At 52.2% G+C, this 142539-nt stretch overlaps 1 protein-coding gene across 1 annotated transcript; it reads left to right on the top strand.

The window, feature by feature from the left end:
* Positions 1 to 11805: 11805 nt before the first annotated feature.
* NECTIN1 (nectin cell adhesion molecule 1) lies at positions 11806 to 69254 on the top strand. The gene is made up of 6 exons (XM_040976818.1): positions 11806 to 12123; positions 57242 to 57592; positions 58005 to 58307; positions 58518 to 58635; positions 59886 to 60037; positions 67856 to 69254. Exons 1-6 carry the CDS (start codon positions 12045 to 12047, stop codon positions 68401 to 68403), a joined length of 1551 nt encoding a protein of 516 aa, XP_040832752.1. The 5' UTR covers positions 11806 to 12044; the 3' UTR covers positions 68404 to 69254.
* Positions 69255 to 142539: the final 73285 nt, after the last annotated feature.

Genomic DNA, 142539 nt, shown 5'->3' on the forward strand with positions numbered 1-142539 from the left:
TCACCCAGGAGCACAGGCACACACCAACTGAGGGAAGAAGACAGGCTGTCTTTCACAGTTTTCAGCAGCACTGGAAGCAGCGATGTTTGCAGGAGAGCATGGATCTGGTGCAATGGTTAATCTTCACCTTGCAAGCACTGTGGCTGTCAGTTTGTATTCCAGCTGCCTGAGTGTGGCCTGGGAAGGCAGTAGAGGATGCACTTGCATAGGTGACCCAAAAGAAGCTCCTGGATCGTAGCCTTTGGTGTTTGGCTCTGGGCTTTGGAGCAGCTCAGGTATGACCATTGTGGCCATCTGGGGAGTGAACCAGCAAACAGAAGCCCTTTCTCTCTGTCTCCCCGTAAATCTGATCTGCTTTTCAATAAAAATAAATAAATAAATATTTTTTTTTAAAAGGAGGAAAAATATGAGCCTATTTCTTCCCAAAGTGGAAAGAATAAGCCATTGCCCAGCATGCCAGGCACAGTGGAGGCCTGGGTGATCTTCTGATGCCGGGAAAAGCACTCACCTTGGCTGACTGCTGAGCTGCCAGCTCCAGGCAGAGTGGATATCTTCCCTCCACTCTGAGGAATGGACAACAGGCCCACTTTACAGAGGAGGAGACTGAGGCTCAGGGAGGTGAAGGGACTGGACCGCGAGTGCCCAGGAACAGTCATGACAGAGCTGTGGTGGGATCCCATCACAGCCCCTGTTGTCATTCACTGCCTCCCTGGCTACATCTGGATGGCCTGCTAAGGACCAGAGCCCCAGAGAGGGGAGACTGGACAGGGGAAAGGGGATGGGCAAGTGAAGGAGCCTAGGCCGGACCTGTTATCACTCCCCGCCCCTCTCAGTCAGCACTCTCACAGTGTCTCCTGGCCAAACCCTCACCCGTTTAACATTCTGCTCAGTTTCCTCTGTGCTCTGACTCCAAATGTTTATCAACACATGCTGTAATGTAATCAGCTCCTGGGAAAATACACACCAGGTAACGGATGCTGACAAGAGTGTCAAACAGATGTCCCCTCCCTTTCTTCCTCCCTCCCTGCCACAGACGGCACACCCAGGAGGTTGGGAAAGTGCTTTTTTGCCGGGCCATCCACCAGCTCTGGCAGTGGAGGGCATTCCTTGTGCAAGCGACAGGGCGTCTGTAGGGTGCCAGGCACTGGGCTGTGGACATTTTGTCTCTCAACTTATCTGCCCCTATAACAGTGCTGTGTAGTTTCACTATCCCCATCTTTTGGATGTGCAAACTGAGGGCCACAATGATGATGAAACCATCACTGACTTCATGTCCTTTCACGATAAGGTCACCTCCCTGCTGGGCATGGGCCTTGGAAAGGAGCCAGCGTCGTCACCTTTCATAATTGTTTTATGGAAGTGGCCTGGCCTCTATGTCCCAGGCAGCCAGGTGTAAGGAGGCTTGCAACCTGTCCCCACATCTACCCAGCCAGGTAGGAGAAAGGGTATCCACTTTGTCCACAAGGCTCAGGACCCGGCCAAAGAGCATGATGCCCTTTGCAGGGGTAGGCAGACAGAAGGACCCTGGGAGACATCTCTCATTTGTCCTTTTCTCTTCTCCTGAAACCAAACCTGAGAGATACACAGATTTGAAAGAGCTCACAAGGGACAGAATCGCCTCCAACCCCTCCCCACCCCACCCCGGCCCTGACCTTCCAGGTCCTCCTGGGGTCAGCTGTCTGAGGCTAGGCAGTCCTAAAGGACATCAGTATTTGCTTTTCCCTCCAACGCAGTCAATTGCTCCTTTCATCTGACGGGAGCTATAAATGAGACTTTATGGGATTTCTAATGATGATGGTTTCCCTTTATCGGCCTCCAATTCCCACTTCGTAGCCAGAGTTGACTCTGCCAAGTGTTTTGACCAGGAATCAAGACTCCAGCAGACCCCTGTCCTGGGTGTTGTTTCTTATAGTGAGAGCCACAGCCTGACAAATAGGGGTACCAGAGCCACAGGAAACTCATGACCCAAAGTCAGACCAGCTTCCAGGCTGTCTGCCAGATGGTGGACTTGCCCTCTCTAGCTCCTGTTCCTTTAGCCATAAACCTCAGGCAATAATGCCTGTTCCACCCACCTATTCCATAGGGCTGCTGTAGGCATCAAATGAGATTATAGGGCTGAACACCCTTTGAAAAGTAGAAAGCAATCATCCAACCTGCCTTTGCTGTTATTATTGGTACTGTCGTGATTGTGTGTAGGTGCAACCAGGAGCGCAGTCTGCATGAGTGTGCAGGTCTGTGTGCATGAGCCTATATGTGCAAGAGGGGAGTTGGGCATGTACCTGCTCTTAAAAGAATGTATGGGGAAATCTTATACAGCGAGCTTTACCTGCAGATCTTAACATAATATTGTCATAGTAAGATGCAGTACAGTAGTCCTAAAGGCCAGACCCCATGCTAAACATTCAAGGTGGAAGGTTCCTCTTCTACCCCCACGACATGTGTGTGAGGACACGAGAAGGTAGGCCAGTGTGGGTTATAAGGCCTCTGTGTGAGGATGAGTATAGAGCAGGGTGACAGGTGTATGTTGGAAGGGGCAATGTTGTCTGATGTGATTTAGTATCCAGGCAGCAGATGCTGTCTCCATGTGCTTAACTGCACTTCAGTGAAAGTATAAACATGAATGTCAGCAAACGTGAACATGTGTGCACACACATGCACATGGGCACATACTCACAGCCCCATTTCTGGGCCAAACAGTAGAATTGTGCAGTACTCATCAGCTGCTGGGGCTTGCAAGCCCTTGGCATGCCCCGAGCACTACTGCCACTCAGTCATCAAGCCCACACAGACACACTGCAGTGACAGCAGTGTGCTGGGGAGGGCTGCCACTCTGCTTCCTGGAGCCACAGTCTGCGCTAGGCAGCAGGTTCCCCACCAGGGCAATGTACTGATTGACTATGCCAGTTTTTTTAGGTGCTGTAGGCACACTTAGCAGACTGGGCTCAGGGGCCTTCAGAGTGGGCCAGACAGCACCTTCAAGTTCAGGGGAATGAATGTTTATTAAGGTAAACAGGTGTCTGGCCCTGGAACACCATCTTAGCAAAATAGGAGATGAGGCTGCTAAGTGGCCAGGTACAAAACATTCCCTACCAAGTTCAAAGTCCATAACATAGTTTACAAAAGGCACAGCACAAAACAAGGCCACAAGCCCCTTTCCCCTGCTCACCAGCCAGAGCTGAACTATCCTCAGGCCTTCAATACATCTAGTCTCTAGGTCTCCTTGCCCCTTCCCCCCATCTTACACCCCCAGCAACCTGTCCTCACTGCTCAGGGCTCTGTTCACCTCTGCAGGACCCTTCCCAAACCTTCCTAACCCCCTGGACCAGGAAAGGGTTCCCACACACCTGACACTCCCCTAGACCTCTGAACTTGACTGTTGTCCCACTTCCTTTTCACTCCTTGCCTCCCCCATTAGATTTTTATTTCCAGGAAGAAAGGGTGTGCCTCTGTTACCCCAGGGCCTAACAGTCCATGTCACAGGTCCATAGATATTTCCTAAGTAAATTACTGCTAAAAGCCTGGTACCCTAAGCTCTTCATGTATAAGCCAGAGTATTCTCAGATCATGAGGCGGGGGAGAGCCACTCCTTTCTCCCCACCACCCCCACGCCCTCCTCCCGCTCCTGGTAATAAGCATCTCTAACAGGTGTGAGGATGCTAGAGTTCACAAAGCTTCTGGAGTTTTCAACACCTTGCCAGTGGGGAGACTGAGATTCAGGATGTGAAAGAGTTCATTTAGGGAGTGACCGATTTGTTCTCTTTGGTCCAAGATCTTGCCAGCTTTTGCATTGACAGTCTGATGTTCTGGGCACCTCTGAGTTGCAGGCAAACTGCAGTCTCACAGTGAGTAAGCGGCAGACCTAGGCTCTGGTACTGGCCCCCTGACTCTGGATACTGATGCCCTTGCCCTACTCAGCTGTCCCCTGAGCAACACCTAGCCTCGTCTCCTTCAGGATTCAGTTGTCTGCCTGGGCAAAGGCCCACCTCCAGGCTGCCTAGCACCCTCCAGGAACAACTCTCCCCCATAAACTTGAACTTGAGGAGCACACAGCTTTAATATTATCCTAAATCCGATGCTGTCCAGGAGTTCATTTCTGCAGGAAAAGCACTTTATATAACATAGAGAAAAATACAGATCTATTATTAAAGTAATTTCACAATGATATTAAAGAAAAGTTTAAAATTAAAAAATCTTTACCCACAAATTATATTCATTTCTCTACATTGCTGTCCTACTTTTCCCTTTGCTTTACAGAGGTGCAAGGCACTGTGCGTGTGACACTTCCTTTTTCCACTTCACACTGTGGAACTCTGGCTTGGATTTTCTGCACTCAAGATTCCCCATGTCACCACCACCCCTCATTAGCCTGGAGCACAGGCAGTCGGGACTCGGGGCTGCTTGTTCCCAGAGGACTCCTGCAGCATCCTAACTCAGGGCCACAGCTGGGCATCTGTGGGTTGCCATGCAAGCACTGTGCATGTGCAACCTGGTCCTTCTCAGGCAGATGGGCGCTGCTTTTATCAGATCCTGAAAGCATCTGCAGCATCAAGAGGCTAAGAGTCCCAGCACTGTAGCTTGGCCTAACTTCACACTCTCAGGGGCAAGTGTCTACCATGCACTTGAACTGCTGGGATTACATTGACCCAGCAACTCTCTGCCCTTTCCTTAAAACAGATTCCTCTTGTTGACTTCCTTATGGTTCTATCTCAGGGGGGAAAAAAAAAAAGAGAGAGATTCTTCTAGGCAACTCTTCTACCCTGACCATTATCCTGACCACAACACCCACTCCTTCATATGAGGAGGGAGAGTGTGGGTGGAGGCTGAGTGTCTTCTTCCTCTTAGAAAGTGCTCTTCTTTCGTTCTTGGTCTCTGCCCAGGGTGTTGCTGGCCCAAACTCTCCCAAGCTCATTCCCATCCTCCTGATCTAATGGGCCTTGCAGAGCCCCTGTTGTCAAAATCACAACTGCATCTTAGGTACTCCCACCCCAAAGCCTCAAGGCTGCTTCTACTCTCAGACAAACTGCTTTAGATTTGGGACAGGGTGACTCACAGGAGTGTTTTGAGTATCTTCAGACCAGAGGCAGGACATGCACCAATTCACCTGCTGGATCCCCTTCCTTCTGGAGAATTGGGTGGGCCTAGAGTCTGTCTATCACTGGTGAGGACATCAGCCCCTAAACCATGGAGGTCCCTGGGTCAGCATGGCCTACTGAGGAGCAGCTGGCTGCCTATTTGCCACCTGGGCCCCTCTGGGGCCTAATGGGTGGGGTGCAGCTGTGTTCAGCTGCCCCAGCCATAAGAGTTGTGGCAGCCATGGCAAGCAGGAGGCCCTGCAGTGATCTCTGTAGGAATAACAATAATTAAATGCTGCTACCATCATAATCACCACAGCTACTGCAGTGGTGATGACAGTAATTAGGTACTGCGGTTTCTCAGCCGCCCCCCAGGAGCACTGCTTGGGCTGAGGTCGCCTGTCATGTTAGGGAAGGGGTACCCACGCCAGGGGCTTCCTCTCAGGCTGGTTAGGGCTTTGGCTATACTTCTTCTGTGGGTTGCCTCTCTCTCCCTCACTGCTCTTCCCCCAGCCTCAGCTGACTTCACATGGAGGACTGGGGACAGGAGTGAGGGGGTTCCCATTCAGCATTCCATCAGTCATGTCTCCCCTCTCCATAGATTGTAGGGAACTGGGAGATCTTGGGGACTTCTCACCCAGGCTACTCTCACATCAAAGTGAGTCTTCTTAGCCAATCACCCAATGACACAGAGGGGCCTGGGATATGGCCAGGAGGGAAGTTATTACTGTATTGACTTTGGGCCTTTTCCAAGCCCTATAGCTCCCTCTCGGAAAGAGGAAGCTGAGGCAATGTTCTTGGAGACTTTCCTGGGGATGCCCTTGTCCTTGGGGCTAATCTGCCTAGCTATCTCAGGCCCTGGGGCAAGAAAGAAAGGTGAGCCCAGATGCTTGTCCTCTGAGCCAACTGTCCTGTAGTTCTCCCTGAGCCAGGAGGCAACGTGGAACTCATTTTTTTTTGGCTCTCTGTGCCAGAGGAAGACTCCCAACCATGGCCCCCTTGACAAATGCCCTTGTAGCCTCACTCTGAGAAGTGACTGGGGGTTTACCCCACTGTGGCTCACACAGGCCCTGAATCAAAGGGCCCTGGGTCCTGAATCTTCCTGGGGAATGCACATGGGCACCTGTCTCCCTACATGGTTTGGAAGACTGCTCATCACACCTTTCTTCTCCTCCCTCAGGCCTCATCACCTCCACTTTCTCCCTGTAGGTAACCTCAGGTTTCCCTATCCCATCCCCAAACCTCCACCTCCACTGCTCTCTTCACCTTCCCTGCAGGCTTAGACCAAGATGCACTTTGGCTTTTCCATGGCCAGGCCCTCCTCCACCCACACCTGTGTCCAGAACTCGGTCCATAAATGACACCTTTGTGTACCACCCACACTGGCTTCTCCAGTCCCTTGCTGCTTACTAGTTCTTTTCCCTCTGCCTGCAAGATGCTCAGCAGCATCAGATTTTCCATCAAATAGGAGACATTTAGCCCTTGGGCTGTCTTGGTTGTTGTCTTCTCCATGCTTCACCATGCTCATTCCTTTGGTCACCAAATGTCCAGGAAGCAGACAGGACCCCTGCTGGTTCTGGGAGTCACCCTCCATTTGCTTTTCCTCTGCCTCTGGTCTGCCGCCACCCTCTCTCAGCCACCAACACAGCCCTCTCAAAGGCAACTGGTGCTCCCACCACTGTTTCCAAAGTCCCTTCCTGATCCCTACCTGTGTTCTACACAGACACTGTCAGCAACCTCCGCCTCCACCAGCACTGCCATTAAACTCCCGCCTTGCTTTGCTCCCATGACAACCCTCCCTGCCCACTCCCCTCCTCGGTCACTGACCCAGCTTCATTTGTCCATCCTACCCTCATGGTTGCCAGATTCCTCTCCAGAATGCACAGCTCCCACAGCTCCTAATCAGCACTTCCCAGCTCTCAAACCTTCAACAGTTCACAACTGCAAGCAAGAAAAAAAAAATCATGTGACTATGAGGAACGTCATGTATCAGAAGAAACTTACCTTTACCTCATTTTTAGTTTTCATTTTACTTGAAAGGAAAAAGAGAACAGCAGAGAGAAAGAGAGAGAGAGAGATGTTCCAATCCATTGGCTCACCCTCTCAAAAGCCTGCCACATTCAGGCAGGGCTGGGTCAGACCACAACCAGGAACCCAGAACTCCATTTCAGTCTCCCATCTGAATAACAGAGACCCAAGCATTGAACCATCACCTGCTGTCCCTCAGGATGCACATTACAGAAAGGTGGATTGGAAGTGGAGGGGGCTGGGACTCAAATCAGGCACTCTAACATGGGATATGGGTGTGTCAAGTGGCAATTTAATCATTGCACCAAATGCCAACCCCTGAGAAACTTATCTTTTAATTCCATAATCTTCTTGGCATATCCTCATATATATAGTAATTAACATATAATGCAAGCAACATCAGGATGTTTCAAACATTTTAAGAGGAAAAATTTTCAAAATTCACTGGGCAGATTCTTTCTCAGAAGCCAGTATTTAGGGTATGTGGGAAAAAAATGCTCTCTCAATATGGCTCCTGCCGAAATAGGGAGTGGGAGCTCAGGAAGGTCTTCCAAAGGACAGTGTGAACCCCAACAAACAATTCCTCAGTTTGCAGTTGAGAAAACTGAGGCCAAGTAGGAGAAGTGGTAGGTAGAAAGAGGCATAAGTTATCAGGCATAAATTAGGCAATCAACACATTTTCAGGACGTGACTAGAAGGTACTAAGTATGTTCTAGGTACTAGGGCTATGGCAAGGAAAAAGACCTGCATGGTCCCTACCCAAGGGGAGTGAATCAAGGGGAATTGTCATAGGATCCAGGAGGGCACCCAGCTAGTCTGAGGGCCTTGTGGAGTGCCATGAAGAAATGACATCAAAAGCTGTGCTCTAAGCATAAGTAACTGCCCAAAAAGAAGAGAAAGGCAATGGAGCAGACAAGGCAGAGAGATAAGTTAAGTGGCTAGGACCTCAAGCCAATGATCTTAAGCATACACTGGATCCTTCTCAAAGCCCTGGAGCAAGATGAGATGAGACTATAGCAGAAGCAAAAGTCTAATTCTCCTGTTGAGGACTTGACACTGGCCTCAGGGTCTACAGGCCAAAGAAGGGCTCTCAGATACTGGAACTCAACCACTTGCAGTAGAAAATCATTTACTCTTAAATGCAATGTGGTAACCTGGACCTTACAAATTCCATTTGGCAATATAACCAGTGAATACGAAGGGGAGGGAGTGAAACACAACAGTCAAACACATGGGATGCCTGGAGCTTGACTGCCTGGATTCAGTTCTTCCACTTGGTAGCTGTGTGTTCCTTAAGTGAAGTGTCTTTCTTTCCCCATGTTCATGTGCCTCATCTCTAAAGTAAGGGGAAGTAAGAGCACTTGTTTCATGGAGTTGTGGGGATTACCGCAGTTAGACATGTTACGTACTTGGAGCAATGCCTCGTGTACAGGAAAAATTGTTTAACTGTCAGTCATCTTTATGACTATACTCTATCTGTATACATTCAGCGTTGCTTACCTATGACAAGGGGACACACGGTTACAGAGTGGAACAGCTGGAGTTTAAGAATGAATCCAGTTTAGCTCCAGGCATCCTATATGTGTGACCATTATGTTTTACTCCTTCGCCTCAGTGCTCATTGGTTACACTGCTGAAGGGAATTGTAAGAACAAATGCCTGAACCAGAGTGGTAATAGCAGAAATGAAGCCAACAGGTTAGACTTCAGATACATTGTAGTGGCAGAATCAACAGTTTGCTCTTTGAATTGGAACTTGGTAGCTGAAGGAGGAGGAAGCAAGAATGATTCCTGGGCTTCTAGTTTAAGAGCAGAAATCAGAGACTACTCTCCTGATACATCTCCAGAACCTTTAGCAATCAGCTGTATCTTTCTATGTAAGTCGAGCAGGACTGCCTGCTGTTCCCACATAGGAGAAATCTATCACATCCATGCACCTCTGAGTCTTTAAACAAGTTGTTCACTTCACTAGAAGTTATCCCTTCCATCCTGCAGGCCTTCAGTCATCTCTCCCAGCAGCCCCCTCTGCTTGTCTAAAGACTATGACTGAACAAACATTCATCTCATTCATGGTTCTCTTGCAGGATCTGTGGGGGATTGATTCCAGAATTCCCTGCAGATAAAAATCCAATGACTGCTCAAGTTCATTCTATGAGATGGCATAACATTTGCATAGAACCCATTCACATCCCCTACACTTGAATACATCCCCAGACTACAATAGTTTGGCTTAGGGTACATACAAACTTTCACTTTATCATGGATCTATCAGGACAACTCCACCACAAGTGGAGAGGCACATTGAGTTTAAATGACCTAATGACTTAAAACACTTCATGTGATGTAAATGCTACATAAATAGCTGTTATGCTGTGATTTTTAGAGAATCACAAGAAGAAAATGAAATCTGTGGTGAGACACATTCAATGCAAGGTTGGTTGAATCCACAGATGCTGAACCCAGGAATGTGTTGGCTGGTGGGAACTGGGTCCATCTTCACTGCCCTCCACAACTGCAGGCAGCTGGATCCCAGACACATCCACCCCCAAAGCCCCTTCCAGAGTAGTTTATTATGGAAACATCACCCAGGACAGGGGTGAGAGTGGACCTGGGATTACCCCTCCAACCCATCCACCTAGCTCCTGTGATATGTCAGGCACAGTGAAAGACCGCAGCCATGAACCCAGTTCACCCTGGCCCTTAAAGCACTTATGGAGATTCCTGGCCACTGAGTTCAAGAGGACATTCTCCAGGTCCTCCTGGTGGCTACCTGGTTTGACCCACAGAGCTACAGGTCTCTCTCTATGTTCAAGGCTCATACGGATACCACCACCAACCAGCCGTGACACCATACACCAGTTTCACGCCTGGCCTCACGTGGACACCCTCCCTGAGGTCCAGTCACCTGACCACCTCTCCCTGTCTGATGGACCATGCTCACTCAAGCCCCAGCCTGGCCGCATGACCCATCAAATCCACATTCCAGCTTCTGTGTTGAGCTCCCTGTTTTCCTTGGCCACACTAAATATCTTTCTGGCAACAACGATGACTTTCTTCCACAGCCTAGCAGAGCAAGCTTTGGTGCAAAGCAAACACAAGTTACGTTTGTGAAAGGTGAAACACTACAGTGAGCTCGCATGTGTTCACCCAAGTGCAGAATTTGACTACTTCAGCGAGAAATCAAGACACTTCTTAGCACTGTTACAACTGTCCCTGCCCTTCTTCCTCCTCCAGCTCTCCTAACTTTTGGGATGTAGAATTCACATTTCATCAGAAACAGGCCTGCTGTCCCACTGCCCCAGCAAGGGTTGGCCTCGGGGCAAAGGGCGCATCCTCTGGTCAGGCCTGCTGGGGGCGGGGACACAGGCTTGCTCTCTTTAGGGGCAAATCCTGTGTGTCAGCCTAGCCCAGAGCCAGAGGGTGGGGACAGCAGGCCCAAGGGAAGCTGGAGAGGACAGCCTCTAGGCTGCCACAAGGACGTGGTGGGTGGGGAGCGTGGTGGGGTCCCTGCCCTGCCAGGGGACACTGGACACACTGGCGCTCCCGCCACTCAATCCTAAAGCGAAGGTGTCGCTGGCACCGGCCTCGGTCCCTCGTCTGAAGAAGGGAGAGGGGTTGCTCTACGCTTTGGAAAGGAAGAGGGATTAGGAAGGAAAATCGGGAGCCCCACTCCCACCCGAGACAGCCCAACACCTTTTCCCGGTGGGCCTCGTACCCGGCTGCCTCTTAAGTGAGAAAGGGCGCCCCAGGTTCGTGGGTTCCAGCTCAGCCGTGGCCTGGCGACCGGTCTTGACTTTCCACATCGGTGCGGTGAGGGCTTGTGGGAACCCCCTCAGCTCGGACACCACCAGCTCCGGGAATTCTCCCGGCCGCCACACGGCGACCACCCCGAGTCCTCCCCATCTTAACTCCACCCCCAGCAGCACCCCGGACCCCGAGGCTGGCCGCTAGGGGTCACTGCCTCCCTTCGTCAGCGGCCGAGCAGCGCCGCCCGCCCTCCGGCCCTCTCCCCGCACCTCGAAGGCGACCGGGGGAGCACCTCCCGGGTGAGGGGGCCCGAGCGGGACCCCGCGAGGCCCTCGCCCCGCGCGCGCGGCGTCGGTGCCCAGGGCCGGGAGGAGCGCGCGCCGCCGGGCGCAGGCCGGGCTGGACGGGCGCGCCTCGGAGCCACGAGGGGGTTAACGCTAACCCCTCCCCCTCAGGCTGACATCACGGGCGAGCGGCTGAGGAGCTGGGGATCGGCGAGTGAGAGAAAGAGCGAGAGCGGCGAGCGCGGCTCGACTCGGCGCCAGGGCAGCTCCACAGCATCGCGGGTCGCCGGCGCCCGGCAGCAGCGCAGGCAGTGGGGCACGCGCGCTTCTGTCGCACCCCCCTCACCCCCGGCTCACCCTCTTGGCGCCCGGACCGGCCCCCCAAGCCTCCCGGGGCCGCTGTGGCCGCACTGCCGCGCGCCCCGCCGCCTGGGCCCCAGCCCTGCGCGCGCAGCCCGGGCTCGTCCCGCCACCCTCGAACGACGGCCAGCCAAGCCGGCCGGCCATGGACGCCTGCGAGCGGGAGCCGCGCGGGAGGCTGTGAGCGCGCCGGGGGCCGGGAGCCGGCGCGGCGCAGCCCTCAGCCGGGCGCGCCGGGGGTGGGTCCCTCACTCCAGCCCGGTTCAGCTTGGAGAAAGAGGGCGGGGACCGACGCGGGGCGGAGAGCGGAGGAGGAGAAGGGGGCATGACTCGTGCAACTTGCGGCGGGCATCTGCCGAGCCTCTGAGCCGGCGGCGGCCCGGGGCCCGGATCGCGGCCGCGCCGATCGCACCCAGCCCAACCCGCCCCGGCCGACGGCGGCTTGCTGACCTGGATCCGCGGAGCGCCCGCCGGCCGCCGACCACCCGCCTTCGTCTTCCGGGCTGCTTTCTGGAGCGCGAGGGGCGCTCTCCCCGCCGGACCCTCGGCCCCCGATGGCTCGGATGGGGCTTGCGGGCGCCGCTGGACGCTGGTGGGGACTCGCTCTCGGCTTGGCTGCCTTCTTCCTCCCAGGTAAGCGCACCCGCCACCGTCACCCCCAGTTCCACCGAGCGTCTCTGCGGCGCAGGGAACGGATGGCTGGCAGGACAGGGATGTAGGGAGCTCGAGGAGCCGGGAAAGTTGGCTGCGGGGGTGGGAGGTGACCCGATGCGGGGCAAAGGGGCCGAGGAGCTCCCCACATCCTGCACCCCCTGGGGATCGGTCGGGCACACGTCTCCTTGCAGCGAGAAAGCACTTTCTCCGCACAGTTCTTTACCAAAATAATAATATGTAATCGCGTTCTATTTATTTAATAACCAGTTCTCAGCGCGGGAGGCAGTTTGGAAACATCGCATGTTACACAAATGCAAAATAAGCACCGTAATCACGGTGCCCGGTCGGAGACGCAGCCCAGGCGACGAGGCGCCGGTCTCAGAGCTGAGGGGCGCCGGGAGTGGGGGTGGTCTGTGTGGTTACAGGAGGGCAGGGGCTTCGGTTCTTTGGCTGGCCCCTCTGGGCGCTCTCGGGCTCTTCCCGCCGCGCGTCGCCAGCGCGGGCGCCCAGAGCTGACTCCTGCGGCATACGAGGCTTCGGGCTCACCTGAGGTTCCCTCTCCTGGAGCGGGAGGCCCGGGCAGCCGAGTCTTGCTCGGGACTGGGCTTTCCCGTGGAATTCCGCTCTGGGTTCCGGGGGCTCTTCCCGGTGAGGCGGCTCGGTGTCATGCCGCCAGCCAGGTGTCCGCCTGACCCACTTTCCCCAGGGTGCCCCTCGTGCCCTTCTTCACGTTGCGGGCCGCCGGTAGATGAGGAGTTAACCTCACGCCCCGACCCTGGGGTGGCCTGCGGTGGCCCTTTTGGACGGGTGGGGTGGGCGGGCGGAGCAGAGACCGGTCCAGGCACTTAGTGCTGGGGAATGAACTGGAAAATGCGTTTAGGAGGCAAATCCTACCCAGTCCTCACCCCATGGGTTTAACCCTTTGTGTCCCTGGGGAAGCTGTGGTCCCGTGGTGACTGGTGACCCTGAAGGGAAGGTTGCCTCTACTCCTTAGGGCAGAAAACCAAGTGGACCTTCTGTCCTAGTTAGAGGAATGGGTTTTTTTTGTTTGTTTTATTATTTTGTTTTGGGGGTGGTGGGGGGGAGCTTGACTGGAACACGTGGCACCTGTTTTGGGATTACAAAATCCAGGGTGAGAGTTCAGCCACCAGCTCCTCTGGGCAGGAATACCTGGTGGCCAGTGCCTGCAAGGCCTCTACCAGGCATTTGGGGAGTGATGAGCCAGGCTGGCTGTCCTTTTGAGGGCTTGGGGGGCTCTCCTGCAAAATGATAAATAACCTGGGTCTGGGGACACTTCTGTGCCCTTTCTAACCCCAGCTCCTTGCTGGTATCCAACGCAGCAGCAGGTACTGGCCTGCTGTCTTGGGGCGAGGAGGGAGGGCGAGATCCCCGGCCTCACTGCTGTCCTTGCTCACTGCCCATCATTCCCAGAGGGAATCTCGGTGAGAGGGAGAGGTTTCTCGAGCACAGTGGACCTCCTGGGAAGCCAGGCAGAGATGCAGAAGCTAGGGCCAAGGACCTGCCTGACCAACAGGGTTTGGGCTTCTGAGACTTCAGTTCTCTGTGTCCACATTCAGAACCCAGAGAAAGGGCTTCTCCGCAGTAACTCTGGTTGGTCTGGCACATTAGGGGTTAATCGAATCCCCGGTGGACAAAGGGTGGGAAGGTTTGGGGGAGGGGGATGAGCTCACCCCCCACCTCCTCCTTTCAGGCTCTTCTTCCTGCTTTGTGAGGTGGTTAGTTCCCTGGTGGGGAGCCTGCCTGCTGCCACCATCTGCCTGAATGAAAGGGAAGTGGAGAGGAGTAGGTGACACACACCAGGCTCCAGGTGGATACCTGCCCCCACCAACACCAGAAATCCACACAGCCGGGGGAAGTCAGAGAAGAGAACCACAACTGAGCCAGGCACTTAATAAGTGCTCTTCCATTGATTGTAATTGATGGATGGGTCACATCAACAGCAGGCACAGTTCCCGTACTGGCCAGACTCCTCCACCCAGTCCCTGCGCTCCTGGTGCTTAGTCTAGGGGTTACTGCGAAGGGAGGCAGGTGGATATGGATTTGTCCAGAAATTGCCAGCCTACCCCCTGATTTTGTACCCCGACTTCCTCTCAATTGTCCACTCCTGTTTCTGTCCGAGGTTTTCTGGATCTGATGTTCTTTTCCGGTTTCTCCAGGGACTGTGGCAGGGAGCGCAGTCAGGAGAGCTGGGGGCCAGTGTGCGTGTGTGCTGGCCTTTGCCTCTGAAATATTCCCGGTCTGGCTATTGAAGCATAAACACAGAAGTGTGTTTACAACACAGACTTCACCAGGCAGAGGGAAGCCCTGGAGCCTGCTTCCACAGAATGACAAGCGGTTACTTTCCAGGAGAGGGTCAGTGGGCATGTGGACAGCACCCCAAAAAGGGATACAGGGAGCGCCCAGGAGGAGACAGAGAACCTGCCCCAAGAAGCAGGTGTCGTGCACAGCTAGGAAGACCTGTCCAGCCATAGCACACCCGGCTGCAGCCTGTGCAGTACTCGCTGCCCAGATGGTTTTCTTTGAAACTCCCAGTGTCGAGCCTGATGGGTTATTTTCCTCTCCTGCAGACCGTGGTATGCTCAGGCTTGCTGGGCAGGGCAGGGCATTCTGGCAAAACCTATTGTACTGGCCTGGAATTTGCAGGGGAGGTGTGAATGGGAATCTGTGTGTGAGACAATGCTGCAGCCAGGGTCTCAGGAAAAGGCTTCTTCAGGGCCTCCTCGCTTTGGAAAGAGACCAAGAGACCTCCAGCTTGGGCCCAGTCACCGCGGCAGGGGGGTCAGGAAGGTGCTTCTTAAACCTGGGCTCCTGAGAGTACAGGACAAGGATGCCTGGGTGCCTAAGGTTGGCTGAGACTCAAGGTGTGCGTTTCCCTTGCTGGCCACTCACGTTTGCATGGTGAGCACCCCACCCCTGCCCGCCCCTACCAGCCCCAGTTGTGTGCCTCAGCATGGTCACGGCAGCCAGAACCTGAGTGCTGATGGCTGAGCCAGTAAGCCAGCCTGGGCAGTGGGTCGGGTCCAGGTGCTGTGTCTGTGCTACGCCATTGTTTAGCAGCTGACTAATGTTCATTGTTCAGCGCAAACAGAAAACACCCAAGGGAGGCATGTATGTGTCTTTGCTTTTTCTGATTGTATCTTTCTTGGTTAACCTGGTAAATTGAATGCCTCCTGCCTAGGGGAAGGGGGAAGATGGAAAGGTGCCACATATTTGCCTATTTTGGCTGAGCTTTTAAAACTGTGACCATTAGCCAGCATGCCAGAATGGAATGGACACTTAGGCCAGCGTGCAACACAGGGTGCATTTCTGGCACTGTGCATGTATGTGTCATCCTACCTTTAGTCTGGTGTGGACGCATGTGGACATGTGTGTAGGGACCTATGTATTTGTGGTGGCCATCTGCAAACCATCGAGCATGTGCAGATCTGGGAAGACTGGCATTATTCAGCCCTGTGTGCACAGCTATTTTCAAGTCACCACAGGCTGTAGTCATAAATATCTAATAGCAAGTGCAGGTTACACGTAACTGATTTCTGGTGATGTTCTGACTAAGACTTGCCGAGCCTTGACCATGGCTGTGTTTAGGACGCAGTATCTGGGAGGGCAAATTTTGGAGCATTTGCTCTGAACTGGCTCCTTCTAAGACAAGCTGCTGGGCCTGGCCCCTTTGAGAAATGGGGTGCCCCCAAGATACTTTTTCTGTTTTCTCATCTGCCCTTGACTTTAGTTAGGTCTCTGCATTTTCTCAGGGGAATGCCTGAGACCTTGATAACACCTGGCGAGCTCTGTTGTCAGCCTTCTCTTGTCTTTCCAGAATAGTTCTGGAACTAGTGTTGACCTTTGAATGGCTGCATAGGGCTAAGAGAGGTTTTCAGCTGCTAATCTGGCATCTTGGCTTCTTGCATAGGCTCCTGGTCGAGGGGAAGAATCCTGGGAATGGCAAGGGAGCACACTGTGGACATTGAGAGGAGGCGGGAGGTGAGGGCATTGGCCCTCCACATGCAGCCCTGCAAAGCCCTCCCTGTGTGTCTCCAAGTCAGCAGCGTAAACGTGCCTGGAGGCACCACAGGTTTGCTCAGCAGAAAAGTCAGAGTAGCCTTGTTGGAAAACAAAGTGGAAGTTAGGCATAAGGAGTGGGGAAGAGGACAGTCCTGGGATCCCAGAACCCTCCTGTCCCATCCCAGCTGGACAATGTTTTGCCCACGATATCCACCTTGTCCACAAAGACCGTTTCTGCAGAGCAGCCAGCAGATGTTCTCTCTGGGACAGGGGGTAACTTAAGATCTGAGCAGGATCACCTTGCAGAGGGAATGCCCTGTGCTGGAGATAACACCCCTTAGTCCAGTTAACCCTCTGAGTTCTGAGTTCTCTTACACTGTTTGGGGGGACTGGAGAGGAAGGATGGAACGAGAGATGATGACAGCTATCAAATGTTAGTGCCTCAACACTGACACACTCCACAAGGAGAGATGAACTTAGGACAATGGGGAGATCCATGGAGGACACCATGGGTCATCCCAGGTTTGTCCTGGGGCAGGGGTTGGGTTGTGTGTCCTGGAGACTCTTGGGGTCTTCTTTTTGCAGCCTCTCACGGGGAGAATGGAGCAGCAGGTAGGTCAGTGCCTCTTCCCACACTGGAGGCTTCCCTGTCTCCGCAGCTCAGCATAGTGAGACCCAAGAATGGGGCCAAGTAGACTGATTGGGCTCCTAGCACTGCCAGCAGTTAGCTGAGTGATCTTGATTATATTCTCTCATTTGTAAAACAGGTTTTTGTTTATTATATATATATACAGAGTTCCAAGGAGGTTTGGGAAGAAGAGGTTGGGATAATGTATAAAAAGTAGTCAGCCCATTGCCAAGCATATCATCATCACTATGCAGTCAAATGGTAACTTCTAGTCCCTTGCCTTTCCTCTGACTGGTCCTGGCTCTCTCTGAGTTTGCTCATTGGGCAATGTCAGATTTGTACTTCCTTGAGAAAGAGCCATTCAGCTGTGCATCCTTTGCTTTCCCCGCTTTCCTTGTCTCAGACCTGGTATCCTGGGAAGTGAACCCTTGCACCCACTTCTAAAGGGAAGTTCAGGCCATAGCCACCAGGAGTACCTACATAGCCTGACTGGCTGCAGGCAGCTGCACAAACGCAGCTTCTGTGGAGGTCGGTTGAGTGCCGTGTAGAATGCAGGTGCTGCACAGCCTTTGTTCTGTATCATGTCACCAAGGGCTTTCCCAACCCCCTCCTCCCCCTGGCTGCAGCCCAGCTGGGACTCCAGTGCCCATCTGGAGCACTGGCTATGGTAGCCACTGGGGCTGGCAGGGAGGGCCTGGGACACAGTCCCTGTCCTTTTTCAGACTTTCTCATTTGAAGAGAGAGAGTGGCATTGGGACCTTCCTGTACACAAGTTCACCTGCCTGGTGAGACAGTGATGGGCAGGCAGGTACAGAGTGCCTGTGTAGGGTCAGCTGATTCTCACTGGAGGAAATCCTTTCTGGTCCTCCTTCCTCTGCAAGGATAGCCTCATTTGTGGTGCTCAGGGCTTTCAGCTGACTCTCCCTGTGACCCCATGTGACCTGTTGTTAGCAATGCTTGCTTCTATTTTTCAGATGAGGAACGCAATACTTGAGGTCAGTACGTCACTAACCATCTCACGCTGGTGTGGCCAAATTAATACCAGGTCTTTTTGACATTAAATCCAGTACGTTACATCAGGAGGCAGAAATGAGCAGGGTGGACAGACAGGGACAAGGCTGAGTCAAGCCGCAGAAGAGCATGTCCGGGCAATAGCCATTCACTTTGCCCACCATCACTAGTGAGTGAGCCCCAGGCAGGTGGCTCCCTGTGGAAGTGAGGGGTGAGTTAAACGATCTAGGTTGGAGGTTGGCCCAGCCAGAGGGAGCACAGAGCCCAACTGAACAAAAGGTGTGGGATGCCTACTGACTGAGCAGCTGGAGGCTGGAGTTGCTGTGGACTAGAGAGCATCTCCACCACGCCCGGCCATCAGGGTTGAGACATGGGCAGGGCTTGTGGGGTGTGAGTGGGGCCCCAGGGCACAGGCAGGCACAGAGGCTGGGAACAGGTGTGCAGACAGCCTTGGGAACTAGACAGAGCAGCTGAGAGTGGAAAGGATATACAATTTGGCAGGCAGAGCCAGCTCCCTCTATGGGCCACCTTCCCCCCCACCTCCCCTTACTCTGGTCTGCATGGACCCTTATTCCATTCCCAGTTTATGAGGAGTCTCATTACCAAGCCACAGACAATAAAACCCGCCTGGCCACTCGGGCCCGGATCTCATTAGAGGACATTAGTTCCGCTGGCTGGTGGCTCCACTGGGACACAGCTGCAGGCGTGGCCCAGGCAACAAAACAGGCCAATGGTCATGAGCATAAGTGTCCCGTTGGGCGTCTGAGCTCCATCAGTGGGCTTCAGTGGAGCCTGTGCCTCTGAAATCCTAAAGAGCAGGAAATTTCTGGAGCAGGAAACTCAAGGTCCTGCCCACCTGTCACTTCTGCGGGCACTTCTGACACAGCTCCCTCCAAGCCTGATCAGAGAAGACTTCCTTCTCCAAAAAGAGCTGGCCCCAAAGCTCAGTGAGTCCTGGTTCTGTGGAGAAGGACCCTCCGGGACAGGGTACGACAGCCACCTGCACGTATGAATGTCCAGGAGACATGTCCTCACAGCAAAGGCAGGCCCTGCTGTTCTGATTTGAGGATCCCATGGTAGAAGTCATTGCCTTCACCTGTAGATGGAATCATTGCCAAGGTTGAAGGAACATGCAGCCTCCAAGAGCAGGGGCTTCCTTGGCCTACCCCTTCTGCGAGGTTGAGCTCCTCATCCAGTCACCTTGGTAGGGCCTTGGATTTCAGCAAGAAAAGCCACTTCCTTCGCAGGTTCCAGCACCAGTTAACAGCTCTCTGGACCTGTACTATCTCCCTGCTCATCCTTGTCCTTTGTCTCCTATAGTCCTGCCTCCCTGCTGGTCATCAGCACACCACCCTGGCTCCCTGATGGTGCCGTGCAAAACAAGAGAGGGGAAAAGGCAAGCAAACCCTGTCTCAGAGCTTGGGTAGGACTATGAGGGCCAGACACAAATAACTGATACCTCAGCTCACCATCTGCTCCTATCAGGGGCCAGGGTGGGGGTCACTTGGGTCAGTCCACAGTTTGGCAGGTGAGCTGGTGTTCCCTCCAAATGAGTCAGCAGGGAGGGGAGCACCCATTTAAGCAGACATGGTCATATGGCCCATATTGGCCTGTAGAGCATCCTTATAAGGCCCTGCCTGCTGCTCAACTGCAGCCAGTACAAACCCCAAGTAGGACTGAGAAGTTGACTGCTAGGATCCTATGATTGGTGTTACTTCTTTCCTTATTGCCAGTGTCTTATGGTTAAGGAGGCACAAAGAGGTTGCCCCAGAGCCACATCAGGGGGCTCACTGTGGGAGAGGTCGGTGACACCACCTCCAGTGGTGGGGTTCATGCTATAGTCCTGGCTGCTGAGTCCACTCTGCTCACGCTGCTTTGTGGGTGAACACACATAAAACACACTTTTTGTTTTTTAATGAGAAAGGCACTTGGCAGACTTAGGAGCATTTGATAGCTGGCCCATCAAGTGATAGAAGGTTTCCCCCAACTCCCATCACACTGTCCTCGGCCCAGACCTCTGCTTGTGCCCACCACTTTCCCACTTCAGTACCTTTGCACATCCTATCTCTTACTTTCTCTCTTATTTCCCATAAATACTAAACCTAAATACTTAGGTCAAAAGGCAACCACTTCATTCATGAAACCTTTCTGCTTCTCATTCCCACGCTTTAGCAAGACCCTGCCGTGTGGTCCTTGGGGGGCTAAAATTGATCTTCAAAACTGAGAATTCCTCTGATGATGGGCTTTGGAGTGGACAGGGCTAGCCGCCCGGCAGGCAAGTAACATTTCTGGATGGATGGATGGTGGCTTGTTTAGACTGGATGTTGTGGGAAATAATGACAAACATTTCCTGGGAGCTGCAGGGCGCCTGGTACTACTGTGAACATCTTATGTGTAATAACTTACTAAAACCTTCTCATTTCACATGCAACATATTTCTGTTCTCCCCATCTTGACTTTTGGAAAAAGTGAGGCCTGGAGAGAGGACGGATAACTTGGCCCTGGTCACACAGTGAATAGGAGGCAGGGCCAGCATTCAGATCCAGAAGCTGAGGCCCAGTGTCCAGGACTGCAGCACTTGGCTAAGCTGCCTGTCCTCTGGAGGGTGGGGGATGACAGAGGAAGTTGGCCTGCGGGACTCAGGGCCTGGCTACCAGGACTGCTGCCCCTTCTACACAGCACCTTGTTGTCCCTTCCATAGGCAGGGATGGCCCAATGCTTCCACCTAGAAGCCTGGTTTGTTACTGTCCTTGGATACCTTCAAAGTTTGAGAAGGACAATTGCATTGTTATGTCCTGGGTGTATTCATGGGACTGTGTGTGGATAGACTGTCACAATGTTATTGCTCTTTCATCCCAAGTCTTTGAGCTTCACTGTGCCTTTTGTTGAGGGGTGGGTAAAGGAGCTTGGGGCGGGGGTCTCCTGCTATGTGTCACAGGAAGATTAGAGGCAGACAGGGTAGCCTTTTGGAGAGGCTCTATCTGTTGCTGCCCGCAGGCTGGCCCCAAAGACTGCCCTGTGCACCACTTGAGGAAGGTTGTGGTCTTTCTCACTCTCAACCAGAGATCCCAGAAGATGGCAAGGGAGGAGCCAACATGGGAGGGTGGTGTGGGGATTTGGGGTGTTCCCCTGTGCTGGCTGCTTTGATCTTGTGGGATGAAAAGGCTGGTGCTTCCTCTGCCCCAGGCTGGCGGAGGATAGAGTGTGGGTACATGGGCACCCAAGGTTGGGGGAGGGGAGAGCAGGGCAGGCATCCTCATCCTCACAGTACTGCAGGGGTAGAGAGGAGTACACAGGAGCAGAGAAAGCAAACTCCCCACCCAGTGTGTGGCTGAGGGGGCAGCCCTGACTGCCCTGACAGTCTGCCTGTCCGCGTGCGTGCCCTGCTCCCTGCTAGCATTCCCTGACCCTGGGGGTCACCATGTGGGCTCAGGCCCCACAGACTTGCTTGCTTAATTAAGAAGATAACTTGGCTGCAAAACAGTCATCTGATCTGTGTCGAAGCCAAGGAGAAATTCCTCCTAGACCCTCTGCTGTTCTAGATTAGCCATGCTCCATTAGCTTGAATTACCATGTGGCCCCTGCAGCCCAGACACCAGCCAGAGCTGCCGGATCAGCTCTTGGGACTGGAACCTGTCCTGCACCCAGGAAGTGCTTGGAAGTAAGGAAAGGCAGGAGGGCTTGGGGCCCGCTTGCCTCCCATGCTCCCGTGCAAACCCAAGGCCTGCCGAGCTTGCACAAAGGAGCCAGTGTTGCCCAGAGCCCACCTGCTCCAGGGCTGCAGATGCCACTCTCATGGTCATCTTGGCTGCCTCCTGGAGCCAGACCTCTTGGGAGGGTTTTGAAACAACAGCAGAAGCATACTGCAGCACCTCCTTGGGTTTCAACTGAAGCAGAGGGCAGGGACCAACATCTGCCTGGATGTAAATAAGATTGGAGCAGAGCAGCCACACTGCACAGGATTATTTTATTACAAGCAGCCCCTCCTCTTCCCCTTGACTGTCCTGATCTCATTGGCCTAGATTGCTGCATCTCTCAAAATGATGGATGGGCCGCCTCTCCCTTCCTGGGCAGGGTGGCCAGCCCCGTTGCTGAGCACTCTTCTACTCGGCCCCTTCCCAGATTTATTCCCTGTGTTTACGGTGCCCAGAGAGTAATCAGTGTCCAGGGCTGCCTGAGCACTCTGATTATCGCTGCTGGTTTGATGGATGGGCCTCGGGAGAACCTTAGATGGCAGCCCCCTACCCCCAGCTCCTCTACACCCCTGCGCCTGCCTCTACCTTGGCCACGGCACCTTCCCAGGGATCAGATAGTGGCCCGTGGGTCAGCGGTTAAGGGGAATAATGGAAAGGAAGGGGGGACAGTGATGGTCCTTGATGCCCTGCTCTCAGAGCTGTCTTGGGGTCAGCTGGGAGAGATCTGTGTGGCTTCCTCTCAGCACACGTCTCCCACCCCCTTATTGTGTTCGGCCTCCTACCGCTCCATTGCTCCATCTTCTCAGTGCTATGTGCACAGAGGTGCAGTAATGATTATCTGTGCTGGTTTATGTGTTTTTTTTACAAGTGTTTTTGTGTCCTCTGTATGCATGAGAGAGGTTTTACGGCTTGTATGTGCGTATGTCTGTGCATGAGGGCATGTGCTGTGTGTGTGTGTGTGTGTGTGTGTGTGTGTGTGTGTGTGTGTTGTGCCTGCTCCTGATTGGGCTTTGATCGCCATCTTCACGATCTTCACGGAGATAGGGAGCTTTCACCCAGCTCCTTGATGGAGGATCATATCTGGGGAATAAGAGGAGGCTGAGGGGCAGGGGTGGGAAGCATGTTAGGGGAAGTGGGGAGCAATCAGATGCTGGCAGTCTCAGGCAGGGTCAACACTGCCCCCCTGTGCCAGTTAGAGAACAGGCAGAGGCCAGTTTTAGATTGTTTCGTCTGTGAGGTCACGAACAACTGACTATTTCCATGAAATTGACTGAGCCCACTCTTTCTTTGGCAGCTCAGTGGCCCCAGCCTTTTCTGATTAAAATGAATCAGCATGTCAGTCCTTGTTATCTCTGACTTGAGTACCGAAACCGTAAATTGGGGCTGAGATAGTAGCAAAGAGCAAGCAATGCATGTGATAGGAGGAGCAAGAACTGGCTCCCCTGGGCTTTCACTGGTTCAGCCAGGGTCCCCATGTTGGAGGAGGGTCTGTTTTTCAGGGCTGGGGGTACCTTCCAGCAGCATGGGGTAGGGGAGATATGTTTCTTCAGGGTAGCCCACAAGGGCAGAGTCAGCAGACACTCAGGTCCTTGGGCTCCTATAAAAGGCCCAAACCCCCAATGGGGCTCGTGGAAGTCATTTAGTGCTCCCTTGTTAAAGGATCATAGGAAGCAAGAGTTAAACATGAGGTCTCATTGTCCTAGATGCCCTGTGCCAGCCCTTGTGGGAATCTCACTACCTTGGGTATGTGTGGGAGATTGACAGGTTCTTACTCAAATACCTGTGCCCTACATGCCTAGTTCAGAGTGGGGACACAGCAGCGAGCGCAATGTCCAGTCCAGCAGTGTCCATATTCACCACCTGACCTGTGACCTCACATAACCGTAATAATAGAGAGCTGGCTGCATGGTTGAGAGGAGGAGTGGGGCCTTGTCATTCCTCCCATAATAAGCCTGTCACTCTCCATGAGCCCTCCACCACCCCACCCCTGCCACTTGAATATGAGGGTCAGGTGTGACCAGGCTGGTCACTGCCGCCTGCATCACCTGGGTGTTAGGTATTGACCCCACCTTACTCTTTCTGGACCAGGGTCTAGAAAGAGCCTCCCAGCCTGGCCTCCTGCAGAGTAAGCCAAGAGAATCTTGGAGCTCAGCATTGGAAGGGAAGTCAGATAAGCTGGCATTTACATCTCACAGCCCCCTAATCACATCCTGGCCAGTTGGTGGGGCATCTTGCTTCAGCATGAATACCTCCAAGGATGGGGAAGTCTTCACCTTCCTTGGAAGCCCACACAGCTCTAAGTGTTCTTGATTCCTCCCTGCACAGAGCCCAAGATCAGCATCTAGCAGCTCCTGCTCATTACATTAGTCCTGAATTGCATGGGGACACACCTGAGCTTGCACTTTTACAGACAGTCTCCTGTCCTGGGAGCTTGTTTGGTTGGGGCTTCCGTACTGTGAACCAGGTAGTCTGGATTGCTAGTAACAGTTGCACAGCTCCAAAATGAACCCCGTGTGCAGCCCAAGCATTTCTGCCAAGGATTCCCCAGCAGCCTCAACCATCCAAGATTTGGGAGGAGGCAGAATGGACTAACCTCTCCTCTTCCCAACCCACACCTTTTCCAACCTCTGTTTTCCTTTGGATTAATGATAAAATGCAGTGGAAGATCTGTTTATCTCCCATGAGAATTAAGGATTTAAGTTGTTGATGGAGAGAAAGGGAATGGGGAGAAGGGATCCCAATGCGGAGAGCACCTCAGGCAGGGCTAGAGATGGCACACCCAGCTCCAGCCCCCCCCCCCCGCAGCCCCTCCCTGCTTTGAGATGGGTGTGGTGACTCTGAGAAGGAACCATCACCGGAAGGCTGCAGGAGCTCCTCCATAGTCTGTCCATCCATGGGTGCTGCACATCATGGTGCTGTGGCTCCATGGCATTTCACCATGCTGGAAAGGCTAGCCATGGCGTGTGGTGGGGTCAGGGCACGCCATTTCTTGGTGCTCAGATACAGAGACATATAATCTGTGACCAAAAGCTCAGTGGTTGCTGCCCCGTGCTGCTCCTGAGGACCGTCTGGGCACTAAAACCACCCTGGACAGGCTCTGGCAGCTCCTCAGGTGTAGCTGCCTCTTTGGGGAGACTTACCCATGGTCATTGGGCTGAGCTTCCATTTATCCTAAAGGTAACTCAGAAGCCCCCTTCCTGAATGGCAAGAGGGACTCACTCATTGCAGTCTGCCACCAAGGTGCCTGTGCCCACACAGCCACACAGCCCCAGCTTGTTCCACCCCTCCCCAGGAGGCCTGGCTTGGAGCCCTATCAGTCCTCTGGATTTGCTGCATGATTCTCTCCTAGTATCAGATCAGACACTTGCTAAAGGGACTGTGGGAGGGATGGGAAGAACCCTACTGCATCCTAACAGTACTTCCCAACTACTTCGCTCTTCCCTTGGGAGAGATCAAGAGTGAGAGCTCATCCGCCCTCTGCACAGTGTGAGAGGTTGGAGGTGAAGAGGTTATAGGGACCTACTGCCTCCCAGATGACCCAGGCCAAGTTCAGGGCCTGCCTTAAACTATAGTCTGTCACTCTCCTCTGCTCTGTCTTTGCTGACACCCATGAAAGCCTGAGTTGGGGAGGTGAAGTGGGAAGGGTCATTTGGTGGTAACAGCCACCTGGGTAACACACACAGAGCAGGAGAGGAGGTGATCTCGGGACAGGGCAGGCAGGATGGATGGGGAGCTCAGCTTCAGTTAGGGGAAGCTAGAAATCAGGCCCTCAAGTCCAGGAGTCTCTTAGTTAATAATTAGTAACTGGTTAATAAATCAATGCTGGTTTTCCCCCAAATTCAGTTCCCCTTCCTTCCCTTCCTCCTCTCTAGACAGTGTCCAGGCCTTAGAAAATAAGTTCCTGCCTGCCCTCGGCTGCACCCCCTCTCCCATTGCTCTCCCATCTCTCCCCATCCTCTCCCAGATGCTTTCTGGTTCCCACCTTCCCTCCTCCCCACCGCCAGCAGCCAGCATGGTATTTAATCTCCAGCAGAGATTAGCAGCCTGCCTGTGCCAACCTCCTCCATCCCTGGGCTGTGTGGGTGTCCTGGATGCTGCCAGTGTCTCCAGCCCCTTAACTTGGCTGGGCCACTCTCTGCACCAACTCTCTTGGTTTGGGGCTGGATGGTGTTATAGGGCCACCTGGGGGTAACACCTCCCCAGCCCCACCAGTAAGGTCAGTGAATGTGAGATGTACTTTGGGAACACACTATGTCCCAGGGAGTCTAAAAAATGAATCCACAGGAAGAAGGTTCAAGGCACCTGCAGGACTGGTAGTACTGGGTGGGGCGGTAGGGGTTCACGTGTTTGAGGGTGTTGCTTTTCATCTGCCTGCTGGGGTACTTGTGCTTGGCAGCCAGCTTTCCAAGCCTCCTGCTCAGGATCTCTGGTGCCGTCACATCCTGATGAATGTCGCAACAGTTCTTTTTAAAAAGAACAGTTTTTATGGTCAGAGTGGAGGCATGAGGGCAAAAAGCGGGGCGGGCAAGGATGCAGGGGTTGGAGCTGGGGAATGGGTGTAGAGGCAGGGACTCTCCCGTCTGCCCTTATCCAGTGCTGAGCTAAGCAGAGGATCATCACCCCCAGGGAAGTGCCTGCCACCTGTGGTGATGCACAGGCTGGCCAGAGAATTACCTGGAACAGAGAGCCTGACATTGTGACACAGCTGGTTAAGCTGCCCCCTGCAACACCAATATGCCTTCTGATGGCTAGTTTGAGTCCCAGCTATTCCACTTCCAATGCAGCTCCCTGTTAATGTACCTAGGAAAGCAGCAGAAGATGACCCAAGTGTTTGGGCCTCTGCCACCCATATGGGAGACCCCAATGAAGCTGCTGATTGCCTTCAGCATGACCCAGCCTCAACCACTGTGGCCGTTTAGGGAGTGAACCAGCATGTAGAAGATCATTCTTTTTCTCTCTGTTTCTCCTTCTTGCTCTGTAACTCGTATCAAAATAATAATAATAATAATAATAATAATTTGCTCTGTAACTTGTATCAAAAAATAGCTCTTTAGAAAAAAATAAAGAATTACTTGAATGTTAAAGTGTGCATGCAGTAGTGATGGAGACCCTGAGGCAGTGACCTTGATCTGGAGATTTGGAGCCTGAAGAGGAATGAGCTGGACAGTGGCAAAGGCAGCGCAGAGAGAACCAAATGTGGGCATTTGTAGATCAGTTTCTAAACTTATTGTTTAGATCTGGCACGTGTGGCCCCAGAAGAACCTGGGAAGGCCACAGAATGAATTGGGACTTGAGGGCCAACCCCCCAATCTGTTCTGATTTCACCCTGAACCATGTGCAATCCAAGTCCACCGCACCCTCAGCCATGCTCACCGTCCTCTGCCCAAGACAGCCCCTCTGGTACTCTCCCATTCTCCACTTCTGCCCTTCATTGTGGCTATGGCTCCTCCTTTTCTCCTTGCACCTGACTTACCCTCAGTTCTGTCCATCATCTCATCTAGGCACGCCTCACAGTCCTACCACCCTCACCCTCTGGGCTCAGATAAGCTCTTCCCGATGTCTCTCCTGATTTCTGAGTAGCCCGCAGCCCTCTGGCAGAACAGAGAGAAGTTTGAGTGTGTCATACTCCTGCTCCAAACCCTTGGTGGGTTCCTCAGGGCTGCTGACTTAGGTACAAGCTCTGTGATCTGGGCCAGGCCTTTCCAACCTCAGCAGTCCTGACTCGGGGCTGGATAAGTCTTTGATTTATGACTGTCCTGTGCATTATAAGATGTTGAGCAGCATTCTTGGGCTCTACCCATTAGATACCAGTAGCATCTTCCTGCCTCATGCAATTAAACGGTGTTCTCAATATTGCTGACTGCCCTCGGGACACAAGGGCAACCCTCTGCCATTTCACCCCCCAGTTGAACCAGTGTCCAAACCACGTGTACCTTTCTAAGGATACCTCTCATGACCAGGCAAATGCTCCTGCTTCTCTCAAGTCCTGCTGAAGGCCAACCCAGAGTATCAGCATAACCCGTGAAGCACCTGGCTCCAAATGGCTGCTCGCTTGAGCCATGCCCCTCTGCCTCCTGGCAATTTTTTTTTTCTCATCTTAGCCACAGACCCTTAGTTCTGTGAAGAAGAAGAAGAACCAGTCCTAAAATCTCCACAGGCCTTAGTTCAGTATCTTGTATACAACAGGGACCCCCCCCAAAATACCTGGGGACTGGCTCCTCGCTCTGTGCCCTCTTTGTGCTCTGCTTGGTGTTCCGTTTATCTCATGGTGCTTCTCTTTTTCCCAACACCTCCCCCTGCCACCTTATTTTGTTTGCAAAACACAGAGCCATCTTTTCTCTGTTTGCTTGACATTTCCAAAGTAGCAGGAGACCCCGTGTGTGTGTGTGGGGGGGGTGTTGTATGTGGATGTGTGGTTCTTCAGGTGGATGTTATGTGATGGCACGTCCCTCTGTGTAGGTGTGTTTGAGACACAAATTGCAGTGTCTACATTGTGATTTATTTTATTTTGGCGTCTTCTTTTCCACAGATCGCTCTGTACCCCAAACTCTGTTCACACCAGGCTCATCCCTTCTATAGGCTGGGACCTACCTGCCTCCTGCTGTATCTTTTCTTCCTAGGTTGTCTTCTCTGCTTGGAGGGCCCTCCTCTTCTGCCTGAGAAACTCCTACTCATCCTTCAAAGCTCTGTGCGTCTTGCCTCTGACACTCTTTCCTTCTCCTAATTCTCCTCCCTGAAATGCATCATTTCTTCCTTGAGGACAGGTTTGTCACATTTCACAATAGTAGTTGGTTGATAGTGGGTCCTAGAGGCCAGAAACTGAACTTTTGTACAACTGTTTACATGTAGCATGTGTGTGTATGAGTGCATGTGAGTAGGGTGTGTCTACAACCCTACCCAAAGGCACTTGGTAGATCTTAGTACATGTTTATTAAATAAATGAAAATAAGTTGTTCACTTTCTTTTCCAAAGCACCTTGTGTTAAAAGTGTGTCTCTGTAATGACTGTTTAACCTTTCTGCACCACTCCACCCCTCACACCTACCTCCTGGGTTACCCTGAGTGTGTAAACATGTGTGCCATGCAGTGGTGTTTAGCTGCTCTTGTGTGTTTGTGTATGCATGTGTGCATATACGGTTTTCTGCACATTGGCATTAAAGATGTGACCCCCCAATGCCACCATTCCCTAAGCTGACATTCCTTCACTGAGGTCTCTGCGTTTCCCTCTGACCCCATTCCTGGGTCTACTAGAAGTGGCCCTGCCTTTCTGCTTGTCCTGGGCAGGTGCCCAAGGTGAGCAGGCGGGGTTTAGGGCATGGCGCCGTGGGAGGGGCAGAGCCCTCTACGATCTGGTCAGATCACACCCCCTTCCCTATCCACTCCGCCCTGTTTAATTGGAATTTGGCTAGTGGAGACCATCTGTTCTATTCCGGCCTGTTTCCATGACAACCAAGTGGCTTGAGACTGAGGTTTGCAGTGAGAGAAGTGGCCTAGGGGATGCTGGGAAAAATCAGCCAGGTCCTCCCCCTCCAACCCGCCCGGCCTTTCACCCGCCCTCCTCTCTGCCCTGCCCTCTCCACAGCTGGAGAGGAATTAAGTTGTGCGTGCTTGGAGAGTCAGGAGTCAGCACAGCTGTCCTGCACCTTCATCTGCGGGGCTTCCATGCCCACTTCTGTTCATAAAGACAGGGGAGCTAGCCCTATATTTCTCCCTGGACTCTCTTGGGGGACAGGGTGACCCTAGGAGCGATGCAGTAGAATGAAAGCCTGAAGTTTGGAACATGCCCCGGAGCTTCTGCTTTCCTCCCTCCCCAAATCTCAGAAACCCCTACACAAGAGATCTCAAGCCAGTGGATCGCCCCACCCCCGGCCTCTACTTCCTGTGCCTGACCCTATGTGCCTGCTCTCACTCCTCCTCCCTACTCCTTGCCTGTGCCCCAGACACACACACACCATGGCAATACCTGCCCAGCAGAGTCTCTGTTTCCCTCCCCTGGGTAGGAAGTGCTCCAGGACCACAGGGCCCCACAGAAAGGACCTCAACTGCCCCTGGGCCCAGCTGAGCAAATGTGCCAGCCCTGTGGCCACGTGGTCCCTGAGTCTCAAGGGCCCAGACAGCCCCCGAGACATCAGGATGTGCTGGAGGCTGGCTTTTTTTTCCTCTTATTTCTGGACAGACAGTTCTGTTTTCATGGTGTTATTTTCTGTCCTAATTTCCTCGTCTCTGGCAAAGCCTTTTTCATGTCTGCTATATTGCCAGGGGACCCGCCTGTCTTCAAAAATAAGTGGTGTGTCTTGTCAGGTGACCTGTCTGTCGCTCTGGTCCCAGGCATTGCTGGCATGTGTTAGCTCTGATGGAGGGGAGGAGGCACCTGCCAGAGGAGGGGAACGAGTCTCAGGGTCTCTCCAGTGTCCTCCCCCAACCCTGTTACCTGCCTCCCCAGCAGAAACAGTCCTAGGGCCAGGGGCAGAAGCTAAGAGTCAAGCTTTGGAAGAAAGTCTTTGGTGGTGGCAGCTGTGCAGGGCAGGAGAGCCCCCGACACCCACCCTTTAGGGTGTCGTAGCCTCACAGAGGCCTCCTAGTGGCCGACTGGCCTCTGGTCAAGCTCCCCAGCCTCCCTCTTCCTTCATGTACCTCGTTCTTCTTTTTTATTGAGATATAATTCACCTGCCGTAAAGCCCTCTCTGGAGTGTGCAGTGCAGATGCCTTTAGCGTGTTCACAAGGTCATGCAGCTATCACCACCACCTAATCCCGAACAACTTCATTGCCTTTTAGAAAAGAGAAACCCTGTCCGCCTGAACAACAACCCCCATTTCCTCTCTTCTCTCCCCAAGCTTTGCACAGCCATTAATCTGCTCTCTATAATCTACAGATTTGTCCATCCTGGGCACTTCTTTTTATTATTATTATTATTTTATTATTTATTGAAAAGTCAGATATACAGAGAGGAGGAGAGACAGAGAGGAAGATCTTCCATCCAATGATTCACTCCCCAGGTGGCTACAACGGCCAGAACTGAGCCAGTCAGAACCCAGGAACCTGGAGCATCTTCCAGGTCTCCCACGTAGGTACAGCGTCGCAAGGCTTTGGGCTGTCCTCGACTGCTTTCCCAGGCCACGAGCAGGGAGCTGAATGGGAAGTGGGGCCGCCAGGATAAGAACTAGCAGCCATATGGGATCCTGGTGCATGCAAGGCTAGAACTTTAGCTGCTAGGCTACCATGCTGGGCCCATCCTGGGCACTCCTATAAATGGATTCCTATGGCCTGTCTACCCTGTGGCCCACCTCTTTCATGCAGCATTCCCTGTACCTCTTTCTTGAGCTCAAATGTGACCATGGCCATCCCCACCCTGTGTCCAGATTGTATGTGGCTCCCAGTTGCCTATGAGGTGAGGTTCGGACCCTTATCCAACACAAAGGCTTTTTAAAATGGACTCTGGTCTCCCTTTTGGTTTGCCTCTGCTCCCAGCTGTCCGAAGCCTTGGCCACATCCAGTTTTCAAAGTCACTGTCTTCTCCATTCCTTCTCGACTCTGCAAGGAACTCTTGCTTATCTTGCAAGGCCTGGCTAAGAACCACCCCATCTCTTCTGTGATGCTTCCATCAGCCTCCTCCTGACCTCCTGTGGCTTTGGGTTCATGCTTACAAACACTACTTAACACTCAGTCACTGTTTGTTTTCATGTCTGGGGCCGCTGCTAGACTGAACTGCTAAAGGAAGAGAAAATGTCTTAGTCTTTTTATCCCTTTTCCTTCTTGCCTACAAAAGAAGCTAGTGCAGTGCTTGCAACGTGGTAGACACCCACAACACTTTGGGAGTGGGAGCAAGGGAAAGAGAAGGACCAGACTCAGTGGGTTGGATCTGGGAGAGGCAACCCTCGAGAGATGGGGAAAGAGGAGAGGGCTGGATAGCCTGCTACAGCATGGTCAGGATGGGCTGTGCCGGGGGCTAGGGATTGCCTCTGTGGGTGGGCAGAGAGGAAGGAGTGCCCCCGATGTGACACTCTTTGTCGAATGCCTAGGTGGTAACTAGCAATAGAAATAGGGTGCAAACTTTTGGCAGGGGAAGTGGCAGCATGAGGAGCTACCAAGAAAGAGAGAGGGAGGTGACCTTTGCCAGGAAAAGGGAGTGGCAGGTACAGGGTGGAGGTGCTCCTGGCAGACACAAGAGCTTGTGCAAAGGGCCACAGGTAGGTGAGAACCAGAGCTTACAATACCCTGCAGGCAGCCCAGCGGGAAAAGGGAGAGGCCAGAAGGTAGACTGGGCTGGTGGAGTGAAAGGAGCCCAGTTGCCCAGGGGAAGACATGGCCTTTACTCTGTGTCTAATGAGAACCTCCCGGCCTCCAAGGATGGCTTCCGAGGGACTATCCCCATGTGCCCCAGCCAGTGGGGCTCACATACAAATTGCTGACAGGTGAGTGATGGCTTCTGATCTTCACCTTCCTCACCCAGCCCCAGGAGGAAGTGAGGGATATGGGCAGATTGGGGTTTCCTACCACATACTTGCCCGGTCAACCTTCCAATCCTCTGGCTACTTTCTTGACAATGACTACCTAAGGATTAAGGGGGCAATCATGCTTCCAACTTTAAGGGTTTCTTTGAAACTGGATGGGCTGGGCCAATATTTGCTGAAGGAAGGCAGGGCCTGGGGGTCTCTGCTTGGAAGGCATGGCCCAGACCCCACTATCTGTCATGCCATTATCTCCTGTGCCATTTCCAAGGGTTGAGAAGCCCTGGTGGAGATAACACTATGCTGTTGATTTGAAATAGACTTGAAAGTGATCAAGTCTGTGTTTTCTGGGGGAAAAATTAATGTAACCACCACTGTTGCTCAAGGGAGGGGTGTTGAGAGGGTGAGGATGTGCAGAGAAAAGCTCTAGTTGCTGGGAAAAGACCCTCCCTTTTGCTGCTGCGGGGTGAGGCTGGTAAGGGGGGGTGGGCCCAAGGGAGTTACAGGAGCCTCTGGCCCTGTCCATGGTGGGATCCAGTTCCCAAGGAGGGTGCCAAACAGACCTCTGGCCCTGCAGAAACCAAGCCGTCTAATTGCCTTTTAATCGGGGGATGGCGCTCTGCCGGATGGGTGCTGAGCAGTCAAGGCAGATAACATCTCTTGCTTTGAGTGAAAAGTTATTTGATCTCTGGGTGTCAGAGGAAAGCCTGTGCCCAGAGAAAAGAAGTGGGGATGGCTGGGGAAGGTGGAAGCAAAAAGAAGAGCGAGGGCCTGGCTCCTGGCCCATATTGAGGCTGCCGAGGAGCTCTTTATTTCTCCAAAAAATAACCATAAGTAAAGGGCAACAAGCGTTACTCTTGTCTTGGCTCAAGGCCCTTGTTTTGTGCAGGGCTCCTCCTTGGTCCTGCTGTTCCTGCCTCCGTTTCAGTCTAAGGAGGGAAGACAGCTTGTGTGCAGGGACAGGCAGTAGGCTGCCAGCTGTCTCACCTGCAGGGAAATGGGCTCTGCCCTCCCTCCCCAGCTCTGCAGATGCTCCAGGTGGTGACTATAGGCTCCTGACCAGTCTCCTTGCTTCTTCTCGCTGCAACACACCTTTTCCCTGATGGCTCCCATGATCTTGTGTAAACACAACTGTGACCCTCCTCTGCATACTCTCTCACGGTCCTTGTCTGGGTTCTACATCACTTGGTCCCTGCCTTTCTCTCTTTCAGCTACACTGGCCAAACTTTCCAGACATACTCCCACCTCGGGGCTTTTGCACCTTCTATTAGCTGTGCCTGGATCATGCTCTGCCCCCAGAGCTCCTGGCCAGCAGGCTCACTGTCTTTTGTTCTTTGCTTAGATACCCCCTTTCTCAATGGCCCCTTCCCTAACCAACATGGATCTAGAATTAAGTAATCCCATAGATGCTTAGCCTTCCTGTGTTGCATGACTAGAAGGTAAGTTCCTTGAGGACAGAGGTTTTTCCTGTGTTGTTCAATGCTACATCCCCATTACCTAATAGGTGCTAGTGACTTCGGTAATATTTTCATTTGTGCCTACCTGCTTCCTCTCCTGGTATGCCTGGACCTGATTTCTGCACACATGTATGCATTTGCACATGCACAAACACATGAAGAAATCTCGTCTATAACATCTGCTTTGGAAACTGTCCCTGTCCAGCGCATGTCCCAGACTATGACGGAAGCCACCTCTACTCCAGGGCCTTCCCCCGGGGTCAGGGCTTTGTGATGCTTCTATAGCACTCTACCCTCACCCTCTTCCCCCTTTCCTGAGCCCAGCACTGTTACTCCATTTTACATTTAAGGATAAGAACATTCTGAGTGGTTAGTGCCTTGCTTGAAAACACCACCACATGGGAGTGCAAGACCAAGGCTTAGTTGTGCCCTGGAGCTGTGAGTGGGACAGCATCTGGGCCTTCCCCCAGCAATAGGCCTCACCCCTCAGCCGCAGCTTCAGGGCATCCAAACAAGAAAGCGGAGAAAGCAGGCTGGAGGAGGTCCAATTGGGAACTCCTTGCCTATTGATGGCCAAGGCCAGTCTGGGCCTGGGTCTGGCTTCTGCCACCACTTGCTGTCCCTTGTCCAGTCCTCTGGATCCCTTCTTCTTGGAACATGAACAAGCCCAGGTGTCCTGAGGGCCTTTTCTTTGTATTACCTACATCCCTGGAGAGAGCCCACTGTGTGGTGCAACAGAGCATTTTTAGCATTCCCAGAAACTCCAAGCAATGGAGGGAGGGTAGGTCTGGGAAAGCCAGAGGGGTGTGGGAGAGGAGGCAGAGGAGGATAGCAGAGATGGGAAGAGGATAGCTCTGCCCTCAGGGGTACACAGGGAAATGTTGGCTGTGCCACACCAGCTTGTGACCTTAGCTAAGCCCAAGAGGCAGAAGCAGCTCCCTCCAGGGCCTGAGTATGGCAAGGAAAAGTGATGGTCTTGGAGGAGAGGCTGCAGGAAGGCATACCATGCATGAGTTTCAGGCCATTTATACTCTTAGAAGTTTTTAGAACCCATGTGGACCAGACCTTAACTAGGCACGGTGGACATGGCGATGCTGACAGGCCAAATGTGCTGAGTTGCCCATTTTGTTAATAAGCTACCTTGCATTTTACATGGCTGATCTTTGCTGGATCTCCCTTAGTGTTTGGGTGGCGGAGTGGAGGACCGGCCTCCCAGAAGTCCAGGTGTGGAGAATCAGGAATCAGGTGTTAAAATGGGCCAGGTGTGCTTTGTGGAGAGGGGTTGGCCTCCAAACTAGCAGTCCTGCCCCAGCCATGTTCCGGCCATGTCATCCTGGGCATTCCCTGGTCTCAGCTTCCCTCACGTTACAGCAAGAGGCCTAGGCTGGTTGCTCTTCTGTCCTCCTCCCCACCCAGTGCTATGTGTGGGAGTAGCAGCTCTGTCCAATCCCTTGTCTTGTCAAGAGCACTCAGAGACCATGAGGGTGGTGCTAAGACTTGGGAGCGTTTCCTGGTCTGCAGACTTGGGTGTGAGCCACTGCTCTTTGTTGGAAAGCATGGGCCTATCCCTGTGGCACCCTGCCTGACCCCAGCATGGGGAGCACACTGGAGGCCAGGCAGGACAAATCTGTGGCCAGATCCTCTCCTAGGAGCAGTTCTCAAACCGCCCCGGGTCCTGGAGGGCTGGGCATGAGTTGTATCACTCAGCCTCTGGGTCACACCATGCGTCAGTGACTTCCTGTGTGCAGGCCCCAACAGGCAGCAGGCGTCCAGCTTGGGCAAGGATGGTGCCATCACATTCTCATAGAGCTCACAGCCATTTGTCAAGCACATCCACCCTGCCAGATTTAGCTCTGTGCTTTGCTTGTGGGGATTCAGTGAGTCTTCCCAAGATCCAGTGGATTCAGTTCCTATTTTCTTTCCATTCTTACAGATGAGGAAGTGGCTAGCAGATGGTAGAGCTTGGATTTCAACTCCAGAGCCTGGAGCCTCTCTGTCATACCATTAAGGAGAACCAAGACCTGTGAGCTGTGTTGAGAGGGCCAGGTCCTATGTAGCCCGGAAGTTGGAGGCTTTGTCCCAGCACCGGAACTGGTTTGGCAAGGCACAAGTTACCTTATCCTCAGCCCCGGATAGGCCTACACAGCACCTGGTGGTGGCTGACCCACTCCTGGGATTAGTATCCAAAAGCATGGAGACATGGACTGTCCTCAGCAAAAAGCGCCAGAGATTAACCAGCAGGAAGAGTTTCCCCTCTGTCACAACCACATGCTATTAAGACAGGCAATGCAGGGAAGAGGAGGCCCTGGCTGGAAAGGTCAGGGCCTTTGTTGATCAGAGCTTCTGAAGATGTAAGTGGAGCCTGGTGGTGGTAGCAGGAGAGGCACAGAGTAGCCCCTTCAGGGTCAAGGGTGTGGTCAAGTTCCAGGACCAAAGCTACCATCCCACAGGAAGAGGACACTATCAACTGTCCTCAGGCTGCATCCAGGAACCCTGTCTGCCTCAGCCCTGCCATTGGACTTCATTAAATCACATTTTCCCAGAGCTAGGCAGGCTGGTGACAGAATGAGTCAACGCCAGCTTGCTACAACTGTCGCCCCTGGAGCCAGTGGGCATGGAGGGAGATAATTGGGAGTGGTTTGACAGCTTAATGTCTGGGGCTGGCTTCCTGGAGCAGGGCTGGGGGACGGTGGGGGAGAGCCAGCCAGGAGATGGCAGATGGATTTGGGCCATCTACACCATGACCCCCACCACCACCTTTCCCCTCCATTTCCCTAGCAGCAGCTTGTTGGGCATGAAAATAAAGCACAAGAAAGGAAATTAGATCTGGAGAATAAATTAAGCTTTCTTTATTAATTTGTCAGAACTAATTAACATCTCTCCTAGATCTGTCTCCTCTTGAGGTATTCCCTCATGGGCCAGGAGGAAGGGAAGAGTCTGGGAGAGGGTCAGGTTTGGATCAGGTTTGGATCAGACTCCTAGACCTGGCCTCTCCTGGCCAAACCTACCCCCAATATAAGAAAGGACAGAAGACCTGTCACTCAAGGGGTGTGGTAGGGGGGAATGGCATCCTTTTTTAGGAACTGTTGGCAGAGAGAGATCCCATGGCTCATCTTGTCCACTTAACTGGGGGTGCTGAGCCCCAGAGAACCCCTAGCTCCGACTCTCAGTTCTGTCACATCCCTGAGCTTGTAGCACTTCACTGGAAGGATGGAGTTGATAGTGGTCACCTCCCTGGACATGATGTGGGAAAGATGTGCCATCACCAGCACCATCCTGCTCCAGACCAACTTCCTGTTTTGCTTTGGGAGATGGCACCTAAATTCTCCAAGTTCCTTCTTACTCAGGAGGTTGTTTTGGTTTGACCCTGGCAGTAATCTCAAAAGAGTTGTAAGGAGCAGTTGCTGATATCCCCATTTCACAAGTGACACTGCAGGCACAGACTGCCGACGTTAAGGACCTTAGTAAGAGACCACACAGTACAGGGCTGATCCAGGCAGGATGGGGGTCCAGCTGGGCAAGTACTTTGCTTCCTGGCCCAGCCTCCCTAGTGCCCCTGACCCATCTTCCTCCACTGTGGAGGGACCTGACTCACTGCTGGGAGTCCCCTTGACTAGCACACATCTCACTTCCTGGGTGTGGGTTCCTCCCAGCCCAGGAAACACCCCTAAACTACAGAAGCTCAGGTTTCTGCCGGCTGCCCCTTACCTTGGGCAAGAGCTTGGATTTGTTTGGTGGTATCGTGCCGGCCTCCAGCACACCTTTCCCAGAAGGAGGAGTAGCCCTGCCACTTCAGGGATGTCTCAGCCTCCAGAAATGCCTGCTGCTCAGAGGCTCACAGGAAGCCCAAGGATTGGCCACATACAAACGCGTATCACATACAAACACATATCACATACAAACACAGCCCTCGGGACATCCATTCCATGTGCCTGAACTGGGAAACCATGATGACTCCGACCTCCTGGGAGCCTAGGGAGGAAGGTGAGCTGCAGGGAGTTCACTGCATTTGGAGGCACAGACCCAGGACTGCTGGGATCTTGGTAATCCCCGAGTACCTTTGAGCTTGACCTCTTGGTCTGCCTGGTTTCTAAGGTCATGCTGAGGATTTCACAAACCAGGTGTGTGGTACCTGTGGTTCAGTGCCAGTGTCCAGTGAATCCACCAAGTGACTGAAGTTCTAACCCAGGCATCTGCTGCTCTCACTGACATGCCTGTGGGTGATGAGGGAGCAGGTAGAATTGCCAGAGCGGGGCATGCTACCATCCTGTGATGCCTTGCCTGCTAGGGGTGGGGCAGGCAGTTGGGGTGGGGGCCTCTGCTCTCCAAGACCTAGGGCTGGGCATAGGCCAAGCTGGGTGTGGCCAACCAGGTGTGGCAAGAGAAGGATGTAGGAAGAGGGAGGAGCCGGAACAGTTGGCGGCTGCTGACTGTACGTGGGAAAGTCACAAAGTTCCCTTGAGGACACTTGAGACTTTCTTAGACTGTGGTGGATTTGGGAAAGTGATTCCCAGAAGCCCCCTTTGCTCATATCAAACCTCCAGGTTTCTCTGGATTGTTCTTCTCCCCACATCTTTGGGGTTAGCTGCAGTGCCCCAATGTGAATACAGGACTGCTCTGGTGCCTACCCAGGAGGTTAGCAGCAGTGACAACAGAGCCTTCTAGTTGCCCTCTGTGGAGGGGAGAGCCCATAACTTTTCAGAATTCTCCTGGGCCTCCAGCCCACTGGCCATGGGACTTTAGGCCCTGGCCAGACCCCATGGGGCAGAGTGAGAGTCTTGTGTTCAAGGGTGAGTATGTTTGAGCTGGCTGAGATTTGTTGGCCAGCTTTTCCCAGGGCAACTTGGGAAGTCCACTGGGAGTCACCTCAGCCCTTGGACAGGGTCCAGATCCCAACTGGAGTGCCAGCAAGAGTCTTGGTCCAGCCCCCAGAGCCCTAGGGACCCTACCTTTCAGCCAGTTACTCTGTGTCAGGCACTTGGCTGATCGTGTGTACGTTCATTATTTTATTGTCTTTATAGTTAATTTATGTTAAATATTAAGTCTTACAAATGCGGAAACTGAGCCTTACAGTGGTAAGGCTACTTGCCAGGGAGTGGAGGAGGTTAGGTCTGCTTGTCACCCAAGTTTCTTTCCCACCCCACAGTCTCCCTGAGGGCAGGAGGTGCTTGATCCCCAGCTTGGGTCCCTATCCCAACAGACCCAAGGCCACAATGGGACAGAGTGTGTCCATTGCAGCAGGAGGAGGTAAGGACAGACATGAGGAAGAGCTCTAGTGAAGGAGATGGGGTGGTTTAGCATCTTCCCAAGGCACGCAGAGGCACACACTGTGAAGTCCTTGATGGAATGGAAGAAACCATTGTCGGCACCTGGCAGGACTTGTCTGGGATCAAGACCTTGCTTGGTGGCAGGGGACAGGAGGTGACAGCCCTTTTCATGGTCTCTAACTGAGGAAGTTCTAGGGGCTCGGGCCCCCAGCACTGTCTGAATGTAGCTTCCATCTGCTGCCCCGTGGCTAAGAGGGTCAGCATGGGTGTTGCTCCTCCCAAGGAACAATTTTTGCTCCTGTTTACTCAGGAGCCTTGACCGGTTGATGCCAGGGGTAATATAATATGTCGACCTGGGCAGCTGTAGTCCCAGCTACCTGTCTGGCTCCCTGCAGAGAACTTTGCAATCCAGAACCCCAGGCTTGGCTCTCGGCCCTAACTGAGGGAGCAGGACCACCACCGGCAGTGGCGTTTTTAAAAAGGAACATGGTGTGCAGAAGACGCAAACACAAGTTCTACTGCACTGCTCTTTAGTGGTACAACAGGGCATATTTCTCCATTGTGGGGGCCTCAATTTCCTGCCCTTATAAGACAGGAATGCTGATGCATGCTCCAGCAGATGGAGATGAAATTAGGAGATCCCAAGAAAAAAAGAGCTTCTCAGTGCCTGGCACACAGGAAGTGTTTGGCTGGTGTTGGTGGAAATAAAACAGCTTATTGCTAGAAGTCGGGGAGGCGGGAAGCATCAACACTCTTCACTAGTACTTATGTTTCTGGTTGAGGGAGCCTCTGAGGGAGAGGGTGGGTTGCTGAGCCTTATAAAAACTTGGGCACATACTCAGCCTGTCTCCACCACTTTGATGATGAAGAGTTGCTGTGAGGTGCCGACTACACTGATGGGGCCAGGGCTGGAGCAAAGATGAAGAGACACAGCAGGGCAGATTGTATAAAATAAAGCGCACATTTTTAATTGCTGGAGTTCACATCTCATAAAAGAAAAAATAATAAAGCACAAGCCCTTGCTGCTCCCATCCCCCCTTTCTCTGCCATGAGTCAAGAACCAGTTCCCACCAATCTTTCCGGGGTTCAAAGCGTCTCCCCGCCCTAATCCTTACCCTGGCCTCTCTGCCCGCCCCCCACCTCCATTGTGGGTGAGCTGTGGAGGCCCTGCCACTCTCAGGGCCTGCTCTGGGCACCAGGGCGACAGCACCCAGCATTGTCAAGCCAATGGGAGGCAAGGGCTGGAAGAGAAAGGACGCTCTCCCCACCTTGGCCTGCCCACCTCTTGTTGATTGTGGCACATTGTCAGCGAGAGGTGTCACAGCTATTTCACTGTCACCAGGCCTCAGAGCCGATTCTTCCCTAGACAATGGAGGCAAGTCTGCTTCCCACCTTGCCTGCTCTGCTGCCAGCCGGCCAGCAGCCATGCTTCCCCACCTGCCTGCGCCTGCAGCTGGGCAGGCAGGAAGGAGCCCAGGCCAAAGACCTGCTGAGCACACACAGTAGCTGCCTTCCCAGCTGTGGAGCCCATCCTAGCCCTAGCTCCTGCCAGCCTTGGTCTCTGCAGCCTCTGGGGAGGGCCAGGCCTCCTGCCCTACTGCCGGTCCCCTCTGCTCCTCTTCCCCCAAGTCCTGATTCAGTCCCTCACTTCCCACTCAAACTGTGTCTCAGGGACAAGTCAGAACAGAGTACCCAGTTTCTGGTCTTACAGGCTCCACTGCACTGTGCTCCATGGAGGTGGGGCGGGTGTGGAGGCTGGGCTCTGACTTGCCCCTGCAGGCCTTCTGCCTTCCTCCACCCCACCCCCACCTATCCCAAGGGGGCAGGCAGGTTTGAACTCCAGAGTACCTCCTCATTGCACCCACACTCTCCCCCAACTCCCACCCCCTGCTGCCTGGGGCTGCTGAAGCCGATAAGTGGAGCCAGGATTGCCTGCCTCTGGGCCAGTCTGGGTCTCAGCTCTACACTTGGGTTGCAATCTTGCCGTTCAGAGACTTATCCAGAAGCCTGTATTCACCAGGGTTAGCCCTGCCTGTCCCCCTTCCTCCTCTTTTTGGGACCAGAGACTTGGGTTGTCCTTGGCTTTTGGTTAATTTGCTCTAGAACCCCCAGTAAGTCATTTCACCCTTCCAGGTCTCATTTTTTGCACTGACAACCTGGTGTGGCACCTTCTTCCAAACTGTCAGGTCATGCTATATAGATGAGGCTAGAGCAGGAGAATGGAGGTAAACCCTGGCAAAGTAATCTGCATGGTGCAGGGTGGCAGGGGCTTCCCACTCCCCTCAGGAGGCTCGAGTTAAGGGCATCCCCCACACGTGTGGGGGGGGACAGGCTACGCCAGCCTTTTTCCTAGAAAGAGTGTTTCCGTTTTGTAAATAATCATGACCTTCGCCAGGAGTCTGGTGCCTCTTTGATCAGCCAGCTTCTTATTTCTTGATTAAGACATCTCAGGGACCTGAGAAGTCAGCAGAGACCCACATCCCTAAGTCTGTTTTTGGGGATTGGACTCTGGCTCAGTTTATTGAGCAAAACCAGGTTCGGGGCCTCCTAGGTGTAGGTGTAGGTGCTGGGCTAGGTGCGGGTGTCCCAGATGTGTTGTCTGTCCCTGGCGCAGTCAAGGTCGGAGCACTAGAGAGAACCATAAGAACCAGAGGCTAGGATTTTGAATGCCAGGGCAGAGCATGGCAGCAGTGTGGAGTCTGAGTGTTGATGAGTGGGTAGGAGTTTTCCATGTGGGATGGGTTAGAGGTGGAAACGTAGGAGGGGTGGCAGAGGCTGCCTGGAATACATACAGGAACGACCTGTGAAAGTAACTCAGATTTGCCCCAAGGCAGTAGACATTGGGGACTTATATGGTGATCAGATCTGATAAATAGCATGAGGCTTAGACCGGGACCTGTTTTAAGGAACGGATTCAGATTGCCTAACACAATCCCTGTTAGTGGGCACTCAGTAAAGGTTCGGTATTTTCAATGTTAGCAACTCTGCAATTCTAGATGAGAGACCATGGAGCGTGGACTCCCAGCTGGGCTGCAGTTTGGACAAGAAGGCCAAAGGCTGTTTTAGAAATGTGAGGTTGGGTGTGGGAACTGCTAGAGAGGAGCCAGTGGGGAACATGGAAGGTGAGGTGCCCAGTGAGCAGCTGGACACGAGTTCAGGCTCAGTCCTGAGGCCTCATCAAAGCTGGGTGAGACCACACTGTGCAGCTTGAACCAGACCTCCACTCCCTTCTCACTTCCCATTTCTCCCTCCAATCTCCATTTCCAGAACAGGGCAAGCCTGCAGGCTACCAGCCTTCCCCACCTCCATTGCTTCTGGTGAGGCAGGTGGGTACAAGCTACCCAGGAAAGATGGGAGCTTAGGGACCTGAAGAGAAAGATGGCCTGGTCAAGCCTTGCCACCTGGATCTGGAGACAGAGGCCCAGACGAAAGAATGTCTCCTCTTGCTCCACCTGGCTGCCTCCTGCTTTGGGTGCTATCTGCTTATCTCGTGACCCAGGGGCAGAGCACTTGTAACCACTACAGGAACAACAACCACTGTACATTTCTATGGGCTTGTGTTCTGGCTGCTGTGGCCATGGCTAGGTTAGTGAGCCATTTCTGGCTCAGTCACACATTGCCATCCTGTTCTCAGTTCAGCTCTGCCAGCTCCTGCTTCTCTGATCCTTCAATTTTTTGACAACTTGGGACAAGTTTTTGCTCAGCCCCTATTTCCTCACCTACAAATGAGGGGCTAGACCAACCGAATCCCCTCTAAGCTGAAGGACTCACTCCCCGCCCTTCTTCCCATCATTGACTCTCCTGAGATCACTGGAGTCTGACTTCTCTGTCCCTTTGACTTTCCTATCTATTTATACACAAGATCCACCCACCATATTTCAGTTTTCCAATCAAATCATTAATTACCCCAGTAATTAAATCCAATTAATGGCTGTAGGGGCCTTTCTGAGTAAGAAGCCATTAGCCAGGGTGTAAATGCATGGGAGAGAGAAAAAGAAACCCACCCTTTCCCAACATTAAAAATGAAAGCAGGTGATGGCAAAGTGGAGGGCCGCAATTAAAACTGGGGACTTGCTCATTAGACTAATTTGGTGAACTAATCCAGCAGCCTTTAGGGAAAGCCCTGGAGGGTGGCTGGAAAAGGCTGGATTGGGCTCACCCCACACCCTGTTCATGTCCCTGAGAACCCCTACTCTGGGAGAGGTATGTGAGGAGCCTCTGCTGGATGCTTGTGAGCACCTGATGCCCAACTCTGGGGTTCCAGAGTGGCTGACAGCCAGAATAGAGAGCTGGGGTGCAGAGGGGTGGATGCAAGATGGGAGGAGCTTGGGTGAAAAGGAGAAGGAGAAAAAGACTGTCTTCCATTTCTGGGCCTCAAGAAAGGGCCACGCTCAGGAATTACCTGTACTCTGGGCCTGAGACTGAGGGAGATGATGCCATCTTAGGGATGCTGATGCTGATGAAATGAGATTATAGATGTAGGTGCATGACCTCATAAGTGTGAATGGCCAGTATTGGGCCAGCCCTTCACAGCATACAGAAGAGCTTTCTTTCCATCTGATCCTCATGAGCCAGAACCACCAGAGCAAAGGGGGCAGCGAGGCACCAGCTGTAGCAGCGGTTCCTGGGCAGGGAGGCTGAAGGCAGAAGGACATTGTGGAGGAGGGAGGCAGAGTTTGGGGAGAATAGAGTTTGGATTTGGAGTCCCCAGGAAAATCTCTCTGTGAAGGGCTGCCTTGCTGCTCACTGGATGATGGAGACAGGGAAGATGCCTCTCTTGGCAAGGAGGCATCTGCCCTACTGCGGGAGCCCTCACCACCTGCAGGGTCACACTTAGGCCAGGATGCCAGAGGCCAGGGCTCCATGGGTCTTGCCCACCATCATCTGCACTTGCGGAGCTCAAAGGATGTGGCTCCTGTTTCCCCAGATGAGGGAGGTGTGATGAAAAAGACAAATTGCGCCATCGGTGTTGGCCTCACTGTCTGCTTGACTCTGGCCAGGTTGCTTGAGCCCTGACATGAGGACAGTCATGGTGCCTGCTTTGTAGAGCTGTAAGAATTAGGGGAGGTGGTATAGGTGAGCGTGTGCACCTGGGCCTGCATGGACTCACAATGCAGGTGTTTTCACTGCTTTTGCCATGTTTTGGACCTAGGGACTGACAGGGAACAGGACCCTTGTGTACTTTCCCAGGGACTGGGTGGGGGCAGCCTTGAGGCCCCTGGCTTCTGCTGCTAAAGGGATGGGCCCAATCAGGGCATTCTCAGGCAGCAGGCAATGTTTCCCTGGACTTGTGGAACATAGTGTCCTATGCACACTCATGTACAAACCCACATGAAAAGTTGCCATGAGGCTCTCCTGGGTGTTCAGGGGCCTTTCTGGGTGGGCAGCTGACGGGTCCCTAGAGGGCATAGGAAGGAGAAGAGATGGAGAGTGGGTAGCTGCAGAGACTGGGCTGCACCCCTGGGCAGCATGCCCCGTGCTGCCTACGTGCTGGTTGCTTCTGCTAGGCAGGATAAGAAGCAGGCCCTGGCATGCCAGGCCCCTACCCAGTGACTCCTGAAACCCCAGCAAGTCTGAGCTGGAATCAGTCCTGGGCGAGGCTCCTGGTAGATTCACCTTGGGCAGAGGGCTGGTCGGCTGGTGGGAGACGGGGTGGGAAAGACCACACTCGAAACTGACATTGCCGCCACCACAGGTGCTTGGGAAACCAGGGAGTACAAGCAGGGCTTGTGACGTTCACTTCCTGCCTGTCAAGTCCCCTAACCCTGTGGGCCCCTGCCTGGTGAGGCAGGAAGAGGACAAGTCACAGTGGCACAGCAGCAAGGACGTGCTTCCGTCTGCAGCTTACCAAGTTGAGGATGCCGAGAAGGCAGGGAGGGAAGTTGACAGCCTGGTGCAAGGAGCAGATTGCCCCGGGACTGGAGGCCATTTCATACAGGTGACCTCATCCTGCGCAATGGGGTGGACTTGCCAGGGCCCATCTTCCAGGTGGAGAGGATGGGTTGTAGGAGGGTTATAGTACTTGGTGGAGTTGTGCGTGGGCCCCATGCTGGGAAGCGCTGGAGCTGACCAGGAAGGACATGTCCTTTTCCCATTGCTCCTTTCAGCTTCCTTTCAGCTTCCTGGACACTGGTCAGTTGCATGTGCCACGCAACCCTGTTGGGCAGCTTAGAGCAAGATAGGGTGTGGGAAGCCTCCAAGCTTAGCCTGCCACTCGCCAGAGCACCATGCTGGGGCCCTTTAAGAACTCCACTGTCTCTGTCTACCTCAAGTCAGGAAAAAACAGTCATGGCCACTTACATGCCCTTGTTCCAATGTGACACCAGGCTAGGGCTGACCAGGGCTGCTCCACAGGCAGAGTTTGCTTCCTTTTGTGGTCACAGCCAAAAGAGGTTATGTGGTTTCTGTGGTGGTGTAGATTGGCATTGACCTTGAGATCTGGGCAGGGGTTATCACTCGGATTTGCATAGCAGTTTTGGGGAGGATGTCTCAGGGGCTCATGCTGGTTGGGTACGCTGGGTTGGGATACCACAGCTAAAAGTGGTATTCTCAGAGAAGTGGGATAAATTTGAGGGGGACCTGGGACCAGTGGGATCACACTGGCGGAAGAGAAATCAGAAAACTCAACCCCAGGCCTTTGCCAATGCCCTCCCCAATGTTATCTGTTCTACTCTCTGGCCTGGTCATTAAGTGCATCTGGTTAAGTGCACTCTCCCCTGCAGTCCAAGGTCTCCAGACCAGGGCCAGAGTTTGTGCCCTGCCTGGCAAGGAAGGCTTTGGGTTGGAGGAAAGCTGCTGACCTGCTGGGGCTTAAGGTCAAGGCTGAGACCTGGCGAGGCAGGGCTTTGCCATGGAGAGATTATATGGGGAGGGGTGATCCTGCAGTCTCCTGCAATATCATTGCTTCCTTTGCTGGCACCACTTGCCTCCAGGCATGGAGGAGGCATCTCTACAGCATCCCACCCCTACTTCTAGCACCCTGTGCCATTGCCTTCGTTATAAAGAGGCCCATGACCCAGGAGCGTGTCCCCAAGGCCTGCTGCAGTTCCCAAGTCATTCTGTGCAGCAGAAACCCCAGTCCTGTCCTCCCTACCTGGGGATACCATGCCTGTCCTAAGATCCAGAGCTGCAAATTGATGCCAGTTGCAATGAATGCCAATATCGTTCAATATCGATCTGAACCAGAGAGTCCTGCCCAGAAATGAAATAGCAGGTTTGGTGCCTGCCACAGATACCTCCTCCCTCCTAAGCCATTTTGGAAGCAGGTGAAGGGAAAGAGATTTCTTTAGGGCCCAAGCATTGGTCTTTCCCTCCCTTTCCAAGAGAGTGGCATTCACACCACTGTGCACTGATTGCAAGATGTGGCCCAGGGGTTGCTGCATTTCAGTGAGTGCTGAGAACAGGGCCTTTCTGAGGGGCGGGCACAGGCCAAGTCACACCTGCCTGTCCTCATTGACACTGCTGCAGTGGCGCACACTGAGCTCTCATGCCCACGCCCATGGATCACTAGTGCTGGTCTCCTCATTGTCCCTTTGCCTGCAGCCCCAGGGTCTCTCTGGGCAACAGAATTCTGACCCACAAATCCTGTCCAGGAAGAAACCCCCAAAAGCAGGAATTGGGGAGGAGGGCAGGAGAGAGAGCTGCCAGCCACATGGAAGTGCCTGGGATATGGATGGAGATGCCAGAAGCAACAGATGCCAGCCCTGGGCGGGACGGTCATAGAGGCTGGTGTGCTTGTAGGGTCCAAATGCCACGGGGAGGGCGGAGTGCGTATGCATGCTTGTGGGCATGCGGACAAGTGTCTCCTGAGACCGCAGGGCCTCACGTCCTGCACAACTGTGTCAGGGCCCTCCTCCTGCTTTCAAAGGCAAGGCAGGCAAGCCAGGCCCAGGGTGAGGAGAGCAAACGGCAAAACTTAATGACTTTAATATGAAAGAATTTGCTACTAATTAAGCACAAACACTCCACTAATGCAGAGAACACATGTTGTGGATTTCACTTAAGCAGGAACCAAATGAGGTGAAAATCCTTCTGAAATGATAGCAGTTTACCAGGCAAGGGAAGATGCTTGCCTGACCTCCATTCTTGCCTGGCCTGATACAGCCTGGCCCTTGCCTCTGCAGCCAGCCTGTGCTTTCTCCAAGGGTTCTCACAGTACTCCTGCTGCTGCCCCTGTATCTCCCTCTGGGGCCTGGCCCTTGCAGGCCCTGTCCCATGCCCTCACAAATCTGAGAAGTAGCTGGTCATGGTATATCCTGTAACATTCTGACATCCCTTGTTTGCTCCACCTAAACCACAACATCACCCCCTATAATAGGTTTTCCAGACAGGAAAACCTGCACCCCTGCCCTCACCCTCTTCTGAGACTCTAATCCCAGGACAAGCCAGGCATGCCTCTGCCTACTTCCACACCCTGCTTGCCATGGCCATCCCTGTATATAGGTCCCAAGCCCCACCAGCCTGGCCTGAGCTTCAGCCTCTCCTTCTTCTAGACAAGGTTGTGGTCAAGGGTGATTTTGTTGCCCAGGAGGATATGTGCCAATGACTGGAGTCTCTTGGCTGTCCCAGGTAGAGGGGGTGCCCTTGACGTGCAGTAGACGTTGTGCAGGACACAGGGCAACCCCAATCACAAAAGATGCCAGTGGCACCATAGCCAATAGTATGCTGGGTGAATGGCCTCATTAGAGCAATGACATGCTCTGGACCACCTGGTGGTCCAGGTAGAGCCGGGGCTAAAGCCAGGTCACCCACTCCCACCAAAGTCTCTCTGCATTATAAGAACACAAGCACTCTGAAACACAGCTATATGCCACATATTTTGCTAACATCATGTGTGCATTTCTCATTTGGTCCTCTGATTGACCCTGGGAGATGGTACTAGTATTGTCCCTATTTTAAATACTAGAAACCAAGACACAGATTGAACAGAATTTGCTCAGTCAGCCAGTTAAGGCACAGAAGGTACAAACCCCACTCTTTTTGAATTCAAAGTCCGTGCTCATGGGTTGAAGGACTAGTTCACGCTCAACCCTGGATTCCTCCTGACCTCTACCTGATCATATTGTGAGAGAGTTACACTGGGTAGTAGACAGTTAGGGTATTCTGGGTCCACAAGTCATTTTTTTATATAAAAGAGAATTTCACCACCATGTCTTAGACTCACCAGAGCATCTTTCTTCCAAGGGACAAGGGTGCTATTAGCATATCAATTCCCCACCTGAAGTACCAGCCATTACCTCTGGCAATTGTGAACGGGAGGGCTTCAGACTGGCCTCTTTATCATTAGAAAGGGACCAAGGAAGTTGGCCAGTGACACCTTTCTGGCCTTTTGTCCCAAGGCCAGGTACCATGGAAACCAGGAATTTTCCTTGTTTATGGAGAAACATCTTTGAGGGAAACCTTTAAAAGATGCTTTCCCCACCATTGATATGGGTCTTTTTCACTTTTCCTCCTGCCACTATGGTAGAGGTAAGGGTCCTTTCTATCTCAAAGCCCCTCCTGTCACTGGGATGGGAGTCTCCTTTCTCAACTTTTTCAAATAAATCTTACTTTAAAACTAAACTGTGTCCACACAAAAATTCTTCTTTCCTGTGAGAAAAGAATTGAGGTTGCTGCCATATTCAAGGTCAAAAAACCCTACAACAATATGAGAGCGCACCCTTGACCCAGTCCCAGAGCTCTCCGCTTACAATGAGCCTTCTCTGCAGGTAGGCACTGCATATCCATGATCAGACAGGGGGTTAGCAGAGCTGGGTACCATGCTGGTCCCAGAGATTCCTTCTGGTAAGGGACAGAGCAAAAGCGCTCCACTTGACAGCAGGTGTGGAACATGGAAGGGAAGCATGGGGCTCAGACAAAGCTTTTAACAGATTCTCTGGGGAAGCCGGGGGAATTCTCCCTCCTCATTCTCAGGAGCCCCCCGCCTCTCCCACCCCCACACTAGCCTCCCAAAGAGGCTGCTGCCTACGCTTCCCAAAATGTCATTATAGATGCACGCTTGCAGAAGGAAATCCAGGCTGCATGAGAAGTGGGCATTGACTGCAGCCAGTGGGTAGGGGGTAGGCCTCAGTTGCTGACAATGGGGCCTGCTCAGTCTCTGAGGCCACAAATAGTCTGGACAGGAGAAACCCTGGCGGGGTTGGAGAAAAGGTGTGGCGCCAGGGACCCTGCAGACATAAACAAGGCCGAAATCTGGGAAGCAGGGCCTCAGGGTCACAGCCTACTTGGGTGAGAAAAGGATTTTTCACCTTATGCTCCAGCATGAAGAAGGAAGGAGGGCTGGGAGCTAGCAGCTGGTTCGGAGGAAAGAGGAAGGGAATGGAGAAGTGGCAGCTGAGCGGTGAGCCAAGAGTATAAGATTGGAGGATGTAGAGAGACAAACCGACCTACACCCTGTTGGGGTGTAGCATCCAACTTTGAGTCAAGGAGAAATGAGATTCAGACCTAACTGCGTCACTTCCATTTCTACCCCTTGGCTCATGTGCAGTTTTCAGGAAGCTGAGGTCAGATCCAAGAAATGACTAACTCAGACCCAGGATCCAGCCAGTTAAGGCGCCTTGTGATTTTTCCGTGCACTTTGGCTGGAGTTCTGGCTTTGCCTTCTGTGGGTGGAAGGCTGACAGAGGCACTCACAGGTTCTGGGGTGCTCAGAGTACAGGTACTCCAAGCCTGTGTTAGTGGGAGGGAAGCCACCATTCTCCCTTTCAAAAATCAAATCTTGGGTGACTGGGAAAGAGGAAAAGGACTTGGATGGGTAATAAAGTATGCATTTTTAGATTACAGAATGGCATGACAAATAGGAGAAGGGAAAAAAAAACACGAGGGGCCCAGCAGCATGGCCTAGTGGCTAAAGTCCTTGCCTTGAACACATTGGGATCCCATATAGGCGCCGGTTCTAATTCCGGCGGTTCCACTTCCCATCCAGCTCCCTGCCTGTGGCCCGGGAAAGCAGTCGAGGATGGCCCAAAGCCTTGGGACCCTGCACCCATGTGGGAGACCCGGAAGAGGTTCCTGGCTCCTGGCTCCGGATCGGCACAGCACTGACCGTTGCAGTCACTTGGAGAGTGAATCATTGGATGGAAGATCTTCCTCTCTATCTCTCCTCCTTTATATATCTGACTTTGTAATAAAAATAAGTCTTAAAAAAAAAAAACATGGAAAGAGGAGCACTGGAATCTAAAGACTGGACTTCTTATTGAGGCCTGTAGGAAGCCTCAGGAAGATTTCATGTGGTTCTGATGTCTGGCTGATAAGGGGATATTGGGGTGAAAAGGAGCAAAAGGCAGGAGACTTGACATCGTACGGTAGTGCACTGGGTAAGGGATGGTTCAGGTCTGTACAAGAAGCAAGGCCTGGGGAGAAGAGGGAGGCAGGAGATGGGGCTAAGGTTGAGAGGAGCGGGATTAAGTGTAGAATCCCAGCCCAGATATTGAGAAAATAAGAACGTGAGATTCTGCTGGAGGGGTGGAGGTGCGGGTGCTGGGAGAGGACCTTTAGGAGGAATTAGAATTGAGGCAAGTAGCAGTGGAGAACAAAGGTGAATCCAGAAGATGTTCAGGAGCTGGCATCAGAGTAACTTGGTGATATGCTGGGCTGGGGAAGGACCTCAGGTTTGCCACAGTGCAGTCGCGGGTTTCCAGAGGTCAGTGCAGCAAATGTATAGAGCAAGCGAATGAGCAAGCAAACTGGACAGGCCAGGCCCAAAGTACAGTCCTCCATGGTGAGATCTAACACTCACTTACAGAACAGTTAAGACAGCAGTCCCCCCATGGTGGGGCTCAGAACTTGCCACTCCCAATCTTGAGTCAGCCCCTTCTGTACCAGCTCCCCAGAGGTGACAGGTATAGTGGTGCAGTATGAGAAATGCAGAGTGGTCCAAGAGGTGCTGCCCTGAGGGCTGGAGATGGAGAAGGTGGAGCTAAGAAAGGCTCCATAGCACTGTGATACAGGCAGGAGCTGTCTCAGGTCTGCTCTGCTCTGGATCCATGGATGGGGCAGGCGGCAGGAAGCTGTGGAAGAGCCGTTCAGCTCCTCAGCCATTTGGCCACTTGTTAATGGAAGAAAATAAAACCCCAGTTCCCGGAAGTGTGTCTGTGCCCCAGCTTGTCCTGCTAGGCCCAGAAGGAAAAAGAAATGGGCCTTCCAGAGCACCCCTATCCCCACACTGCCCCCCTCTTTCCCAGGGCCTCTGCAGTGCTGGAGCCCAGGACCAGCCAAGCCTGTCTGGAATATCCGGGACTCTGGCTCCTTCTCGGGTCTTTTCCCAGGCTGCCGCACCCCCACGCATTGTGATTTTTGCCCGCAGCACTAGGCGCCAGCCCCACACCCCATCATTAACCAGCTCTGTATGGGAAGTTGGGGGTGGGGGGGCATTGGCCCAGAGGAAAACATGGGCAGTTTCTGTGACCTCAAAGCAGGGGCAGAGGCGCCTGAGTTGGGACAGTAGCAATTAGCCCCTACTATGCCGTCAGGGACTGCTGTCACCAGTGCGGACCACGTGGGTTTGGAGAAGGTGCAGAGGCCCCTGCAACACCACTGTCCCCTATAGAGAGTCTTCCTGAACTGCAGTCCTGCCCAGGTCTCCACTGCAGGAGTCAGTGAGGGGACAGACACTGGGCTAACTACAGCCTATATCCAGTCCCAGCCCCCTTGCATTTTCTCACTCTTGCAAGCCCTGAGGAGGTATGGCTAAGTGCTGGGGAAAATGACTGTGTCAGCCACTGTACCTGTTTCCTCACTGAGCCCTGTGACCTGGGTCCCTGTGGACCCCATTTTGGGTGGAGAAGGGAGTCTGGAGGCGGGAGATGCAGCCTGGGCACTCGGGGAGCTCCCGGGCTGATGGGGAAATTTGCCCAGGGCACAGGTAACAAGACAAGACAGGTTCAAAGAACTGCAGCAAAAGCCCAGCCCCTGTGGGTTCTGCCTGGCAGAATGTTCCAGTGCAGGTGACTCTACTGGGCCCACTTGGGGGAAGGAGAGGACCCTGGAAGGGGTTCCCCTTTGATCCCACCTTCTTCCCCAGCTGTCTCCCAGGCCAGTCTTCCTGGGCTTCAGAAAGTGAGGAGCCTGCCAGTGTAGAGGCTACCATTTGCAGAAGTGACCATGTAGGGAGGGGGGAAGCCTGGAACCCTCTGATCCCTGTGCTGACTCAACGGGTGCCCACAGGAGGCCCTCCCATCCTTGGTGTGTGAATCATTCCCACTTGTACTTTGCTGATTTCTCACCCAGAGTCCTGTTCCTTTCTGCCAGTTCTTGGAGGGGGTAGGAGGGAACTTCCCTGAAAAGCCCTGGAGATGGGTCCCAAAGGGTGCTGCCTTCATGGAAGTCTTCATTGGGGAGCCCTGTGCCACCTGCCTACCCACTCACTGCTTCCAGAACACACACAGACTACTTGTCATGAGTGTTGTATCCACCGAGGCTGGGGAGGACAGCACAGCCAGGACCAGAAAACCCCCAAATTCCCCTCGCCTCACCTAGGTGCCTCCTTCCATCCATCCCTCTGGGCATAGGGCCAACCTGCTTGGCTAGGAAGATGGGGTCTGTGGTTTGAAGGGGTGGGGAGAGGAACTGCTCAAGAGTGGGCACGAGTGGCAGAGCCTGCCGCACCCGCTGCGTGGGAACCTGGGTACCGCCTGTGGATTAGCTTGGTGGCGGGCAGGGCGGCCGGGCTGGGCCAGGCCTTGGGGAGCAGGTTTGTCTGCCACAACTGAGGAACCTTTGTGTTTTGTTGCTGAGCTAGGGCTTTTGCAGGTCTGTGACGTCGCAAGGGGCCGGCCTGATACTGCCCTGCTGGCTCTGCACTTCTGGGAAGCCAGGCCACCAGAATGACCTAACAGGAGCTACCGTGGAGAAACTGAGGCACTTGAGCCCAAGTGGGGCCCATTGAGGAGTCATGGAAGAGCTGGAGAAAACAGACTTATTCTTTTGAATAAGAGTAGTTTCCTGGAGGGGGAGAGCCCCTCTGCTGAAGCCAGAGGTTCCCATGGATATTTGGCTTGATTTTCCCTCAGCTCTCTGTTTCTTCCTGCTGTGCCCAGAGTAGCCTCCTGCAGTTACCCCTAACCTGGAATCCCCAAGGTTCTCTGAACCCCAGTCAGTGGACTGCAGTGCAAGCCTCCTGCCAGCACCAAGGCTGCACAATTGAAGCTAGTGTCTGCATCGTCTCTTCTAAGGGCTGATGGAGGCTCTGGCAGGAACACAGAGCCAGGCCCTAGGAAGTCACATTGAGGTTGAACCCAAGTCAGTGTCAGTGGCCAGGTGAGAAGTGCCTTGGGCTAGGGCTGCTGTTCTGTGTCCCTGAGCAAGTGACCTTACACATCCAAATTTTATGAGTGGTGGTTGGTGTTGTCTGTCGAGCTCCAGCCTATCCCATGACAGTGGTCCTGGCTCCTTGGCCAGCCTCAGCTTCTTGTGTAAGAGGGCATCTGCAGGGAAGGAGAGACGGTGCTGTAGCCTGTACAGGGCCTTTGGGAGAGTCAGCAGGGTGTTTTCTAAGCCCTGACCTTGCCAGTACCAGGTGTGTCTTGATCAATGTGACCTGTAGCTAAACCTGCTCCTTCTCTTCCTGCTAGAGGTTCATAATCTGTTGGGAGATGGGAGGCAGATGGCACACATGTCACAAAGCAGAAAGCAAAGGGGTGCAGCTATTTGCTCTGTGCTCTTGGGGTGTGAACAGAGGCATTGGAAGAGGGGAGAGGGGGTCTAGTAACGCCCAGATCAGCACTCAGCATGGGATGGGTGCTCATTCAACATTAGCAGAGTGAAGATCCAGTTGTGGGGAGAGGCCTATTGCTTCATAAATGATGATGATGATGATGATGATGATGATAGCAATGAGAGTCACTGACATCTCCTGGGCATTTTATGTATGCTAAGGGCTGCTTTCATCTGATCCTTACAGCAGTTTTACAGGGCTAGTAATATTCATTATCAGAAAACCACCACTTTGCATATGAGCAGCTTCAGTGCAAATCAAGCCATAGAGGCCCAGTCACATACAAGGTCAGACAGCTGCTGGACGGCAGAAGTGGGATGCAAGTGCACACTGCCTGGTTCCTGCACCTGCTGCGGCAGCCACAGAGGAATCCTTCTGTGGGCTGGAGCTGCTAGTATCCATGTTCAGGTTGATAGGGCTGGAAGGTTTGGAGAAGCATGGACAAGCAAGGAGAAAAGACTGTGCAGTTCCCTGGGTGCTCAGGAGCAGGGTTCCCTCAATCCTTACCCCTCTCTCTGACCTTCCAGGTAAGGCTCAGGGCCCCCTTTGTTCTGAGAGCCCTAACTGTAGTCCTTTCTCTCCCTTTTCAGGGATGAACCCTGCCCCTTATGGAATCCACATTCTGGTCCTGCCTGTCACAGTCACCTGGGGTCTATCCCATGTGGTGACTAGGAGCATTTATCCTCCAGCTTATATCCTGGCACCGGCTACAAACCTGGGTTCTAAATCCCTGAGCCTGGAGTGGAGTTGGCAGGTGTGGGGAAGCAGGAGGGAGAGTGGGTAGGCAAAGTGCTCAGCCCCTCCTCTAACTCCAGAACTCTGGGATACCCATCACCCAAGCCCTCACCCTGTCCTTGCTAGCAGTCAGCTGGGACCCAGAGGCAAAGAACACAGGTGATTTTGCCAGCTCCTTAGGATACCTCTCAATCCTGCCCATCCCTGGGATAGAGGGCAGGACAGTATATGCGTTGGGGGGAGGGCGACACTTGGAACTGCCTCCCTAGCCCGCCCTGCAGTTGCTTCTGGAGTAGAGAGAACAACTCATTCCCCCACCCCACAGAAAAAAACACGGGGGTGGGGAAGGGCCACCCCTGCCTAGGGAGGGGTTGATGGATGCAGTGAGGCCCCTGGGATGCCTGACCCCCTTGTAACACCCCGCCACCACAACCTCACAGCCAGGCACAGTTGGCAAGCACCCCTCCTGGCACTGACACTGGTCTGAAGGATGAGGTCACTGCAGAAGACAAAGAAAATGAATGGCTGTCTACATGCCAGTGATGCACCTGTTAGCCCCCACATCTTCAGGGACAAGAGGACAAGATCCTTGAGCCTGGTGGGCTGTGCCCCCTGGCAAGTCCACTGTGGCTGGCACTAACTCCAAAATGGCTCACACTGCCCACACCCCTTCCCCCACCCTCACCTGTGGCCCTGAGCCCTCCCAACTGGCTTTTCCTGTTCCTAGTTTTGTATGGTGCAAGTTTCCCAATTATGCCCACATTATCTCAGCTACTGGGCAACCTCCAACAGGCTTGGGGAGTGGAGGCCGGGGGAAGGAGAGGGTGGAGAGCACCCAGTTATTCTGCCATGGAAAGCCTAGGGCTTAGCTGCTTGCCAGGCAGCCAGTCAGCAAGAGTGCTGTGCTGTCTGGCCCACTGACCTCACCATGGGACTGCGTCTGGGGTGGGGCCATGGGCTGTGCAGCCACCAGACAGTTAGGGCCAGAAAGAACCACTGAGAGGGAGGACTCCAGCTTGCTGACTTACAGAGTGAAATGGGGCTCAGAGGAGGGGGAAGTGAATGGCCAGGGTCCAACAGCAAGCAAAAGGCAGATGCTCCTCCCAGACTAGTGCCTGTCCCTCAGTACCTTCACCGGGGAGGTGAAGCAACCACAGACTGGCCAGGGGGACAGCTGGAGGGATGCAGATGGGGTACCTAGTGGGCCTGGGTAGATGTAAATAGACAGAGAAGGGTGAATATCAGGGACCTGGCTTGGTAAGTTCTTTCCTTTTTAAAGATTTTATTGATTATTTATTTGAAGGTCAGAGTTACAAAGAAAGATTGATGACCCACTAGTTTATTCCCCAAATGGCCACAATAGCTGGGGGCTAGGCCAAGCTGAACCCAAAGAGCTAAGAGCTTCACTCAGGTCTTTCACATCAGTGCCAGTGGCCCATGCACTTGGGCCATTTTCTACTGCTTTTCCCAAGCCATTAGTAGGGAGTTGGCTGGAAAGTACAATAGCTAAGACAAACTGGTACCCATTTGGTATGCTAGTGTCACAGGCAGTGGTTTTTATCTGCTATGCCATAATGTCAGCCCTACCCAGCGTTTCTTGTGCCTGCAGTGTGCTGGGCACTGGGGATTCACAACCACCTGCTCCCTTACAAAGGGAGAAGTGGAGGGCAGCTTAGGTGTTGACCATAAGTTGCAGTGCCACAAAGAAACTTGTGACCTCTCCTGGCTCCCCATAATGTGGATGAGGGAAATGGAAGCCCTAAATTCCTACTCTTGGGACTCAGACTTCCTCCAGGGGCCATTCAGGCCATCCTCCTGTGTTTGGGTCAGTGTAAGGCCTGGCATCGCCAATGTATTGATGGTGCTCAGTGACCTGAGTGAAGACAGGATACAAGGACGTGAAATGAACTAGTGTATGACACTATGTGACCATGATACTGCTGTGGGGCTTGCCAGGTCTCAGGGATGAGTGGGGGCTGGAGGACAGCCAGAGGTAGACAGCTGCCCCAGGTTGAGGGAGCAGACCTGCAGGCAAGGATGAGGAAAGTCAAACAGAACATTCTGTTTGGAATCCTACAACTATGGGGACACTGGAAGGAATTTATTCATTCACTCATTCACTCAGTACCACCACTCACTCCCACCTCATACATTTCTATTCTGTTGGCTTTCACTGTAGTTTGCATAGCAACAAATATTTGCTGGTATCTACCGGATGCCAGATGCTTAGGTGGGTACCAGAGTGCATAGATGGAAATAGCACAGGCTCTTCCCTGGAGAGGCTCACAGCCTGGGGAAAACACACACCCCTTATTCCAAAGCAGAGAACAGAGTAGCCAGATTGGCTCTGGTTGGTAGGGTCACGGAAACTGCCCAGAGGAGGTGACCTCAGTGGTGGTGCCTTGGCAGGGAAGGGGATGAGCTTCTGGATAGAGGGATCTGCATAATCATTATAGTTGTTGCAAGGGCATTCAGTGCTCTCTGTCAGCCAGAACTGAATTGCGCATTGATGTGACCAAAGTACAGATAATAGGTCCTGTAGCAGAGGTCCTCAGCAAACTATAGTTGAATAAGGAGGAAGGGAGGGAAACATGGAAATGTAGTATGTTCTGTTTTTGTTTTAAGATACATTTGTTTATTATTTGAAAGACAAGTTTACAAAGAAGAAAGAGAGAAAGATCTCCCATCCACTGGATTTCTCACCAAATGGTCATAATGGCCAGAGCTGAGCCCAATAGAAGCCTGAAGCCGGGAGCATCTTCTGGGTCTCTCATATAGGTGCAGGGGCCCAAGAACCTAAATGCCATCCTCTACTGCTTTCCCAGGCCACATTTGTAGATGAATGAATGGGTGGATGGATGGATAGATATGTTGATAGAGAGGAAGGCAGGGAAGAGGGAAGACAAGTACTACAAGATGACTGATCTTTTTGATGGCTGGGCCACAGGGTGTTGCCCTTTTCTCCTCTTTCAATATGGCCCAGAATATTGTAACAAGTAATTAGTACTTTTATGACAAGTATAACAAGAATAATGACTGATATAAATGAAAAGACCAGCATATGGGGAGTTGAGTGGGGAAATTTGAGCCCGGACTGACCACTTCTGCCATCTTCCTGGCCAGGTGCCCACACACAGGTGGTGCAGGTGAATGACTCCATGTATGGCTTCATTGGCACGGACGTGGTACTACACTGTAGCTTTGCCAACCCACTGCCCAGCGTGAAGATCACCCAAGTCACGTGGCAGAAGGTGACCAATGGTACTAAGCAGAATGTGGCCATCTTCAATCCAGCCATGGGTGTCTCAGTGCTGGCTCCCTACCGCGAGCGTGTGGAATTCCTGCGGCCCTCCTTCACGGATGGTACCATCCGCCTCTCCCGCCTGGAGCTGGAGGATGAGGGTGTCTACATCTGCGAGTTTGCCACCTTCCCTACGGGCAATCGTGAGAGCCAGCTCAACCTCACTGTGATGGGTAAGCTGGTCTGGGCCCCACCTTCTGCTTAGCCAGAGTCCTGGGGAGCTGGGCCATCCTTAGTTCCTGCCTTCATGGCCCCAGACAGCTTCCTCAGGTGGGGATCAAGGGCAGGGACCTTAGCTCTGGATGGAGGTAGGGTCAGGATTCAGGTTAAGTCACATCCTGGGAAGCAGCAGCAGCAGCACCAGATACTACAGTAAGGATACTGTCTGATCGAACTTGCCAAGGCTCTAGGAAGGTACTAGTTTGATGAAAGCTGGCCCAAAGGGAGGACAGAAAGATCAGACTGGGCTTGGGGGAAGCAGCTTGAGAAGCAGGGGTGACCCGGGTGGGCTTGAAAGCAGGGCTGGGCTGGTGCCATGTGCCAGGCAGTGGAGCTGGTTCCCATGGCACTTTCTGGTTCCCACAGCCAAGCCCACCAACTGGATCGAGGGCACCCACACTGTGCTCCGTGCCAGAAAAGGGGGCGATGACAAGGTCTTGGTGGCCACATGTACTTCAGCCAATGGGAAGCCCCCCAGTGTGGTGTCCTGGGAGACGCGACTGAAGGGAGAGGCGGAATACCAGGAGATCCGGAACCCCAACGGCACGGTGACTGTCATCAGCCGCTACCGTCTGGTGCCCAGCAGGGAGGCCCACCGGCAGACCCTGGCCTGCATCGTCAACTACCACATGGATCGCTTCAAAGACAGCCTCACCCTCAACGTGCAGTGTGAGCAGGGCCTTGGCGGGCGCCACTGTCCTCCCAGCCACCCCCCCTTCCCTTCTCCCTCTGCTTCCCTTTGCTGCGTGTGCTCGACTTCCAAGATGTCCATCTCACTCAGCCTATTCTCACATCACTGACCCTCCCATCCCTTCCTTGTCTTAAGTCCTGCTCCCATGACATCACCCTCTTCAAAACTCACCATCCTTTGCTCTGCAGATGAACCTGAGGTAACCATCGAGGGCTTTGACGGCAACTGGTACCTGCAACGGATGGACGTGAAGCTCATATGCAAAGCCGATGCCAACCCCCCGGCCACCGAGTACCACTGGACCACGTAAGATCTGTGGACCCAACTGGTCCCTTGGGACAATACCTTCCTGGGTCACAGGGGCCTACCTGTCCTACGTGCTGGGGCTGTCAGTGAGAAAGATGTTGGGGTCTGGACTCAAGTTTCTCAGGGAGAAGGGATGTGGCCATGAGAGGAACCCCACACCCAACTCACACACTCACACATACACTCACACGAACCCTTGTGATCTGCTTCCCTCCCTCCCCGATCAAGAATGTTGCCATTTCCCTTAAATGATTCAGCTCAAGTCACTCCCACCCCAGCCCCCAGTATTTATTTTTATCGAGATATCCCTGTGGGAGGCTGGCATTCTGGAGCGGCCCAGATGTCTGTTTGTTCTCGACACCCTTCGGGCTGTCTGGAGAGAAGCTACAGCCAGCCCATAAGGTCTTTGTTCATGGGATAGCGGCCCCATGTCCCCATCATCCTTTTCCCTAGCTGATTCTTGATGTAGTTGATGGGATTCCAGGGCACCTTCCAAAGAGAGCTGGAAGCAACACACAGAAAGAGAGTGAGGGAAGTTGAGAGGATAGATATGGCTGGAAGAGCATGGCACACAGTGTGAGGTTGTACCCTTCCTCGAACATACTATACCTGTTACCCTCCACTTCCCAGAACATAGGATGCATCTGCAGGTGGGAGTGACCAGAACCTGCTTGCCAGTTTCAGCTGTGCAGACCAGTTGCTGCCAGGCTCAGCAAAGTGATAGCTTTGTAGCCATGGGGACCAGGAGGAAAGAAGATGGTTCCCCATCCTTGGCAAACTCCCAGGATGCTCCCCACATGGAAAAGTCTTGTGAATTGGCTAAGAAAACAAGATGGTGAAGTGGAATACAGCAGTTCCATTTCACCACCTGGGTCGCTTATAAAATACAGATTCCCAGGCCTCCGTACCAATGGCTCTGCCTTGGGAGTCCAAGGATCTGGCCAGAGCCCTTGTTCTGCTGCTTCCTAATCCTTGGCCTGGAACCTCACATTTGTTCCATTCAATGGGACCTGTACCCACCTGTCCTGCCCACATGTCAATATTAGGATAATCAGATACAAATCCCTGAATACTACTACAAAACTGCCTGTTGCAGTAGATAACTGCTATAGTCCTTCCTCCTCCTGACACAGAGCCTGTCCTATGACCCCAGCACAAGAGTGATAGGCTTGAAGCCCAGTGGGTGACCCCAGGGCAGCTTCCTAGGACAGATACTTATAACCCTAGACTATGTCTCCCAATTTCTACAGGCTGAATGGCTCCCTCCCCAAGGGTGTGGAGGCCCAGAACAGAACCCTCTTCTTCAGGGGTCCCATCAACTACAGCCTGGCTGGGACCTACATCTGTGAGGCCACCAACTCTGTTGGCACCCGCTCTGGCCAGGTGGAGGTCAATATCACAGGTAAGAAGCTACTTCCTCCCCTGCCATTCCCAATCCACAGTTCCTGAACTGCCTACGTCCCGTACCATTGGATGATGTCTTGGTGAGAAGTCACCGTCTCTACCTTCTGTTTCTCTGATTTGCTCTTGAGCTTTGGCCATTGGTCTTGCTTTGATTTTTTCTTTGGTTCACTTGAGGCTGTAAGAGAGTCAAGAGTGATGCCCAGTCAGAAAGGGGCAGGAGGACCCAGCTGTGGGGGGGAGGAGAAGGGAGTGCAAGGGTCAGAGTCTGCTGTGGATCTACCAATAGAATACACCTGCAGGGATTGGGTGCTGGTAGGCAGTGGGAGGAGGGGTCTGCAGATGATGCTAACCTCCTCCAGGCTCTGCACTTGCAGGGGATTGCAAGATGCGGCCCCAAGCAGAGAGGAAGCAAGTGTGTATCTTAAGACCATGATGGCTTCTGTGCTCTACAGCTGCACTACTATATCCCCTGCACCTTTGTTTTGCCTGGAGTAGATGGCGGTGCTGAGCCACCTGACCTCTCAGGACAAAGAAAGCAAGGGCCAGGATGTTCTGGGTTGGAATTTATGTAGAATATGGAAGGAACGTGGGCTTGTTGTTAACCTGCCTTGTTCCTGGACAAACTCCTTGTCTGTATACTGGGAACCCACCTTCAGGTACTATTGTCAAAAAAGTGTATGTCATGTAAAGCAAGCAGCCTAGCACAGCTGAGTGGGTTAACAGATGGCCAGTGTGCTACAGTCATTACGGTGACCTCCATCGTTGGCATTATTATTATTAGTGGAGACATCAGAACAAGCCAGTAGAGAGGGAAACTGCCATCACACTGTCCCAGAGGGTGTTCCTTTGACACTGTACCTGAGCCAGTTGCAAGGTGAGAGCAGGACAGGAAGAACCTCCCAAAACAGGAAGTATCATCTGGCTGTTGGACAGGAAGTAAGTTGGACAGGAGATGACTTCAGGGATACCAGGAACTGGATGGTGGCAAGCCCTTGGCTGTGAGCCTGAGTCCCAGGACCGAGAGGCCTCCTGTGTGGGCACATTTAAGACACAGCTGCAGAAAGCTGAGAGCAGCTCTGAGCTGCTCCAAGCTGCCCTGGGGCTGTGTGGACCTATCGTCGGAGTCTCCATCACCTCTTCTTGCCTAGATAGGAATGAGAGTCACTGGCTGTGTCATTCAGTGCCCAGCCCTTGGCACTAGGGGTGGTGGTGAGGGATACAAGTATCCCAGTTGGAGCATGGAGAAGGAAAGGCCAGCATTACGTAGTTCTCCCACAATGAGGCAGTTGTAGCAAAGGGCAGGCAGAGCCCAAGGCATGGGGCACTGGCCTTGCTGAGCACCTGCAGGGAGGCAGCCTCCTTCCAGGGACAGCACAGATGTGGCCTGGGCATGTCCACTGCATCTGCAGTTGAGGATTGCTTCCTTCTTCCCAGCTGTGGGTCCCTGAGAAGCATCTTCACTTCTGTAAACTACACAGCTTCCCAATCTGTGACCTACAGACACTCCTCCTCCCTGGTTTCTTACAGTCTTGTAGCACTCCCTGCATGCCAGTCTCTTCCTCCGTTACCCCCTTCCCAGGTAGACCCCTAATAAAGCCCTACTTCCCCTCCCACCACCACCACTACCCAGGCTGGGGAAACGGCTGATGGCAGTGTCAGGAGGAAGCAGAGAAAACCCCAAAGCAACTCTCCCTACCAACCCTGTTCTCTGGTATGAGAGGGGGTTGGCCAGAGGCTCTGACAGACCGTGTGCCCAGCCCAGAGGTTGGGCTAGGGCAGGAGAGCAGTGGCCTCCCTTCTGACAAAGCCAGGAGGGAGGCAGGTGACTTCAAGGGCAGAGCCGCTCGTTAGGAAACCAGACCCAGGAACAGGGAGGAGAGGGAGAGACACAGGACACTGTCTATCTAGTACTCTCCCTGGAGGTCTATGGTCAGGCCCAGATGGCACCTAGCATTGTGGCCTGAAGGACAGATGGCCCAGGGCTCCAGCTGGAAGAGGAATGCGCCATGACTGTGTTGGTGATGGCACAAATAGGCAGGAGCTAGAGAAGTATGATTTGCACAGAATCCACAATAGGTGCAGATGCCATGAGGCTAGCCTGCCCCGTGGAGTGTCTAAGCGGTGGAGTGTGGGGGACTCAGCCTGAGGCTTTGTGGGGCTATCTGTGCTTTCAAGCACTCTCCTCACAGCAGCCAGTCTCTCCACCCTTCATCCCATGCTCATCCTGCTGTGTGCTCCAAGCCTCACTGCTCTGGAGGCAATGCATGAGTGAGAAGGAGAAGTAAAAATTTAATTTTTCATTTCAGCCATCCATTTGGGTAATAGCTTTGCTCTGGGAGCATCTGGACGGGGAAATGAAGAGCAGCTGGGGTGGGGCAGGAGAAGGTTGGAGCATGGGCCAGACCTGAGGATGCACCTAGAGGGCTCCTGAACAGTAGTGGTGGAGCTCTGGGTCCCCAGGCAGATGGAACTTGTGGAAGACAAGTGATTGCAGTGAGTGGGTAGGGATGGAAGGAACCAAGCCTTCTCTCTTTTGCCCATGGGGTACAGAGCCTTCCCTTCTCTGCAGGTAGAGAAGGGGCCGGGGCCCAGGATAATGAGACCAAAGGAGGCAGCATCTGTCCCTGGGGTGTAAGGAAGTGAGTGGCAGAGCCTCTGGCTGGGACTCAGCCTCTTGTCCCTCCCAAATGCAGGGCAAGGAAGAAGCCACTAGCATTTTTCAGTGAAGTCAGGACCTATCCTTGGGGAATGAATCTGCCCATTGGAGGGTGTCAAGGGAGGGCTAGCCAGACCCTGGTGCTAGGCCTTCCAGCCATGGAGCGGAGAGGTTGTATAAACCCATGCATACATTTGCGCATGTATGTTTAGGTCTCAGTGTGGGGACCACTTTCATGTGCAGAAATGGGAGCTTGTCTGCTGATTATGCACTTGGGACCCCTCAGAGATATGCCTGAGCCAGACCTGCCCTCCTGCAAGCTGGCAAATGGCAGCGTAACTGGCAGTATCAGAGAGCAGCTGTGGCCTGGAACTCTAGGAGGACAAAGCCCTGCCTGCTGGCTTGACACAACCACACAGCTGCTGCAGCTGCAGGGGTAGGAGTGGGACCCACCCTGCGGCTGGCCACACTGCATCTGGGAGGTATAGTTCTTGGAGTTTCCCGCCCTGAGGAAGTACTGGGCGATGGTTTTGAAAGCAAGCCCAGACATCATGTTCTTTGACCCCAGACATCCTCCAGAGCTTAGATTCAGGCTGTAAACCCTCACTTCATCCTGGACCCATCCAAAACTCACCCCCACACCAGCCATCCACCCCACTCAGGGAGCCAGGACATGCAGGGTCACTATCTTCCCATTGTCCCAGCCAGGCTGAGCCCTGAGAGAAAAACCTGTGACTCTTTGGGAATGGGGTCAGGCTACCCTCTGTGAGAGGGTGGGAGGGAGGCCCCAAAGCCCCCGCCAGCAGGCGTGACTCCCATGCTCTCTGGGCTCCTGTCTTTCCAACAATGCTGCTGGCCCTGAGGCAGCAGCTCCTGGCTGACTCTTGACAGCAAGTGGGCTGGAGGGATAGGGAAGATGCTACTCCCAGCCCTTCTTCCCGCCAGTAACCTGAGCTCCCACTCTCCCACTACTAGCATCTTCACACCGAAGTCTCCTACCTTCAAAGTACCCAAAATAACTGTGGTTCTAGGTCCCTAGAGATGAGTAAACCTTCCTAGTGTTTCCTGGGGAGAAGTTCAAGAGAAGGACCCAAAGGGAAAAGACACCCAGCCTAATCCCAGCTCCTAGCTATGCTCGTATTCCCCTTGTCTTCCATGGCAGTGATGTGTTGAATGTCTCACCCTACCTAGAGCAGGGCTAACTTCTAAGTCATAGTTTTTTCTGTGGAATTCTTCGTTCAAACAAATAGTTTTTGAACAATGGCCATGTGCCCAGCAAGCCAGATGCTTGGGATGTGGCAATGAATCAAACCGACCATGTCCCTGTTCTTGTGGTGCTGGAATTGACATGTTGAAGGTGAACTGGAGAAAGGGACAGAAGCAGGGAGATCATCGGACGGGGGCCTGCAGGCTTATGAGCTGCAATTTCAGAATGGCTGAGGGGTTGAGAGTCTCAGTGGAGCAGTGATGGAGGGGAGGAAGGGAGCCACAGGAACCCATGGGAAGTGGATACTGCACAGGCCCTGCAAGAGAGCTGGTAGGAAGGCAGGAAGAGGTGACATCAGCTGTCGGGACAGGGCACAGGTGACACAAAGTACACTAAGTTCTGCAGATATGGTCTTTTACTGTAACAAAGGATTGCTGTAGGACTGCAAGCAGAGGAGATGATTTGTCCCAAAGTCTCATTTACAAGCTGGTTTGAGACAGATAGCAAGTGCAGTGAGGAGAGTTTTATTTGCCTCTGGTCTCTGCTGTTGGAAGTAGCTCCAGTGGGACCCTTAATTGGGCCACACCCATCACACTCAGTTCAACCCTTGGCAGACTGATTGAAGAAGCAGAGCTTGTCACACTGAATGCTAATTTGCATGTATTTGCCATGGGATCAGGCATTACTGTACCACGTCATGTGTGGTGATGATGGAGTGGAATTAGCCATTGTTCAAACTGATGAGAGGTATAGGTCGTTAGTACATAAAAGGAACTCTATAAAAAGAGTAGAGGGTCCATGAGAGCCAGAGAAGGGAATATTGCATGAGGCATGTGCTTTACTCGGCAGCAGTGAGGCAAGGCGGACCTGGCGCGAGTAGAGGTTTGCACAAGGACACTGACTCATAGTGTATTGAGTCAGAAAGTTGCCCGATGGAGACCTCAAAGGCCAGGCTGTACTGCCTGACAGGCAGCTGAGCATTCGTTGCTGGTCATATAGATGGAGCTTCCCTGAAAGTGACCCCACAATAAATCCCATGGTAGAATGCAGAACTGAGAGAGTTCAGGAGACCTGATGGCAATTTTTAACCCAAGAGATGCCAAAGAAAGAGTCAAAAATGAATGAGATTCTCAGCTGGAAAAGTCACAAATGGTGATGGCAGTGGAGGACTCAGGGGACTTGGGTTGAATAGAGGGGGGTTGCATAGAGGATGGAGAATCAGGTGGGAGAAATGGGTTATGAGTTGGAGGTGAGAAATTACATGAGGTTGAAATAGAGGATTCTGTTTTGTGCATGTGTGTGCGTGCGCTGAGGTGGTCCTGGGTGTGTAGGAGTCAGAAGCCCAAGCTTTATGTTCCGGTAGGTTGAGAGACACTGCATCACACATGAACCTCTTAAAGCTCACAGCACGCAGGAGAAGCTGGGGGAATCTGCTGCTTTATCTAAGCCACTGTTTCTCAAAGTGTGAGAGCCCAATGCTTTTGCCAAGCCCCTAAGCAAGTGGTTTGAGGTTCTATGGGCCACAGTTAGGGAAATGATATCTGAGAGATCATTGGAGTTAAAAGCCCAGAGTTGGGTGGAAGCCAGCAGGATGAAGGTACTAAGTGAAACCAAGACCAGTCTGTCACCAGGGCACACAGCCAAGTTAGGGCTAAGTGTCCAAGGATGAAACCTTAGGGAGACAGGTGAACAGAGACAGAGTCCAGCAATGCAGCCAGAGCCTGGAGGTGCAAAGCCAAGAGCCAAGGATTCTGGTGTCAAGACGAGAGGCTGGCCCTTCCAATCTGGGCACTGTCCTTATTCCCTTGGTCTCTCCAGGTTCAAACCATGCTTCAATGCTAGGCGGGATTCAGCCTGCTCCAAGTCTATAACTACAAGCTACAATCAGGCCTCTTGTGTCCTGGTACTCCCAAGCACTTGGCTGCTTAACTCCTTGGTGTCTCTTGAGGGTGTTATGTCTGAGTGGCACTGGCCACCCCAGCAAGGCTATGAGCATCTCGTGTCCTGTGACAAGTGAGCATTTGCTGATCCCTGGGGTGCAGGGGTCAGCTTGTGGCTGGAGAAGAAGGCAGATGCAGAGGGAGAGATGTTTTGGATCCAGAACTGAGGAGGGAGCAGACAGGTTGAACTGTGGAAGAGGCTGGGCTCCTCCCACCTCCTGGGGAGCAGGTGTAAGTCCCTTCCAAGGTGGTAAACAAACAGGGATCTGGCCAGCCAGAAGGAGCTTGGGGGTTCCCAGGAGACCATCCTGAGACAGGCAGTCAGGACAGAGACTCAGTAAATAGTTACTGGGTGAGGGCACAGCAGTAACACGTGGGGCATCAGGTCCTGTCAGGGAGAGGGGTATGCATCTCTCTGCCACTTGTGCATGTGCATGGCCAGGCGCAGGAGCCTGGGGCTGGTCCCAGCTTGGCTGTGTGGCATTGGGTGGAGGGTCTCCCTTCCTCCAACCCCTGCTTCTCATTAGCCCTGCCAGAATGAGCTCCAGGAAAGCCTCTCCTTTTTCCTAGAATCTCCACCCTGGCACTGCCTGCTGCAGGCAGCCTCCCACTTGCTCTCACATGGGTTGCTTCCTGCCCCTGCCCCCCAGTGAGGAGTGGGCTCTTAGGAGGAGCCAATTCTGATGGAATGAGTGATGCTGAATCAAGGCCTGAGCTGGCAACAAGTAGGCTCCCAGGGGCTGGAACATAAACCCTTTACCTTGGCTTGAACTTGAACTGGAAAAGAACAGAAGAGGTCAGCCTCTGGGCTTGACCCTACCCCTTAGTCCAGTGCCTCCTGACCAAGCCAGCCATGGTCTTCGGTGCCACCCTGTGGTGGTGCTGGGAACCACCTCCCTCAGCCTCACCAGAGACCTCTTTGGCCCCGAGTATGGGAAGAAAAAAAGCAGCAGGGCTCAAAGCAGAACGATAGGTGGCCTTCCCTAACCACCCACTCCCCCCAACTCAGAAAATCACCCAGCCAGTTTTCTTTTCCCGCCTACTCCTTCCATATACCTTTGCTGCCTTCTGTCCACAGTGTGCACATTTTGGTACATCCACATACTTCATCTCAACATAGCCTGTGCTGTGTGAACATGCGCCCCTGGGCACGGGTATGTGCATATGCTCACGCTGTATGCTCAGCATCTCTGCTGTGTGTGTACACAGCCCTGCTGTGTGCTCGTACCTTGCCCTACGGGGTGTCTGCTTGTAGTCCAGGCTATCAGCACTGCCAGGCCTCCACCTTTCACACTGCAGGGCCAAACCACAGCCAAGAGTCAAAGCCCTGGATTCTGGCACCTTGACCTCTGGTTGGCACTTGCAGGGTATCTGCTGGGCCAGTACCCAGGAACCTGTTTGCTTGTGTGTTGGGCAGAGGTAATCAGGCATGAACTGACCGGCCCTGGACTCTGGCTCTCTAAAGCCAAGGTGATGGTATGGCACAGAGAGACACGTGAGATGTTTGTACAGGCTTCACATGCAAGAGAAGCAGCACTGTATCACGGGCTCGGTGGCTGGGGGCAGGTATTAACCTTCCCGTGTCTGGCCTCCTTGTGTACAAAATAGAAGTGGTTAGCATCTCCCCACTTTCCAGGGTGGTGACAGCATATGGTGCCTGGTGGATGCTGTGCCTGAGCCCCAATACACCACAAAACAAGGTCCAGTAGGGCTGGCACCCCCTCCAAAAACAGCTGGGATGGAAGTCCCTGGTGCTATGGGTGCTGGCTCCTGCCTCTGTCCTCTTGCCTGTGTCATCTCAGTCATTGGTGCTGCTGCACAGTTGGTCTCCAGGGAGATGCCAAGGAGCCTCTGGAATGAGAACTGCTCAGTTTTGTCCTGGGCCCTTAGGCCCCACTTCCTGGCCTTTCCTGCCCCTTTTTTCCCACCCTCCTTTTTTTTTCCCCCCCGGCCTCCACCCTCCCATTCCTAGTGATGCTGACTCTGTCCCCTCCGTCTCTTTTCCTCTCCCAGAATTTCCCTACACCCCATCTCCTCCCGAGCATGGACGGCGTGCCGGCCAGATGCCCACGGCCATCATTGGGGGCGTGGCGGGGAGCGTCCTGCTGGTGCTGATTGTGGTCGGCGGGATCGTGGTAGCCCTACGGCGGCGCCGGCACACCTTCAAAGGCGACTACAGCACCAAGAAGCATGTGTATGGCAATGGCTACAGCAAGGCGGGTATCCCTCAGCACCACCCTCCCATGGCGCAGAACCTGCAGTACCCTGACGACTCTGATGATGAGAAGAAGGCTGGCCCACTGGGTGGCAGCAGCTATGAGGAAGAAGAGGAGGAGGAGGGCGGTGGAGGGAGTGAGCGCAAGGTGGGTGGCCCCCATCCCAAGTACGACGAGGATGCCAAGCGGCCCTACTTCACTGTGGATGAGGCTGAGGCCCGCCAGGATGGCTATGGGGACCGGACTCTGGGCTACCAGTATGACCCTGAACAGCTGGACTTGGCTGAGAACATGGTTTCTCAGAATGATGGGTCTTTCATTTCTAAGAAGGAGTGGTACGTGTAGCCCTCTTCCAGAACCTCTGTCTGTGCCCACTGCTTCCCAGCCCTACCCGCACGCCCCCTACCCTCCTCCCATCCTGCCCTCGTCCCCCACTCCTCCTGGAGCTCCACAGAGACTGGTCCCAGCTCCCAGCGAGCAGCCCAGTGCGGAGGACTTAGCTTTGGTTTAATCCCCACCTCTCCCCAGCCCTCCCCATGGTGTTGTGTTGACCGTGGCTTTGGTGTTTCTGTATTTCCCCTCTGAAGACCCCACCCACCCTCTGTGTAGGGAGCCCCTGTTCTCGTCTTGTGTTACCTGGATGCCCCTCCAAAGCTGCGGGAGCCATCCTTCCCCAACCCTCACCCCTGCCGCAACACTGGAATTTGTGTTTTCTTCTCTAGGGGTGCAGGGCTAAGAGGGCACCAGAGGAAGAGCCCTGCCCCAACCCCAAATGCTGCTCCTTCTCCTAAGGGAGAAGGACCCCTCTCTCCCCAACCACCATCAGCTGGCCCCAGTTTTGACAGCCAGTGCACATACAGGGTGGGGGGACTACTTATCTAGAGTCCCCAGGGGAGTCTCACTTTTTAGGAAGGGCCTAGGACCTTGAGGAGTGTGTTCACCTGATGAGGTTGATTTCACATCATGTATTTCTTGGCCTATGGGTAGTCCGGCTGGACCAGCTCTGGCATGTTACACTCTACTCCATTGCTCCCCTTCCCCCCAACTGGGGCTCCCCGTGGACCCTGTCCACACAGCCTCTGCCAGCTCATGCTCACATGCACCTGCAAATGCCTCACTCACTGTCAGAGCCTACAAACACTGCCCAAGGCCTGTCCTATGCTCTCCCTCTTCCCCACTGCCCAGCAGAGGATGGGGACAGCCTGGGGAAGCCTGCAGGAGCAGCAGGGTCTTCCCCGTGATCCTTCCACTCTAGGCTCTCAGGCCAGCCCAGCCTCTTTCTTCTTCCACCGTGGGCTTTTCTAGGATCTTTCCCCCTTAGCCATCAAGTGCTTGATTTTCTTGCAAAGTCAGGGCTGGGGTCCCAGTAGGGACTTTCTCTCTGACAGTAAGAGGCAGTATGTTCCACTGGGGTGGAAGGGTTTGCGGAGAGACCCATCATGAGGTCACAGGGCCTGGCAGAACTGTGATGGGTGGGAACAGCCAACGAAGGAGTAGCCTGGGGAAGCCCTCCTGTGAGTGAAGACGCCTCTGGGCTCCCGTCACACCCAGGCCTGGGCTTCCCTTGCAATGGAGTAGGAAAACTCCTCTCAGCACTCTCATCCTCCAGCTCAAAGTGCCTCACTTCCTCCCTCTGCCCCATCAGGCACCCTTGGCACTCTAGATGGGCATGCTTATGGGAAAGACCCTGGGATGGTAGAAACAGGCCCCAAGGCTCCTTACGCCTGCCCATTAGAGTCCTATCAACTCAGCCCAGGCCTTCAGGGGCTCTGGGGCACAGCAAGTATTAGGTGGCAGAAGGCAGGCACCATGCCCTATGGGCACTGGCCTTCCCTGCCCCAGGCTTCCTAAGGGAGCCACCAGGCCCTCCACCCTGCACCCTCCCTGGTGCTGCTATTGAACCCCACCCAGGCTCCATGTCCACCCTGGCCACCCTGGGCCCACTGGCAGAGCCACCCTGGCCCAGCCCTCACTGCCCGAGCCCAGCCCAGGCTGCCCAGTAGCCACGTAGCAGAAGTCTGAAGCCATGCCAGTCCTCGGTGGCTCTCTCCTCTTGGCATTGGGATGAGGCGCACTGCAGGGGTGGAATTGGGGGAGAAAATTCTGGGGTCTTCCTAGCCATGAGGCAGAGGGGAGCTATGTTGCTTCTTCCTTCTCCTTGCAGGAGATCTCATCATGGTACATCACAATCCCACCCTACCCCATGCCATTCTGACTCCTCCACTTCATCCCCTTGTCCCCAAGTGAGAGACAACCCCAGAGGCCTGCCTGACAGAGGCATATCCCTGTCCCCCTGAAACCACAAGGCTTATCCTCCTCTAGTGTCTCCCTTATCCTGCACTGCCACCCCTGTTCCTCCTTCTGTGATGGGCTTAGGAGGCTGGCACTCACCCAAAGCACTGAAACCTCCTTTAAGACAGCTCCACCTGCCCCACCCTCCACCCTGTCCCAAACAAAGCACAATTTATGGGGTCTAGGCAGCATGGGCCACGTGGGGAGACTCCTGCCTCGCTATAGCCCAGCCGACCAGGGCAGCTGCTGCTCTGAGCTGGGAGTGGGCAAGAGGCAAGGGTCAGTGCTTGGGCTTAGGGGCACTGGGTTTCCTGAACCAGTGCCCCCCTTGCTGCTGGGGCCATGGACAGCCTGCTGGCAGAGGGAGGCCTGGCCCGCTGGAGAGAGAGGACATTTGCTTCTCCTTCAGGCTCAGCAGGAGCTGAGCTGCTGCTTGGCAGGAAATGAAATAAACCTGGGATTTACAGTGCCAGGGCCTCCCGGGTTGTCATCCTGCCTTTCCTTGCCCCACCACCCCCTTCTTTCCTGGCAGATCTTAATCTTGTTGTAAGGGGCAACAGAACCGTCCTGGGTCCCCTGCACCAGAAGGACCTGATGATAGCAGCACCGAGTCAGTGAACATGGGCATACACGGGCGATCACCTTGGGCCCAGCACTTGTGCACGCGCATGCACACACACCCCCAGCAGCTGAGCACAGGCATGTACACGTATGCACGTACACACACACACACACACACACACACACGACTGGATAGACACTGAGCATAGGTACAGGCCCAGCAGAGAGGCTGATCCCTTGGGAGAAGCTGCATTAGCAGTGCTTGGGCTATCAGTGAGCCATCAGGTTCTGGGGCCTGGACACAGAGTGCCCACTGCACTGGTGTGGCTGTTTTCTTGCCATCCTCAAGGCAGAAGAACCAGGACTAACCAAGTCAATGGGCAGCCCTGCAGACACTAGCAGCCTCTTTCTCCTGGGAGGAGAGGGGCTGCTCCCAGACCTCTGGGGGTCCAGACAGAGCCTTCCCCACTCTCCCTGAAACCTGACTGCCAACACAAATCCTCTCCTGATGAGGGGCACATGGATCCCCACAGCCAAAGGGAGAGCCTCTCTGGGCCTGGCTGCCCCTGGCCCGCTTCCAAGGCCCGAGGGGAGCCCCTGCCCGACCCGGTGCTGCTGCTCTCCTGACCCCTGCTGTGAGGAATGGGACTCTTGGCTGAAAAAAAAAAGTTGATAATTCCTTTTTTTGTACAAATGCAACAAAATCCAGGAGAAGCTGCTCCCCCTACCCCACCTTTCCTCTACGTGCGAGTCTCCCCACCCTCCTTTGCTTCGGTTCCTCCATCACTGTTTTGTCTTTGGTCCTAGGGACAGCCCAGCAGATTCTCCTGGTTCTGACCCAGGGGGTGCTTGCCTCACCCCCTTTTACTTATGTAAAAAAATGGGTTGAAAAGTGTACTGAAGAAAAAATATGTACTTTTTTATAAATAAAGTGTTTAAAACAAACCTGTGGACTATGTGTCACTCCTCTGGTCGCCCCGCTGTGGCCCCTCCCCAGTGGGGCAGAAAGCAGAAGGAAAACACCACGTGCACCCTCATCCCTAGATGCTAGCTTCTGTGACTGGGACACAGACCTTGGGTGGGGACCTTGTACCCCCATCTTGTAGGGGTACACTCCTAAAGAGGTTTAGCTCAGGCTACCATGGAGTCCAAGATCCAATGGTGGGAGATCTCCAAAAGGAGCCCCGACAAGACCAGGGGCTTATAGTGGCTGGAAACTGTCCCCTGTACATTCCTTCTCCTCACTGTCCTTGCCATTTCCTCTCCCGAGTCTACAAGAAAACTAGCAATGTCCCACCGTATTGAACAGATCCTAAAGGACAGAGACCAGAGGGGAGCTTCACCAGAGGCTGAGACCCAGCCCCCATTCTCCCCTGGGGACTGGGTGGGGGAAGGATTGTGAGATCCTGGGTCAGCACCTCCTTCATCTCCTCCTCCCCACTCCAGCACCATCTGCTTCCCATCTCCTGTGCTGGAATGCAGGACAAATTGATCCCAGGGTGGAGTGGCAGGGGCTTTGGGGACTGCCTGCCCCCCAGCCTCCCTCAGTAGCATCTCTTTTCATTGAAATGCACACCACCCAGCCCCTGGAGGGAGGGGAAGCATGGTCAAAGCCCTCCTGCTGAATCGGGGGCCCAGCACGTACTTCACGCCAGAACTGAGCAGGATGGACAGGCAGGCGTGGACAGAATCGGCGTGGAAAAAGCAGCCGGCAGCTGTTGGCAGCTGGCTAAGGCGTCTCACTGGAGGAGCCAGCCTCCTGCACCCTACATAGGACTATACTGAGGTCTTGATAATCGAATGAGATGCAAATTGGTTGTTCAGATGGTCATTTCCTCAGTTTTCCAGGCTGTCCATTTATGTTAATTTTTAATGCATGCAGGCAATATATGCTTAATTACGTTATTAATATATTGGAAGAGAACAGCGGACAGATCGTTCTAATTGGCATTTAACTAGAGCGTTCCGGCAAATTAGCCAAGACTATCTCCGGCGGCGGAAGGAGGGCAAGCCAATTAGTCCCAAGCACGGCCTATCAGGGCGGAGCTTGGTGCTGGAGAAGCCACACCCCAGTGCCCCTGTGCCAAGCTCCCTTGCAACCTGTCTGAGCTGCTGAGAGTTTACGACCACCCTTGGCTTCATAGCTAAGCTACATTTAGGTAAAAAAAAGTCCTAATTAGATCATGACTTCTGCCCGGTCCCCCCGACCACTACTGCCTTCAGAGTAGAAGGCCCGAAGTCTGGTGGCTTAGGAGCAGCACCTGCCTGAGTAGTTCAAGGGCCACCTGGCCTGAGCCCACCTTGCTGATGGGTCGCAAATTCAGATACCACAACAGCAGGCTCCTCACAGGGGATTCTAGGATCTTTCCATTCCAGTCACCCTACTCCTTGGGGTTGTATATAATTAAGGAAATGAACTCAATAAATAGAATCATTTATTAGCTCCTGCATTCATTTACTCGGATCACATTTTGGTCTGTGGGGCTAAAACATGCGCAGCTTAGAGATTCACACCTTGGGTCCCTGTTCTCAATTCTGAGCCCAGGGATGCCAGATTACAAAAAGCCAGCACCGTTTTGGCAACGGGGACTTTGCGTGTAAATAGCTGTTGAAAGACAGGGCTGGAGAAGCTAGTTTTGTTTTGAAGAACATTCTACCTGGGCCTTGAAGACTGTGCCACAGTTCTGCATACAGAGACATATTATAAGGGTTTCAGCCTGGCTTCTGAGGCCAGCACTGTGGTGTGGCAGGTAAATCTGCCCCTTGTGACACCAGCATTCCATATGAGCACTGCTTCATGTTCCAGCTGCTCCACTTCTGATGCAGCTTCCTGCTAATGTGCCTTGGAAAACCAGCAGATGGTGGTGCAAGTACTTGGATCCTTGTACTCACTTGGGAGACCTGGAAGAAGCTCCTGGCTTCAGCCTTGTTCAACCCTGGTCCTTGCAGCCATTTGGAAAGCGAACCAATGGATGGAAGATTTCTCTCTTTCAAATAAATATTCTTTTTTTTAAAAAAGGAACTTATCATCCTGTGCTAATCGTTCTATGAGAGGCCATCCTAGTCCAATACTCACTGCACAAAGAGAGTGGACATCCTCGGAGGAAGCTAATGCTTAGCCTGGTGCACCTGTGAAAGCGTGAGCTGAGCTGAGAGTGAGGAGCAATGCTGGGGAAGGTGTGGCAGCAATCCAATCCTTATAGGGTACTTGGTCTCGTATCAGCTTCATCTACCAGGAAGCAGCCAGGACACTCGTCTGGGGCTGCAGGAGCCATATCTGATGCTCAGTGAAGCCCCTGGGGCAGATAATGTTCATCCAGGAAGCTGAGACGATTAAAAAAGAATGAGAAGGTCGGGGCCTGATGCAATGGCTCAATGGCTAAATCCTTGCCTTGCGTGCGCCCATCCCATATGGATGCCAGTTTGTGTTCCAGCTGGTCCTCTTCCTATCCAGCTCCCTGCTAGTGGCCTGGGAAAGAAGTCAAGAACGGCCCAAAGCCTTGGGACCCTGCACCCGTGTAGGAAACCCGGAGGAAACTTCTGGCTTCTGGCTTCAGGTCAGCTCAGCTCTGGCTGTTGTGGCTACTTGGGGAGTGAACCAGCGGACAGAAGACCTTTTTGTTTCTCCTTCTCTCTATAAATTTGCCTTTCTAATCAAAATAAACCTTATTTTAAAATGGGGAGGTCATGAATTGGAAAGAACACTAGAGAAATTCTCTCTGAAGGCTTAAGGGGAGCACTGGCCAGACCCAGCCATGTTACCAGGGCCGCATCACCCCAGGGCTGAATAAATCTAAGAGCAGCCCTGGCACTCTGCCTGATGCTGGATCCTGTAGCCTCCAACCCCGATTTTCTTCCTTGGTTTATAGGCTTAACAGCAGAGCCCAGCCAAGTGCTACTCTCTCCCATCCAGATCATCAGTTCCCAGATGGCCTCCAAAGGCACTGGCCTTGCGCCTCCCTCCTCTCTACCCACCAGTGTCCACTAGCACACCCACTTCATGCCCTGGGGCCTTAGTCAAGCCAGCCTCCCCTCCAATCCAGGTCATCCTGCGCCTATGTGGTAGGCTCCGTGGATCACAAGGAACTGAACCCAGGATATATAACAGACTCAGCAGAGAGCTGAAAGATCGAGTCCCACTCCAAACCTGTAGGGAAGAGCCTCTGGACCTTTGATAGGTGCCCAGTAAGTGTTAATGAGCAGCTAGATTCAGAACAGGACATGGAGGCAGGGCCATCTCAGGTATCTGGCACTAGAGAGGCAGATCCTGATAGGAGTGTGGGACTGAAGGTGTGGATAGCTGGGCGATTGCGCAAGTTCATGCATGTAGGACTTGTGTGCCAATATACCAGTTAGGGTCCTCAGTCATTGTCAGTTCTCTTCATTATCATCATCATCTCTGAGATGGGACCCTGGAGTGCAGAGCAGACCACTACCTGGAGGCCAATCAGGAGTCTGGACAGAGCCACCCCTGTGGTGCTCAGGAAGCAGAAGTTCTAGTTCTAGGCCGTTTGTGGTCCCTTGGTCTCTGGGCACCTGCCACATGGGAAAGTGGGATTCTGAAGGTAACGCCCAGACAGGAATTGATGGGCTCCTGAGAAGGCAGGCTCTTGCTCAGTTCTACCAACATGGGAAAAGTACATGGGCTCCTGGAAGGAAGGAGACAGCTCCCTTAGAGTCTGTTTGGCAATGACCTGTGTCCTAGAAGCCCCCACTCTACCTTGGTACTGTATCTGGAGATCCCTAATGATCAAGGACTTTGTGGGAATGACTGAGTCAGACACAAGCCATGGGTATCTCCCAACCTGACCTCCTCCTCATGCCCCTGTCTCCCTGAGCTCCTTTGTGTTTTACAACACTTCTGGAAGCCCCTAGAGATCTGCCATGACCTGCACAGCAAGAAGAGGTAGCAAATCACAAGCCCAGCAAGGTGCCTCTGGCACTTGGCTATAGGCCACTTAAGGCCAGAGGTCAAATGGCACTTGTTCCCAGCATCCAGCCCAGAGCTGGTACATGCTGGGTGCTCAGTTGATCAAAGGACGAGTCAGCAGGGCCTTGCAGGTGGCATTGTCACTCAGTCTCGCTGACATGCCCCAGGTCTGCCCTTCTGCATAAAGTTTCTCTCCCATGAGTGTCACCAGCCAGCTTTTCCAGAACTGCCCTTTAGCTCCCAGGAGAAGGTTCCTCCTTGCCGAACCACTCTGTTGCGTGTGTTAACCCCACAGTGCCTTTGTCAGGCTGTGTAGTGATGCAGCTGTTAGGAACCTGCACTTTGGAGTCTGGCACACCTGCATTCTCCCCTTACTCAGTAGCTATGGGAAAGCATCAACAACAGTGGCCAGCACAGCAAGTACCCAACCAACACCAGACAAGCCCTATGGGGTGCCAGTAACCATGGTGTGTCATCAGTTGTAACAAATTTTGTTGTCCTGGAATGGAACTTGTTAAAAAATGTGTATTGATTTATTTGAAAGCCAAAGAAAGAAAGAGGGAGAGAGAGAATCCCTCTGCTGCCTCACTCCCTAAATGCCTGCAGGGCTCCAGGGCTGGGTCAGAATGAAACCAGGAGCCTAGAACTTAATCTAGATGTCCTGCATGGGTAGCAGGGACCCAACCACTTGAACCATCATTGCTGCTTCTTAGGGTGTGCAGAATCAGAAGCAGAGTTTATGGGCCCGGCGCAGTGGCGCAAGTGGTTAAGGTCCTGCCTTGCACGCCCAGGATCCCATATGGGCGCCAGTTCTAGTCCCGGCAGCCCCGCTTCCCTTCCAGCTCCCTGCCTGTGGCCCAGGAAAGCAGTCAAGGACAGCCCAAAGCTTTGGGAACCTGCACCTGCGTGGGAGACCCAGAAGAGGCTCCTGGCTTCGGATCGGCATAGCATTGGCCGTTGCGCTCACTTGGGGAGCAAATCACCGGACGGAAGATCTTCCTCTCTGTCTCTCCTCTCTGTATATCTGCCTTTCCAAAAAAAAAAAATAAATAAATAAAAATAAATCTTTAAAAAAAATTAAAAAGCGGAGTTTAGACCCAAACCCAGGCGCTCAGATGTGGGATATGTGTCTTCACTGCCATGTTGAACACTCAACCCTGCCATGGACATTGTCAACAGAAGAAGCCATGTGTGTGAGGGCAAGAAGCCCAGAAACCACTGTACCTGCTGCTCAACTCTCCTAGGGATCTAAAATGGCTCTAAAAATAAAGTCTATTTAAAAATATTTATTTATTTATTTATTTATTTGAAAAGCAGAATTACAGAAATAGAAGGTGGGATTGCGGGGAGTGGGGTCCGTTGGTTCATTCCCCAAATGGCTGTAATGGCCAGGGCTGAGCCAGGCCAGGACCGAGAGTCAGGAACTCCATCCAGGGCCCAAGAACTTGGGGCACCTTCCATGCTTCATCCAAGCACATCAGCAGGGAGCTGATCAGAAATGACACAGTGGGGATTCCACCCTGTACCATAGAGGCTGCTGGCATTGCACGTGGTTCCCTAACAGTAGAGACACCATGCAGCCCCTCAGCCTGTGTTACTTCAGGTGTTCCTGAAAAAGCCACATTGCCATGTCCCTTCATTCTGAGGACCAGGAGCAAACTCCTGCTCCATGGAATAGGGCTCATCATTGTGTGTCCCCACTTGTCCCACTGTGTCCTCCCTGACCCTGGCCTTCTCTCTTTTGCATGGTGGGCACAGACTACCCAGCTGACCTTAAAGGTGGACAAGGAACACAATGGAGCTTGATTGTGGTGGTGACATTTCTGGCTGGGTGGATGGAGGGGTGGACATTTGAGTGGACAGGTCACCCTTGAGTCAGTCTCATGTCAGTCAGTCCCATCCAGCTCCCTGCTTGTGGCCTGGGAAAGCAGTCCAGGATGGCCCGAAGCTTTGGGACCCTTCACCCATGTGGGAAACCTGGAAGAAGTTCCTGGATCCTGGCTTCAGATCAGCATAGCATCGGCCATTGCGTTCACTTGGAGAGTGAATCATCGTACAGAAGATCTTTCTCACTGTCTCTCCGCCTCTCTGTATATCTGACTTTGTAATAAAAATAAATAAACCTTAAAAAAAAAAAAGACCCAGTACAATAGCTCAATGGCTAAATCCCTATCTTGCAAGTGCCAAGATTCCACATGGGCACCAGTTCATGTCCCGGCTGCTCTACTTCTCATCTACATCCCTAAGTGCCCTGGGAAAGCAGAGGAGGAGAGTCCAAGTTCTTGGGTCCCTGAACCCATATGGGAGATCTGGAAGAAGCTCTTGGCTTCTGACTTCAGATCAGCTCAGCTCTGGCGCATTGGGGCCACTTGGGGAGTGAACCAGTGGATTGAAGATCTTTCTGTCTCTCTACCTCTTTGTAAATCTAATATGCTTTTCCAGTAAAAATAATTTTTTTTTTAAAATGCTACTGAAAGGAAAGAGACAGGGATTACAGTCCAATGACCTTGATTCCATTCCTGGCTCCATTGCATGTGTCGGCCTCAGGTGAGCTGCTTGTCTGGCTTCTGCTTGATGCCTCCACCTGTGCGAACAGGCTGCTAGCATGAATAGAGAAGCCCCCAAATAGGATAAATTCGTTTGTTTTTTTTTTTAAGATTTATTTTTATTATTTTTTTAATTGGAAAGGTGGATATACAGAGAGGAAAGACAGAGAGGAAGATCTTCCATCCGATGATTCACTCCCCAAGTGAGCGCAACGGCCAATGCTATGCCGATCCGAAGCCAGGAGCCTCTTCCGGGTCTCCCACACGGGTGCAGGGTCCCAAAGCTTTGGGCCGTCCTTGACTGCTTTCCCGGGCCACATGCAGGGAGCTGGAAGGGAAGCGGGGCTGCCGGGATAGAACCGGCGCCCATATGGGATCCTGGGCGTGCAAGGCAAGGACCTTAACCACTTGCGCCACTGCGCCGGGCCCAAATTCATTTGTTTTTAAAGATTTGTTTGATTTTTATTGGAAAGTCAGATATACAGAAAGAAGGAGAAACAGAAAAATGTCCACTGGTTCACTCCCCAAGCAGCTACAGCAGCCAGAGCTGAGCCAATCCGAAGCCAGGGCCAGAAGACTTTTCCAGGTCTCCCACATGGGTGCAGGACCCCAAGGCTTTGGACATCCTTGACTGCTTTCTCAGACCACAAGAAGGGAGCTGGAAGTGAAGTGGAGCAGCTGGGATTAGAACCAGCATCCATATGGGATCCCTGTGTGTACAACGAGAGGACTTCAGCTACTAGGCTATCATGCTGGGCCCAGGTAAAGTCATTTGCAAAGCAAATAAAAGTGGTGCCTACATCAGCTGGCTGCTGTCCCAGGTTTAAAAGAAAATACTCTCCTTATGTTTTGTTTTTGAAAATTTATTTATTTTTACTGGAAAGGCAGATTTACAGACAGAAGGAGAGACAGAAAGATCTTTCATCACTGGTTCACTCCTCAAATGGCTGCAAGGGCTGGAGCTGAGCCGATCTGAGGATGGGAACCAGGAACCTTGTTTGGGTCTCCCATGTTGGTGCAGGGCCCAAGGACCTGAGCCATCTTCTGCTGCTCCCAGGCTGGATGGAAAGGAGAGCAGTCAGGGCATGAACCAGTGCCCATATGGGTTGTCAGCACTTGTAGGTAGAGGATTAGCCTGTTGAGCTACCATGCCAGCAAACCTCCCTCCCCCTCCACTCCACCAAACAATCCCCTTAGACAGGACTGAGCACCACCCTTGGGGCAGGCTGAGTGCCCATGGGGTCTGCCTAACATAGTGTCTTTTATCACCTTTCTCTTTCTGCTGTGGAAATGTCAGGTATGAGGACAATGGCCAAGTTCCAATGGGACCCCAGCTATGTGCCATCCTGTCTGTGTGGCAGCCTCTTCCTGATTTGCACCGTGTCCCACAGCCATCCAGGTCTTAGTTCATTCGTGCAGTGCATACCTAAGACTGGGCTGTGTATGAAGAACAGAAGTTTATTGCTGACAGTTCTGGCAGCTAGCAAATCCAAGGTCCCACTGAATGCTTCTGTGCAGGCCTGGCTTCTTCCATTCAGTGTGGCAGGCATCTGTCGGATGCACCTGGGAAGCTGGTTTCCAATTTTCTGGGTCTTTCCCCTTGTGTGGGTAGCCATGGTATATCCCCTATCCATGGCAGATGTGTGAGTCATCTCTAGTTTGGGTCAAGTATGCTGCAGACACTGTTGTCTGTAACTTGTGTGGGGGTTTGGGGGAGGGGGTGCCTCTGAGCAATGGAATGAAGCCTAGCATAGGGGTCAGACCAAGCTGTGGCACCTTAGCAGTGTACGTGAGTTCTGGAGTGCTGCAGCCTGCCTATGCCATCATCATCCATTGTTTCTGTGTCCGCTGGCAGAGGCACCGTAGTGCTGTGTGACGTTTATTTGCGTTTCCCTGACGGCTACAGATGCCAAGCTCTTTTTCAGAGGACTTTCTGAAATTTGGGGTTTGGAAGGGGTCCCAGCCCATTATCAGGAGGAGGAATTGCTGTCTCTCCAGCCCCACTGGGATCCTCCCAGGACAGATCCCCATTCTGGAGGCCCAGGAGACACTGGAGAGGCTGGAATGGCATAGGGAAAGCCCAAGGAGGAGAGAGATGCTGAGTGCTCTGGAGGTTCCCAGTGGAGCAGAAAGGATGGATGAGTGATCAGAAAATAGTGACTTGCAACACAGAGGGGGCTAGCAGGTGCCATGGTAATAGCACTAGGTGGATAGTCCTGGAAAAACTTACTCTACTCTGATCCTCACAGCTAGTAGCCATTGTCCTCTTGAGGAGCAGCCTGCTCCTACTGCACTTCCAAGCCATGCAGATTTCCTGGGGGTTCACCAGAGTGGCAAGAACAGTGAACCACCTCCATGGGGGTCTTCAGCAGTAACTGTAATGGATGAAGGAGGACACCAACATTGAGGACCAGACTATATGCAGTGGTTAGGGATCATGCTTGGAAAAGGCCTGGCCTGGAATTCTGACGACTGGACTCTTCACTGAAATTAAGGACCTTTGTCCCCAAATCCCAGGATACAGCAGACTCCTCATGTAGAGCTAGGAGCCTGGGATACGGGAGCTCCTGGGATGCCCTGACATTGGTGGGCCACATACCCCACAGCCTTGTCTCCTGGTCTCTGGAGTCAAGGTGGTGGGGGGCAGCTACCAGATGAGTGGGAGCAGGAGAAGGGGTGAAACTATTCCAGTCAAGCCATCCACCAGTGAAAACCTCCACCCCTCCCCCTAGCTTTTCCTTCCTTTGCAGAGTGGATCATCTGCCCTGCTAATGGAGCAAACCATCTGAGCCTACCTGAGAAGGGTGCAGAGAAGGAAGGGGCCCCCTCAAGGGGAATCATGGTGGAACTAGGCTCTCATGTGTCTGCTGACCACCCCTTTGAGAAGTGCAGCAGAAGGCTGGCCCTCAAGAGGACAATGTCTACTAGCTGTCTTCAGGGTTTCCCCCAGAGCAATGGCCACTCATCCTAAAAAGATTCGGGATTTTAATCTATGGAAAGTGTACCCGGCGTGGTCGCGCAAGTGGTTAAGGTCCTTGCCTTGCACGCCCAGGATCCCATATGGACGCCGGTTCTATCCCGGCCGCTCCACTTCCTTCCAGCTCCCTGCCTGTGGCCCAGGGAAGCATTCCCAAGGACGGCCCAAAGGCATTGGGACCCTGCACCCGTGTTGGGAGACCCGGAAAAGGCACCTGGCTTCGATCGGCATAGCATTGGCCGTTGCGCCACTTGGGTAGTGAATCATCGATTTAATATCTTCCTCTCTGTCTCTCCTCTCTGTATATCCACCTTTCCAATAAAAAACATAATAAAAATAAATCTTTAAAAAAAAAAAAGGAAAGTGTAGGGTAATAGGATGAGGCTCTTTGAAAAGATACCCCCATGCTCTGGTGAGAACAGAAGCCTCCTACCCCAGCCAATAGGTCTGGACTTTGTTGCCGACTCTGTTGAAGACAGCACCAAGATCCCCCAATGGATCTCCAAAACCTCCTACCTCCTCTGGGCGATTCCAGCCCACCACCTTGCCCAAACCATGTTCCCTTCCACAGTGTGGGCTCTGTGGATGGCCTGTTCTGTGCTCTATTCTTCTGTCCCGGCAGCTCAACATGTGTGAATGCTAAGCAGGAATTTGAGAATGGCAATCTTTCTGTCCCTTGGGTCATGTAGGGGAGTGCTTTCAGGGCCCCCTCCATCAGATACCAAAATCATTTTGTACAAAATGGTATAGAACCTATATGATCCCCCTTCATCTCTGGGTTACTTAGAATACTTTATACAAGTAAATGCCATGTAATTAGTTGTTATAATGTATTGCTTAGGGAATAAAGACGGGTGAAAAAAATGTATGTGTTCAGTGCAAATTTTTTCAGAAAGATTTTCAACCTTGAATCCAAGAATATGGAAGGCTGACTGTTCAGGCCCCATTAGAACCAAGTAGAACCTCAGAGATCACTCTGCCTAAACCCTCAGATGGGGAAATTAAAGCCCAGGAGCCCCACATGTCCTTACATTTATAGAACATTTGGAAATTTCAAAGTAGCTCAAGATATTTTAATCATAGCTAACACTTACAGTATCACTAAGTACCAGGCACTGTGCAAAGTGCTTTATAATAGTAAATCCTTAGCTTAGTCCTAGGAGGCAAGTGTTATTATTATTATCATCATCATCATCACTATTACAGTCTGCAAGACAGAGAGCTGGACTTCAAACCAAGGCAGCCTGGACTCAGAGGCCATGCCTCTAACTGTCGTACCTTCCTGCCCCTTGCCTGCTACCATAGACTCAGGGACATGGCGTACCTGGTATCAGGGTGGGCAGAGACCCTGGATTCAGGGGTCTATACCTGCCTTGCTCTGGAAGGGACACTAGGCCTGATGCAAGTTTTGGTTCACCCACAGCAGGTTGCCCAGGTGGTGCATAACCCTAGCTTGTGGGAGACTATGCATGGGAGACCCAGACCCATGTGGGTCTCCCATGCATAACCATGCTCGCCATCAAACTGAGTCACCAGAGGCAGGCAGGGCTTAAAGGAGAAACTTCCTGGAGAAGATGGTATCAGGAGGATTTTGTCCAGCGGAAGTGAGCTGGGAAATTTTCAGAGTACAGAACAGTGCATAGGAGCAGGAACTAACTGCTGGGTGACTACATGCAGCAAGCCAGGACTAGAATGTGGGCGGCAGGAAGGAGACCTTGACACTAGGTCTGTTTCAAAAACCCCTGGGGAGGCAAGCCAGACATGAGTCTGCCCAGCCCCCTGTAGCTGCTCATTAACCTGAGGCTTAAGGGTGTTTAAGGTCTTGCCCAAGGTCACCGGGCAGTGATTAGCAGACAGAGAACTTGGACCCAGGGCCTCTGATGCTGAGTCAGGTGCTCTTCATACCATATGGAACCTTCCTCTAACAGGGAACAAACACTGCTGGTCACCTACTGAGGTGCCAAACAGCCATGGCTTGAGGCCCCAATACCTGAATGAACCCAGTTTTTGAGTCCCACATGCCCAACTTCAGGAGCCATTTACAATAGCTTGACAATTTGAAGCAAGTAATGCATAGTGGACACAACCACGCTTCCTTCAAGGGCTGCAGTGGGGCCAGGGAGACAGGCCTCTAGCTTTCTCTTAAAAAATGTTGCTTATTTATTTGGGAGAGTTAGAGATAGATAGATAGATAGATAGATAGATAGATAGATAGATAGATAGATAGATAGATAGATAGAATCTTCCATCTACTGGTTCACTCCTCAAAATCTGCATAGCCTTAGCTCGACCAAGTCAAAGCCAAGAGCCAGGAGCTTTATCCAGGTCTCCGTCATGGATGCAGGGAAGCAAGCATTTGGGCTGTCTTCTGTTTTCCCAGGTGTGTTAGCAAGGAGCTGGATAGAAAGCAGAGCAGCCAGGAATAAGCCAATGCCCACATGGGATACCAGTGTCACAGGTGATGGCTTACCACACCACAGTGCCAGTCCCATCTCTTCTTGAGATTGTTTCCCCTCAACTGGAGAGAAGTAAAAAATGAACTAAATATCTCTGAAGCTCCCCTTGGTGTTGCCCATAAGAACTTGCTAGAACTAAACCTACCCTCTCTTCATCCCCTCCCCAGATATGTTCAGGTCCTGAAATTCCTCAAGATTTCTTGAGTCTCTAAGCCCCACCCCTCCCCCTTTATGTGTTCCAAGACAACACATAAAGACACATAAAGTTATAACACATAAAGTGTTGGAAGCAGAATTCCTCCATTGAATCACATTACATGTGTGTGCACAGAGCTAATCCCTTCTCATTGCAATGAATCGGGCTACACCGAGGTTACTCCCAACGTGTTCTTAAAAAAAAAAAGATTTATTTTTATTGGAAAGTCAGATATACAGAGAGGAGCAGAGATGAAAAGCAAGATCTTCTGTCTGCTGATTCATTCCCCAAGTGACCACAACAGCCGGAGCTGAGCCGACTTGGAGCCAGGAACCAGGAACTTCTGGGTCTCCCATGCAGGGCCCTGCATGATACCCTAGTGGCTAAAGTCCTCACCTTGCATGGGCTAGAATCTGATATGGACACTGGTTCTGAGCCCAGTTGCCCCAATTCCCACCCAGCTCCTCGCTTGTGGCCTGGGGAAAGCAGTCGAGCATGAATGTGTTCTGGATGTGGAAGACTTTGCCACCAGGACCTGAGGCCACAGAAGATGAACAGCTCCTCTCTGCTGTCCCAGTTTTCTCCTCTGCATAATGGTGACACTGGTCCTTGTAGTGCCTCCTCCCTAAGATTAGAGCAAAGATGCCAGGAGGCCAGGAAAAGCCCCATGGAATGGCTAATTTCATCAGTAGAAGTAGGTTCTCCATGAACTTGGCCATTCTGTGTTTATGTACCTACCACTTTTCCTTACGTGCATGGGAACAATTCCTTTGGAAAAGTGCTCATCTTGTGCCAGATGAAATTCTGCTCCACCCACAGAGTTTGCTGGAATCAACTGACAGGTTCACAATAACAGGGGAAGGGCACAGAGTCAGGCATATGCATAGGACATCACAGGAATGACTTGTACATGCAGCCAGTGGGATGTGGATGCTTGTGGACTGTCTTCAGTGGGAAGTGGGGTACAGGCTATTTCAGAGAGGAGTAAATAATGCACCGGGAACATGGCTGGACACCAAAACTAGACAATGGCCCAGGAAGCACTAGCCTGGGCTCTGGATGTAAGGTAATTTTTCCTGTAATGAGATGGCAGGGCGGTGGACACAGGACAACCGTGGTCCTTCTGGAAGAGCCTTGCTTAGACAATGAGGGTTTAGAGACAGACCCTACAGGTGCTGAGGTACACACCTCGGTCCATTGGCAGCTCAGGCTGGTGAGGGTGAGAAGTGGGGTTTGGGGATCCCTAAAGCCAGAAACAGTGGGTCCAGGGAAAAGCTTGAAATATTTAGACACACAGTCTCAGCCCAGAGTGCCCCTCAAATCATCTGGGGGTGGAGGTTCCAACGCATGGGTGGGTGAGGGACTCCGTGAGCACCCACTAAGACAGGAAGGAAATGATGGGACGTCCAAAACAGGGGGCAGGGTCTCAGAAGACAGGGGCAGAGTATGTGATGGGTGGGTCAAGGCCAGTGGGCTGCTGCCCCTCCCCATTGAGTATCAGCTTCCCTGTACCTCCACCCACCTGCCCAGCCAGCTCCAGCTCAACCCTCACCCAGTGGGGTGAAGCTGCAGGGCAGAGTCCCCAACTGGGAGATAGCTCCCTCCCCCCCAGGAATGTGCATGAAATCCCTATAACTGTCTCCAGCTGGGCCTGACCTTGGAGGGGCTCCTTGGAAACCCTCTCTTCCTCCTCATAATGAAAACTCAAGGTGTGAAGGGCTGGGGTCAGGGCTGGAAAAGTATTTTAGTGAGAGGAGACAGCACAGGCAGAGCAGAGAGTGACGGTCCCCAGCCTTTCACACAGGGAGCCACAGTGACTCATGCCTACACAGACACAGACACACGTGGGCACATGCATATATACAGACATAAACACACTTGGGCACAGACACATACACAGAGAGACACACATAAAAACATATGCACAGACATGTATCTTTGTAAACATGCATTGACACACATGCACACACACATAGGGCACATGCACATACAAATGTGCACATACATACATATTCATAAACACATAGACACATATACACCTATATGTACACAAATGTACACATATACAATATATACATGCAGACACTCATACAATTCACACACATACATGCACAATATGTCTACAGACACCTACACATACACATTTGTAGACACAGAACACATCTATACACATATGAATGCACACACTATGTACATACATATGCACTATACATACAATGCCCACACACATGTACACATACACACCCCTTGTCTTGACGCCCACACAGGCTTAACAAGCAAAAGCTTGTGGATCATGACAGTGAGGGGAAAAAGGCAGCAGAGGGTAGGGGTGAGAGAAGCCAACAGGCTAAGAGCAAGAGCCCAGCCCTGGCTGCCAAGCGGATTTCTTATATTGTAGCCAGGCACCTGCCTATGAAAAGCTATGTGCCAGGGTCTGGATGTGGCACCAGCTTGCTTCCACCTGAAGACCATCCTGTTGTCATTCCCATATTGCAGTTGAGCACATAGAGGCTCTCACAGCATATTTCGGCTTGCCCAGGGCTACACAGCCAAAGTCACAAACTCTAGGCTGTTCCCTTCCTTTGCAGATGAACTAAGAAACTGAGGCAACCCAGGGCATGAAAACAGAGCCATGTGGGACCCTCGCCCAGGCCACACAGGGTCATGCATTCACAATCAGGGCACCTGGGTTCTCACCTCCCCTCCATCACCAATGAATGATGTGACCTTGAACATCTTGCTAACAACCCTGCCGGTGGAGGAAAAGGAATGAGGTCATCAAATAAGATAGTTTAAGCCAAAACCCATGTAAGAGGTCATTGATAGTCTGCCATCAATGTGCCAGCTCAGGTGAAGAAGCTAAGCATCCCGGGAGGGCAGAAGCACCATCATCGTCGTTGTCGTCATCATTATCATCAGCATCACTCCATCACCATCATTACCACCGTCACCACCACCACCCACTGCATCACCATCGCCATTGATTTTCATGTACTGAGTAGCTAATAACAAAAATAGCAACCATTTATTACACATTGACTGCATGCCAGGCTTCGTGCTAAGCACTCTCCATAATAGATGTCAGCTCCAGGCAAATGATTTGCAAATCAGGAGGAAGGGAAGGGGGCTCAAAGCCTCAGAAGGGGGAAAGATCTGAGAAAGTGGTCTCAAGTGCCCTCTGCTGAGTTCAAGACCACAGCAAATTCTGTGCTTCAAATAAGAGACCAATGTACAGTTCACCCAGGCTGGAGGTGGGGGCTAGGAGTCCGCCCCAGGGATGAGGGATGAGGGACAAGCCAGGCACCCATCAGTTCCAGCCTAGACAGAAGGTAACACAAAGGATCTAGCCTCCTAGCCCTGCAGCCCAAAAGAAGGAGAGTGCTGAATCCGACAGTGTGAGACAATAAGTCACTGGCTACAATGGTCAAGAAAAGAGCTCAGTTCTGGCCTTTTGATGGTTCCTTCTTCCTGGATCAGAGGAAAGTGCCTGCAAGTGCCCCCTGCTGTGTGGGCTGAACTGGGGAGGAACCAGGATTGTACACTCCTGGGCAAGGGAAGAGAACACACCCAAGTGTGGTGGTGCAGCAGCCTGTCCTGTGGGGCAGGACCCATGAGGACAGAGCTACAATGAGACTCAGAAGGAGACAGAAAGAACAGGAATGCACAGAAAACACAGTGATGCCCATGATGGAAGGGAAACCACTGAGACTGGCTGCCAGGCTCTGGAGCAGGCCAAAGAGCTTGGCATGGAGGCTAAGACCATGGACTGCCAGGAAGTACCAGTCGCTGAACCTCAAGTCCTGAGGTCAAACAACACCTTCTGGCTCCTGTCAGGACAGAATCTTCCTAACCATGCAATTCCGAATTCTGCTCCTGCAGGTGGGCTCCCATGTAACAACCAGGTTAAAATGAGTGCCCTGCCTGGTGCTTGGTGAGAGGTGGGGTGTGGCAGTGCCACTGCAGGACTAACTCAGTTCATCCAGGCAAGAGAGAGAATTGGTCCAGACCACCCTGCTTCCAGCCCTTGCCTCTGGCCAGCACCAGCCTTGTGGGCTTGGGGATCAGCTGAGTGACCCTGACTCCCAGATACCCCTGTCCACATAGTAAAATCTACCCCTCCTCTAGCCATTCCTACCTCTAGGCACCAAGTTCAAGTCTCTAGCCTGCTCAAAGGTAACAAAGGTTTGGCCTGCACCACAGGACCTGTACAAAGGCCCACCAGCTCTGACATCCTCCTGGACATGAGGCCCAAGTACTGCCCTGAGAGTGGCAGCATCACTAGCCCCAGGCTGGGGCAGGAGGAGAGAGGGCAGGACTGTGACCTATGGATAAAATCAAGATCCTTCAGCCTGCACTGTCCTCTACTCAACCCCATCCGACACCTGTCTCATCCCATCTCCCCTTGCACTCCACCTTCCAGTCAGATCCAATACCTGGAACTTCTTCTTTCTTTTCCTGGGACCTCCTACCAGGCGTTCAGAACCCTGCTCAATGTGACAGACTGGAAAACCAGGCGTGATGTTACCATGCCATAGACAAGAGAACTAAGGCTCGACAGAGCCACAAGGGTGCTGGCCAGAAGCCGCTGTGAGCAGGAAAGGTGCAGAGGGGAGCTGTAGTGAAGCAGCCAAGAGGAGACACCCTCATAACATTTCAGGATAAAAGAGAAACTTCAACCTGGTCCACCAGAGTTCTTCCAGCTGTGGTTGCCCTGGCTGTGCAACTCTGGTCAGCCAGCTTTTTTTTCTAGATTTATGTATTTTTATTGGAAAGTCAGATTTACAGAGAGAAGAAGAGACAGAAAGATCTTCTCTCCACTGGTTCACTCCCCAAGCAGCTGCACTGGATGGAGCTGAACTGATTCAAAGCCAGGAGTGAGGAACTTTCTCCAGGTTTCCCTCCGGGGTGCAGGCTCCCATGGCTTTGGGCCATCCTCTACCACTTTCCCAGGACATGAGCAGGGTGCTGGATGGGAAGTGGAGCAGCTGGGATATGAACTGGCATCCATATGGGTTCCCTGCAGATGCAAGGTGAGGATTTAGCCACTAGATTATCAAGCTGGGCCAAGGTTAGCCAACTTGACTTCTCTGAGCTTTCTCCAGAGTATAAGGCACAAGGCTGAGCTTCCTTTGTTGTTCCAATGCACAATGTCCCTCGTACAATGTTCACAGCTCTCTGAGGCCCCAGCCAGTCCCGGCTGCCTGCAGGTGCCAGGGCCTGCACTAAAGCCCGTGGATATGTTAGTGGAGCAGTGGATTTGTCTCGGTGTAACTAGAGAGCATCTGGGGCACGATGCCAGGGCTCCAGCTGGGGCGAGCCCCACACTCCCTCCTCACAGCTGTCACAGGGAGGCTGAGAGATAAAGCAGCCAGGGCCCCCTGCCCCCACCCTGGAGTGGGGGTGGATAGGGCGGTGCTGGTGAAGGTTGAGAGCCACCAGGAGGTTTATGCCAGGATGGCTTAGGACTGCTAGGAACGCTGCATAGTCTGAACCAGGAACCCCACACTCCTGAGTGGGTACCAGGGCCCACTTTGCCTCTGAATAGCTGGGTGACCTTGGGCAAATAACATAACCTCTCTGAGCCATTGATTGGCTAATCAACAACCCACATCAGAGGTGTCTGGCATGTCAGATGCTCAAAGCTCCTTGACTCTCCTTTCTAGCCTTCCTCTCTGAAACTTGCTCCCTCAGGGAGCTTGCCCTTTGAGTTTGAAGAGTGAGAGAGAAAGAGAGAGAGAGAGAATGTGCAGGTAGGCAGTAACAGAGTCAGGGTTAGCCAGAGTAGCGGCAGCCCTCGTGAGGATGCCCATGGCATCCCATTGGTCAAAGTGCTCGATTTTGCTAGCTCCTCACCTTAGGGTGTTCACAGACTCACGTGTGGCATTGCCTTTCCTAGAAAAGTGATTGGAGACATTGTGGTATGTAAGAATCCTATCAGAGGAACAGCTGCTTCTCCCACAGCCAAAACAGCACTCCCCCCACCCCTGGCCGTGTGCCCCCCGCCCACGGCCCTGCAGGGGCAAGGAGTCCAAGTTCCAGGGAAAAGCTGCTTGGATGCAGGGAGCCCCGAAACCTCATGCACCCTTTTGCCCCTTCCCAGGTCCCACCCAGGACTGGCCCCGCTGAACTCAGCTCGTTGAAGGAAGAAAAATCTGGATCCCATGTGTCAGTCAGGCCAACCAGGGTCCCTGCTTGGGTTGTGTCCAGCAAGAAACACAGGGAAGCCGCTGAGGACTTGGGGTGAGAGCACCCTCTGGTGGAAGGTGAAATTTCAGACACCGAGGGGACCCTCTGCCTTGGCCCGTGCACCCCCTAACCTTCCCTTGCCCCCACTGCACCTAGCACTCCCTGTGCACTGGGCACAGCACAGGGCGAGGAAGAGAAGTGGAAAAGGTAATCATGTATTCACAGCCTACAAGAGAGGTGCTTGAAGAGGGCACCGGGGAATGCAGAAAATGTGCAGGATGCAGGGAAAGTTTGCAAGAGGGGGTGCTGTCCTGGCAAAGACGATGGCAGGGAGACTCCAGGAGACAGAACTGTTCATGCTAATATTCAAGATGACAAGAAGCAGGCACTCACCCTGGGGATCTGCAAGTGGCCTCCACTGGCTGCAGTGTGGGGAACACAACTCTCCTTACAAACTTTAAACTGTGCCGAGGACCGTGAGCTCTGAGACGAGTTGGCAGCAGGCAAGTGCCAATCAGACTGGAGTTGAAAAAGATCACATGGGCCCAAGGCTGGACACAGAGGCCAGTGAGGCCGGGCCACAGGTCAGGTGGCACTGGGAACAGGGAGGAAGCAGCCTATCTGGACACTGTTCAGGGGATAGGAACTGTGTCAGCTCAGTAGGGTTCAGATGCTGGGGCTGGACCACGTACACCTCCTTTGCACAGTGCTGGGAGCTGAGCATGCTCTGTGGTTGCTCTGTGGATGGTTTGCTGTGTCAGGTAACCATGAAGGGTCCCAGAGCAGGAAGGCTTGGGATGAAGGGTGAACCAGATGGAAGCTGCAGGTAAGTTTAGGTGATTCACTACCTGAGTGGCCGCAACAGCCTGTGCTGAACCAACGCGAAGCCAGGAGCCAGAAGCCTCTTCCGGGCCTCCCATGTGGGTGCAGGGTCTCAAGGTTTTGAGCCATCCTGGACTGCCTTCCCGGGCCACAAACAGGTAGCTGGGTGGTAAGCAGGGCCACCGGGATTAGAACTGGCAGCCAGGTGTATGCAAGGGAGGACTCTAACTGCTAGGCTACCGCACTGGGCCCAAATCTATAAGTGCTCCTGGCTTCGGATTGTCTCATCTAGCTGTTGCAGTCACTTGGGAAGTGAATCAGAGGATGGAAGATCTTCCTCTGTCTCTTCTCCTCTCTGTATATCTGACTTTCCAATAAAAAGGAAATAAATATTTTAAAACAGATTTATGCATTTGTTTGAAAGTCAGAGTTAGAGAGGCAGAGACAGAGAAAGACTATCTTCCACCTGCTGGTTCACTTGCTAGGTGGTCACACCAGTCAGGATCGGGCCAGGCTGAAGCTAGAGCTAGGAGCTTTTCTATAGGTGCAGGGACCATGGGCCATCTTCTACTGGCTTCTCAGACATATTAGCAGGGACCTGGATCAAAGTGGAACGGCTGGGACACAAACCAGAGCTGCTATGGGATGCAGCATTGCAAGTGGCAGTTTAACTTGCTACACCACAATGCTGGCCGTGATTCAGACGAAAAGGAACAAGGTTCATTGGACTGGTGAAAGCATGCCAAATGTTTTTTGAGGGACGGCACTGGCAGAGGGTCCGGGAAGGTGCCTGAGGGTCCCAGGCCACTGTGACAGACACACACAGAGCCCAGGACTCCTGGCAGAAACCATGCTGCCAGTGGGGCCAGAGCCCTCAGTCAGGGAAGGGTGTGGGAAATGCAGGAGCAGAACATGCACTCAGAGGCCACCCGTTGGCCACCAGGGGCCAGGGCAAGAGAGCAACTGCAGAGTCCATGTGAGCTGCAGCTCAGGCCTCCAGCAGCTGCTCCTGCCTGCGGGGAGAGTGGGTCAGGGGCTGCAATAGAGGAGAAGAGAAGGAGAGAGAGAGAGGCAGATGCTCATCAGCCCCACTTTAGGAAAATTGGCTCCATGATGTTTATTGCAAACCGCAATTTTGCTTAGCCATTCAGGTGTTCTTCGTGATTAATTGTGATGTGGCAGTGGGGAGGCAGGAGATATTGCAGTGCATACACAATGCTCCTCCCTGGCCCCTTCTCCTGGGGAGTTGTGAAATAGAGCAAGGCTGGAGCCCAGCAGAGTTGAGGGGTGAGGGCACGAACGGCCTGGCACCCTCTGTGACTGGCACATGAAACCTGGACAGGTGGCTCCAGCTCATTCTGACAAGTCAAAGCACGCTTGAGCAGGAGCTGGTGTGATAGCTCAAAAGGCTACTCCTCCACCTACAACTGTTGGCATTCCATATGGGCACTGATTTGTGTCCCGGCTAATCCACTCTCCATCCAGCTCCCTGCTTGTGGCTTGGGAAAGTAGTGGAGGATGGTCCAGATCTTTAAGACCCTGCATCCATGTGTGGATGACCCAGAATAAGTTCCTGGCTCCTGACTTCAGATCAGCTGAGCTCTGGCCATCGCAGTCATTTGGGGAGTGAATCGGTGGATGGGAGATCTCTCTCTCTCTCTCTCTCCTTCTTTCTGTAAATCTGCCTTTCAAACAAAACTAAATAAATATATGAATGTTAAACAACAACAACAACTCTTGAGCAAACCTCTGGGCACTTTTCCTTCCAGGGCCCAGAGAGGTTTGAGTCACTCTATACCAGCAGCCCAGCATCCTGGCCCTGTATGGCAGTGGCCAGCTAGGTCCAGACCGAAGGTGCGCTAAACCTGCTACCTAGAATGGCAGCAGCTGGTTTTCACATGCCCCTCCTCACTCAAGAGACTTGGTTTCCCCCAGGATCCCCCAGGCACCCTTTTCCCATCCGATGTCACTGCTCCCGGCTCCCTCCATGATCTGCACCCTCCTTTCTGAGCTAGGAGGGCAAAGCACCAATTAGTTCATTTGCTTGTTTAATTACGTGGGGAGGGAAGGAAATTAACTCCTCAACAGGGTTCTTCCCTGCAGGGCCAGAGTGGAATGAGGGCGGAACCCCCTCTCTGAGCACCCTCTGCTGTCCTGGGTTACCACCAGCTCCACCCCAGCCCTGTGCCCCAGATGCCAGGGCCTTGGGGAAGGCCTTGCCCAGACCAGCGGGTCAGGGAAGCCGCAGGGTCCAGAATCCCCAACCTTTCTGCCACCTCTTTGGCTCTCCCTGTCTCACTCCTGTCTTCCTCTCCCTCCTTGTTCCCTTGCTTCCAGAAAAGCCCCTCTCCCGGAGAGGCCCAGGAAATGTCCCCAGGCTCCTAGGGGGCACCGTGGTCGTGGTCCTTGTCCTTGGCATGGCTCTTGCTGTCTTCTTTCTGTGTCACCAGCAGCAGAAGAGCCGACTGGAGATGGACACTGATGGGTGAGTGCCAGCATCCCGAGGGCCTAACTATGAATTCCCAAGGGCCCCACATAGGAGGGGAGAGCACATTGACCCCAAAGATGCACGTGTAGACTCTCGAAGCACCTGTGGCTTACAGGTGAGGAAACCAAAGTAGGGAGCCCAGTCAGATACACAGTTTACCTTCTCACAACACCTGACGAAGGGTGAGGACAAACCCAGGTCCAGAAAGGCACCCTCACCATCGTCGCCAACACTTATGTGCAATATTTAAAATTCTCAGCAACCACAAGAAAATCCACGATGAACACAATGTCAACAGTTTCAATCAAATCAGGCTTAGGTGCAACCTTTTTTTCCCTTTTGCCTCGGGCTCCAGGGCAATGGGGCCTACCACTGTTACCCATGCCATCTTTGCTGTTAATATCCCTGTTTTGTTCATTATGAATTTGGGCACTCATCTTCCTTTTGAAAACATCGCCCTGAGTATTCTGTGTTATGACAGCAGGCATCTTCAGCTCTCCCATACTTCACACCTGAGGGTCCGTGCCCACGGCCAAGTCCTCCCTGGCTGCCCCCTGACCTGTAACGGAGGAAGCCTGAGATATTACTGACTTACAATTTGGCTGGGTTTGGCCAGAGACTCCTAGGCCTCTCTCTGCAGCCACATCCCAAACTCCAGCCTCGAAGGGGGCTGCCTGGAGCAGCCACCCGGGCCTGTGACTGTGAGAGGGACTCAGGGACTAGCCACTACCAGGAGGCCTGCCTGGCACAGAGACACCTGTGCTGAGCCTCCTCTTCCTGCCCCTCCCCCACAGGTCTGCCGTGCCCTCCTCCCAGAAGCCGGAGCCTTCTTTGGAGGGGCAGAGTGGCCTGGCCCCTGAGGACACCCAGGTAGGTCTGGGGCAATAGGGCCTGAGGTCTTTGCCTGCAGGGATGGCAAGGGAAGCTGGGAGGTGGGCCCAGGGAGGGAGCCCCACCTAGAGGCAGAGCCATTGGGCCTCTAAGGGGCCGGTTGTCACAGCCCAGGCTGCCTGCAGCTGCATCTGAGAGAGGATGAGGTAGGAAGCGCCCTACCAACAGGAACCTTATCCTTTTTCTTCAAGCCAGTGGCAACATGATCACTGAGTACCAAGCCTGGTGGAGCCAGCCAAGCCAACTCCCCGGATGCACTGAGTCCTACCATACTGTGCCAGTGTGCCAGACACCACATGGGGTTGGTGGAGGCTGGGAGCAGAGCGTCGGACACCACCGAGAATAAAGAACAGCATCTCCTTTTGTTTCAGGTCCCACCCCTGGAGCCAGAGATGTGGCAGCAGCAGCAGCAGGAGGAGCAGCTGCAGAAGCCCCTGCTGCATCCTCCCTATTATGACCTGGGGGTCTCTCCTTCCCACCACCCCCTGGTAAGGACTGCTGGACCTCAAGGGCAGGACTCTCAGGCCAGGCAAAGAGCCCAAGAAGGAAAAGAGGATGATGGAAGTTGAGGGGTGAGGAAGGGGCAGGCCCACAGGAGACCACCCAACAGGGGCACCCCAGCTCCTCCTAGCTGCTGCACTTCAGGTGCCCAGGACCAAACAGAAAAGGGGATCAGGAGGGACCAGTGGGAAAGAAAAGGCTTCCCAATGAGGCTGAGCCCAGCTGCAGTTTCAGCCTCAGCTCTCCTTCCCCTGAGTTCCACACCCCAATGCCATCCCCGACACCTCATTCCTGCTGAAGAGCACCATAGAACCAGCCTTGGCTCCTCCCTCTGGCCCTACTCCCAGCCGCTCAAATGGCCAGCATCCACTTGAATGGCTGCTGCTGCTGCTTGCAGCCCACTTCTTCTAGCAGTTCTGTGGGCCGGGGGCGGTCCCCCTGTGGTGCCAGCCCAGAGACCCAGGCCAAACTGCCTGGGCCCAAAGATAACACACAGTCTCCTGGCATGGTGGTCAAGCCAGGCCTTTGTCTCTACACTATAGCCCTCCTCCTGCTTGGCTAGCAGTGCCAATGTGGGCCCATCTAGGTGCCAAGTCCTGCTCCAAGGAGGCAGTATTTCATCTCTAGAGTACTGAGCCCTGAGGATCAACTCAGCCCTCACCTTCTGGATGCAGAGGGGCCAAAGCCCTTTTATCCTTCAGCCAACCTAGAGACTCAGAAGGAGCCGGGACTCAGTGTGAACCCAAGTCCACTACTCGGACAGCGTCTGGTCAGTCTCTTCCCCACTGAGGGTGTACCCCCGTGTGTGACCCTCTAGCAGAGGGGTCCCCCCAGTACTGTGGAGCACCCACTACTTCCCAGGCACCTTGCTAGCCACTTGTCAAACATGATTAGGCTTAACTTCACAGCAGACTGTGGGATAAGTCCTGCGGTTGCTTGCACTGTGTAGATGGAAAAATAGGCTCCTTGAATTGGGGTATGAGGCTTTGAAAGTGATCCCCAAGATTACAGTGCTGAGAACTGGCCCTAGTGGAAGTGGATAGGTCACTGGGGCACTGCCTTTGGGAGGGACTAATGCAGCACTCATGGGGATCTATTAGCTCTCCCTGGGCTTTGTAACAAGAGCAAGCCCAGGGCCTGGACCTCTCTGTCCTGTCTTGCCACCCCATCTCTCATTCACACACACTCCTGCTCCAGTGCCATTGACCATGATGTAGCACAGCCATTTGAGCAGATGTCAACACCATGCTCTTGAACTTGTAGAACTGTGAGCTGAATAAACCTTTCTGTCCATAGCACTCTGCCTCGGAGGTATTTTATTATAGCCACCGGAAACAAACCAAGATGAGCCATCACCAAGGAAGTGTCAGTCAGTGACTGGAGAAAGTACAGTTCAAAATCCAGGTCCTCTTCTTGCAAGACCAGGCCCCAAGCAGACAGCAGCCATCAAGTGGTCTGGACAAGTGTCCCCAAAGACAGGAAAACAGGAGCCCAGGGCTGGGCTTGAAGTGCCTCAAGCAGGTCACTCCATTCTTGCAGAGCCTCCTGTAGCCTCAGGCTCAACCACTGCAGAGGGAGGCCCATGCCTGCTGCCTGGCTGCCCCTCAGTTCCAGGAGTCCCAAGAGCAGGCAAAGTAGTCCCCAGAGCTTGAGTTCAGAGCCGGGAGCTGGACTGCCACTTTGGGCCATATAGAACCTGCATCTGGCAGGGCCAGCATCTCCCAGTCATGCCCCAGGGTGATCAGTAAGAACCTTAGCCTAGCCCTGTAGGTGGGTGAGGTAGGATGGAATAGGGAGACCCACTGTTTCTGGAACAGAGCAAGCCACATGCAGGTCAGGACTCTGCACACCACCCTGCTGTCCAGCCCTCCGTGTAAGGTCCATAACCTCCCTTTTCCGGGCAGAAGAAGGGCAGGGTTGGGGAAGGAGGGCAGAGAGTTAGATGACGGAAGTCAGCAAATTGGAACGCCATGGCAGACTCCAATGGGATCCCCTGTAGAGTGGGCCCAGGCACAGCATAAAAATCACCATGATATAAGAGAACAGCTGCGGCTGGCCCTAATCCCCCCTAACAGTATCTCCGTCTCAATCACTGACTGCTGCCCCCACAGCCTGGCATGCACCTCCCTCCCTGGGGACACCAGAGGAGCCAGCCCAAGCCTAGCAGCTCCAGCTCAAGAGCAGCACCCAGCGCCTGGGCCCCTGCCTCTGGCCCCACTGCCTCCAAGCAAGCATCAGACTCCTGTACCTGGCTCTGTCCCTTCCTCCTTCCATCTGAACAGCCCTCCCTCCCCAGCTTTACTCCCCTGCCCTGCCGGATGAGCTCATCTACCCCATAGCCATAAGCAGAGGGGAAAGGCAGCAGCCAGGGACAGCAGGGTCTGGTGATGGGCAAGGAGGGCCTTTCCACCCCTACCCCATCACCTTCCCCAAACCTGTGTGCTGAGCCTGGTGGTTCTGTGTCAGGTTGTCAAGACATCTAGGTGCTTGTCAACATGGTCTGGAAGTGGCAGGTGGAAGTCCCCAGAGGAGAGAGAAGCTCTGGCTTCCCTGGGATCCCCCCTTGTTGCCACCATGGGAAGTATAATTCCTGTTGGCTTTCACAGCCATTACGGGAACTAGGAAGGATTTATCCCCAGGCCTCAGGTTTGTCGGCAGTGCAGCCTGTGTATAAGTCATGTGATAGATGTTCTCATCAATTCTTCCCAACAAGCAGTGAGAGGGAGCCAGGCAGAGAGCATGCACTGACCACCAAGCCTCGCTCCCTGGGAGCTGGCGGGAAGGTAGCAGGGAGCAGGGTGGGCTGGGGGACAGAACCCAGGATCTGGCAGCTAATCTGAACTGAATGGTCCCTGCTTGGGTGGACCCAGGCCCCTGTGCCACCCAGATTTGTTCTGCCCATAGTGATGCTAAGGCCATGGCCCTCCCTATGTGTCTGCCAGGTTCCATTTGCAGAGCAGGGGGCATCTGGGCTAGACCTCAGGGAGGACTTCCACAGGACCCAAAGCAGAGGTCTAGGAGAGGACACATCTCCTGAACTTGAGGGGGAGGGGCTTTCACCACTTCAATCCTGTGAGCCCAGGGAGTGCAGGAGTGGGACAGAAGACTGGGCACCACAACCTTTAGGGGACAGAGTGCTGAGCTGCTGGGTATCCCCAGAACTAGACCCCAAGGTAAGGAGACATGTATGAGGACCACGGGCATCACCTGTGAAGGATTCAGGAGGAAGCAGTCTTTTGACACGCTGCTAAGCTGCGGTCCAGGAAGAAAAAGGGAAGAAGTGGTTAGAATGTCATGAGACTGCCTTGCAGTTTGGCCAGACAGTGAGAACTCCTATGGGAAGATGGGAGAGGCCTCCTGTGTCCTGCAGGGATGGGTAGTCACTGGCTGGCTGAAGCCTGAGGCATATGTGGTCTCCGCACAAACCCTAAGGCAGACCTGGGAGGCGGGCAGCAGTTAGCAAATCCCCATCTTGCAACAGGAGGTCTGAGCTATCCTGTCCTCAGCTGTCATTGTCCATGGGGGTCCACTTGTCTGTCCAGCTTCAGTGTGTGGCTGCTCCTGAGGGGCATAGCCCAGCAGCTACATAGACCTCATCCTCCCTTTCCCACATCTGCCCTAAACTCACCTCTCTCCATCATGTTGCAGCAGGCCTCGGGGGCTCACCCGAACCTTCATTCCCAAGGGCGCTGAGCCCCAGCCAGGCATAGCTTTCCCAGGTATGGTTGTTACATGAGGTCATTCACCAGGCATACAGGAGAGTGGACAGGTACAGAGAGGCCAGTGTGGTTGCCTCTCTATCCTTACAACCTCCTGAGGAGCAGCCAGTGACCCCTGCCGGCAGATGGCATCTGGGTGCCCAGGCAGCAGCTCTAGTGTAGTCCAGTGGACACGACCCACAGTTACAGGGCTGGGATCATGCAGTCTCCCACTGAGTCGCGGATGTCCCTCCTGCTTCAGCCCTTGGTCCACAGACCCGTGTGTTCTTTCTATTGGAGGGCTTAGACTGTTCAGAGGCCCTTCCATGCACTACCATGAGCTGGCACCCCAGCTGGCATTCAGCAGACTGCTCCAGCAACTGCAGTCACAGCTAGCTGTGGATTGAACTCAAGCTGGCTGTTTCAGCATGTCCAGACTGCTGTAACCAAACACCATGAGCCAAGCGGTTGCATTTCTCATGACTCAGGCTGCCAAGTCCAAGGTCAAGCTGTTGGTAGATTTGGTGTCTACCAAAGGTTCCACTTTCTGGTTCTTGGATGATGCAGCCAGAACACAAACCAGTGCCCATATAGGAAACTGGCAGTAGCAAGTGGAGAATTAACTTGATGGGCCACCATGCCAGCCCCACTAATAGCACTTCTGATTCACTCTTGGCTGGTGAGAGTAGACCCATAGACCAAGAATTCGATGGCAGGTTAGTGTGTCAGCCTCAATTCTGAACTTGTACCCTGGAAAACACCTTGTCCCTAGCAGTGAGTTTGTCCTGTCCTCCATGGTCATTGAATCCTGTCTCCTTAGAATATGCTGAATGGATGAATTCCTGCATACCTAGTGTTTGTTCTGGTCCTTGATCAAGAACCTGCCAAACCCAACCAACGAATGCCCTCCAAGCTTCAGTCTGCGGGTGCTCACCAGTTCCTGCCACTGAGCCCCATGGCACATGATTGCTTCTTCTTGGGCTGTGTTGGGGTATTCATCTGCAGCCAGGAACACAGGTGGCCTGAGGAGGGACACCTGGTTCCGCTGCACTGTCCCTCAGTGTGAGGGGAGGGCCCAGCAGGAGCTCTGGCCAGGGAAGGGTGGGCCATGTCTCTCTACTTTTGGGGATACATTTTCACTGAGGGGAGATGGAGTGCTTCTCCCCTACATCCTCGCTCAATTGCAGGGCCCCAAGTGTTCCCTAGCCTGGGCCCTTTACTTGGCATGGCACACCAATCTTGGTTGAATGCACTTGGGGCTGCAATTCCTTTCTCCAAGGCTCCAGGGCCAGGACCAATCTGGGCTGTCACCACCACCTTCCCTCTCTGAGCTGCTGCCCACAAGCTGCCCTGCTGGCTTTGATACCTGATTGCCACCCCTCAGCTGCCCTCATAGGCTTATGGGTTGGGACCTAGGCTTTCTGTCTTTTCAGCCTCTTTTCCCCTTTTCTGGCCTCTGGTGAGAAATTGGGAGCTAACCTGCATGTGTGCCTAACCACCCATGGACTTCGTGGGGCATGATATGGGCCTGTGGGAGGGCTATTGGAACCTGGGGTGGGAGTAGGAGCCCTGGGTTCCAGGGGTAGTGATAAGCCTATGCACTGTTTATTTCCATATCATGTAAGCCAAAACTTTGGCTCAGGAGAGGCAGGTGACACAGTGGTTAGGAGGCTACTTGGAATGTCCACATTCCATGTTGGAAGGCCTGGGTTCAAGTCCTGGCTCTGCTCCTGATCCCAGCCTCCTGCTAACGTGCACCCTGGGAGGCAGCAGGTGGAAGTTCAATGCTCAGACCACTGCCATCCACATGGGAGACCTGGATGGGGTTCCTGGCTCTCAGCTTCTGCTTGACTAGCCTCAGCTGCCGTGGGTATTTGGTAGTGAATTAAACAATGGGTGGGCAGTCTCTCTCTGTTACTGCATTCCTCGTTTTCTCTGCCTTTGACATAAATACATGAAAAAAAAATTTTAAGAGTGAAAACCCAAATACTGGGTGAGCAGTATGCCAAATAAGCCATAGCAGGGGGCCCAGCTGAATTGAAAGCCAGCCTACTGACTTCATGTCCCTATGGTGCTACTGCTGATTGTCTGAAAGCCCCTCCATGACCCAGGGGTTACACCCCTCCCTGTTCGCTGAGCCTGCCTCTTTCTCTGAAAATGAGTGGGGCCTCACACGCCTGTTAGCTCTAAGAACTCTAGTGGGGCTAGGAGAGAGATACCCAGCCTGGATCTACTCCTGGCCTCAGGGCACACAGCTGGGAGAGCCTGGGGACACTCGGGGGACAGTTCCAGAGGCCCATTTCCAGACTTCAGTCTTCTCTGTTGTCACTGACTGCTCGGTTGTCTGCCTCTCTCCCTACTCCCATGATGCTCCATGTCTTGGCTCCTTCCTCATGCCACCCTCTGGATGCCCCACCTCTGGGCTGCTTCACTCTGCTGCTCACGTCCTTGCCACATCCTGCCTTCTTTTCCTGCTGCCTCCTTCTAGGGCTCTGGCCTCAGGGACACCGACATCCACTACGCAGAGCTGGACACCTCTGCCCTACAACTGTTACCGGGGCCGCGACCTGCCATGCTGGCGCCAAGAGAGACTGTGGAATATGCCACCATCCAGTTAAGCCCACCCTAGGACACGAACCTGAGCTACCCACCCCTGCTACTGGACCCCAGGTACACCCTGCCCACCACACCCCTACGCTATTAGCCATCCCCCCTTCCTGTTAATGCCCATGTCCCACTGACAATAGGACCCAGATGGGTGCAGATCTGGGGCCTCAGCAATGAAAAGTGGGCAGGGGGAGGTGGGCATGGGCCAAACAGGTGCTGGAGAAGGGACGTGGAGCTGTGGGACAATGGGGTGCTGAGGTCGGAATGCAGCTCCATTTCTTCTGTGGATGTATGGCTCCTTCAACTCTTGCTGTCCCCTCTCTGGACCTTAATGACCCCTCTGGAAAGCCAGGAGATTGGAACCACTGATCTCAGGATTTCTGTTCCTGCCTCCTCCATATCCTTCTTGGGCTTCCAGAAGTTGCCTTATTCTGGGTGTGTCCACAGCACACCAAGACATCTATGTGGATGCTGCACTTTGCTTTCTGACCAAGGCCACCCAGGGTCAAGGCCATGTGCTCACACTTAGCTTCCCCTGGTGCAGTTGTAGGCTCCAATGTCCCCCTACTTTCTCCAGGACCCATTGTACCAGGCACTGTGCTGTGGGCTCAGGGTTCAGAGACCCTGAGCTGATAGAATGGACAGCTCAGGACTCCTAAGTCCTTTGGCAGAAGAGGAGCTGATGGGCTCTGGGGTGGGGGTAGGAGATGAGCCACATTCCCTCCATGCCTCTGGAGAATACTATAAGCTACATGGAGGTCACAGAGCAGAGAACTGTGGTGCCTGTGAGATCAGCAGCAGCTGCAACAAATAGGTGACTTTTCAGAGGATTCAGGGGAAGCTGAGAGAGAGAAACCACAGGGCTGAGTCCACCCTCTGGCTGCAGAGCAGCGAAGTTGGCCTCTAGGCTGTAGTGCTTGGGGAGGAGACAGGAAAGAGCAGAGAGAGAATGGTTAGGATGGAGGAGGTGGGAACGGCCAATAGATACTTGGCAGGATTGAGCATGGCAGATCCTGTGAGGGCTGGCACAAGGAGCTGGACTCTCTGGGGTACTTACAAATGTTCTGCATCTCCCAGAAGCCACCTGGGTTCTAGGGCCCATGAATGGCCAGGGTTCTGCCCCTGCATCCCACCTGTACCCCAGTGCTTGCTAATCTTTACCCCACACACCATTCCCTCCTTCTCTGCAGATGGAACTTGATTGGTCCTCAAACTCTGTGGTAAGCCACGGAGGAGTGGGTGAGCCAGGGGCTTGCAAAGGTCTCCCTGGGAAGCCACCTGCATTGCTACTCCTGGAAGGGGGCTGGCGTTGGAACCTAGCTCTGTCACTCCTCCCTCTTGTCCGTGGGTCTAAGGAGGGGGCTGGGTGCCCAACCCCCAAACCCAGGGAAGCAGGCTCAGTCATACAGCTTCTTGTGAGGTCTGGGCTCCCAGGGAGAGGCTCAGAGTTGGGGAGACAGACCGGGGGCCCAAAAAGCCATTAATCCCATAAATCCTAATTTGGACGCCCTCCCGGCCTCTCTGAAGTACATGGGGCTGGGGCGGGTATAATCCCTGGGCACTCCTGGCACAAGCCCAGAGAAGGGTGGGGTTCTGCTGCTTACCCCATTGGCTGTCACAGGCCAAATGTGCCCCCTACTCTGTGGAGCTAAGGGGTGTGTTCTGGATCCCAGAGGAGCCCCTTTGGGTCTGGAATCTGAAATGTACAGGCTTATCAGGGTACCCAGGACAGTGAAAGAGCTACAGAGAACTGAATGGGGCTGACAGAGAGTTGGGGAGGAGGTGAGGGAAGCAGGGGCTGCTGAGCCAGGAAGTCACTGCCTACCATGTGCCTGCCCTTACCTGCCTGTGGCAGCCCCACAGGGGTAGGGGGTAGGGGACATGGATATGAGACAGGAGCAGGTGCAAAGGCAGCAGCCCCCTTCCTCACCCCTCCCCGCCTTCCCCACTGGGGTGCAGACCTGGACCACAGACCTCCAAGACAAGTCCTGGATATAAGCCCCTCACCTTCCCCAGCTCCATCCTTCAGGTCATTTTGGAGCTTTCCTTTTGGCCAGGAATTCATCAGAACCTCTGGGTTATCAGACACCTGCCATCAGGTGTCTTGCTCTATGGGAGAGCAAGCCTGAGAGAGGCTGCACCCTGGGCTGGATAGGAGGGAAGTGAGGCTGAGAGCAGGGGCTTACCCTGGCAGCTCAGACCCCGTCCGCCCCCAGGGCTGGATCCCTGGGGACTGCTGGGCTCAGGCCTCTCTCCCAGTGGCCGGGCCTGCCTGTCTCTCTCCGTCTGCCCTCAGCACTGCCCTCCCAGAGGCTCATAGCAGCCTGGCCTCCCTCTCCCCACTGACACACACACATCTGTTTCTCTCTCCCTGGTTCCCTATGGCCTGTCTCTCCTCCCCCATGCCTCTCCCTGCTCTCTCCCACAGCCCTTTCATCTCCCCCTTCCCCGAACTCACCCCACTCAAGTTGCCGAATCCAGAGGCCGGAACTTCAAAAGGAGATCAAAGCTGGGCTCCCCATCAGAGGCTGGGCCCTGCCAGAAAGCCCTGGCCCCCTCCCCTCAGACTGTAACTCTCCCTGACGGGCCAGCGTCCAGCAGCCCGGCACCCTGGGAAGAGCACAGCCAGCTTGGCCCAGGGAGCTACAGACCGCGTGTCTGGTAGAGTCTCCCGCCTCTGGAGAGAGGCTGTGGCTAGCCCCTTGCTGGCTTTGTGCCCATGAGCAAGTGATGGCCCTCTCTGAGCCAGAGTTAGGCTCTAAGCAGGGCTGCTGTGGGAGTTGCAGGATTGTGGAGGGTACAACAGGAAGAAAGACAGGTGAAGCGCTCTCTGCACCCTGTTGTTCTACAGTGTTTGGTGATCTGCTGCTTAGCCAGGGAATGAATGGAGATGACAACAGGAATGCCAGGAGGACAGCCACACAGGGGCTCATCCTAAACCCCCTTCCAGAACATAGAGGCCACTTCCAAGCTCCAATGACACCCCAGGCTGTATCCCACACACATACACCTGCCCAAGTGGCTGCCTCCCTCTGAGACCAGCCACACACACGCACACTCTGTGTCTCACACACACACACACTCTGTCTCTCATACACACACCTTAAGTGGATGATGGCATCTGGATAGGGCGGGCCAGGGGACTGAGAGGCCAAGGCTGCGTTTATGAAACCCTTCTTGGCTCCAAACTTCAGGGACGACGTGACTTGAGTAAGTCCCCAAGCCCTCCTGAAGACTGTTTGCTCATTTGTAAAATAAGGGGGTTAGCAGCCTCAAATCCGCCTTAGGAAGCAGACTGTGTGCACATTATAATTTTAAAGGACCCGGGAGACAGAACTCAAGCATCTCCGAGGCGCTGAGCTGCAGTCTGTGTCTCTTCCCGCCTGGGGAAGGTGTGCATACTCGCTGTCTCTCTCTCCTGAGCCTCTCCCAGCCCCTGGGAGGTGCTCTCTGCAATCCTGCCTTACGGAGCAGGTGTCTGGGGCTGCAGGAGGTGAAGGAACCTACCCGGGGACAGGCATCCACTAGAGGCTGAGCCTCTCCCAGGCTCCCCTGGCTCCACCATCACTCCCCAAGCTGTAAATGGACACAGGGATGCTCAGAGTCAAGTTACACAGACCTGCCCTGCAGCTGGGGCCGCTCCTGCCTCCTTCTTTCCCCTTGTGCCTGGCATTGTCCCCAGGCCCTTTTCTGGCCCTTCCCTTGGGTTCCTGGCCCGCTTTCTCCCTAGATACTCCCTTATTCCCTACTCCCTGACTCCTTAGCATCCCCTCCCCTGCCACACACTTGCTCCACCCTAGCTAGATCCTCCCAGACTGGGTAACACAGACAGAGTCACCACTAGAGTGCCTTGTCTACACAGGCACCTGCAGAACTGAGACTCGGGCAGCAGTGAAAGATGTTTCGGATGGTGAAGTGGACCTCCTACATTTCCAAGCTCAGGGACCTGCACATGGTCCAGAGGCAGCTGGGCAAAGACTATGTGGCAGGGAGTGCTGCCTGAAGAGGCCCCTTGCCCTGCAAGCACCTGTACACATGGGGAGCCTCTGCTTTCCATTCTGAGGTGCACCTCTCCTGACCTGTCCGCTAGAGGCTTGCCAGTTATGTCCAACAGCATGCGAGCCCAGGAGTGCTGTAGACCTGTCAGGCCAGGGCCAGAGAGAGGGCTGGGAGTTGACTTCCTCCACCTGGCCATGCAGCAGAGGCTCCCTGGCCCGAGGCCGTCGTTAGGGGGCAGTGCAGAGGCAGCTTCCGGGGCCCTCCTGTGTCCACAAGCTCCACATCGTGGTTGGGGCGGGGTGCCAGGGCTCCCCCTGCTGGGCAGACCAGGAGGTGCGCCCCAGCCTCCTAAGACTTCTGGTTGGGGTGAGAGACAGACTGGCATGACCAATACCTGGAGGGATGTCTCCTCCAGGTCCCAGGGTGCAGGGACATCAAATAATCCCAGGGAGGAAATCCACCCACTCTACTCCATTGCCCTATGTCCAGAGATAGCACGCTGTTCTTCTGGATACTAGGATGAGGTGGAGATAGGTCAGACAGGCCTGAGGACTCTGCCACTTGCTTGTGCGTGATCTAAGGCCCTCCTTCAGGTATCTGAACCCACACGGGGGGAATAAGGTCCGCATGCACACACAGCCCAAAGACACTACCAACGAGAACACGTGGCATGGGGTGTCTGGTGGAGGCCCCGGTTCTTCCCGGCTCTTGTCCATCTTTCTTTCCCTGGAACCTTGGGTTGGAAGCCACCTCCTGCAGCACCTCCACCACCTTCGCTCCAGAGCCATCTGCCCCTGCTCACATTCACGGGCCTCTGGTGTTCTGCCCCTCCCCTCCACAGTGTCCCTGGAGGAAACGCTGCAACCTGGACCCACCTCAGGCCCTGTGGAAGCTCCTCCTCCAGCCCACTTCCTCCCACCCCCAACCTCCAGAGTCCTCGGAATCCAGCCCCATGCTTAGGTGGACTGATACCCTGAGGTGCGCATCTGGAATCTGGGAGCAGAAGGGCATGTGTGTCCCCTCTTATCCACCCTCACCACACACTCGGAAGCTTCCGGAACTCCATCTGATCCAACTCCATCCCCAAGCTCAGCACTGTCCCAGGCCACCTGCAGAGCACCAAGAAGGGACAGTGGAGTCCATGAGGCAATTCCCCCAGCTCCTCCCTACTCCACCCACCAGCCCCAAACTGTGCTCTGAGCAGATTTCCTGAATGGAGCCAGGCACATGAGGCTTCCACTGCCACTTGGAGCTTGGGCTATCTGTCTGGCTAGGTGTTGCCTATCATCTGACCCTAGAGGGTCAGGAGCCCTTCCTCCTGCTGAGCACACAAAGCTGCCAGGCCAGTTCTGTCCTAGGTAGCTCCCCATGGAGGGGAGAGCCAATCCACAAAGCCACTCCCAGCTTCCAGCAGCCCCAAACCCTCAGACCTGGCCTCGTGCCATTGCTGGAGGGAGCTCTCTGGATGTTAGGTTATGCCGGAGGAGGCTGTCACACACCCTCTCTCCCTCACACCTGCCTGCAGACCCCATGGGAGCTGGAAAGGGAAGCTAGTACCCAGCCACTGTCGTGACCAAAACACTGGACCTGGAGGCCACTCAATTGCTTTTGCTTGGGCCAACAGAGGGCCAAGGGTACGAGGTGGTGAACACAGCTGCTCAAGTGGACAATGACCAATGGGGAGCAGGAACTGTTACCCTTGGGCAGCTCTGGAAAGCCCCCTTTTCTGACATATCCCCCAAGAACCCAGGTGCTGAAGAGGCTCCACTTCATTCCCCCATTCACAAACTTGCCCTTGTCTCATTCCATCTATTAAGCTGAATACCAGAAACAGACCAAATGATTGACAGAGGGCTACTATCTTTTCTTTATTTATTTATTCATTTTTTAAAGATTTATTTTATTTATTGGAAAGTCAGATATACAGAGAGGAGGGAGACAGAGAGAAAGATCCAATGATTCACTCCCCAAGTGACTGCAACGGCTGATGCTATGCTGATCCAAAGCCAGGAGCCAGGAACCTCTTCTGGGTCTCCCACATGGGTGTGCAGGGTCTCAAGGCTTTGGGCTGTCCTAGACTGCTTTCCCAGGCCACAGGCAGGGAGCTGGATGGGAAGTAGAGCTGCCGGGATTAGAACCGGCGCCCATATGGGATCCCGGTGTGTTCAAGGTGAGGACTTTAGCTGCTAGGCCGCCACACCGCCAGGCCCGAGGGCTACTATCTTTTAGTTCACTCCCCAGGTGCCCACAGCAGCAAGGGTTGATCCAGGAGCCGGAACTCCATCAGATCTGTTGCATCAGTGGCAGGGACCCATCAGGTGTGTATTCATTGCAGTCACCCCTCCGCAGGAAGCAGAGCTGGGACTCAGCCACCTGCTGAGCATCTGGTCCTGGCCATCCAGCACTATGAGCCCAGCTACAAAGGGACTGAACACCCTGACTGCTCTTCCTGCCATCCGCACACACAGATGTGGACAGGGACAATCAGGACCCGGCAACAGGCAGACCCCACATGCATCAGCTAACATCCAGTCTGTTGTTGATAAGGAAGAACTGACCCAATTATCAGAGCCACCATACATGGTCCAAAGATGGCAAATAGAGAGTACATGCTCACATAGCAAGGCAGAACACTAATTTGGCCTTGGCCTCGGCAATCACACCCTCCTTGACCTGGCTCTTCTCAACTTTCTCATCATTTGCTTGAATGAATAAGAGATGGAATTGTGGAAAATATTCTATTCAGTTGTATTGTGATTCCATAGATCTGGGGGGAGATGAAAAGTTAGAGCAAAGCTAAAAAAAAAAAAATTAAAATAAAAGAGGAATGCTAAGTTCTTTGATTAGGTTCAGAGCTCAGTTGTGTACATGTGGGACTAGATTCAGAGTTTAGTTGCAGTTCACATAGGCCATTTCATTGACTACCTGTTTAAAATGAGTTTTTAATCCTTTGGGTTTTCTTGAAACACCCGTAAGACTGGTTAGGTTAGCCGTTCAATGACTGCATCAACGCCTTCCACTTATCTGTTCATTTCTTTTTGAGCATGTGTCCTCTGTTTGTCTTAGCCTGTCCACTTTGTCTTCAGGGTAGCTACCTTCAGGGTCACAAGAAAGTTGCCACAGTTTCAGATATCACGGGCAGGCACCAATTCCTAATAGCGAGGGTAACTCCTCCTTTGTCTATTTTTGAAACCTTTTTCAGAAGCTTCCAGCAGGTTTCCTTTCCACCTCTTTAGCTAGATTTGTGTGCTGTGCCCAAGCTTTTGTCTAAAGCATTCACTGGGAGGACAGATGGGTTCCCTACAACCCCTAAGTCAGTTATGATTCTCCCTTAGATATGTGAAAGAGAGTGGCTACTTGATTAAAGTCACGCTCTGGGTTAGGATGGAGAAAAGTGGAGTAGTGGGAGAACAGGAATGCTCAGGTACCTGAAAGTTTCTGTTTTGATGGTAGTGGACTGCCCATCGCTGTAGGCATACAAAGAAAGAAAACATCAAACCTTCCAGGATTGTATAAGGAGATTCGTGCCTTGAGTAGGGTTAAAGGAGATGAACTTAAGATCCTTTGTAGTGCAGAAGATGTTGGTGATTTTATGTGGCTCACACATCTGTACCATTCCACCACGGAGGACCACATCTGATGAGACTTCCTGCAAGAGACTCAGAGACCAATTGAAACAGCCCCCACCTGCCATGACCCAGGGGCTCACCCCACTTGCTTATCCCTCTCTATTCTGTCAGGGCAGACATTGGTCTCTAGCAAAGGCAGACCAGGGGCTAAGGAGCTGACCGCAGCCTCCTTCCGCCCGGGTGTGCCCTCTCCAACTTACCCAGGAGAGCAGGTGTAAGCAAAGATTCCTCTCTACCCAGGGCTTTATTGCTGAGTTTTCTGGCTTCAGCCCACAGGAGAATGATGTCAGGTTTGCCATGTGCACAGAAGCTCTCCAGGAGAGCTGGTTTCAGTAACCCGGTGAGATATAATCTGCAGAGTGGTATTATATTAGTTTTTTTTTTAAATAGTGACTCCTAAGCTTATTTTTAAAAATTCTCTAAAAAGTTTTAATATTGTTCACGTAGCTGAGAGGGATGCATGCCTGTGTGGATCTCTGAATAGGACATGAAGGATCACTTTTGGAGGAAGGTGGGTGGGACACATGCCTTAGTTTTTTGTTTTTTGTTTTTTGTTTCTTTCTCATTCTGCAGCATCCATAGGGGAGGAGGAGAAGAGGGCTACTCTTTGTTGTTAAACTACATCAGTACCCATGGATGGGAAACAGCCCTTTGATGATGCCCTAGAGATCCTGATGTGGGGAAAAGTGTTCTGACCTTATGTGTGCCAAACAGTGCAGGGTCAGGTTCAGTATGACACCTGCATCAGCCAATGCTCACACTGGTAAATGCTGTTGCCTGATTAGTTTGTCCCGGCTCTATTTCGCGCATGAATCAGTGGGTGCTTTGGCCCAGCCAGTCAGCATGCCACAGACCCAGTCCTCGCGCATACCAGCGGGGGCTGTGACCTACTCTGGGTCCCCGCAATAATCTCCACCAGACCTGCCCCTAGCCCATTTTTTTTTGCACATGCCAGCCTCTGCTGCAACCTAGTCCAGTCTAGTCCATTAATCCCATTTGGTTCTTGTGCACACCTGTGGGTACTGTGGCTTAGTTCAGCTTTACCTGCTTCCAGATCCAGCCCTCATGTATGTAAACAGGTGCCACCACCTTGTCTAGCTTGGCCTGCCGATAGCCCTGGTCCTTGTACTCACCAACAATAAGCGAGTCCTATCAGGGGAGTGCCCACAATTCTCCCTCCAGCATGTTCCCAGTCCCGTGTCTTGTAACTGCTAGGGAATACTGTGGTCCAGCCTGACATGACTTGGTACCCAGTCTTGGCACTTGCCAGCTGGTACTACAGTCTAGCTCAACTAGCTTGCATTCATTCTGGCTGTTGTGTACGCCAATGGGTGCAGCAGCTTAGCCCAGCCTGACCTGCCATAAGTCCCAGCTCTCATGTTCATCGATGGAAGCAGAAGCCTAGCAAAGGAGTCTCCAAAGTTCTCCTGTCACACATACTCCTAGTCCTGGGTCTTGTGTATGCCAGCATGTGCTGCAACCCAGACTGGGACGGTCTGCCCCCAGTCCCAACTCTTGCTAGCAGGTGTAGCAAACTAGCTCAGGTTGGCTCACACCCAGCCCTCAGTGAGCTGGTGGGTGTTGCAGTCCAATCCGGCCTGACCTGCACCCTATCCTATTTCTCATTCATGGCAATGGATTTCTAAACATTTCCTATATGTTGTGCTTGCAATACATTATCTAATTCACTTGCCACGTACGCAAATACTCTTTTCATATCCCTGTAAGGATTTGGGGTCAGTTCTCAACCTTTAGCAAAAACAATGGTCTCATTACCACTACCCCCATCCCTGTTCTTTAAGTTTCTGAGATTTGAGAGGACTGGCTTTTGCATGATTTTCTTATTATTTTGGTTTCTCCTCCACAAGTTGTGTTATTAGTTGTTGAATGTACACTAGTTTTGTCTTTTCAGTGACTTGCAGCAGCTGGGTGGGTGGGGAGAGGTCACCTAAATCAGAGGAGAGCCCGGGAAAGCTTCTTGGAAGAAGCGATAGGTGGCAGGCCTCTGACTTTTCCTTAATTAACACCCAACCGCACCCCCAAAATGTGACTGACATAGGGAGACCTGGCAGGGACATTTAACTCAAAGTTGAGAGTGATTGAGATGGGTCTCTTTGTTACCCCAGAATGGTGCTCAGAATTGAAAATGTCATACTTGGGCTTGGTGTGGTAGCCTAGTGGCTGAAGTCCTCACCTTGCATGTGCTGGGATCCTGTAGGGGCACTGATTCTTGTCCTGGTGGCCCCACTTACCATCCAGCTCCCTGCTTGTGGCCTGGGAAAGCAGTTGAGAATGGCCCAAAGTCTTGGGACCCAGCATACATGTGCAGGAGATCTGAAGGAGGCAGAAGATCTTTCTCTTTGTTCTCTGTATATTTGACTTTCCAATAAGAATAAATAAATCTTAAAAAAAAAAAAAACAAAGAAAATGTTACACCTGTTTTACAAGTCCCCTACCCTGGTTTCCCCCTGCTATAGTAGACCCTGAATTCCCCCCTTTGAACCAGAACTCCCTTCCTGAGGCCTGCTTCCTTCTGGAGCTCCTGTCTTTGCAGCAGCTCAGCCCCCACCCTGTTCAGTCCCTCCCTCTCCATGCTTCACCCAGGTGGGACCTCTCTCTGGAATCTGAAATCAGACACACACACACACACATACACACACACACACACACACACACACACACACACACACACACACCCTGATTAGCAGCAGGCTCACTCCTTATACAGGAGGGAGCTGAGGTGTGCAGCCAGAAAGAAACATGTCAGAGCCCCAGAGCAGGGAAGCCATGACAGCTGGGTCTGAGTGGGTGGGTGAATGTGGGGTGGGATGCTTCAGACTACCCCTCTTCATTCTCGCTTCGAATAGGTAAAGCTGAGTGGAGCCTGGTGAAAGGGAACAATCAGACAGAAGGAGCATCCCAAAGCACAAGGCAGAACGGGGATATCTAGTAAGCCACTGTGACAGTGATCACTTTTACCATTAGTGTGGGGGCTCCAGGAAGGAGATGGCCATCGTGTCCAACCAAACCGGAGGGCTGAGAAGGAGGCGAAACTCAGCGACAGGTTTCTGATGGGCTCCTGGGGAGCTGCAAGCTGAAATAGTGACCGTTGTGGGACAGGGCAAGGAAGGGAGACAGAATGCGTTCAAGTTCGCACAGGTGGGGTGGAGCACCCAGGAGGCATGTGGGTGGAGGCGTTCTCCATTCTTCAGTGGCCATGTTGTGCTGCCTTGAGACAAGTCAGCACTGGAAAGGCAGCCCCAGCCCTTCTACCATGACAGCCATGGGCAGGATGAGCTCACTCAGAGAGAACGTGCTGAGGGAGAGGAGCCTGGGACTCTGGCTGCGATTGAGGTGGGGGTATCAGAGGGTACCCGTAGGAGAGGGGCCAGGTTGGAAGGGGTGACCAGTAAGGGAATGGGAGAGGCCATCCAAGTCCAGGGCACCAAGGAGGGCTTGGGTCAGGCACTCAAGAGGGTGGGTTTCAGGAGTGGCATCCATACAGATGGTTGAGTCCCAGCCGAGCTAAGGGCTAGGGACAAGGGAGGGGCAGTGTGGGGGGGTTGGCAACTTTGGGGGCCACCTGCGGTTTCACAGGAAATGTATCTCAGAAAAAAAATGTTTTGCCATGTGACAGAAGGATGAATAAGAGGAGGGTGGGGGGAGAGAATTCTCTCAAGATACAGCTCAGAGAAAGAGATAAGATGTTATCTGGACAAGCAGGTGAGAAAGAGGTTTAGCTCTATGTGGTTTGCACAAGGGGTAAGCAGCTGTAAATGCTAACTGGCAGGAACCAGTTGGGAGACTGGAGGGAAAATTCAGAAACAGACCAGAAGCTCCTCTGGCTCCAGAGTAGGGGCAGGACACCAGAAAGACCAGCTCTGCCCTCACGTGGCTGCACCCACGGGAGCCCACAGGACAGCCAAGTCCAGGATGGTCCTAGAAGGAGCAGAAATGGGTACAAGTGGAAGGAGCAGTAGCCCCTAGCTGGGGTGAGGGTCAGGGGACCGTTCTCAAGGGGCTTCCCTGGGGCCCTTCTGGGACCCCATGTGGCCATACCCCAGCACAGCCCTCACTGCCCACCTCAGACCACCCACTGGCACTGTCCTGTTACTGTGTGCAGACTCTGGCTCTAGCAGCCTGCCTTGCCCTTGGCTGTCACCTGTGTGCCAAAATTTCCACCCAAAGGGTCCTCGTCCCCTCAATCCAGAGTCTTCCTACCTGAAGAGGTCAAGTGTTGCCTTGAACCTGCCCTCCCCACAGTCCCCAGCAGAGGCTGTGGACCTGGCTTCCCTCCTCCCCACTCCCTACCCCTTCCCATGACCCCAGCCATGGCTACTTTGTCCCCATGGATGCCATGACCATAGCATGGCCATTGATGGAGCCCTTGCGGCTTACTTCTTGGCTCCTTTACCGAGTGAATACAGAGCACCTGCCACAGGCTAACACCTGCTGCTTGCTGGAATCAGGATGGTAAGTAAGCTAGGGTCATTCCTGTCCTGTGCAGCCAGAAGACTTGATCACTTGGGGTTGTGCTGGACACTCTACTGGTCTTATACCCTATTACTCCCACAGCAATCCTGTGACAAAGATATCACCAGCTCCATTTCGTTCTGTTGCGTTTACTATCATTTTATTCCAAAGGCAGAGAGACTGAGTAAGTTCTTCCATATGCCTGCCACAGCCAGAGCTGGACCAGGCTGAAGTCAGGAGCCAAGAACTCCATCCAGATCTCTCACATGGATGGCTGGGACCTAACTACTTGAGCTTCCACCTGCTGCCTCTCAGGGTGTGCATTAGCAGGAAGCTGGAATTAAAAGCAGAGCTGGGACTGAAACCAGGCATTCTGATAGAAGGATCGTTTCCCAATCAGTGTCTTAACTGCTGGACCAAACATCCATCCCAGGACCTCTGTGCTTGAACAGAGGAAACTGAAGCTTACAGTACACAGCTGGCAGAACATGAACCCAACACCCGCGGGCCTCTGCTGCCCCTCACTAGGGCAACGTAAAACACCTCTGAGCTTGGGTTCCCAGAGGTTTCTCCTGGGGTGCCTGCTCCCCTTTCTTGGCTTTGCTTGCTTTTACCCACCCCATGTATTAAATGAGTGCAGAGACCCTGGTCTGAGGCCTGGCCCGAAGCTCAGCACTGGTGGGGGCCCTCAGCATAATTCAGCTTGCCACTCCAAGCCTGTGATCCTCGGGAGCCCTGTGCTCCCCAATGAGGCGCTGGGGGGATTAAATGAGGTCAGAGATGGGAAAGTGCTTTCTGAGGAACTCACAGGCAAGGGGTTATTCTTATCACTGGCGGCAGGAAGCCCTGGCATCAGCAAATGATATGTTAACATGGGCTGCAGGCTCCAAGTTTCCTGTCCCAGGCTGTTTACACAGGGCATCCTTTGCTGGCTGTTTAATGAAAGGATTTTCCTCTGCTAAAGGAATTTCAGGTGTCACCTCGGAGGGAGGAAAAGGGGTGAGGGAGGAGGCTGCCTTGTGTTGCTGAGCTCACAGCCCCAGGGATGGGAGGAGTAACACCTCCTGAGCAATTAGTATGCACCAGGCACAGGCTAAGCTCTGTGCTCCATTCATCTCTCACAGACCCTTAACACCGTTTTCACTTTTCAGACGTGAGAATCCATTCATGTGAGGTCACAAGGCTTTGAAGTGCCAGCTTGGAGCTGTACCTGTGGGAGGTGATGCTCTCCTGAGCAAGTACAACCCCACTGTGCCTCAGACACCTGGCCATTGGCATCTTCCAGCCACAGCCTTGGCATTGCCTCGCTCCAGGACCGCCACCAGTCTCTGCTGCCCTGCCTGTTCTCTACCTATATGGCATCGTTGAGAGCTAATTCATCTCGTCATTCCCAGTGGGCAGCCTAGAGCCTGGGCCAAGCAAAGCATCAATAGACATTTGCTCAGTGATTGAATGGTCAATGAGTAACTTGTATCTTCATGATGAAAACATTACCCTCGCCCAGACAGAAAATCAACTGGTGTCAAACACTTTGTAGGATTTATTCATGAAGAGAGAAAATGAAGAGGATGATAACAATTAGTTCAGAGAAAAATTCACAGTAACCCACAGCTGAAAAGGCGTCCCAGTCAGCTCCAGCTGCTGTAGAAAGTTCTTCAGGCTCGTGATTTAACAGGGGGCTTATCTTGCCATTCTGGGGTCTGGGAATTGAAGATCAAGGTCATTGCCCATTTAGTGTCTGGTGAGAGCTTTTTTGCTTCTTGGCTTGTAGTCAGTCTTCTTCTCATTGTCTTGTCATGTGGCCTCCCTTCACCAGTTTCCAACCACTTCCAGAGCTGTAAAGAAAAAAGACAATAAAAGCCCTGAAAACAACCAGAAGCAAGTGCTAGACAGGACGCCCACTAATCTTCTGAGTCTGTTTCAAGTTGTTCGTGATTTTTTTTTCTCCTGAGGATCAATGAATCGATAAAAGCAGGTCTCTGGGATGTTACAGAGGGTGTCTGCTCCTCAAATCACCCCCACTCCCGCCCCCAATCCTGATTCTATTTTTGCATTCTCGTTTCATCACATTGCCTGCACCAGTTGCTGGGTGGTCTCTAGTCCAGCCCTGAGGCCTTCCAACTGCCCGGCAGCTCCCACCCACACTGATACTAACCCCCTGCCCTGACCCGCAGTCACCTTTACTGTACCTGCAGAATGGCTCCTTTGTCGGAAATGGTGACAGGAGGTTGCTTTACTCTGTAAAGAAGGGGTTTGGGGCATTGAGCAATCAACGGCAAGAGGTCAGGTGGGCTGGGGGAGGAGGACCTGAGGACACGGACTCTCACAGTCACTTCCATTGGCGTTGGCCCCTGGAGGCCTCATGCACATTCCACACTGCAGTCCTGAGGGTCCCGTTGCCAGCTGGGCACTTTGCAAGTTTCAGCTCCTGCCCCTGACAAAGGGCTGAGAGTGACCAGGGAAGACCAGGAGTATGGAGGAGGCTTCTACCAGAATATCAATGAAAGCCAACCTCTGGATGTCTAAATGCCAGCCTTAACTCTAGTCCCTGTGTGTAGAAATCCAACTTTTGCTCTTAGAAAACTGATTTCTGATGCCTTTCTCTACTATCCTCTAACAAAAGTCAAGGTATGTGTGCAAAATTGTGTGGGGGGCCCGGATCCACAGGGCTCACCTTTAGAAGCACAGGGGCTGCTGGCCAGCCCAGGTCCACACAAGCCACTGACACTGACAGCCTTGATTGGGGCTGTCACCTGGACTAGCAACAATCTCCGGCCACTTGTCCATCTCCCATCTCACCCAGGCCACATAGCCCATGTGGACACATTCAGTCTTATCATGTTCCTGCCTGACACATATAGGTAGCTTCTAGCCGCCTACAGGAAACTGCCTGGGTGCCCAGGGTGCTCCAGAGCTGATCCCTGCCCACCAGGCAGCCTCATCTCCATCTCCTCTGGTCCTTCTCTGCTCCTCCCAAGCTACTTCCCGTGCTATTACTCAGACTGCTTCCCTGTGTCACCCCCTGTCTCTCCCTGCCCAGCTGTTGTCTGTTGGAGGCTCATTCCCATACTCGCTCTCTGTCCCACATGCCCTTGTGTTCATAATGCACAGCTCCTGTTAACACAGGAGTAATTCCTCTCCCATCAACACTCTGGGAGCCTGGAGAACAAGGGAGACAGGATTCATCTATGTATATTGATTGAATACTTGTTACATACAAAGGACTCTATTGAGGATAGGACATCCAACATGATTCCCTTTCTGACAGACATGATAAACTTGGGATAACCCAGTCATCGCCCATGGAACAGATTTGCCTTGCAGGACACCTGGGCAAGGTTGCATCAGCGTGGCTGCCTGCAGCAGCACAGGGCAGGAGAGCAGAGAGAGGCCTGAATGGGGACAACTCAAAGTAGGAGGCAGTGAGGAGAGGAGAGCATGTCCTCTGTGGCTCCAAGACCAGGGTGTGGCTCCATGCCTGGAGAAGCAGACAAGGGCTTTGCTCAGGAAAGAGCTTTCTCTGAGGTGGAGCAAAGAACTGGGGACTCGGGCTGTTGAGTGTTTGTGTGTGTTCCAAACAGCCAGCCACTCTGGGAAGTAGACTTTTTTACCTGGGCCCATTCTACAGACAAATTCATGCTGGCAAACAGAGACCTGGGGGCTGAGGTGGCATTTTGGCACAGTGGTTTAAGCTGATGCCTAAGATGTTGGTATTCTATATGAGTGCCTGGTTGAGTCCTGGTCTCTCTACTTTCAATCCAGTTCTCACTGCTAAGGAGCCTCGGAAGGCAGTGGGAAAAGATCCACGTTCTTGGATCATGCCATCCACATGGGAGACTCAGCTAGAGTGCCTGGTCCTGGGCTGTTATGGTCACTGGGAGGTGATTCAACAAATAGAAGACCTCTCTTTTTCTCTCGCTGTGTGTCTCTCACTCAACCCCTCTATTTAACTCTGCCTTTCAAGTAGATCATAAAAATCTTTAAAAACAAAAAGTTATGAAGATCTGCTTTAGACTTCATTGCTGAGGACAGAGCCAAGAGTCAAGGACAGGACCATCATCCTGCAAGTAAAGACATCACCCACTTGGGTCTGGTGTGGTTACCTAGCAGCTAAAGTCCTTGCCTTGTACACACTGGGATTCCATATGGCCACCGGATCATGTCCCGGCAGCCCCGTTTCCCATCCAGCTCCCTGCCTGTGGCCTGGGAAAGCAGTCGAGGACGGCCCAAAGCCTTGGGACCTTGCACCTGTATGGGAGACTTGGAAGAGGCTCCAGGCTCTTGGCTTTTGTATTGACTCATTTCTGGCCATGGGGCCACTTGGGGACTAACTCACTGGACGAAGATCTTTTTCTCTGTCTTTCTTCTTCTCTATATATCTGACTTTCCAATTTAGAAAGAAAGAAAGAAAGAAAGAAAGAAAGAAAGAAAGAAAGAAAGAAAGAAAGAAAGAAAGAAAGAAAGAAAGAAAGAAAAAAGAAAGAAAGAAAGAAAGAAAGAAAGAAAGAAAGAAAGAAAGAAAGAAAGAAAGAAAGAAAGAAAGAAAGAAAGGAAGAAAGAAAGAAAGACATCTCCCATTGAGGGGCCAGCATGCAGGTTCCATAGCCAAATCCTCTACCTGTAAGTGTCGGCATCTCATATGGGTATTGGTTCACGTCCTGGCTACTCTACTTCCCACCCTGCTTCCTGCTTGTGGTCTGCAAAAGCAGTGGAGGATGGCCAAAAGCTTTGGGATCCTGCATTCACGTGGAAGATCTGGAAGAAGTGTCTGGCTCTTGCCTTAGGATCAGCTCAACTCTGGCTCTTAAAGGCATTTGGGGAGTGAACCAATGGATGAAAGATCTCTGTGTGTCTCTCCTTCTCTCTTAAGTCTGCCTTTCTTAAAAACAAAACAAAACAAAACAAAACAAAACAAAACACCACCCACTATCCCAAAGATGATGCCAAGCCTCTCCACAGTGGTAGTTTGGCTGACCTTAGTGGGATTTGGGCATGCAACTTGGGCATGGGACAGGATGGACAAAGACACTACAAAGATGTTCCAACTTTGGACCAGGAACTTGGGCTAAGCAACCTTTAAAACTATCTTTCCAGAGCAGGCATTTAGCAGAGAGATTAAGAGGCCCATATTCCACACTGGAGTACCTAGTTTCAATCCTCAGCTGTTACAGATGCTACAAAGCAGCAGAGATGGCTCAAGCAAAGCAATTGGACTCTTGCCATCCATACTGGAAATCTGAATTGAGTTCCTGACTCCCAATTAAAAAAAAAATCCTCTTTGACCAAAAAGAGGATCGCCTCCCCTTTTGGATCACCTGGATGTTGCTGCAGTCACATCTACCACCTCCCTCTTGGCATCAGAGTCCAGCTTCCCCTCTGAGGCTGGGCCCTATACGTGGATTATCTGCCTGGGGGCAGTGGACAAGTAGAGGAGGAGAGGGCATTCTCCGGGCTGGATGGAGAACAGTGCTCCTGGTGGAGAGGAGAGCATCCTCAAGAGGACTCCTGTCAAAGAACATCTCCTGGCCAGGACAGCGGTGGTGGGGAAAACTATTTGGAAAATGGAGGAAGTGGCAGGAGGCAGGGCCTCCCAGAAGGAAAGTAGGTGAAACCAGAGCCTTGCCTTCTGCCAAGAGGACTGAGATTCATTCTGCAGACAAAAGACAGCCATGGATGGAGCCCAGCATGTGGACCAGGAAAAGGGCTCTCATAACTCAGAAATTAGGAGAAAAATGAGCCATAAGTCATGCTTAGAAGGGACCACACATTTTAATAGTTCTCCAAAGAAAGACAAGCAAATCAGGGAGCACACACAAAGATGGTCAGTGTCACAGGTGTCAGAGAAATGCAAAGTGAAACTGCAAGAAGCTATTACCTCCTCCCCCATGGACTGCGAGTCACCCCATGACTCCCTCCTTCCACTTCTTCATGGGTAATCTGGAGAACTGAAGACACACCTCCCACAGAAACCTGTGCACAAGGACTCACAGTGACATGATTCCTAACGGACAAAAAGCAATCCCAGGGCCCAGTGTGATGGCTCAGCTGGCTAATTCTCTCTTTGCAAGCTCCTAGGATCCCATTTTGTTCATGTTACTACTGCTTCACTTCCCATCCAGCTCCTTTCTTATGGTCTGGGAAAGTGGTGGAGGGTGATGACCCAAGTGCTTGGGTTCCTGCACATATAGGAGAACCATTAGAAGTTCCCAGCTTCAGATTGGCTCAGCTCCAGCTGTTGCGGCCACTTGAAGAGTGAACCACTAGACAGAAGACCTCTCTGTCTCTCCTTCTCTGTGTGTAAAATATACTTTTCAAATAAAAATAAACAAATCTTAAAAAAATAGCAACTCCAATATCCCTTAACTAATGAAGGCAGACATAAACCAGGAGCCATTGATATAACAGAATACACCTCAGTCATAAAAAGGCGTAAGGGGTGGTAACACGTAGTGACACAGATGAGCTGTGAAAGTGGTCAGCTAGCATTGGCATAGGGACAGTGAGGTTTGTTCAAGGTGTGACTGTTGTTAATTAAAAACTTTCCCCTGTACCCTGCTGTGAAGACTTGCAATAGTCAACATGGGCGATTTTTGCCTGTCTCTATGGAGATTAAGTGGTAGTGAAAAACCTCATGCTAAGTGAAAGCAGCCAGACACAAAAGGTCACATATTATATGATTTCATTGCAATGAAATGTCCAGAATTGGCAAATTAGCTGAAAGTTGATTAGTGGCTGCCCAGGGCTGGTTGTGTGGACAGGCTGTGAACGGTGCTTGCTAATGGGTGCCAAGTTTCTTTGGGAAGAAATGAAAGTGCTCTAAAACCGTGATGATGGTTGTACAACTCTGTGAAAATACTGAAAACCGGTGAATAGTGAGCCTTCAAAAGGTAATTTTTGTGATGTGTGAATTAGATCTTGATTTTTGAAAAGGAACCATTGATTAGTGTTGGAGAGGGATATGATTTGTGTGTATTTTAGAAAAGAGAGCGCTCAAACCATAGGGTCAAAAACAGATCAGAAGCAGAAAACTTATAACTGTCAGGAAGCTGTTTCCCATCACAGCAAGAGGTCATGGTGACCCACACGGGGGCCAACACGGCATAGATGGAGAGAGAAGGTCAGACTCAGCTTCCTGCTAACGTGTCTGAGAAGCAGTAGATGATGGCCCAACTCTTTGGCTCAGTGCTGCTCATGTGGGAGACCCAGATGGAGTTCCTGACACCTGGCTTTGTCCTGGACCAGCTCTGTTGTTGCAGGCATTTGGAAAGTGAACCAGTGAGTCAGTAGGGTATGTAAGTCTGTCTTTCAAATAAATCAAACATTTAAGAAATGTAAATAAATAAAAGAACACACCTTTCCTGCCATTAGGTTTTCTCTCTCATTGCTATGCAAAGCCAGTGGTCACACAATGATATACAGGCATACTTACTCAAGCATTCCTATGAAGCAGCTCACATGGAGAGGAGCTGAGACCTCAACAGCCAGCACCTATTTGCTGGCTCTCTGAATGGGCTCCATTGGGAAGTGATCCTCAGACCCGAAGTGATGCTGCACCTTTGAGCTCTCCCATTGCACCTGTAATTAATGTCATCACAGAGTGGAGACACTGTTTTTGTCCCTGGCCTTCTCTTAAGCCCTAAGTTACATGAGCTATGAAAAATAATTAATACGGACCCAGCGCAGTAGCCCAGCTGCTAAAGTCCTTGACTTGCACGCACTAGGTTCCCATACGACCACCAGTTCTAATCCTGGCAGCTCTGCTTCCCATCCAGTTCTCTGCTTGTGGCATGTAAAAGCAGTTGAGGACGGCCCAAGGACTTGGGACCCTACGTCCACATGGGAGATCTGGAGGAGGCTCCTGGCTCTTGGCTTTGGATCGATTCAGCTCCCGCTGTTGCAGCCACTTGAGGAGTGAATCAGCAGATGGAAGATCTTCCTCTCTGTCTCTCCTCTTCTCTGTATATCTGACTTTGCAATAAAAATAAATAAACCTTAAAAAAAACCAAAAAGAACGGATGATATTATTGTCTTATGCCACTGAATTCTGGCATAATTTCCGAGGGGAGGGGGCTGGGCAGAAAGAGATAACCCCACATAATTCCAAAGCTCTTATTTTGGCAGATTGCAGAGGACATTTAAGCTTGCCAAAAGACAGCAACAGAGTCACTTACTTCCCTTTCAAAACTTTGAGGTCAATACACAACTGACTGCAGGTTCAAAGTCAAATTTGAACTCTACGCTGAGGAGTTTCTGGTTGTGTCCACCCATGCCTATTCCCTGGGGATGACATCTCATTTCAAAGAGGGTAATGTCACTGAAAAACAATCTCATTTACAGGCTTGGATAGACATCAATGGAACACCACAGTGGTGTCCTGTGTATACAGTGATGCCACAGCACTGACCAAGGGGCTTTCCTCTTGCTCCACAGAGGGCAGCTTATCCTCCCTGACCCAGACATTGGTCTCTGCCACTACAGTGGCTGTGCATGAACTAACCTGCAGTTTGTTCCCCAGAGAAGGCCATGCCACAGAGGTCCGTGGACCGTGGCGCAGAGTCACCCAGCCCCGCATGGCTGCTGACTGAGTGCAGTGGAATGGGTACCTGGAAACTTCACTCTCTCATAGGGCTTCCTTTGCTGAGCTCCCAACCCCATGCCAAGGCCAGAAGAGGCATCAAGAGGCAATGCCCTCTCCGTCTCCAACTCCTGCTAATACAGACCCCACTTCTAAGGGTTGGGATAAGGAGGCTGAAGCCCTTACTTCAGATATAACCTTTAATGACTGCCAAAGAATCTCAACAATCAAATAAAAAGATTTTCATGCAGTTTTTTTTTTTAAATCACAATCAAAGACAGAACAGGACATCAAAATTTTACATGGAGGAGCGTTCTAACCCTACATTTGGACAACCCTGCCTCACTTGCATCACCCTAACCTGCCTCTATTTCCTGTAGAACTTTATTTACACACCAAGCAGCCAGCCTATGGACCAATTAGGATTTTTTTAAAATATTACATTGAAACATTATTGACCTTGATGACTGGGCTGTCCCCCTTCCCCTAGGCCTGACCTTTCCCACCCAACCTGCTTTCCCAGACTAAACTACTTCCCAACCAGCCACAGTCATAGGGAGAGGATGCTGCGTGGGGAGGCCCTCTCAGGCCCTCTCACATTGCTGCCCCTGCAGGTATGTAAAATGTTCTGAAAGTCCCAGAGAAAGCAGGACTCTAACTGCCTCAGCCCCAGTAGGCTCAGACTGTGCCACGATCTCCATCACCTCCCCCAGGGTTCTGACTCTTAAGTAAACATTGGGACCTGTGAAAGAGAGCAGGCCCAGCAGCTCCTTCTACACTGAAGTGACATCCTCCTGTTTCTTTGGACTCTCCAACTTTTTCCCATGTAGTAAGGCAATCACCTCAAGTTCCCACTTCTTTTTTTTTTTCTCATTTTTTATCAACTTAGTCATCAGTTCACGGTCAACAATTGATCCCACATAATCCTGCTATTCTTAAAGCAAGCAAGAATAGGGACCAGCATGCACAAAAAAGGACAAGAAAGTTTCACCCATAAAGTGTGAAAGCATAACCAAGGGGTGCACAGGTCCAGCTGTACCAGGAAAGATAAAGCAATTGCCACTCCCTGGATACCCTTAGGACAAAGCCAACAAGGTGCCCATGGTATTCTCAGCACCTGGATGGAGCAGGCGTGATGGAAACAGGGGCGATGGGATTGATCCGAAGACAGAGAGGCGTTGTTACAGCTGCATGGTGTTAGGCAATATGCATGAGCTCATCTGCCACATGAGGGTAGGCGTGCCACCATCTTTGTGAAGCTGCTGAGGTTGTTCAATGAGACAGAGCAAGGCCTCAGCACAGTACTAGCACATAGTGAGCTAGTAGGCAAACATGGTGTTACTGCTATACCTCCCACCCGACACTAAGAAGATGACAGGAGAGTCAAAGTTTAGTCGCAGTGATGTTTGTGCATGAAGGAAGGATCATTCCATTGCTTCCTGCATCCTTAGACACACTCTGGTTAACCGTAAAAAAAAAAATACCATCATTAGTTCTGAGTTGAAACTAAGCCTCTTTGGAATTTAAAGCTAAACTGTTCTCTCAAGCACTGGCTCCTGCAAGTCAAAATTGCTTGGCTTGTAGACTATTGTGCCTACCTCTGCTTTGAGGGTTTTTTAAATCCATTCAGCAGCTCAATTGGTTTCTTTGTTCTAGGATGTACCTTCCCTCCCCAGAGGCATCAATGCCATTGACTCTGAGGATAGCAGGAACACAGCAGCTTGATATTTCAAATGCATTGTGCAGCCTCTTCTGAAGCTGACAAGGTTCAGGGATGGTGTCTGGGTGATGGGTGCAGGCAAGGGAGAGGCTTGAGTCAAAGGAAGGGATTATCTTTATGAGGGTCTTTCTGGCCCCTTCTGAGAAGGAACACATCCTGATCCATTGCACCACTAACTCAGCACATGCCATGTGCTAGGCTCAAAGTGGTTTCCCTACATGACGGCCAGCTCATCTAGGCCAGCTGTGGACACCTCATCAGAGGATGGAAAGCAGAGCAGGTTTGACCACTCTGTTGGCCAAGCTTTGTAGCATGTTCCTGGGTCTGTGGTTACAGTAAGGTGGACCTTGTCAACCAATAGACCTAGGAAAGATTTTCCCAACCTTGGAGAAATGAAACCCACAACTCACAGCTATTGAAACAATTCAAGTAACACTCTTGGAACACTCTTCCTCACAACAGGGTCTCTAAAGCATTATCAAAGGACAGACCCCCATCCCTGGGTCCTAATGTAGTTTGAAAGCAAAGAGCAGTCCCTCCCCCTACTCCCAGCGGACATAAGAGGAACAAAAAGAAGACAGAAACAAGTATACCACGTACCCTTCTCCCGCACCCTAATCAGAGGCCCACATAGGCATGCATCCCTTCCAACTACGTAAGGAACATATTAAAAATAACATTAAAAAGTAAACAAAAAAACCAACCCATTCTGCTTCTGTGACTCCCCCTAGGTGCCTCGAGGGCACACTGTCCCAGTTCTTGGGGAGGCAGAGGATAGTGTATGGTTGGCAGATTAGCAAATGATTACTTACTGCTACCAGGATTGCTGGCATTTGGAACCTGCCACTGGAGAGATGATGCTGCTGTTCATATTTTCTGATCCTTACTTCCATCTTGTTAAAAATCTGGGCAGAGGCAGGCATTGTGGTGTAGTGGGTAAAGCCAATGATCAGGCCCCTGTATTCCATGGCTGGGTGCCATTTTGAGTCCCCACTATGTCGCTTCTCATTCAGCTTCCAGCTAACCCACATGGGAAGCAGCAGCTGATGGCTCAAATGCTTATATCTGCCAACTCGTGTGGGAGACCAGGATCCTGGCTTCAGCCAGACCACACAGGCTATTGCGGTCATTTAGGGGGTGAACGAGCAGGTGGAAAATCTTTCTTTCAGTTGCTTCTACTCCCTCTTCATCACACTTGTCATTCATATAAATAAGTCCTTAAACATACTTCAACAAAAAAAATCCCAGCAGATCTTCGGGAGTGTTCAAAAGATCAGAAGAAAGGAGTTCATTTCACATACCCCTACTGACTGTTTTTTTTTTTAAGATTTATTTATTTTTATTGGAAAATCAGATATAGAGAGAAGAGGAGAGACAGAGACGATCTTCAATCCGATGAGTTACTCTCCAAGTGGCCATGACGACTGGAGATGACCCAGTCCAAAGCCAGGAGCCAGGAACATCTTCTGTCTCTCGTACGGGTGTAGGGTCCCAAGTCCTTAGACCTGGCTTTCCCAGGCCACAAGCAGGGAGTTGGATGGGAAGCAGAGCTGCCAGGATTAGAACTGGTGGCCATATGGGATCCCAGTGCATGCAAGGCGAGGACTTAAGCAGCTTGGCTACCGCCCCGGGCCCACCCCTATTGCTTCTGGGCTGTGGGCCTGGCACACTGGGGATACAAACAAATCAATAACCAATGAAGACACCAGCCCTGCCTTCAGGCCTTCCTGGATCCCTAGGAGACAGATGGGTAAAGGGGCAGGACCATTGCCCAGGGCGGAGTGGAGAACTGGGGGTGCCAGCCTGTGCCCCAATTCTGAAATTCCCTCCTCCAAGGCACTGTCAGGACCCCTGTTAAAATGCACTCCACCAATTAAAGGCCTTGTTAGGAGACAATGCTGCCTGTCTTCCTCTGTGTTTTTAATTATAGGATGGGCATGGAGCTGTCAACCCATTTCTAATTAGAGCAGAGCTGAGCTGTGGAGGTGGGGCCAGGGAGGGCGGGGGCGGGGGCTGCCCCTGCTTGGGCCAGAAGAACTTGCCTGTGACAGGCAGGCCTCACAGGCTCTCAGCTCCTGGTCGGCATGCAAACTCTCCCTGCCTCTCCAGGCATAGCTTGATTACAGTAATTAGGGAGTCCCCTGAGTGACAGCGAGGTGGGGCTTCCTGGGATCTAGGGCGCTCTGGTACCTGCTTTCCTGCGGGGAGGCAGTCATGGCTGCAGTTGGGAGTTGTGGAGATTGCAGCTGGTTTCCAGAGAGGCTTCCTGCAACTTGGCCCTCTGGGCAGCTTCCTGGGGTTGGGAGTGAGAGCTGCTGAGTCCAACAAGGAGCAGTCTGTGGGCTAACTCAGCAGTCTCTGGGCTAGCACAGACCAGGCACCTGCTGGGACCCAGAGGAGTTTCCATTCTTTTTAGGGAAGCACCCCATGAATGTAGTCCAGGGGTCAGTGGTTTTTTTTGTTTGTTTGTTTATTGTGTTTTGTTTTTGAGAGTTACTTATTTTTTTACTTGCAAAGTCAGATACACAGAGAGGAGGAGACACAGAGAGGAAGATCTTCTGTCCTCTGATTCACTTCCCAAGTGACTGCAACGGCCAGTGCTGTGCCAATCTGAAACCAGGAGCCAGGAAATTCCTCCAAGTCTCCCACACGGATGCAGGATCCCAAGGCCTTGGGCTGTCCTCAACTGCTTTCCCAGGCCACAAGCAGGGAGCTGGATGGCAAGCGGGGCTGCCAGGATTAGAACCAGTGCCCATGTGGGATCCTGGTGCATTCAAGGTGATGCCTTTAGCTGCTAGGCCACCAAGCTGGGCCACCAGGGGGCAGTCTTAGGGGCAGGGCTCAGAAACGCATCCAAACCATCCCATCCTTCCACATTTGGGGTGGGCACCATTCTAGTTGCTGAATCAGACACTCCATCCTCATGCGCCTAAGAGAAGGCTCAGGATGAACCCGGTCTCCCTATGACAAGGCTAGACACAGAGCTTTATCATAAATGGTTAGCTGAACCCTTGACCAGTCTGAACAAAATGCCCACTGGCTTGGCCTGTCTGCTCTTTTATTGTCATTGTCTGGTTTTATTGACACAGGGATAAAGAGGGACAGAGACTGTAGCAGATCTCCCACCTGCTGGTTCACTCTGGCTCAGAATTCGAGTGGGGTCTCACACTTGGTTGCAGGGACTCAAGCACTTGAGCCATTACCCAGGGTGCTCATTAACAGGAATCTGGAATCGTGGGGGGGGGGGGTGGCTGAGCTGGGATTTGAACCCAGGTGCTCCAACATTGAATACGATGGTCCCAGGCAAGAATTTAATGGCTGCATTAAATGCCTCCCTAATCCCGATCACTCTTTAATCAGGCATGGCTTCCTGAGACTGGAGAGCCAACCTCAGCCTGAGCCAGTGCTATAGCACTAAGGGTCATTCCAGCGAACAGAGAAAACAGTCCTTCATCATTTGTCCTTCAGCCATTCCACCCCCACCTGGCTCCTTCTAGCAAGAAGAGTAATAATAGCCCGTGTTTTCTTAAACAGCCTTTCATCTGATCTTTGAAGTGCTGATATTGTGATTTTTCTCCTCCTCCGACAGCAATTGTCTTTTCCTAAAAGTCCCTGATTTATTCTTTATTTGATGTCCTAGACCTTCACAGGCTGTCCAACCTTGGTGACCTCGAGGTGGTGGCTGGGATGCCCTAATCGCTCTGCAGGTGTCTGAGTTCACAATTAGGATACCAAAGGAGCTGTGTGGGAGAGCCTTCTGTGCCCCTAACCAGCATGCACACTCCTCCCATGAGGGGCTCCCCGACTGCACACCAAAGCGAGTATCTCTCTTGAACGTTAATTGCTATGCTGCAGGCACTTTCTTGATTGTGATGAGCTGGGCATCAGTACCGTCCCTGTTTCTCAGATGCAGAAATTCTGGATCACAGAGACATGTAGCCAATGGGAAGCGGAAGCAAGGAGTCATCCCTTGGCAGAGCTGTAGGTCTACCCCATGAGCCTTGAGGAATTACTTCCTCCTCTCTCACCGAGTCCTTGTGAAAATTAAATGGGCAATATCCATATACTATATATATATATATATGTGCACACACATAATGCAACACTAGCAATCGTTATTATTGTTACTATGATAATGACATTAGCAGTTGTAGAACCAAAGTGGTAATGATGGCCTGTGTCAAAAAGCTTGGCATTTTTGACAAGTTATTAAGTAACTTTTCCAAAATCACACAACTAAAATGTATGTACTTCTATCATGCTATAGGAATATAACTGACATTGACATTATCTCATTGTTTTGTTAATATTGGTGAATAAGTTGGAAGGCCAGTGAGAGATATAGATAGATAGATAGATAGATAGATAGATAGATAGATAGATAGATCGATCTTCTATCCGCTGGTTCATTTCCCAAATGACTGCCGCATCCAGGTTTGGACTAAGTGAAAGCCAGGAGTCTGAAACTCCGTCCAGGTCTTCTACATGAGGCGGCAGGGTCCAAGTGCTTGAGCCATCATCTACTGTCTTCCCAAGCACATTAACCTGAAGCTTGGGAGTGGAGTAGCCAGGACTCCACCACTGCATTCTGAAAATGAAGTGCAGGCGTCCCAAGTGGTGACTTCACACATAGCACCACAATGCCTCCCCAGCTGGCTGTTCACTTACTATGCTCGTTATTATGGACTGTGTCACTGGGATATGCCCTCTAGAAGCACAGCTCTGACTGTGCTGTTTACTGCAGATTCTGTGCGCCTGGTAAGGTTCTGGAACATGGACAATATTTAGTGGACACTGCTGAGTGAGTGAATAAAGGGCAGTGGTGCGCTTAAGCCACGTGCTAGGTAGCCTCCTTTTAAAGCCAGCTTAGGAGCAGGAGTTTGGCATAGCAATAAAGATGCCTCACATCGGAATCTTCGGTTTCAATTCCAGACTCTGACTCCAGATCCCAGCTTTCGTTCCCAGCAGTGTAGACACTGGGATGCAGCTGTGGTGGCTCAAGTGCCTGAATCCCTCCAGCGAGACTAGACTGAGTCCTTGGTGCCTGGCTCCAACCCAGTCCAGACCGGGCAGTTGCAGAGATTTGGGAAATGAATCAGTAGACAGGAGCTCTCTGCCCTCTACCTCTGAAATTAATGAAAAATGAAGTCTGCCTAAGCAATTCCTGACAGGGAAGTTATAAAGGAACGCCCCATGCTCTTGACCCCATTACTTCCAATCCTTTTGCTTAGGGAAATTGCGAACTCCTGAGCAGTTTTCACAAGCATCACCTGGTTTGGGACACTGCAGGTGTTTCTACCATCTCTACTTTGCAGAAGCTACACACACTCCTCCTCCAGTGCCCTCCTCCACAGCCCCATTCCCGGCCCAGGCAGGGCTGGCTAGGGCACAGCCCCCAACACCTCACAGCGGGAGAATTGCCAAGTCCCTCCCCTCTTTCTGTTCAGCTAATTATCTTTTTTAACTCGCGCGGGCGTATTTTTGCTGCTCGATCTGCAGGTTTATTTTTATCCACCTCGCCATAATGCTATCGGGGCTGTTAACTTAGGGAGGCGGCGGGTGCCGAGCTGCTCCCCAATTTACAATTGCAATTATGATCGCTGACAGAAACACATGCAGCTGGCGTCAATTTTAAGCAATATTTTGATCATAATAATTAAAAAAGTAACTTATGGTGTGCACGCATTAGATAAATTAATGTTATTCCAAGGCTCTACTGAAAGGCGTGCAAGGGAGAGACGAGGAGAGACACTGGTACCCCAGCTCAGGAGCCAGGAGACTGTCTCCAGAATGGCCAGCTCACGAGGCTCACAAACCCACTTTTCCCACAGTTTAATATCTATGCATCCTTTAGGTTGTATGTTACCTGCCTGTTTGCCCTTCCCCCTTCCTTTGATACATGAAATTGATGACGATTAAGGTATTTGGGTGGGATCTAGCATGGTCTCCTGCCATTGCTCCTGGAGCTCCCATAGGCACCTTGAGAGCCTCTGTCCCATCTCTCTGACCCACAGGTCCAGATGCAAGCGGGAGCAGGACCTGGGTTGGGGAAGCATGAGTCTTATCCTGGTACACATACAGATACAACCGCATGGATATATGGACCTGCACCCATGTACTCATTCATACCCAGGCACCACACACAAACACACACACACCCCTCACATCCACCTGTTCCAGATACAGGCTTCATAACTATACACCTCTATCCACAGTCATCACATCATTTACACACAGGCTTACACACAGCTGTTCTCTTACACATGACCCATAATCACAAACATGCATCATACACTACCACTCACACACAAACTCACATGGACACACAGCCGCCAAGGCACTCTTATGCAGAATTCTTACACAGAAATGTATGGGCTCCCAGATACACAGCTGGCTATCACAGACCTTCTCACACTCCAGTGCACAAACGCGTGTACACACACACACACACACACACACACACACACACACACACGGCATTTGTTTGCAGATATCACCCTAATGCTGTCTGCATGCAGATGTACAACTAATCTTTATAGCAGAGTGCCCACATGGTCACACAGCAGAGCTCTTAAACCTGCATGCACACACACAGTGAGGCACACACAGTGAGGCACACAAGGCACCCTCGTGAGAGCTGCACGGTTCAAGGGCACCACTTGCATCTTTTCCACCTTGAGGGACACTTCCTCCCTGCCCTCCAACTGTGTCCCCAGCTGCATTGCTTTGCATGCTCACATGCCCCCAGCATTTACACACAGTTCCGAAGACGTTCGTCCTGGCTGAAATCCACCCATGTTCTGTACTGCATCCAGTCCCCTAACCCAGGTTCCAGGAAGCCCCGTTCCTATCCATATTAAGTCCGTGCACAAATGGCTGGGGAAAGAGGGGTTCTCAACTGTCTTTTAGGACCAGCTTACTTTTTTTGTTTGGGAAGCACTACTAAATGCTATAAATTACTACTAAATGCCGAAAGCTTTTAAAAAGTTTTAGCAACAAAAGTCTCTTGAGTAATAATAAAACAGCACTGCTCCCATCTCCTTCCCAGGTGGGCAGCGACGTGCGCTGTCGCTCGGCAGAGTTGGGTTTCCAGGCCGCTGAGTCAGAGGCTTGCACTGGCACTAGCTGCACCCTCACAGAAGGCTGGTGACCTTGCACAGTGTGGCATTCCTCTCCCTCACTTGTACTTTGCCTGTCTCAGAGGTATCATCAGTCCCACCGAGGCGGTGCTGCTGCTCTTGCTGCTGGCATTTTCTTGAGCCCTGTGCTCACTCCCTAGCATACCATCCACTTCCTCCTCTTGTGCCCATGTCTGTCTTCTTTTTCCCTCCCTCCAGTGCCAGAACTCCATTCAGGTCTCCACTTTGGTGCAGAGGCCCAAGTACTCGACCACTATCAGCCGCTTTCCAGATGTATGAGCAGGAAGCTAGAGCAATTTAAAATTTGACTTTGGTGATTTTATCAATGTCACAGGTGAGCATGGTTGAATTGCAAGTGCTGCTTGGTTTGACATTAAAGACAATGAACAACACAACAGCCGTCATTGCTTTCCACTCTCAGCCGTCGCGAGCTCCTACCCAGCTGTTGGTGGCTTCCTTGGATGCTCACCTCCACAGCTCTGTCGAGTCTATCAGTTTCGATCATTTGTCCATTTGTGGAATCATCCACTGGCTTTCCACTGCGTAGCATGAAGATTTGATTTACACATACATCTCACTCTTCTATCTTGACTATTTGTTAGATTTGCTTTCTCATGATTAAAACTATACATTCTTTTACTTTAAACATTTTACTTATTTTATATGAAATATTTACAGGGAGAAAAGGAGAGGCAGAGAGATCTTCCATTCTCTGATTCACTTCTTAAATAACCACAGGGGACAGAGCTGGGCTGATCCAAAGCCAGAAGCCAGGAACTTCTTTCAGGTCTCCCATGTGGGTTCAAGGGGCCTAGGGCATAGGCCATTTTTATTTTTATTTTTTTTCAATTTTTATTTTTCAAAATACAGTTTCATAGGCTCAGGGATTTCTCCTTCTGCCCTCCCATTTATCCTTTCCCACCCCCAGCTGATTTCCCCTATATTATTACAATAGCATAGTCCTTTAGCGATAGTCACAAGTCTATCATTCAGTTATTTAAGCATATCCTGACATTGTAAATATAGACAATGGTAGAAAAGTCCAGCATCCTATTGTCAAGCTATATTTAACAGTTTCATTGGAAGTTCATCTTTTCTTTGGGAGTAGAGATGCATACTGCCTTGTATCTTTACATCTTGGTATGCCAGTCTCCATTACATAGTTCTAGAGAAGGGGGATGTCCACCTGATGACATCTTATAAGTCCTGATGTGGAGAAGAATGTTCTGAGGGTAATGTATGAGTGGTTTTGGTAGTTCTAAAATACTGTTGGTTTCAATGCTCCAAGGTTGAGAAAATCCTTCCAAGGTCCATTGGCTGACAGAGCCCACCCTAGCGCATCCACTTGCCAAGATAATTGCTGTCAAAGCTTGGCTAGGAGAGTCGTCCAACATGTTTCTCTCCTTCTTCCAACATGGTACTAGCTGTCTTCTGCAGGCCCAAATGAGCTGGCCATCTTGTGCTCTATATGCACTTGGGCATGCCGTCCACTGCACAGGCATCAACAATCATGGAGGCCTGGTCTTAACACATGCATTCCAAGGTCAGATTACGAATCCTGTGATTTTCCCTGTCGCCTGAGTCCAGTGGTCCAGTTGGAGAGTTTCCCTGAGAAACCTCACCTGGGATGACCCCAGACCTGACTCTTGCATGTGCTAGCCAATATAGGGTCTGGTTCAGTCTGTAATCCGCATCTTCTTAAGATACACTGGTGATTGTAGTTGCCTGCTTAGTCCTGTCCCCAGCCTCATGTCCTATGTGAATCATTGGGAGCTTCAGCCTCGTTCAATCCAGTGTACCACAGAGCTAGACCTTGCACACACCAGCAGGAACTGCATCCTAGCTGGGGCAACCCCCAGTAACTCCAGTCAGGCCCACCCCAAGCTCCAGTTCCTGTGCTTGCCAATATGTGCAGCAGACTTGTCTGGTCCGTGCTACATCCCTGTTGAGCTCATGTGAAAACCTATTGGCATTGCGGCTTCACCTAGGCTACCTCACCCCTTGACCCAGTCCCACATTGCCAATGTATGCTGCATCCTTGACCTGCCTTACCTATCCCCAGCCCTGGTTGTCATACACACCTCTGAGAGCTGTAGCCCAGCAGACAAGTGCCTGTAGTTAAACGTGACACAGGATGGATAGTGGTGGAAGTAGAGGGGTAGGGAGCCAGATAATGCCCAATGAGGGGAACCAGTTGTACAAGAGGAAAGCTTCCCTGACTAAGAATCAAACCCCTACCATGGTGGTGAGGCCACCGAATCCGAAATACTGAACAACCAGGGAACCCATTTGGATCATCTTCTACTGCTTTCCCAGGTAGGGAAATGGATTAGGATGGGACAGCTGGGGCTCAAACCAGAACCCATATGGGATGCCAGTACTGCAGGTGGAGGCTTAGCGTACCACGCCACAGCACCAGTCCTGGGACTGTGCATTCTTTCATTCTTTTTTTAAAGATTTATTTTATTTATTGGAAAGTCAGATATACAGAGAAGAGGAGAGACAGAGAGGAAGAACCTCCGACCGATGAATCACTCCCCAGGTGAGCGCAATGGCCGATGCTATGCCGATCCGGAGCCAGGATCCAGGAACTTCTTCTGGGTATCTCACGCGGGTGCAGGGTCCCAAGGCTTTGGGCCGTCCTGGACTGCTTTCCCAGGCCACAAGCAGGGAGCTGGATGGGAAGTGGAGCTGCCGGGATCAGAACCGGCACCCATATGGGATCCCAGTGTGTTCAAGGCGAGGACTTTAGTCGTTAGGCCACGCCGCCGGGGCCCGGGACTGTGCATTCTAATGCTTGCTTTTCTATGAGGGATTCCCCTTTCCCTTCTATTCTCTGGAAGCTTGGATTCTCTTCTCTGCCCTCAGGATTTTAGACGATCAGGTTCTATGGTGCTATTATCCCATTACTCTGGACACTTGGCAAGCTCTTCAGTCTGAAAACCTCTGTTCTTCAGGCCTGGGGCTTGTGTGGAGTGAGTGACCACATGCTTCTTGCTGCTTGTCATTTTCTGTAAATCTTTCCATTTGCACAGAGGACTTTCCCTCCACTCCAGAATGTGCCTCCTGCTTTCTCATCTTTTCTGCTTTCTCTCTCTTTCTCTCTTTCTCTCCGTTGTTCTACCTTCTAGGAGATTTCCTAAATCTTATCCTCTAATGCTTCCCTGGAATTGTTCATTTCTGCTATTATATTTTTAATTTCCAAGAGCTCTCTCACTCTCTTTAGAGCATCCATTTCTTAGCTCATGCAATTATCTTCACTTTTCTCTCTAAGGATATTAGCGATAATTCGTTTTGAAGTTTCTTCTGCCTGGCATACATTTTTGCTAAACTCCTTTTTCTGTTTGTTTTGGTCCCTGTCTTAAATGCTGGGGACTTGTGCCACCCAAGTGGCAAGCCATGATGTCAGCTTTCCTGCAGTATTTGCTAACTATGTGTTGATCAGGCACTCTGAGTAGGAGAAATGGACTTGTTAACTATGAGATCCTTGCAGAACAACTGGTTGCTAGTTGGGGAGAGTGAAGGCTGTACGTGGACAGATTCCCCAGGAGAGCACCCTCATTGTCCCTGGCCTTGAGGGAAAAAAAACACATACAACTGCCAGCATTCTGGGAAGAGATGTGGGGAGGAAGCCGCCATGCCCAGGTTCGCTGGTTAAGGACCCAAACCCCACAAACAAACACATAAATAGGCTCTAAAGTTCCCTCAGCTCATGGCAGCAAAGTTTTTGTGAAGTCAGGTGCATATGCTGCTTATTTTACTGCCCAGGGGAGATCAGAGGTCAGCCTGATTGTTCCAAACAAAAACATGAAGAAGAAACTTCATCTGGGTTAAGTTCATCTGTAAGCCTTTACCTTGGGGTTATTCCGCCAGGTACTGTCGACCCAGTGTGCCCACTGCTATCTTCTCTGCTGGTGATTTGCCTAAGGTCCAGGGATCCTCACCCAATCCACAGACTCCTCCAGACATGTGCTAGCATGGGAGCAAGCAGTGATCTACTCACAGAACCAAGCAACACATGCTTTGATTTTTAGCCAGGTCTTCCTATGCTAGCTTCTGCCCTCACTTTACTTCTAGCATTATGTAGTGGCCCCATGCCCAGACTCTCATAGGATTTGGAGGTGAAAACTGGATTACTGGCATTCCAGTTTTTCAGCTTATGCCTCAGCATTCCCCAGGCTGCTAAGTTTCCTCATTTGTTGCATGTCATTTCCCAAACTGTGCTGCTATAAGCTTCTCTCCCAGGCTTGTCATCTTTGTGAATTTCTGACTTAAAAAAAAAAATCTTTACTGTAACTTTAGGGTTTTGAAGAAGAGTGAAATGACTTGTGTACGGTCCAGTTCACTGTCTTCAGCTGGACGCTTCCACCGCTTTTCAACCTTGAACTGAGAGACCTGTGCTTGTTAATACAGTACCCTGAGTATCATGACCATGGGCTGTGGACAGGATGACAACTCATGGATGAGATCAAGGTGCCATCTTCAATTGGAACTAGTTTGTTCTGGACTTAAGTGCTTGTGTCCCCAATAACTGTGAGCTTCTTGAAAAAGAGATTTCTTCCTGTTTCCTATTAATGTATGTATTCATAGGAAAGGCAAAATTACAGAGAGAGAAGGAGAGACAGAGACATGTTTTATTTACCGTCTTACTTGCCCAAACAGTCTCAACAGCTAAGCTTATGCTGGGCAGAAGTGAGCAGCCAGGATCCCTTTCCAGGTTTCCCACATGAGCAGCAGGATTTGAAGGACTCAGATCATCTTCCACTGCCTTCCCAGGCACATTAGCAGGGAGCTGGATCAGAAACAGAGCAGCTGGGATTCGAACTGGCACTCTAACATAGGATAGTAGTGAGGAAAGCAGCAGCAGCTTAACTGGCTAAATCACACACAACCCTGGTTTTTTTTTTTTTTTTTTTTTTCCTTCCTCAAAAGCCAGCACATGGCTAGACTTAGCTCCAGAGATTGATGGCTGGGCCTGTGCCTTCACGCTATTTAATCTAAGTTCCCTTCAATGACCTAGAAAATGGGCATCCAACTAATAAATATTTGCCAAACGGCTATTAGGGAGCCAGTCTCTGCCAGGTGAGAGTCAGGCCCCATGCGCTCAGCAGGAATTAAGTGTGATTGATGGGCTGTTCCCAAGGAATTTGCATTTAGCACTGGTGAAATACCGCACCCGCAAGGCAGCCCACTCCAAGGCTGGGCAGACCCAGTCTGTCACTTTCACTCCATGTCCAGCTTCCTCTTGGCAGAGCTTCCCACCTCTATAGGAGGGACACAGTGAGCTGATGACTCCCCTTGACCCTGAGCAAGCCTTGCTCCCTCTTGCTTCTGCCACCCACATTCAGTTCTCCCAGCCACCCCTCCAGCAGAGCAGTAGCCACCCTTTCTTGGTCTCTGCCTTCCCTCCCGCACCTCTGGCAGTGGTTTGAGCCCTTTTGGGAGTAGGAAGACATGTTAAAGTAAAAGCACCCATCTAATTCTTGTCCCAGGATCCTGGGACAGCAGAAACCCTCTGTGGGTAGACATTGGTGCAGTGGGTTAAGCTACCATGTGGGAGGCCCATAGCTTATATCAGAATGCCTAGGACCAAGTTCAAGCACCTGATTCTATCTTTCCATCAGTCTCTATGTCTAGGAGGCAGCTGATGATGGTTGAAGAACTTGGTTCCCTGCCATCCATTTGGGAGATCAGGATTTAGTTCCAAACACTGGCCCCAGTTGTTGGGGGCAGTTAGAGAATGAATCAGTGATTGGGACATCTCTTTGTTCATGTCTCCATCTCTTTGTTGCTCTACATTTCTAGTAAGCATATAAATACATAAATATTATTTATGAATGGTGTGTCTTTTGTCACCAAAGGCTTGTGTCACCCATATGAGCCCTTTCCTATTATCACTACATTTATGGTAAGGAAGTCTAGGCTCCCTCAAATGGCTTTAGAATAGGAGCTAAACTCCACAGAGGTGGTCTCCTAGGGAACCAGCCAAAGGGTGAGAGCATTTTCTCCCTTCACCCCTGACTCCAGGGAGAGGAGAGGGGTTTGAACTTGAGCTAAAGCGCATCATCCATCATCAATCCGCATGCCTGCAGGGTGGGATCTCGGCATCAGCTCCAAATAACAAAGCTTGGAGGGCTTCCTGGCAGCAGACACAGTGACACTGGCACACTGAGGAGGCTGGCCCATCTCCATGCAAGCAGGAACTATTGCTCTCAGGACTCTTCAGGACTTTGCCTTTAGCTGTTCAGTTGCACCTTTTATTTCTGAAGTGGCAACTCTAAAGACAGAGCTTCCAGTGAGTTCTGTGAGGTGCTGTAGCAAAGGAGCAGACTGAAAGGTGGGGTGGCCAGGGTCACTAGTCTGTAGCAGGCAGGCCAATGGATGGTGGCTTGGGGCCACCCACAACTTGCAGCTGGGATCTGAAATGAGAACACTCTTGTGAGGTGGGGTCCCTTTACCCAACTCTGAATAGGTAGGAGGTAAACTGCAGGACTGTGCGATGTCAGAGAGCTGATGCTGGAAGGTTGCTGGTGAGCCTGCCAGGATACCCTGCACACCCACCCTCAAACACATCCCTTCTTCTCAATCAAGTATGTTTCTGTTTCCCATCAGAATGTCATTTGTTGGGGATGGGAGTGTAGTACTGTGGATTAAACTATCACTTGGGACACTCACATTTCATATGGCCTGAGTCCTGGCTATCCCACTACCAATTCAGGTTCCTTCTATTGCACATACTGGGAGACAGAAGGTGATGGCTCAAAGATTTGAATTCTTATCACCACATGGGCCACCTGGGTGGATTTCTGGGCTCCTGTTTTGGTCTGGCCCAACTCTGACCATTATGGGTATTTGGGGACTAAACAGTAGATGAAAGTGGACGGAAGTTCTCTTTCTCTTTTCCAAAAAGAAAGAAAAGTTTAAGATTTTTTGAAGAGTAGCACTGTCAGTGTCAGCATAATGGCATAACAGGTTAAGCCACCATCTGCAACACCAGCATCTCATATGGACATCAGTTCGAATCTCAGCTGCTCTACTTCCAACTCAGCATCTTGTCAATGGCCCGGGAAGTGCAGTGAAAGATGGGAAGATGGTCCCATCTTGGGCCCTTGCCACCATGGGGGAGACCCAGATGCAGCTGCTGGATCCTGGTTTCAGCCTGACCCAGAGATAGCTGTCAATGCAAACAAAGGAATGAGTCAGCAGATGAAATATCTCTCTCTCTCTCTCTCTCTCTTTTTCTCTCTCTCTCTCTCAAAACAAATAAATAAGTAAACCCTTATATATATATATAAGAGTATCAGGGTTTTATGGGATGGGCTGGCAGTTTTAGGGGAGATGCCGGAGGGGGACCTCGATATATGCTTCCTTTTGGGAGTGAAGTTAACCTTTTCATTTTCGTCTGACTATAAAACCTTGGAGAGCCATCTCGAGTCCTACAGAATGTCTAGCTTGGACATACTCATTCATGCTGGTCAGCATAGGTGGGCTGGGTGTATGTGGATTAATTCACCCTTTCAAGAATTCACCTATCCCAGCCTCCTTCCCCCTGCAAGTTCCCATGAACACTTCTATGGGAACTCTGTGGATCCTCAGCTGGCATGGGTCCCTACATCTGAATCTGCTGTTGGACCAGGAGAGCTCCAGGTGAACAAACTTCACACTGTCCCATTTTCTGTTGGCTGTTGTTCTATCTGCACATGAAACATGCACCTGCTTAGGTGGGAGGTGGCTTGCTGAGTAATGTGCACTCTGAGCCTAAGGGGCTAGGCCAGGTGCCCCTGCATCCCTCTGCACACTGCTATTACAGTAGTGACAGATCTGCACAATCCTTCCCCTGACTGAAGCCCATTTACTCCTCACCACCATGCTCATTTTATAGACACAAAAGCTGAGCCTAAACAAAGATAGGGAGCAGCTCTCCAACAAGGAAAACTTTGGGTTCTCTGACCACAGAACTCTTGAGCTTGCTTTCTACTGTCTCGTGACTGCCCCGCCCCATCCCCGAGGGCAGATGTGGCTGCAATGGGATGCACAGCCTCTCTCTGTTCCTCCCAACTCCCTACTGTCTCTGCAAGCCACAATGCCTCCCTTACTGACTCACTCCTACAGGCCCATTTTTGTGCCTTTGCCAAGCATGCCTCAGCTGAGGGGTGGAAAGAGCAGAGGAAACTCAAAGGTGAAAATTACTTGCACCTGCCAATCAGCTGCCCCACCCTTGCCACTGGAGGGAGGATATTGGCTATAGCAATGCCCTCCCCAGCCTTCCCCAGGGCTCTGTCTGCCACTTTTGTTTCCAAAAATCCAAGAGTCATTTTTAGGCCTTTTAAGAAGCAGGAACTGAGAAAACAGCCATCGTGGATATTTCTGAACCTAAATCTCACCTTAGACTGTGGGTCTAGCCAACTAGAGCAGGGAATGGGAGCAGGCCACTTTCCCATTTCAGCAAGGCCACCTCCCAGATCTCAGAGTAAATGCTTCCCAGTTAGTGCTACTTCTAGGGGTCTGAGATCCATGCGCATTAGTGTGGCCCTAATCAGACCAGGGAATAGGTGCAGCATTAGCAGTAAAAGATCTTAGATCACTCAGCTACAGACGTCTTCAGGAAATGTGGCCCAGAGATTCAGGCGAGATGCTACCCAGGAACGCATCTTGTTAACCTAGGTGGGCATGGCTCCTAGAAGCACTGCCGAAAACCTGGCAGGCTGGGGGAGAGTGTGAGTCTGTCTCGGCAGTTTCTGAAGAGGCTGAGGAAAGGGTGTGCTCCATACCTCCACGAAGGCTGCCTCTGCCCTTCAATCCTGGCCTGGCTCCTGAGATGCTTCAGGATGGCTGGAGACATTCTGTACTACCTTAACTTCCACCTGACCACCCGTGGTCACTGCTGAAACTCAAGGATTACCTGTAAGCAGGCTCATCCAGGCACTCCACCTCTGGGGACCATGGTGAAGGTCCTGGCCCCATGCACTGTAGCACAGGAGGTAGATGGGAAGGGGGAACTTGGAACAAGTTGGGTACGTGTCATGCGCACAGGAGCTGGAGATGCTGGCTGATTTGAGAAGGCAGTAGGGTGAGGCCACATGGAAAAGGCAGTGTCTCTGAGTTTGTCCAGGGGGATTGATTACCTCCTCTGTGGCTTCTCTTAAGCAAATTATCCACATGCAGGTGGAAAGTACCCTGCTTCATGATGACCTGGGAAGCAGCTTATGGGGTAAGAGGTGGGTGGTTCCAAGGAAGTGCCTTGGCCTGTCTGCCTGTCCTCAGCAGGTGCAGGAGAGCCTGTAGGCTGATGAGAATGATGGTGTAGGTGCTTCCAGGTAGAGCTTCATCAGTCAGGCAGAGAAACCCCTTAACTCCAGTCCTCTGGGAACACAGTGTCCATTCAGCTTATGCTGGGGTCAGGTCTACAAAGCTATCACAACTCTCCATTGAGTTGGTCTGAACAGCCCCTTAGGCTATGAAAGGAGGAACAGGGCAAGTGTGATTCCTGGTACCCCCAAACCTGGGGGACTAAACATTGTCCCAGGTCATCTGAAGGGACCCCCAGATCTACCTGAGTGGGCAGCTTCTAGGATGCAAATCCTTGGCCTGGAGCTCCAGGTGCTGCAGGGTGTCCATGGATGATCCCTCTTACAATCTTTACAGATAGAGGAGCTCTGGGAGACCATGGGGGTCATCACAGTGGGTCCCCATTTCTCTGCCACTGGCCGGCAGGGCACCTGTTGAGAGTCAGCTGCTGGGAAGGTGATTGCCATGTTTACTCCTTGCCTTGTTTGGAAAGTTCTGGAGGCAGGTGAAGCTGACGCAGAAGCAGGACTGACAGGCTATGATTTGGATCAAGTCCTGCTCTGAGCAGAGCCCAAAAAAGGTAGTTGTTGGCAGGCGACAGCCTCCTTGAGCCCACCCACTGGCCCCATGCAGTCATATCCCAGATCCTTAAACAAACCCCCACTCACCCAGAGCCCCACCTCCCAACAATCACTCAGGTTTCCTGCGAAGAGCAAGGCTTCCTCATTGCTTGACAAAGATGCAAGGGAGGTGGGGGTGTTCTATGGCCTTCCCCCATTAAACTTACCCAACCTGCTATGCCCTGGTCCCATGCCATTCATCTTCCCAGGGCTTCCTGCTGTGATGGGATGCAACCATTTTTCCACACTGTGTTTGATGGCCTCCTATGCCCAGAAGAACAAATAGGTGCCCCCAGTGACCCCACCCCACCCCGCTGCCATTCCACTCAAGCAATCTGTACTCAGACTTTTGTGCTGCGGAAACCTTTGGAGAGGCATCAGCTGGGAAGGAGACCATGAGCAGGAAGTGGGGGCTGGGGCTCCAAAGGTTCCCTTCCCAAGGTTTCCTGTTGGCCTCACAGACCCATCAGGGGCATGGTCTGGGAACCGGAACCTGTGCCATGCTGAGTGCCTATGCTCCAAAGCGAAATGTGGTGCCGTCCTGCAGGTAGCTCCCTAGACTGACCAAAGATAACATGCAAATGGTGCAGACTGAGTCCTGGGCAATGACTTTTGAGTGGGTCACACACCTGCAGCTACTGGGCTCCCTGGACCTTGTTCCCACGCAGCTAGGAGGAAGTGTTCTGCCCCTGTTTGGGGACATTTTCTCATGGAAAACCAAAGGTGACATGAGGACAAGATCAGGAGGGCAGACAGATGCCAGGATCCTTGATCCCTGTTCTCCAAGGCTCACAGAGCTGGCTGATAGCTACTCCAGCTCACCTTGCCCATCTGCCCCACCCCAACTCTAAGGATCAGTTGCCCTGAACTCCTGCTGTTCAGTCCAATGCATTCAGCCCAACCCACCCCAGCCCCCTCTGGCCTGTCCCCTAGACCGGCCACTGCCACCTGGAACAACAGGGAAGGGAAGGGAGGGGCAGAGCAGAGAGGAGGAGAATAGCGTGGGACCAAGCTTCCTTTGGAATCCTGGTTTGTAAAAGAATGAGTGGGTGTTGTGTTATATCCCGGGCTCTTTCACCCAGAAGGGAGCAACATGCTCAAATCTACGACTCCTCATTTTTCCTCCTGGCTTCTAGCCTCAGCTCTGACACTAATTTCTCTGTGAATTACAGGAGACCAAAATACGCCACCCTAAAATACGGTCGTGGGAGAGCAGACTCCATCACCCCCAAAATATGCCTCTTTAGCATGCAGATTATTTTGAGCTGATTATTTTGAGAAACGCAAGAGGCGCTCTGAAGTCAGAGTAGAAGACACCCACTTGTAAGGGGAATTCACATCTCCAGGGGAAATCTCCGCCTCAGCCGTGACTGCCACGGGGAGACTGGGGGGAGCCCGAGTCGCTCGGAGTGCTCCTCTGTGAAAGTGTTGCCAGCTTAAATTTTGTTCTTGTTTACAGTGCTTTTTCTGATCACTTCACATTAGCTGGTCTCCCCACACCCTGCTTTGTTTGCCACAATTAAACCTGATATTGCAGCTTGAATTCTGAGTCACTTCTTTGAGATGTATCCGCTTCCCTCTGGACATACCCTATGTATGTGTGAAGTCTATGTGTTAATAAACATGTTGGCTAATCTGTTATTATTTTATTATTTTAAAAATATTTTATCACCCTGTTGTTGTATTTATTATATGTTATTTTAGAGAGACTTTCCATCTGCTGGTTCACTCCTACAAATGGGTGCAATAGCTGGGGCTGGGTTAGATGGAAGCCAGGTGCTAGGAATTCTGTCTGGGATTCCCATTTGTGTACAGGGGTCCAAAGACTTGGACAAACTTTGGCTGCTTTTCCAGGTGTATTAGTGGGGAGTTGAAACAGAACTGGGG

This window comes from Ochotona curzoniae, unplaced genomic scaffold, assembly GCF_017591425.1.
Source record: "Ochotona curzoniae isolate NIBS_2020 unplaced genomic scaffold, NIBS_Ocur_1.0 contig_2723, whole genome shotgun sequence".
NCBI lineage: Eukaryota > Metazoa > Chordata > Mammalia > Lagomorpha > Ochotonidae > Ochotona > Ochotona curzoniae.

What these genes read in the sequence shown, in the direction of transcription:
- NECTIN1 (XM_040976818.1), top strand. Translation starts at nt 12,045, where the DNA reads ATGGCTCGGATGGGGCTTGCGGGCGCCGCTGGACGCTGGTGGGGACTC. An exon ending in GCTCAACCTCACTGTGATGG is followed by an intron (nt 57,593 to 58,004) that starts GTAAGCTGGTCT and finishes TGGTTCCCACAG; the next exon opens with CCAAGCCCACCAACTGGATC. An exon ending in CCTCACCCTCAACGTGCAGT is followed by an intron (nt 58,308 to 58,517) that starts GTGAGCAGGGCC and finishes TTTGCTCTGCAG; the next exon opens with ATGAACCTGAGGTAACCATC.